Below are 144,179 nucleotides of genomic sequence, written 5' to 3'. Positions count from 1 at the left end.
ATTGAGTGTTAGGAGAGATGCTTTGTTTGTACTCTCATTAAAGTCATTGTTATGTGGTATTTCATGAACCATAGGAACGCAGTGGATGTTGTTAATCAATTTTAAAGTAGAAACACGTCAAAATTATGAATATAGAACAATATATTCTACAAAAGTGAATATTGCGATGTTTAAGATAGACTTGATGTTGTAGAAATGATATTACGTATGTCATGGAGATATTATTTAAGTCGCAATTAGTTATATTATATATATATATATATATATATATATATATATATATATATATATATATATATATATATATATATATATATATTGTCACATGTCAGATATATATACACAAACATATAAGGATTATCAATGAGAATTTATATTTATGTACGACTAGTATAGTATTTGGATTCCATGTGAACAGCCTATGAAAACCTATGTAGCGATTACATCTTCTAAGTACTATTTGGGTAAGTTTATTAATCATTTCTGACATTGAAACTTTGAACTTATTTTGTAGACGATTGAAAAACATACAGCGTTGCGTATAAGCATCCCATCGACTACTTGTATATTTTAAGCAATTTACAAAGATGTCGATTACATTTTCTAATTTCTGTGCATTCCTATACAAAATACATTCCTCAATAAGAGGATACATACTTTCACTTGCATAATTCAGCACATGCAACAATTTGAACTGTGACGCACCCGCTAGTTATATACCTTGAAATCAATAATAAGCATTTTTAATGAGGAATTATTCGTAATTTTACGTTATCCAAGATTTTTGATTTTTTAATTATTATTTAAGCAGAGTTGCTATTTACAGTTTAGAGCAAACATGTCCCTAGCATTAATTTATTTGTTCATGAACCTAATGTGCATTAGCATACATAAACAAGAGTTGAACACACACTCTAATATTATATATCGCTTCAGTACTTCTGTGAAGTAGCTATGGATTAGATGTGAAATGACCAAATGACAATTGTGTAAATCTTAACTTAATTCACCAAATTCAGTTATTTTATTAAATTGCATTTATCAACAACAGAACTATGAACTCTTTAAAATACATTGGAAGAAAACTTTTATTAAGGTTGTACATTTTCAGACAGCTTCTGTAAGCACATATTTCTTAATTTTCACTTTCGAAGTTGTCAATAAACTCGACTAGTTTCCTTCTTGTCTTTACACATACCTTTAAGCATAGCCTGATACTTTCCCGTTCATTGCACGCCAGAGTCATCATTTTACAGCCAGAGGACACATTAATAGGGGATATTCGCCACAAAGTATAGGAAGGTGCAGGATCATCGGAAGCAAGCAGATCCCACACTTGGAGGACACAGTCTCCATGTCTCGAGAATATCATTCTGCCGGTTCATCGCCAGAGACACATTTTGAGTTTGACATCTGAGTACTGGCATGAAGGTGTAGAAGAAGAACATCGTAGAAACGGATAACAGAGAGAATCCGACGCCTCTAGCAGTCCAGCAGGATTGAGTTCCAGTTGTTGCCTGACTCCAGTACATCGTGGTTCCTCCAGGGAAAATCTTTCATTATTCAGATGACCAGGACGACACCAGTCATAACGGAATGTTAGGCTAGTGCTCTTCGTTTATTTCTTAATTATATCGTCTCTCTCTCACACCTATTCCCAAACTAGTCATTTTTCAAAATAGAAACATTTGAATTTCATTTAAATTCAACCATAATTTTACAGTTAAGTACCGTGTTGTGCATAAGTTTCATCCTTATTTTGTTGCATTCATTTAATAAGCATTCTGGGCTACAACTGATGGCTCGTCACTGGCAGATGGATGCTTTAAGATCCCAAATCCCCAAATATTTTACATGTGCCCACCAGCACATGATGGAGATACTGTGAGGCTTAAGCGTTTGTAACGATCCCAAATTTCTAATATTTTCGATAGATAACAGTTTTGATAAATAAGTCAGATACATTAGAGATCTTTTAAACATAATAACTTGAGTTGAACATTATAACGATACATTTTCAGTAACGAGTACAGTGTAATTTATACTTTTCGCTGAGAGAAATTGAGTATTGTTACTTTTAAAATCGCTGCGTTTGTGCATTTGCTCAATTAGAGTAATACTTATTACATTGTTTCTTAGTTCAATGATTAAGTGGGTGAGAAGAGAAGATTTTGCCAAGTTATTATATTTTGTTTTTCTTTCTGTTATTATATAAAAATTGTCATTTATATTTGGTGTTGGATATATATGTAAGACATTTATTTATTAATGTGATTAGGAAGTGTGATTTTGAAAATACGAGGGCCATCCGGAAAGTGGTACCCGTTTGCGCCGCATGAAGCGCTGACGACTCGGGGAACCGCTGCGCAAGGTCAGACCGCGTCAGTGGCTTGTCTGCCTGCTCTGTGCGATGTTGCGTGACGCTGGCAGTGCCTGTGTTGTGTCTGTGCTCGTTTATAATGATTAAACGAATTGAGAACCCCGCGAGTTGTGAAGAGAGGGCCGTGATTAAATTTCTTAATGCACGAAACGTTCGACCTTGTGAAATTTATCGCCAATTAAAGGAGGTGTATGGATACAATGTGATGGACAAGTCGTCTGTTCAGCGCTGGTGTCGCAACTTCAACCTGTGGAGGGGGAGTACACACGAAGAGGAGCGTTCAGGGGGACCATCTGTCAGTACAGATGAACTGCTGAGGTCAGTAAACGAATGCGTGAGGAACGATCGGCGCGTCACAATTGAAGAACTCGGTGAACATTTTCCTAATGTGTCTCGAACAATTGTTCATGAAATTGTCAAAGACCATCTGCATTATTCAAAAATCTGTGCAAGGTGGGTCCCTCGCATGCTCACATATGAGCACAAAATCAAGCGTATGGCTGCAGCACTTACGTTTCTGGGACGTTGTTCCGATGAAGAAGACTATTTCCTGAATCGCATCACTACAGGGGACGAAACATGGGTTTGTTATACATCACCTGAGAGTAAACGACAGTCCATGGATTGGCATCACGCTCATTCACCAACCAAACCAGAAAAATTCAAGACAGTTCCGTCCAGCAGGAAAATCATGGCAACCATATTCTGGGATCGACGAGGTGTACTGCTCATTGATTTTATGGCCCGTGAAGACACAATTAACGTTAATGCGTATTGTGAAACATTAAAGAAATTACGGTGGGCAATACAAAATCGACGGTGAGGTCTGTTGTCTACAAGCGTCATTCTCCTTCATGACAATCCCAGGCTCCATGAAGATGCGAAAACACAACTTCTGCAGCAATTCAAGTGGGAAACCTTCGACCATCCACCGTATAGCCTGGACTTTGTCCCTTCGGATTTTCATCTCTTTACGAAGCTTAAAGACTTTCTGGCGGGAAAAAGATTTGACAGCGATGAAGAACTTAAACGTGGCGTGACTACGTATCTCAATACGCTGGCGGCGGAGGACTATGACGCTGGAATACAAACACTCGTCACACCTTATGACAAATGCCTCAATTTGCTTGGTGATTATGTGGAGAAGTAGTGTAAAGTATGCTCTTTCCAATAAAAATGTGTATATTTGTTAATATGTGCTACTGTGTCTTTATTGCACAAACGGGTACCACTTTCCGGATGGCCCTCGTAGTTATAATGGAGAATACTTGTGTTATTTCATCTGCGTTAGATCGTTTAGTAGAATCTCCTAAAATTTCTGGCAAATTGAACGAGTCAGTTCAGTAATTTTAAAATCATTTTGAGAACTTTTCTATCCTTCATAACCTTCGTGATGTACAGAAACGTAATTTGTTCCGTATTGTTTAGAAAATGGGGCTCGCGCCTTTTTGTTAGCTTTACAATCGACCGCAGAATATGATAATCTTTTGTATATTCAGATTAAGAAGAAATTGAAAAATGAAATGAAATCTTTGAGTTTTACGTCCCACGGTTTAAGAAGAAATTGATAGAGGCCTATCAAGATAATATAGTTTCGCAAGTTTTGGAGCAAGAAATGAGAAATAGGGAACAGTTAGATTCTGAATATGTCTTAGATTACATTTTTCATAAGCGGCATCTTCGGATCGTACTCGAGTATTGATTTCCAGTGACCAAATAAATTAACTTGATAATCGATGGGTTATTGCCTTCGTTCTATTCTGTAGTCCCAACAAAATCATTTAAGACTGTTATTGAGTTAGCAAAGTTCTCAGGTTTAGAGGAAAGAATTAATTTTCTTGTCAGCATGCGTAGTCAGCGATCGAAGTCCTTCGCAATGACAGACGAACATAATATACATCCTGTTGGTAATAATGCTATACAGCAAAAAGAAAATATTTTAGATGTTAATACTCAGAACGTAAATGAAACTGTAAGTCAGCCTGCAGAAAAGAGTAGCTTGATAGCTCAGTTAGATAAAATCAAAATCCAATTAAAAGATCTCGTAACGGACTGCGCTAGCAAAGTTTCTCACTCACACAAAGGAAAATCTGTGTGTATACAATCTTATGAGCGTTCGCGTTTGGATCGAAGAAATCCAATTCATGCACCCTTCGCTTCCTCTCATACACAGCCTCTTGCTTCTGTTAATACAGTCAATGTAAATGAGAATGTTATGTCGAATAATAGAAATAGAGTAGACAATAATATGCGTAATAATATTAGAAATAGTAAGAGATATTATGTCCCTATTCAATATGAAGCTAATGTGTCTCATGTTAAAGTATATATTGATAAGAAGCCGCGTATATTTCTATTGGATTCAGGCAGCACTATCAGCATAATTTCTGACAATAGTTTAAGTAATAAGCATAAAATACTCAAAGGAACAACTTTTATTTGTGGCGTCACTGGAAATTCTCAAGAAAGTGATCAAATCGCTTTAGTGAAATTTAAATTAGGACGACATATTTTACGCATCCTTTTCGAGTGTATAAAAATTTTTCGTATAACAGTATAATTGACCGATTTTTTTTTTTTTTTTTTTTTTTTGAAAAATCATCTTGCAATAGTTGATCACAATAAGAACTCTTTTAGTTTTGTTAAATTTGGTATTCCTCTAAGAATTGAATTGCCGCCATATGTATCTTTTGATGAAATTTCTAGCCATATAGCGAAATTACATAAACCTAAATTTTTTAGTAGCTTGCTGTGTAGTTTTACCTCCGAATTCAAATGTTTAGGTTACATTAAAGAAAGTAAATGATCTTGCAGGTACTCGCAATTTACTTGTTCCCAATGAAATTATAGATACGCAGGCAGACATTTTTGTACGTAAATTAGTTGTAGACGAATTTCACCCAGTATTTTCTGTGAATAATCCCACCGAAAGTAAACTTATTTGAAAAAAGATAATGTTTTGGGTTCTGCCGAATATGTTATCAGTGATACCAATCTCAAGAAACAAAATTACGCTAACTATTAAGTCCATCAAGTCAATGCAGCAGATATGAAATCTTTTCCTGAACGTTACGATAAATACCGTGTAAATGTTAACCCTGAATTGTTACCACATCAACAACAGCAATTATACGACTTAGTAGAGGAATTTTATTCTAGTTTTTCTTGGAATGAATTTGATTATGGTTGTGCTAAAGGATATGAGTATAAAATTGAATTAGTAAACAATATTCCAGTCAATCGCTCGCAATTTGCCGTCCCATATCATCTACGGGATGAGGTAAGAACTAAGTGGATATTTTGTTGAAAAGTAAGATCATTGAGCCTAGTATTTGTCCATATAATTCTCCGGTAGTGCTAATTAAAAATAAAATTGGACAATATCGGTGTATAGAAGATGGGAAATATATAAATAAAAACATGGTTCCTGCCAGTTTTCCTTTTCCTCCTATACAGGATATTTTGACTAATTTGGCAGGACGGAAATATTTATGTTCTAGCGATGTTTTCGGAGCATTTTTTAATATTCCCCTCACTGAAGAGCCAAAACCGATTAGAGCTTTCTCTATTCCGGGCGTCGAATCGTACCAATTTATTTTTTTGCCTCAGGGTGTTAAGACACCTACTAGTGGTATGAATAGATTAGTGAAACTCACTTTGGAAGAAAAATATTTGCCTATGTTGACGATTATTTTTGGTCTAGTGATACTTTTAATGAAATTGTGCAATTAACTCGTATGCTGCTTCAAAGAATAAAAGAAATTGGTTTAAGCTTTACCTAGAAAAAGAAAATTGGGATATTTTTCATTAGATGTTATAGGTCACCAGTGGCGTATTTAGGGGGGTGGCTTCCGGGCTTAAGCCCCCCCCGAAATCTTACTTAGTATAGTAAAGTAAATGAAATATAATGCAGAATTTTCTCATTTCCAGGCAAAGCCCCCCCCCCCCGAAAGTTAACAAAGCCCCTCCCGAAACAAAATCGTAAATACGCCACTGTAGGTCACACTCTTAGTAAAAATGGTTTGTCTATTTACAAACGAATAATTAACTCAATTTCCAACTATCAACGTCCCAAAACGAAGAAACAGGTTAAAAGTTTTTTAAGATTGGCTTCTTTTGTTCGTTCATATTTACCTAATTTCAGTCAATTGGCAGAAGCGTTACTTTCTTTGTTAAAGAAAGACGCTCCTTTTCGCTGGAAACAACCGCAAGAGACAGACGTATGGCAAGATAGCCCCCCCACTTTAGAAAATTGAAACAATGACTAGGTCATTCGTTTGTACTACGTTTGTACCGTTTGTACCGAAAATATTTTCGTTTGTACCATTTTCCTTATAGGGTTATTTGAGAGGTCAACTGGGGGGGCTATCTTGGCGCCAAGATAGACCCCCGTATCACAGCACAAAAAATTGAAATACACCATTCGAAAGCAAATCGTTTGTAACGTTTGTACCGAAAAAAGTTTTGTTTGTACCCTGAGAGTTTTCGAGAAACAGGGGATGACGTTTGGGGGGGCTATCTTGGCGCCAAGATAGCCCTCCCGTATCACAGCACAAAAGATTGAAATACACCATTCGAAAGCAAATCGTTTGTACCGTTTGTACCGAAAAACGTTTTGTTTGTACCCTGATAGTTTTCGAGAAACATGAGATGACATTTGGGGGGGCTATCTTGGCGCAAAGATAGCCCCTCCAAATGTCATCCCCTGTTTCTCGAAAACTAACAGGGCACAAACAAAACGTTTTTCGGTACAAACGATTTGCTTTCGAATGGTGTACTTCAATTTTTTGTGCTGTGATACGGGGGGGCTATCTTGGCGCCAAGATAGCCCCCCCAAATGTCATCCCCTGTTGGTCGTAAACTATCAGGGTACAAACAAAACTTTTTTCGGTACAAACGGTACAAACGATTTGCTTTCGAATGGTGTATTTCAATTTTTCGTGCTGTGATACGGGGGTCTATCTTGGCGCCAAGATAGCCCCCCCAGTTGACCTCTCAAATAACCCTATAAGGAAAATGGTACAAACGAAAATATTTTCGGTACAAACGGTACAAACGTAGTACAAACGAATGACCTAGTCATTGTTTCAATTTTCTAAAGTGGGGGGGCTATCTTGCCATACGTAAGAGACAGCGTTCAATTATATCAAGGAAGCCATCATTTCAGCTCCTTGTTTAATGAGATTAAGCCTGATTATCTTCTGTATCTCTATTTTGATGCCAGCAAAGTTGCGCTTTGTGGGCTAATTAAACAACCTCAAAATTCACTTCACGACGCAAATCACGTGCCCATTAGTTATTGTAGTCGTGCAACGTCTCCTAGTGAGAGAAAATTACACCTATATCATCTTGAATTACTAGCATTGTTGTATTCTTTACGTTCATTTAGATACTTTTTTGAGACGTCGTTTTTATTTGAAAACGGATTGTCACAATTTACTTTATTTGAAAAATAAAATTTCTAGGTGGTTGAGTGATATTGAATCGTATAATTTTACTAATTCACATATCAGTGGCTCTAGCAACATAGAGGCAGATGCCATTTCACGTGTTTTCTAATCTAGAGATTTGGAAGATGAGGAAAACAATCAAGAAGATCCGAAATTTTTTTTACTCAGAAAAAAAATTCATTTTCAATTTTAGATTAACCAAACTTGGAACAGAGCAGCGTAAAGATCCATTTTTGAAGATATTTTTTCCTCATTGGAACAGAAAGAATATAGAAATCCTAAAATAGAACGCCAAGCGTTATATTTTACTATTAAAGATCGAATTTTGTATACAAAACAGAAAACTTCTCAAGGTATAAAATTTTAATTGCAGTTCCTACTTCTTTGCGTTATGAAGTTTTTAATGGTTGTCATACGTCTGCATAAGGGATCATCTCATTCTGGTTATTCTAGAAACTATGATATGTAAATAAAATCAGTGATTTTCCCAATATGAAGAAATATATATATCAGAAGTATCGGGAGATTACGACCCGTCAAATATCAAAACCAAAAATTGGTTCTCCGTATGGTTCATTGCTAACTTATCCCTCAGCTCCTCTCTTCTATCGCGTACACATAGATTAAAGTGGGAATTATTCCCTCAATAAGATGTTTAATCACAAATATATCTAGTTATTATAGTCTAGTCAGTATCTTAATTTTAGTATCTTAACCCTCGAGAAGTCGCACTGAAAAAGTAACGCGAGTAGTCGCGCGCGGTCAAAAGGACCGCACGAACATAATGTGTTGCAAATATCGTTTTAAACATTTTTCTTGTATTAGAAACGTAATTTTGTATATTTTCTGATTACGAGGGAATAACATTTTTATTATTATAATAAGTTTTACAGTAATACCCATTAGGGAACTCTACAATTAGACATGTCCTTTGTTTTATTTCTCATTTGGAATAAAATGTTTTTTTTTGTTACATATTTCTTTAGATAGATAGCTACGCACTGGTATTATTGAAAATTCTAAATCTGACGATGATCATTTGTTTTTGTCAACTCTGGTTCGTCTAAAGTTAGAAATGCGATAGTAAATTAGTTAAAAATATACTATATAAACATAACACTAAAACAAAGCTTCACAGCACATTTTACATTGAATTAGAGCTCACTCGTTGCTAAGCTGTAAGCATACACGCCTTTGGCGTGTGACTTCCGGCTTCGATTCACGGTGAGACCTCATGTGGTTCGGATCCCCCGTTAAGCAGTAGGTCCACGTCTCACATAGCCTTGATGCTGAAAAGGGCCCTAAATTGAAATCAAATCAAATTTACATTGAATTATGTTACGGTCCTGTTATTTTGAAACTTCACCTATACAGCACTACATTGAATTACTTTAGGTTATCTTCAAATTTACACTGTTCTACACTTCGTCGTCGCTTATTTCATCCTCTCCTGCTCTGACTACATTCGGGGAATCGCTGGTTATTTCTGGGTTTAAGATCTTCAGATTCGCTCGCAGACTCTTCACTTCACCTTTCGTGTTCACTCACTTACATACATATTATATATATATATATATATATATATATATATATATATATATATATTTGTAATGATCTTCCTCAGACGTAGCTTGCACGAGATCAGCTCGGTTGATTTATCCAAATAGTCCATTCCTAACATTTCTCTCCGTTGTTTTAAGCTGTTCATTTCTAATTTTTTTTTTATACTTGGTATCAGTTTGTTTACTCTGTCGACCTCTTTTCCGGCCATTAAAATAATATTTATGTTCATAAAGCTTAAAACATCTCCAAAACAAAGGTCACGTGCAGAGCGAAACACTGAGAAAAAACATTACACGGTTAGTCGCGCGCGGTGGAAAGCACCGCAGAATCACTAAACAATCACTAGTAGTTAAACTAAACAACGGATAACGGAGTGATTAAGCAGGAATGTTCGGGAAGGTGAGGGGGAAGATTAGCTAGACGGAGAAGTCTGTCGGACAAACAGAATGGACACACGATCGAAAATAATTTCCCTGCGGTGCTTTCGACCGCGGCGCGACTACTCGAGGGTACGAACAACAAAGAAACTTACAGAAATATAAAACTTTTGCTCTGTTTTTTTTTTTTACTGTATTCTATATTAAGCAAAACGGCTCGGTATTAAGGTTATTTAATAATAATAATAATAATAATAATAATAATAATAATAATATACCAAAGAATTTAATGGATGCTATGCATTGGTTCTATGTCGCCATAATCAATGGAAATTAATTACTTAGTATACGAAGAATTCTTACGCGCACTTCAACCATGTGTAATGTTTTCCTGCAGTCCATGCTATTTGTAAGTAAGCATCTATTTTAGTATGTATTTCAACATCCAAGCGAATGAGAATGAGGACTGATTTTTTCTGGTTCTTTGTTAAAAACAAATAAGATAACAAGATAAGGGACAGAGGTTAAAAGAAACGCTCAGATGGTGAGGTCAATGCATGCACCTTACAGATTTCGATGAATTAGATCTTGGTGTATTACAAACAAAATCGAGCCTGGAACTTTTTACTCGGAACACAGACTATTGTAACATACAGTACTTCATTCGGCAGTTGGTAGCTAACTCTGTTGTCGAGATATGTTTCGGTAGTAGTTTCATTTGTGCTCACTATCAATTCACCGTTTGTCAACCTACAGCAGTATCACCCTGTGTCGCGGAGCTATAAGAGTAGGCAAGAATTTGATAAAGGGGGCCTGGCCCCACAAGCCCTCCCTTGGCTCCGCCACTGCTCAGATGATTAAATGTTTCAAGAGTGCTAGAGTTAGTTTATTCTTTCCTTACTGTACAGAATAGGATTAAGAAGAAACATGAATATTTAGTTGTTTGTTTATGATATTTTATTAATGATAGACAAACATGCTCCTACTTTGACGGAAGAACAGATCATTTCAATTAAAACAACAGTGTTAAAACCGTACTGTATTCAACACCTAGGTTACGAGTCTTTTGGCACATTAGATGCGTTTATTCAGGCTCTCTATATGTTATAAGCAAACGAAAGGAAAATTAGAAATAGAAAAGAGAAAGAAATAGATATGTGTAATAAGAAAGCATGTAAGAAGAAGTGTAGAAAAGGAAAATGCAGGTGTTCGTCATCTGATTCTGGATCAGAATCTATTTTTATTGCCAGTTCGTCACCTGAGTCCAAGGACGAGATTACGTCACATAGGCACAGGAAATATAAAAAGAAAGCAATTAGAGAATTAGTTGAGAAACAACACAGAGATGAACATTCGATAACACAGAACACAAATACACATTCATTATCATCTCAAAGTAATGAGGTTACATGTTCCATTAATCAATTACGGAAAGAAATAGCAAAATTATCACGGAGAATCGAAGGCGGTACTTCAGATTCGCAAATGTCGAAGTCTCTCTCTGCACAGAATAATTTGCAAAATCGCGGTCCCAGGAGAATAACTGCCATCTACCTCAATCTTGTTGCATAATACTCAACCTTGTACTTATGCCCCACAGATGGCAGTACATCCACTTGGAGTATTAATTAAACATATTATTACATATTACACTATTTTCAGAAATATTCGTTACGAAGTTACTTGCGTTATTAGCATGGTTTAGAAAGTATGTATACCGTACACAGGATTGGTAAGAATTTTTAAAATTATAAAATAAATTTACAACATTCGTAGGTATACGGTTAGATTTTGGTTATTTAAAATCAGACTCCAAACAAACAGCTCTGATATCCTAAAACATCCAACCAGAAAACTACTGGTCTTCCTAACCTATTTATTTAATGCCATCTTTCACTTATGCTATTTCCCGAAGACCTGGAAGGAAGCTCGTATTATCACCATCCCCAAGCCCGGGAAGAATCCACTTCTTCCGGAAAACTATAGGCCAATAAGTCTTCTGTCACACCTAAGTAAACTCTTTGAACGTGTGTTTCTCTGGAGGCTGAAACAACATGTAGCTACTAGAGACCTTCTACCGTTTCATCAGTTCGGGTTTCGTGCACAACATAGCACTACTACACAACTCGTGCGAGTAGTGGATCATTTAACAGTGGCTTTCAACAGAAAACAACACACCCTTGGGGTTTATCTGGATGTCTCAAAAGCCTTTGATAAAGTATGGTTAGCTGGACTTTTATATAAACTATACACGCAAGGTTTTTCAGATCGTCTTCTGCATTTACTGCGTTCCTACCTCATTGGCAGAAAATTCCATGTGTCTGTTGACGGAGTTAAATCCACGTCTAGACCTATTAAAGCAGGTGTTCCACAAGGCGCTGTACTTTCACCGCTTTTATATAATCTGTACACAGCAGATATCCCGACCTTACCCCATTGCTTTGTTGCAACATACGCCGACGATACTGCCTTTTTCACGACCAGTAGCTCACTTGCACAGTGTTACATATACATGCAACGCCAACTCATAGGTTTTCAAGAATGGGCAAGACGTTGGAGAATCAAAATAAATGCAGACAAAAGCTGTGCTGTCATCCATAGTCGGAGACGCATCCGCGTCCATCGAAATCTAACCTATGAGAACACACGCATTCCTCATGCTACGCACGCAAAATATTTGGGTGTAACTTTAGATCGTGGTCTAACGTTTGCCGCACACATCAGAGACATAAAACAGAGAGCATTACGAAATATCTCAGCGTTGTACCCCATCTTGCGCTGTAGCTCCCTTTCTCATGAGGTCCGAGCTCACATCTTCAAAATGATAATCCTGTCTACCATCTCTTATGCATGCCCTGCCTGGCAACATGCTTCACATAGTCACGTACAAACTCTCGAAAGTGTGCAAACTCGAGCTGGTCGTATAATCACTGGTCACGATAAATATACACGAAACAGCCAGATCCTGGAAGACTTAGAGCTACCCACTGTCAGAGACGTACTACGGCATCTCCACAATAAGTTCTGGCGTACTTTACCCAGACATATAAATCCAGCTATAGCTAATATCGGCACCGAATGCGCACTGCGGAACGTCCATCGAACACCACGCATTTAAAATCTCTCCAGGACTGGTAAAGAATTCATAATCAGCTACTCTGCGACAGTTGCAGATGTAGTCTCCCATACATACCAAAACAATAGTAACATTTAACAAACCACCAGCACATCTTGATATATTCTTTCTAACATATTACTCATGGAGTCAGGGGCTATGGCCCGGTACTCTATACATAACCACAAAATTACCGTGACCGTGACCGTGACCGTAAACAGCTCATACTTCGCTGGTTTCCAGCTTTCCCATTGGAGGCATTGTTTTTCAGTGTCAAGTCCAGGCTGTGATTATTACGTATTTGTGGACGCAAGTACGGCAAGTCTCAGCAACGGGCGAGAGAGTGGGAGAGATTAAGGGTTTCACTCGAGTGGAGACTGCGTTATCGTACACATTAGTGTACATATTTTTGGAAGCTTAGCTTCATTCATTCATTTCATCTTTCATTTCGTCACACTATTTCGTTCATTATCTTCACCGTGACTTATGGCGTCCCAACCTATCATTGGACAACATTCTGGCTTACCGCCTATAGCACCGGAACCTTCTTGCTCCTCCGGGAAACCGATTAGACGGAGATGCCATTCTCTGGAACGAATTTCTACCAGCCAGGGCTCTTCTTCTCGTCAACGTTCTCCTATCGCATCCACCAAGCTACCGCCTGCTAAACGCCAGCATAAGTTAAGCGATGCAAGCTCTGAAGCATCAATGATTATAGACATACAGGATGATCGCCAGTTTCCCAACCTGCCTCCTCCGAATCGACCACCAATTTATTCTTTCTTACTCCAGAACTTTGACCCTAAATTTTCGAATCCTAAGCTTCTTTTGGTGCAGATTACCAAGTATATGCCTCGGGCTAATATTACTCAAATTGTCAGAACACGGAACGGCATGATTATTAAGACACCGGATTCGGAATTTCTGCGTACGACCAGGAACAAATTCAGTTTTGAGATCTTTGGATCTAAATCAACTATGACTAAGCTCACTGATCAACGCACAAAACAGCCGCCGCCACCGAGAAAAACACCCACACTGTCTGTTGTGATACGAGGGGTAGATCCGAGTTACACTGACGAGGAAGTTTTTGAAGAACTAAAACTAGAAGGTCATAATGCCATTAAATGCCTCAGGATCAAAAACGACCATGGTTTGACATACATGGTGCGGGTACTAACAAACTCTCAACAGACTATCGATGAGTTACTAACTCGTGGCGCATACATATACAAACAACGTCATCGCGTTGAACCATCACGCACCTCTGCTCCTTTACCTCTTCGCTGCGAGCGGTGTCAGGTTTATGGCCAGCACTCTACTTCACAGTGCAAAAACCCGTTTAAATGTGGTTACTGCTCAGGACCACATCCTACACGCAGCTGTACAAATCTCAAACTACCTCCGACCTGCTCCACATGTCAAGATCACTCTCACCCAACATACAGTTATAAATGTCGTTCCAAGCCAGCTCCAGAGCCATCGAAACCAGAAACTGTGGCACCATTACGCATACCAGAACAAATCCAACCCCCGACCAATCCTGCTTTACAGCAACCTGTCACTGTTCATCAGTTACTGACGTTTCTAACTCTCTCGCTACAAAACATCCACCCCTTTCTACGAGATCACATCGCTCAACAAATTCAATCCGCGGCCAAGGCAATTTTCCATGCCAACATCTGTCCAACATATTCAGGCAATAGTGTATATTATCATTCAAATGTCCTTGAAACTGAAGTCTAACCGCTATCCAGTCACAATCCGTATTATTCTGCATTGCATTATGGCGCTCTCTTTCTTATTTCTAAACATCCGCTCTTTACCACAGCATAAGCCGCTTTTTGAAGCGCTTTTACTAGAAGAACACGTAAATACCTTCATCCTAAATGAGACTCATCTCACCCATAGACTGCCCTGCCGCATATCTCGCTTCCAATTGTTACGCCAAGATAGCACAATGCCAGCTAGACGAGCCAATGGGGGAGTAGCGATTGGGTTTTCGCCCTCTATTCCATTTCGAAGCCATTCTCCAGTTCTTCCAAATCTTCCTGAATACCTTATTACATCTCTATATTATCAAGCACTGTACGTAACTGTGGCAACCATTTACGTTCGTCCGGGTCATGATATTCCATTCAGCTTCTTTCAATATATCTCCAACAACTTCCGTACTTACATAATCATGGCAGACGTAAATTTACATAGCCGGACAGTTACGCAGCGGGATTGTTTCCTCAATTACATTATCAGTCATACCACCGGAGTGATTTTGCCACTACCCAAACCGACTCGCCCCACGAGTCAGACTACTCCCGATATAGTCATTGTTTCGAGCAACCTATCACAACGTAGTTCTGTTAATGTTCTTGACCTCATTGGTAGTGATCATGCTCCAATCAAATTAGTTATTCAGACTCATAGCAATACCACTTCTCAAACGCCGCCGCCCCGTATTACCTACCGCTATGATAAAGCAGATTGGAATGCCTACCGATCATACCTTGAGAATCATCTTAATGACCTTTCTTCACCGATCACTGAATCCGACCTATCTCATGCTCTGGACTCTATCGTCACTGTTATGCAAAACGCCACAGAAAAATACATCCCCAAATCAACAGTTTCAAATTTTCGACCCTCATTACCTCCTCAATACTTACCGCTGATAAAACGATCCCGACAGTTTTATAGAGATTATGCTGCAACTGGCAACCTTGACTCTCTTCAGCATCACAGACAATTGCAACGAACAGTTCACAACTATCTTAAAGCTTACAAGTTGCGATGCTGGGTCAAAACATGCAATAATCTCGGCTCTCTTTCACATCCTACTCAGTATTGGAAACGTTTCCGGCAACTCACTGGTCTCAATACTCACACAACATATCCACTCATCGACAAAAATACTCCGCTTCATACTGATACAGATAAAGCCAATGCTTTCGCCAGGTATCTCCAGGACATCTTTACACCTCTCGCACCTGAATATCCCCATCGATCTCATCCAGTCGACAACCTCAATCTGGATTCGCATCATCTGCAGGCTAATGTTCATCACACTTTACCCGAAAACAATCCACTTACTGCACCTATCTCGATTTCTGAAATAACCTCAGTGGTAGCTCATAGACGTAACACAGCCCCTGGCATGGACTCTATTACATATCGACACATTAAAGAAAGTCCGTACGTAGTCTTATATCTTCTTTGTCTCATCTATACCTTTATTCTTAGAACTGGCTTTATACCTGCTGATTGGAAAACTTCAAAAACCCTAATGTTCCTCAAATCACATAAACCTGTTGCCTCTGTTAGCTCGTACCGCCCTATTCAACTAACGTCAACCTTTAGTAAAATACTGGAACGCATCATTGTTAAACGTCTTCATCCGTACCTGGCACTACACAACGTCATTCCACTCGAACAAGCTGGTTTCAGACCTTCTTTCAGCATAAATGATCAGTTGCTTCGCCTTTCCAATTCCATCTATAATCACTTTAACACAGGCAATCCATCATGTTTGGTCCTGTTTGACCTCGAAAAGGCATTCGACAAGGTCTGGCATCCCGCTCTCATTTATAAACTCAAACAGCTCCGATTGCCTATTGCTTACATCAGATTCATTTTTAATTTTCTCTCATGTCGACTGGCATACGTCTGTATCAACTCCAGTTTTTCATTTCCCATTTTTCTCCATTCCGGAGTTCCCCAAGGATCGGCTTTGTCGCCGTTATTATATATTCTCTTTGTTTCCGACTTTCCACCTGTTCCAGCTACAGTTAAACTCTTCCAGTATGCCGATGACACTGCTTTCTTTGCGACAGGGAAAACCATTCACCAACTCAATCTCGCTCTACAGGATTCTATCAATGCCTTTGTTGATTGGTGCTCTCACTGGAGACTAAAAATAAACGCTGGAAAAACTCAAGCAATTCTCTTTCTTGCTCCGAAGCATCGTTCCCGAGTCCACAGAAATCCAAGACTTCTGCACCTCACAGTGCAAGATGTATTACTCAACCCTACTCGCAGTGTCAAATATCTTGGAGTCACTTTCGATCAGCATCTAACCTGGACAGCACATCTAAAAGATATCTCCAAGAAGGCTTACTCTCGCCTCAATCTCCTGAAACGTCTTGCTGGAACTACTTGGGGACTCAATGCTCATACAATTCTCAACACATACAAGGTCTTTCTCCGTCCTATTCTCACGTACGGATTTACGGCTTGGATATCTGCTCCGATCCTCTACTATGAGAAATTACGCATCCTGGAACGTCATGCTTTGCGAATCGCTTTCCGTATCAAATTACCAAGTCCCACTCAAGATCTTTATGACAGACTTACGTTTCCACACATCCTGTATCATTTAGAAACACTCCGGACCAAATACATCACCCAGCGCCTGCACAGCAATCATCCACTTCTCCAGAAAACCTTTGAAGACCACGCCCGAAGCATCTCCCCTACTGCTGCTCTTTTCCCGCCGCTCTCATTACTGTTTACTCTATACCGTTACACTGTACCTCCAGACCACCCTGACACCGCCTATTACGAACCATACTCTACAGACGCTCATCTACCTCACATATGGCCATCATATGCACAGTAATACCTTCTGTACTAACAGGGCTCCTCTGTCTTCATTGATGCCTAGCGCCGCCCCTAGGCGAGAAGATAACCTGCATTTGTTCCACTAACAGAACCTATGTGTTGTAGTGAGTTTCGCACTTCATTTCATCTTCTCATCTCATATCATTTTACAGTTATGCTTTTCTTTCACTGAAGCTTATGTATTTCCTTTACCTCATGATTATGGTTAAAGGCCATAATGACCATCACAATTGAACAATAAAGTTTATGTATCAACCCATATCCCAACCACGGCTTTCTGAACAGCACAATCTATTTAATAATCTCTTCCCCTACAGAGGGCGTAACCCTCTTCGGGTAGTAGCTAGCGTCAGCTAGCTGGCAAAAAAAAAAAAAAAAAAAAAAAAAAAAAAAAAACAAACAGCTAGCGTATGGAAGTCAAGCGCCAAATCTCTTGATGTTATACATCTTAACAAATTTTTAGAGAAGCAAAAATGGGTAACTTATGCCCTTGCTTCAATATTAACATCAATTTAATTAGTGGTTGCTCTAATACTCATTGAGAATTTTTTGTGAATGTATTCTTTTGAATCTTTTTCATGATTCCAGGAATTTGTCTTATTCCAAGTCTCTTAGTTTAATAATTTGAATGATCTCTCGTTCCCATACGGCTGTCCAATGTGATTATTCTCTCTTGAATGCGATCAATGCAGCAGAGTGTGGTGACATTTTACTACAACGAACATTGTTGTATATTTTCTGAAAACTCTAATAACATTTCGATTAAAGCTCTCTCTAAATAATAACTAGTGCACAGACTTGTGCTGATACACTACTCCTAATATTACTTTACAAGTAATAGGCCTACAATATTGTTATTACTACTACTACTACTACTAATAATAATAATAATAATAATATGTTAAAAGAAATGCCTGAAACTAGAACTATTTGAAGTGAGCCTCAATCTTTCTGTCTTTCTTGTCAAGAAGTTCGGGGCTTCCCGTAGCTTCGAAAGTAGATCGTTTCCATTAGAGATCAGGAACAGGGCTGAAATTTTATGTTTTGCGCCCATGGGCCTTAGCGAAATTGCCGCCCCTAACCACACCAATCGCATCGCTCTGCAAAACTTCCATTCTCCTGGATCCACTTCATAAAATATTAGGGGAGAGTGTTGTACCATGGAACACTTTTTTATATAACTACTCTTAAATATAATTTATTTGAATAGAAGAAAGTAATAAATGACACAGCTAAAAAATGCCACGTTTATTACAGTCATTAATTTCATAATTATAGATTGTAATACCACTGTCCTGTAGAGATAAAGGAAAAATAGTTAAATGGTTATCAATGTTCCATGGTATAACATGTTGACGTACCATGGAACAGCACCCTTTGTACCTTCGAACACAGATCTAGACAACAATTATAAAATGAATGAAATAAATGATCACACTGCGAAATATAGTAAGTTTCATCAGAACGGCTTTTCAGATTAGCTTAGTTTAACTATAGACTACAAATAATAAATTGGAGCATACAGGAAATATTTCAACTTAAGAACTAATAGCTTTTCTCTTTCAGAATCGAAATCAGTTTTAGGGATGAGTAGCCCTACAAAAGTCACATATGTAAGCCTTCCAAGTCTTCTTGTTAGAATCGACACAAAGCTCGTGAGTTCATTGAAGACAGTTCACACAACAAATCCATGGTTCTCCGTCTTTATCTTTCCTATAAGGTTGTCTGCAGTCTATGCACTCTTCGTCAGCACTATTTTCGTTATAATCGGCACCACGCATCCATTGTTTCCAAGTTTTTTTAACCACATTCCATGTGTCAGGTATTTTCTTACCATTTACAACTGTATATTTATATGACAATAGTCTTGCATCGTTTCTGACAAACCATAGCTCATTTTTCCAACTTATTTATGCATTCTACCTATAGATTTTCTTCCCGAAGACCAAGGGCGCCGATTTCTCTGTAAATTGGGGGGGGAGGGACAATCAGATGCAGAAGGCATATATGAGGCTTTTAAGACAAATTGCATTCAAATTATGCCAAATATTGTATATTCTTAAATACAATAATGGGACCCACATCAGCTTTGGGGGGCCTGGCCCCCCTCGGCTCCCCAGGATCGGTGCCTTTGCCGAAGACTGAACACCCGCTTCACATAAAAATTTGTAGAATATTTGTAAGTCTGTACCGCCAGATTTCTTGAACTTGGACAAACTCCTAGAAAACGTAGCGAGCTTTTAAGTTGTGTACTTTGCACGCTTCCCTAATTGAGATCTTCATACCAAGTTCAGTTATAACAACTTCAATAGCTTCAATAGCTTCCAGGACGACAGACACCATCTTTTCACCAGATATAGTTCGTGCATTATGATCTTCAATAAAATAACAAAAAAAATACGGTAAATGTACTGATGTACCTAACAACGTGTTTCAAGGTTTGTCATGTACTTATATTCCCTGGTACAACAGCTCTCCATGTTGAGAAATTTTCCTTTCAAACTTATAGGTTAACCTACAGAAAGGAGAAAGTAGTACGGTGCATTTTTCTTACCGAGAAACGCTGAAAACGATGACTGTGTTGTTGATTGTAAATTCATCAACGGTTTATACTAGATCACAATAATGTCACTACGAAAATATTTACAAAGCACACCTTAAAATTTGTATCACCTCTCACGACCGCAAGTCGTGTTTAATGGCACAGACAAACGCACTGCAGTCACATCCGATATATTCCGCTTTGCATATTATCGCAGAACACTGACAGACTGCAGCACCTACCAGAATTTACAAATGTTCCTAGTTACGCTATGCTCTAGGTACAACACTCCCCTACTTTTACGTTCGCTACTAAATTATAATTATTATTAATACTAGCTATTACTGTTACGATGGGTTTTAAAAAAAGGGTATATTTGAGAAGTTTTTTCAAAAAATTCCTGACACATTCCTATTTACCCTAGAATCATGGTTTGTACCTCGGTGGTTTCGTTATGAGACATGCTTTCAAAATGTACCACTTAAATGTCCCTATCGTGTACCGGAAGCGGGAAAATCGCGTCCAAAATAAAAAAAAAAGGATTTTCTAAGAAAAAAAATAACTTTTCTTAATTTTTCTCTTCACAGGTGAACGATAGCGAAATTTGAGTGGTACTATTTGAAAGGCTGCCTTACGCTGAAGAAAATGAGATATGATTTATGTTGTTACAGTCAACACATGTGTATCAAAAAATCTCGATTTCTTTATTTTTTCATTTTTTACACATTTTTAGTCAATTACTTTAGTTAAATATCTACAGTATTGTCACTATTTACTCGAAACTCATGATACGTACCTCGTTTTCTTTGGCATGAACCATTCTTTCAAACGGAACCACTTGCATGTCTCTAGCATGTACCATGGTGGAGGGGCTCAAAATTGGGGAAAAAGGGATTTTTTGACAAAAAAGTCTTTTTCGCAAATTTTCTCCACTATGGTGCATGCTAGAGACATGGGACTGGTACCGTTTGAAAGACAAAACTGTGTATTAATCATGTCTCTACAATAATTAGGGATGAGTCAGGAAATTTTTATATAAAAATGTGTTATCAATTGCTCACATAAGGGAATGCTGATATTGTTTGCACATGGGGCAATATTTTTTCCTCTCGCATTTTCCAGGATATAACATTGAAACTTCGTACAGTTGTTACACATAGTATGTAGTACGTTTGAGATTTTTTGGGGCTCTATGAGTTGACACAAGGGCCGGCCAGAGAGACCCAAATTCGGGGAAAAGGGGATTTTTTGACCAAAATTTCCGTTTTCGCGATTTTTCTCCACTATGGTACATGCTAGAGACATATGAGTGGTACCGTTTGAAAGACTGGTTCATGGCAAAGAAAACGAGATACAATTCATGTTATCACAATGAACAGTCTTGATAATGATGATCAGTGGCGGCGGTTGGACGTTAAAAGTGAGGGGGCAAGACATGATCTGAATATTTGTATATAAATGTTAGTTTTCCTTGTTGTTTCTAACATTTTGTTTGACGAAAGGTTGTATAACTAATAGGATACTATATTTTCAGTTAAAATACCGTATATCGTATTTCATATTTTATTAAGTAACTTGACAAGAGCAACGCAAGTAGGTACTAGCCCTTTGTACTCTTAAACAACGAAAGTGTAAGAAGAGATTTGATTCCTTGCTCATGAACATCTTAAAATTCTGTCTGGAAAATTGTGTGATCAGATTATTTAATAAATTTGCAAAACAAATAAATAGAAAGGATAATATTAATCAAAGTAATGAATAATGATGCTTGTTTTGCAAAAGTTATATTGAAACTGAGGATTAATGAAAAACTTAATATTTAATTCCACACATGCTATTAAATGTATGTTATTACTCTTAGAAAATGAAAGGCAGTAAATACTACAAGCATATGCTACGACATTTAAAGAAATATTTGCTTTTGCAACTTCTTGAAATATGTTCGTTGCCATTAGGTGCAGTTTTCACTTTCATGGAACACATCAAAACACAACAATACTTAGAAATGAAATGAAATCTGTGAGTTTTACGTCCCACGGTTATGCTGGTTAGGCTAAAGGAGACGGTGATGATGAGTAATGAATGAAATGGTAGAATGAAGAAAGTGGGAGGAAACGGGAGAACCCCGAGAAAACCCACGCACACGGTGTTTGTCCACCACAAAGTTCACTTGGCGGGGGCTGGGATCGAACCCGGGACCCCAAGCACCAGAGGTGAACGCTCTACCACTGAGCCACCGCGGCCCCACAACAATACTTAGAATCAATCCACACTTCAGTTATACAAAATAAACTTAAAACCTAGAATTATGTTCAATTTACTAAATTTTATTGTATATACACTCGTACATCCTTAAACACAACACTTCACTCGTATATTACACTACAAAACAATGGAAAAGGTAGAAGTTGTTTCTTATCACGCTCTTTTTAATCGATATTCCTTACTTTAGAAAGAAGAAAAGACATTTTAGGAACTGTCAATTTTTGTGCAATTAAAGAATAACTTGTGAAATAGGCCCTACTTTTTTGCATAATGTTCTTTCGATTAGCTTCAAAGCGGCTCACTAACATATCGAGCCCTTGTAAGAAGAAATGAAAGTATGCTGAAATTGTGCTCCAATAGGTTATTTTTTGCGGTTATTTTCTGTGGCGATTAAAACGCAATTACTGTAGCTTTCTTTACTCCACGGGAAGACAACCAATACGTATTCACGCAACAGCAAATATTATATGGCAGCATTTTTTCCTATTAATCAGTAACACATACAAAATCGTTACATTTCCAAATGAAACTATATACATTAATTGGTTACTTCAAAAAAGTGCGGGGGCAGCTGCCCCCCTTTGCCCCCCCTAATCGCCGCCCATGATGATGATGATGATAGTATAGAAATTCGCTAGAAAGGTATTTTCAAGGGAAAATATGTAAATCGGCTGTAGCATCAAAACTATTCACCCCAGGGCCATTCTATGTACCTCATATTCTTCACTATAAAGCAACGCTTTTTTGGTAGCATTCGCATGATCGTATCCTCTACCAAAGCGGATATATTCGCGATAAAATAGGGATTTTAAACAAGGAAATCCCTTTTCCCCACTTTGAGCGGAAATTTCCCGCATTTGGTTTACTTTAGGGACATTTTACGGAAGCAGTTGAAAACACTGCTTTACTAGAAACAAAACGGAGTATGAACCGTGATCCTATGATAAATAGTCTTGACGCAATAGATGATTGAGTGATAGTCTACAAAATACCTCAAAAAATCCATAATTTAAAAGGGGTAATGAAATAAATTGTTTTGCGATATTCTGTTATAATACTCAGTAAACTAGAATTATACTTCCAGCGTGTAACAGACACATTGTGCAGCCGTCTTCTAATTTCAGTGACTATGCATGCCTCCTTTTTGTGGAATTAGAAGAAACGCTTCTAATCCATCGAATGTCAGGAAGAGCAATTTGCAATATTCTATATTACAGGTCGCCTAAGGCAACACAAAGTATAATTTGTGAGAGAAACAATAGTTGAAAGTGACAGTAGGCCATAATGTTCTACCGTTTGCATGAAGTCCATTCAAGCGAGTCGAGAAAAACACTGTACCATCCAAACTATGTGTTACTAACTGTTGAGAACAGTCGTACTTATTAACTGCCCCGCAGAAAATGTTGTAAAGTGCTTCAGCTGACAATTTTCAGTAAAGTAAACGAAACCCATATGCTAAATATGCCACCCTTAAACGTGCAATCAAACCTTGGTCAGTGAAATACAAAAAGCTAAGAAAAAAATTTAGGGTGTACATCTGTATCTTCTTTCGGGATTATGCAAAAAAAAAAAAAAAAAGCTAGTTTTACAAATTTCTTAATTTATATATAGAAGGAACAAATTAGAAAGAAATTAGTGAATATCATTCCAAGTTACATAAAATAACCTATTGAACACATTAAAATCTTCTAATTGGCTCCGTAATAATAAATAATAGTTGTTAACTAGTGTTAGTAAATGTACGTAATTCCCTCTATTTGAAGACTGTCTCATTTTTACCACCGAATGCCTGTTCTTGTTTGTGCAAGAAACAAACATCAATGAAACATTTCATAATACGATTACGCTCCTTGTGTTGCTGATCATTTTATTTCATCTATTCATCAGATATATCATAAAATCTGATATTCCAAAGATTTTTTCCATAATCACTGCTTGCAGGTAACATTCAGAAAAACTGCATTTTTAACATCTTTGTTTACATTATTAATGTCGTTGTATCCTCCCTTTTTCCAAATATTATCATCATTCGAAAAAAAAAAGACACAATGTGCTTGTTTGTATCAGAACAACTTGTTTGTAGTACAACAACCACATAACAACGAACAGTTGTAGTATGAAAATGTGGAATGCATGTTTTCCCATTGAGTTGGACGAGCATTCTACATACTCATCTCTTTATTGTAGTATGTTCGAAAACCAAAATTAGATCACCGAAGATCGGAAATTAGGCAGTCAGATGATCTTCTATGGCTCCATTTCACAAGCTCCACTACAATAATTACAAACTGCTGTTGCATACCTCCCTCCTGTACATTGCAAAAGATTCAAGTATATCACTACACATTTAAACAACCGAATATCCCAGTAAAACAAACAGTTGAGCACAATTTATAATTGATTTTTTGATTAGTTTAGTACGAACTTTTGTCAATAGATGACAAGAGGACCCACAGTTTTTCGTGGTATCTCTGCTTTAAGGTTTGGTACTCGTACGCAATGCGAAGAATCACTTCCTGACTCGCAAACATTAACAAAGAATGACGCTAAAGGAGAGGCCTATGCCACTATGCGATTTCCAGAGACAGTGTAGGAACTCGCAGCAACTATTGAGTTCCAACATCAAGGAAGGAAAACAAAAGAGTGATTTTGGAAATCGGTTTGAATAAAAATATAAAATAGAAGTAATAATGTGATATGTGGATTTTATCTTTGGTTATACACTGCTTACTTTACATAATGCGATAACCGCCACTGGAATAATGAAACAAGTTGGAAGATATCGGAATGTTGTTTTTTTATCGGGAGAAAAGGGAAGAGCACGGGGAGGGAATACATCGAAGTACGCATGTAAACTTCTGTTTCTTCCAGAGTTTTTTTTAAAGGTTAGAATATTAGCTAAACTATCTATGAGAAAGGTACGCTGTCTATTAGGGCTGGCAAGTTACATATAAAAAGACCAAAAAAAATTTAAGAATGGTCCACAATATCATGCATCTCATCATCACCATCTCTTTCAGTCTCTTTGCATAATCAGGGGACTTTGTAACTAAAACAAGAAATAATGATTTTTAATTTCCCTAGTGTTTGTAGAAATATGGAAAATCAAAAGAGGGTAATGAGCACCCCTGTACTACGGAAAAAGAAATGAAAATCAGATGGTCTGTTTGTTCTCAGCAACTCAAAACAAAGGAAATTATCTTTTCTGTCAAAATACATTTTGGATACTTGAGCTACATGAAAAAATCTTGATTGCTACACAAAATTGAAATATTTAAAAAAGAGTGACAAGACTTAAAATTTAGAAATATCTATTAACATAAGTCATTACACATATACATAAAAATTTTGTTTATACTAAATATTAATTTTAAAAATTCAAAATACATTGATATTTCCTGGTGTGTACAAAATACAGGAAAATATTTTTACTATGGTAGAAAAAAATTCTTAAAATTTCGTAAAATGCAAGCTATTTTGCACTCAAATATGAGTGTGGATTGAAGGTGGCTACAAACTACAAACAAGAACAGGAAAATAAATTCAAAACACAATAAAATGGTACAAATTATTAGACGTTAGTTCTCTTGCCTACTAATTGACAATTTTTGAAAATGGTTCTCTATAGCAAAATATGTTTAAATTAGAAAATGGAAGAACTATAAAAACGTATTTTCCTGGAATATTTCTGTGGTAATTGTATATATAATTCAATAAAGACAATAATAATAATAATTCGTTTCAGATTCCGGGAAAAGAAATTAAAAGTATGTAAATTTTCCTTTAATAATTTTGTTAGAGTTACCTCGAGCAACAATACAAAATTTTGAAACGAACTCCCAAAATTAGCATAAAACCTGTGTAAGTCCGCTGTTTTTGCAGTAAAACTTTTTGATTAACATTATTTTATTTTAGTCAATAATAGAATTCAAGAGTCGATGAAACATTTGTCAGAAATTTTAGTTGTCGCTAGTGTGTAGTTGAAATTGAAGAACTTTTTCAAAGATTAGGTTACACATTTTTATTTCAGTATTAACGTAATGTTTGTAAATAGACGGGAATATTGAGTCCTAGGAGAGATGCTTTACTTGTATAGTTTTATACTATTTCCTTTGAAGGTTTGAAGCCATTGTTATGTCGTATTTCATGAAGCATATGAACATAGTGGATGTTGTTAATCAAGCAGTAGACACACGTCAGAATTGTGAATATAGAAAAACATATTCTACAAAAGTGAATATTGCAATGTTCAAGATAGACTTGATGTTGTAGAAATGATATTAGGTATGTCATGGAGATATTATTTAAGTCGCAATTTGTTATATATGTATTGCCACATCTCAGATATATATACACATAAAGATATAAAAATTATTAATGAGAATTTATATTTATGTACGACTAGTATAGTATTTGGATTCCATGAGAACAGCCTATGAACACCTATCTAGCGACTACATTTTCTAAATACTGTTTGCGTAAGTCCATTAATCTTTTTCTGAAAAAATGAAATGAAATCTTTGAGTTTTACGTCCCACGTTTATGCCAGTGAGGCGAAAGGAGACGGTGATGATGAGTGATGAATGAAATGGTGGAATGAAGAAAGTGGGAGGAAACGGGAGAACCACGACAAAACATACGCACACGGTGTTTGTTCACCACAAAGTTCACTTGGCGGGAACTGGTATCGAACCCGGGACCTCAAGCACCTCATCTTTTTCTAACATCAACAGTTTGAACTTATTTTGTAGACAATTGAAAAATATATAGTGTTACGTATGAGCATTCCGTCGACTACTTGTATATTTTAAGCAATTTACAAAGATGTCGATCACATTTTCTAATTTCTGTGCATTCCTGTTCAAAATACATTCCTCAATAAGAAGCTACATATTTTCACTTGCATAATTCAGCACATGCAACAGTTTGAACTGTGACGCACCCGCTAGTCATATATTGCGAAAACAATAATAAACATTTTTAATTAGGAATTTTTGGTAATTTTCCTTATCCAAGATTTTTGATTTTTTATTATTTAGGAAGAGTTGCTATTTACAGTTTACATCAGACATGTCCCTAGCATTAATTTGCATCTTCATGAACCTGATGTGCATTAGCATACATTAACATGACCTGAAGACACGCTCTAATATTAGATATCGCTATATTAGATATCGCTCTAGTATTTCAATTAATTAGCTTTTCTTGTGCATTTTTTTCTGCTTTTCATATTCAAATGTATATTTAATAGTGTGTAAATGAAAATACTATGAGGTAAAATTTGTATAAAAAAGTAACTAAAATAATAGTGACCGAATTGTGGACACATATAATATTTTATATTGATATAATGCTATATATTTTGTTTCATTTATTTCAGTATATTATTTTCAAAATGAAGTTAAAATAAATAACTAGTCACTGAACTAGGAATACTCAATGAAAACCTCATATATACATTAGGAGCATCACGTATTCCGTTATTTCAAATACGAATATTAAGTCTAGAAATCGGATACAAGTACTGTAGTTCTTTAAAAGAAAATACACTTAATATTTTCAGTGCATAAAATCCAACAGTAAAATGAATAAAAAATTTTCTTAGTGTTCGTGAAAAAGAAGAAAATTCTTATATAGTGCAATAATTCAAAACATATCGTATATCCCACTTTCCTTATTTCAAGAGAATAATAGAACTATTTCACGAATATAGAACTTCCACCGAGCGAACAGAATTTTACAAGAAAAATACACCTAGCATGGAAAAAAATGGTCCTCAAGGATATCGAAGGAAGATTGCTTTCCAACCAGTAAGTAAAATTAACTGTAAAATGGCCTAATGTTTTATACTTCAGATGATAAACAAATGTTGAATTTCCACACTTTCCCTATACAATTCTTCTTCAGTGAAACCATTAGTGAACATAATCCATCTGATGAAGTACAGTGCAAAGGAATTTATAGTGATCTATTTTTTTGTAATTAGTGTGTTACTACAAAGTTTAATGGTGAACAAGAAAACATGTTAACTGATATTACTGAAAAGTGTTGCCAACTATACTAAACTTTCAAACTAACATATCATTTCTGAGAGTTTACTTTTGAAAACTTTGCAATGTTTACGGCCAGAGAATTAGTATTCTACTAAGAAGATTATTCGCCATGATGGAACGCAATTTATATAAACGCTTATCGGTTAAGTATTTTCTTTAGTCTCCGAATATACAAGGCAACTTAGGGAAAAAAAATCATTTTAATATATTTTCTATGCTTAAGGAAAAATACTCTTTCTGTATATTGGTGAACATTGATGGGAAACCAATTCCTTTTAGTCGTAGCAATCAACAGAAGAAAGCGTGTTTTCATTCCAATTATACTTTGCTTGCTCCAGGTGTAGCCGAGACTGAGAGGCACAAGTTGACAGTCGACACTATTGCTAACGAGCACAGTTTCACTCTTATGTATGTTGTTTTTAGTACTATTTTGTGGGCTTTTGGATATTTTCATTTAGTTAGTTAGCAACATTTCATATGCTTGAGAAACTGAAGTCAGCAATTCTCTCACGAAACGTAGTGTTCCGATAATAGAATCAATGTTGCTACAACTAAACATTTACTTAGAACATAGTTTCTATATGTTTTGTATGTACAATTGCATTTGCTCATGTATAGTATTTGAACAAAGTACTGTCAATCCGTCGTGATTTTACCCGTTGAAAGAACAATGTATCAGCCAGCCTAAAAAACCAAGCTCTTAACGAACCGTGTGCATTAACGTTAAGAAGGAGAAAGAAGTACTAGTTATCCTCTCATGTGGAACATGGTTAACGCCGGAAAGTTCACACTAAAATTGTATTACTGTTATTATGGATTGTAGAAGAATTCACATCAGAGGTGGATTTAGAATGTAAAAAGTGGAGTGCCACGCAGAACCCAGATTATGATAGATATATCATTATTTTAATGTTTACTTTCTAAAATATAGAAATAATAGCTCAAATTATTTTTGTCGATCAAAAAACTGGGGGAAGGCCTTGTCCTCCCAGTCCCGATCTAGATCCGCCACTGATTCACATATTCCATAACATCTTCATCTGCAGACAGTTCATTGGATTTCATTGTTATTCCCGATTTTCCCCTTTTGAATAGTGTGGAAAATTGAAGTAGTGGAAATGTGAGAATTTTTAAGTGAACCACTATCAAAAAGGCGTTTTCTTTAGAAATTCGTTAAATATTTTAATTATTATTTGAAATTATAATCTCTAAGTTTTGTGGAAATTTTTGTATGTTGTGTTTTTTAACATCTCAAATTCCCAATAAATCTTCGTTGTCCAGGGAATGTATTTTTAATTTTTATTATTGATGATGTTTCAAAGTCATATTAACATGCATGTACAATTTTTATGATTCCGAATCATAGGTAAGAAAGAGTAAAAATGTAGCCATAATTGTTGTACAGAGGACAAAGGATTAAAAATAATAATGTGATGTGTGGCTTTTATCTATGGATATGTACTGCTTACCTTACATACATAAGATAACCACCACTTTGAGTTATTAATTATTCTGCTTAACTACAAATAATAATTTCAACAGTACAATAGAGTACAACAGTTTCAAATTGACCGTAATCAATTTGAAGTTTATTTTAAGTAACAAAGAATTTTATTTATTTAACGTTAAATATTTTAGTGATCACTTTATTCTTGTTTAAAACAGATGGGAAATTTTGAACGATATAATCCGCCATTAACTATATAATCGATTAGTACAAATTTGCAACAATCTCTATATTTTGAAGAAGAAGTCATGGAAAGCTAAATGCGGGTGTGACTGATTGACTAATCTACGCCCAAGCAAAACCGCTTAAGCTAGAAATTTGAACTTTTGACAGTGCGTAGTATTTGTAACGTACGATACTATTAAAGAAAGATTTTTAGAAGGAAGGAATATGCATGTCAATTATTGCAGTTCATATCTCCGAATTTTTTCAAGATAGAGATATGACATTTGGTATAACAAGTTCCCATTTAAAATAACTAGAAATGTGTTTCATCATTTTTTTTATATTTCTCGTAGAAGAAAAAAGTCGGGAACAAACAACGTGGGTTTATATTTGCCATAACAAGGTAACCTTATTTCGGGAAATTTTAGGTGAGGGATATGGAATTTGGTATTTTCATATTTCATTAAAAATAATGAAATACGTGTTTCACTTTTGCAATATTTGATTTATAAGTTAATAGAAACGTGGGATTTAAAAACTGATCTTGCAGATTTTAAAGTAATATTTTATTATGAAATTCCTTTAGATTACAGACATCAAATTTGGGACTTGGACTTCTAATTTAAAATAATTAAAGATAAGTTTCAGTATTATGATACTTTCTCTACAAGGAAGGAAACAGTTCGGAAGAAAAAATAATATCAGTTACAATTGTTGTAGTATGATGGCCATATACCGATATTCCTTAAGGACAGAGACATGAAAATTCGTAATAAGGCATTTAATTTAATATACTTAGAGATGTGTTTAAGCTAAGGGTAAAAATGGATCTGAAAAAGTAGGGGGATGCACGACATCACGTCATTTATTATGAAGTAAAGGTACATCATAGATATTTTGGAAGTGAGGAACAGTTTTGTCCGCGTTCCTCCTGAATTTTACCACTGGTTTAAGCGGTTCTCGACATTTCTGTTAAAGGAAAGAAGAAAGCTAAGAATCGGGTTCATTAAACGATGACCATATTCGAAATTCTTTATGTTTCGAGATGTTAATCTCTTTCACAATGATTAAAAATTACTTCGACGTTGTCAGTTTCGTCATGCGGAGAAAAGTACTTTCCATTAATAAATAGTTTTTAGGATATATTTTAAGCCATGTCAAGATTCATTTGGCTTCAAGCCAGTATTACAAATTGATCTTCTTATCACCATTCACTCTCACTGATAGGAAGAACAAGATATTTTAGTAGCACAATCGAGCACAAACGTAGCACAACTAATTATATGTAATTTGAAATTATTTTCATAATGTTTTGGTTGGTAATAAATTTAACTTCACTACCAAGTCAATTGTAGTGGATTGTAACTACTTCTGTAAAGGTAGCTTTCGGTTGGACAAACATCATGTGCCTGAGTTTTCTCAGAGATGTACCGTTTTCTTTCACTCGTCATGTTGGAAACATAATCAGTCTTAACATAATTGCCTACCTCAGCCTAGTAGCATAATCATTGAGGAAAATGAAAATACGGATTGTAACCTTCCCTAAAAGAACCATGGCCGATTCAATGTTCCCTCGCTGCTCTTAGCAGCCTTAACAGTCTTACGTTCGCTTCATGCTATTGCCTATAATCTCAAAAATGTCAGCAAGTGCTGCAACAGGCGCTCGCTTTCAAGGAACATTTATGTTCTAGGGCAATAGTTGTGGTTAGTTGTTGCATTCATATTATTGAATCCGGTCGAAGTGTGCGTGAAAGTTAGTAAGGATTTTTGGTCTCTCCTTCTGGTGTTTTGTGTAGTTGATATGGTGTACTGTTGTGTCCCTTTTTGTACATCAAAAAAGAAAGAATAACCACCGAAAGTTGTATTTCCACGAATTTTCAACAGACAGGCAAAAATGTGAAAAGTGTCTTTAGGTGATTTGAGAGAAATTTTGTGTGAAATGGTTCCTCGCCATGTTGAGTTATTAGTTCGTTACATTTCAAGCAAGAAGGTTACATACCAAGTGGCAAGTATAGATGACTGAAATTTAATTCATTGCCAACAATATTTCCTAACTATCCCTCCTATAAAGTGAATACTAAGGAACCAAGTTGAATCCTAACTATAACAAATCGTCCATTGTCTAAAGTAAGAAGCTGTTCTTCACTCCTCCCCTCAACATGAAGACTCGCAAGCTCTTCTATCGGACGAAACTATTAATAAAGCAACTCAATTAGACGCACTGAAAATTGACAAATTGAGAAGAGACATTAATAGATTTCGTGTAAAAGTTACGCGAATGAACTCCTCTTTATTCCAGAAGTAGCAAGAAGAGTTAAGTACAGCCAAAGAGAAGATTTAGCTTATCGCAGAACATGTGCGCATAAGAAAAAGACTTCAAAGTGTAAAGGAAGACGCTAATTGGAGTATTGTGCATGCTAAGTTTATTTTAGAGAAACTACTTAACTGTAAGAAAGGAAGGGGTGAGTGGAGCAGTGGTATAATCCGGAAATGTGTAATTTTTCAATACATTTCTCCAAAGGGTTATTTTCATGTACGCTCAAGAGGATTTGTAAGACTCCCGTGTAAGACAACACTTGATAGATATGTAGGTGCTAGTGACTACTGCAGCATAGTAACACCATTGATTAAATAGAGTATAACGTAAGAGGATATATATATATATATATATATATATATATATATATATATATATATATATATATATATTGATAGATAGATATACATTTAACGGCAATAGAATTTTCTTGTTCATTGATTGTAGATAAAGCTGCAATCAGCCCAAAAAGTTATTTATAAGCAAAAACTTGGCGGTTTCTTTGACTATAAAGAACCATCTCGTTCATCAGCACATGTTACAGATACTCTAACAGTAAACGTGCAGGACCATGTAGAAGCTATGAAAAAACAAGTAGTGGCCAATCGTGTTCTTTGTTTTGTTATAAGAGGGCTTTCATTCAGCTACCAGTTAAATGCGGACTTTCGTTTACGAAAGCAACTGTCTGGCCGTGAATTGCAGTAACTAGCATTGCATGTGATTCGGGAAGTAGAATAATGCGGCTTTGCTGTAATTAGAAATGTTTCTGACAATCGTAAAACAAACAACAACGATGAGGCATTTCGGTGCGGCTTCATTACAATCAGAGATTATACATCCGTTGGATGAAAACGAGAAATTGTTTCTAAGCTTTGATCAGTGCCATCTTTTGAAAAACGGCAGGACCCAAGTTCTTGAACGATAAATGACACACGGTATTGGAGCAATTTCAGGAGAGCATTTGCATCTCTTGTAGAAACTGGAGAAAGAAGAGGTTATTAAACCTGTTAGGTATCTGTCCAAAAAGCACATAGAATCTAGTTCGTTCGAGAAAGTAAAATCAGAAGAGCCAAGGAAATATTCTCACTGTCAGTAATTGGTGCTATTTGAACACTGAAAGACAACGCAATCAGGCATACAAATTCAAAGATTCTAAACCGACATTAATTTTCGTGACAAATATCAACAAGTGATTCTCTATGTATGACGTAAGAAATACCATCAACATGTAGAACACATAAGTCATGAGAAACAACAGTGTTTCTCCTTAAGTGATAGTCGCTTTGATTGGTGCAAAAATTATTTTCAACCTTACTTACTAGAGAAGGTAGCGAGATGTTACTCTGACTTCATATTGATACTATGCTCTATCGACTCGTTTTTACATATGTGAACAATTACGCAAACTGAGAAATTCTCGATCGGAAGCATGTTCGAATTATGAGCGTTGAAATTTCAAAATTGAACATATTTTGCAAAAGGTTTGAAGTAACTATTTTTTAGATACACGCTTCATTTTTGATATTGGAGGGGGTTCTTAGCTGCCCAGCACAGTGGAGAGGTCAAATGTATGTATTTTTCAAGATAAGGGCAGTTATTATGGAGGAGGTGAAGGGTAATTGTGTTTTACAACTTGCAAATTGCATTCTGTTTGGCACACCGCGTCGATAGACTGATAAAATGTATTTTCCAGCCCTATTCGACTATATTGTCATTTAAATGGCACTTTCCTGTGTTTCTACCTTAAAATTGAACAATGACATTTATCTCTGAAATGCTTAGCAGCGGAATTCATGTGAACGAGACCAGTGTGTCGTGCACACATATTTTTGGGGGCACTGCCCGCCGGAGCTCTGAGATTGCCGCCCCAGAGGAGACAAAAATAATACGTCTATAATATAATAATAGAATAGTACCAGCAGTGCCCTCCAGAATACTAAGTGTGCCCGCTGGAACACATTTTCTTTAGAAAGAACGACTGAACGAGACTCCGAACCCAGTCTACCTCTTTGAAAGACGTGTTTGAATATCTCATCGCTAGCAGTTTTTCAAAAACTACATAATTTATATGGTCTACCCAACATTGTTAGGGTCATCAAGTCTAGGAGGCTTAGGTGGGCGGGTCATGTAGCTAGGATGAACGAAAGTAGAAACGCTTTCAAAGTCTTGACTGGAAGACCAATCGGAAAACGACCATTAGGAAGACCTAGACGCAGATGGGAGGACAATATTAAGATGGATCTCGCAGAGATTGAAATACCAAGTAGAAACTGGATGCAATTAGCTAAGAATAGAAGTCAGTGGAGAGCTTTTGTGAACGCGGCATTGAACCTCCGGGTTTCATAGGCCATAGAGTTAGTTAGTTAGCACTTTTAAAAATAATTTGTCAACGTATTTCAGTGGTGATTGTAAGAAAATAGTGATTAAACTTTAGGAAATATTTTACCATAATCGGCGAAAAATGTGGCCAAAAAACAGTCAGCTAGCGAAAATGTATACAAACATCAATATTCTCTAGAATAAAAGCTACCTTGTTCACAGTTTGAGCGCATATTCCCGATAATTATTTTGTTCTCTTTTAGATTTTCGACCTATTTTGTCGCTAGCTATCTGAATATCTCCATATATTCCTGAAGTTGGACCAAAATTTCCCATAATCAGCATTTTAATAAGCTGAAAACTAAAAAACATGGCAAGTGACGATACATTGAAACGCCGTCTTCCGCAATGCATAAGCACAACCGACAAAGCTCTCAAGATATTTCCGCAGTACCGCTCTGGCACAGCACAATTAGATTGAAGCGCCAATTCCGCGCGACTGACTATAAATGAAATGTCAGTGTGTAAACTGATATTCGTATTCACGGTCAGTGCCAGCCTGTGGTGGATAATTTATTTGGATTAATTTCATTTTCATAATACACAGATTTTTCTTTTACATATATGATAATATACAGTATTGCGCGTATAATTTTTAAAATCTTATCCCAGTGCAAAATTTTTATTCAACAGCTCATCTGGGCACAAAAAAAAAAAAATGATTATAGAGACATTTAAGAAAATATTGGTCTCATTCCTACCTACAATATGGAAAGAACATCACAGTATTGTCACAAGATCAATTATGAATATCATGAAGGTCTTCATTGAATTTCGCAGGTTGGCAAAGTGTCTCGGAGACAAATGTCATTGTTCAGTTTGAAGGAGGCCACACAGGAAAGTGATATTTGAATGATAATACAATCAAATAGGGGTAATAAATATATTTCATTAGCTTATCGATACTGTGTGCCAAACAGAAGTCAATTTCCAATTTGTAAGACGCCATTACCCCTCTCTCTCTTCTCAATAAGTGTCCTTATCCTGCAAACAGCGTATGCTTTTACCTCACCACTGTGTTGGGTACCCATGAAAACCTCTCGACACCAAAACGAAGCGTCTATCTAAAAAAAAAAGAACGGGGGGGGGGCTAACTTCAAACTATTCGCAATATCTGTTCAATTTTGAACTTTGAACGCTCATTATTCGAACACGCTTTCGATCAAGGATTTCTTCATTTGCGTAATTGTTTCATATGTAAAAACGAGTCGATTGACCATTGTATCGATATGAAGTCAGAGTAACACCTCTTGACCTTCCCTAATTAGATACCATAAAATCTGCAAGTCTGATGCTTGGAAAACAATTTCTAACCAGCGAGACGTACGAAGCAATCACGTTCACAACTAAATCAACTGTTCTTTGCATAAAGTATCTTCTGGAAAATGGTTATCAGTATGTTCTTATGCAAGCATTTGGTAGTGATCCTGTTGAATCGCTGTTCAGTGCTTTGCGCCGTATGCAGTTTCAAATAGTATGTTGGATGCGAGGTCAGTGAATTTCAGAATGCAGAAGATATTGCAAACTGGGATTTTATTCATCTCTAAGTTCAGCAATGTTCAGAACTGTCCTTCCAGCATCAGACATGGTCCCATTCAACAACTGAACACATCAGATGCCATATTCACACAACACTATCCTTGATCCAGCTTTGAACACCTTGCAAGAATTATTGGTATAGGAAGCAGGTAAGCTAAGTGAATCTTAGAGCGAATACATATTTTTGTAATAGATATTCAGATACATTTATTCATTAAATAGTATATTTTGTCATGAATAGTTCATGTACATTTTTCACTGCAATATATGAGTGTGTGTGTGTGTTTCTATATGAGTGCCGTGTTTCTATCATAAAAAATGTTCCAGGACCACTCTTAGTATTCGGAGGGTTTACTGCTGGTATTATTATTTTTATATTAGAGACTTAATTTTTGGTCTCCTCTGGGGGCAGTCTCAAACCTCCGGAGGGAGTGCCCCCAAAAACAGGACTGGGAGAAACCCTGTGTGTGCGTGAGTAAGTGAAAGAAATAAAGAAATAAACCACTTGATTAAACTTTTTCCTTTTTTGATCATGGAAAACAATTCTGAACTTTTCCTGGACGAATAATGATTAGCATATTGGTCTTGATTTTAGTCCAGAATGCAAGTCCAAGACCACATTTCCTTTTACAAGACAATGACCAAGACCACAGTGCTACATAAAATAGAATTACAATTTGATCCTTGTATTTGTCATTTCGAAATAATAGTCAACTTTATTCCAAGACTAGTATGGTATTAGATTTGGTAAGAATATGGCAATTATTTCGAAATTTCAAATGTAAGGATAAAATTATAATTTCCTCTTGTCTGGTATTTAAATAACGCAGGTATAATTGGTGCCCCAATTATATGTTGTACTTGGGTAAACTATGAAGTATATAAAATGCATACTCCTTAATAATAAAGTATGGACCCTTTAATTGAAAATTTTTAAATGTTCTGTTTCAAATATTTTTTCCATTTTCAGAAAACGGAAAAAAATTGCAAATGGTCCAACCATATAATTATTGCATTTTCTTGTTTAGCTATACAACCTCGTACAGTAGAAAATGCTACTCTGCCATACATTGGTGGTTACATAGTGCGAACAGAGAATGACAAAATAGTCTGCAGTAGATGAGCACACTCTTATATCCGCTTGAGAGCGTTTGGGTGCAAATTCAAGTAAAGCTAAGATGTGGGAGAGCCGAGTTCGATTCCCAGTGGGACCTCATGCGATTCGGATCCCACCTTAATCTGTAGGTTCACGTCTCATATAGCGTCACTGCTGAAAGGGACGTTAAATTCAAAATCAACTCAAGGAAAGTTAAAAGAATGATAAAGTTTTTTAACTGTTTTGGCGTACGAAATTCTACGTTAAATACAACTACATATCTGATATTGGAAGCATCGTCAGAAATACAGTATTCAATAGAGCAAACATTTCTTGGAGGACTTCTCTCATGATAAATAAAACTATTGCAAGTTGTTTGAAAAGGGTGCGTAATGCAGAAATGCTATTTTATCGTGTGTGAACTTGAGGCTTCTGGAAGCGCAAGTTGTGACCACAAATATTCGCATCCTTGATCATCATAAAATAAATAAATAATATATATATATATATATATATATATATATATATATATATATATATATATATATATATATATATATATATATATATATATATATATATATATATTTCATAACATTCACAGACGGCACGATCAAGCACTGAACCTATTGAAAACTTACTACGTAATAGTTAATGAGTGATTGCACTTTTTCTTTTAATGCTCATGGCAGAGGCTATCATAATATAAATTGTTACCCATGTAGTGTGTGCTAATGTTTAGAAAGATGGATTTCTTTAAAAAAAAAAGATTGAAAGGATTACGGTTGTCTCCAACTGCCGCGTAGAAGATCTAATTTATTATCCTGTCTTGCAGTCAACTGAACGTGCCTCATTAACTTGCTTATCTACTTATTAGTACGTTTTTACTTACTTTTACTCACTTTTTACTTGTTTAACTTGATTTTCCAGCAACCTAGAACGACTGGGACACGCACAAATAACATCGAGGACTGTTAAATTTCAAAAGCTCTCCCACACAGAATTGAACCCGGGACCCCGTATACCAAAGGCTCACGTGCTAGCCACTAAACTAGCGAGGAGGACACTCACTCGGCCACATAGTTAGGTTATGCTCTTTACACTTTTTCATGCTATCTAAAGTATAGGCTAATCTTCAATTCACATTACCGATTTGGGTTTTTTAACGAGAATTGTTATATTGCAACTTAATTTGGATGTAGAGGGCCGCCGTGGTTCAGTGGTAGATCGTTCACCTCTTTTGCATGGAGTCCTTGGTTCGCTTCCAACTAGCGCCAAGTGAATCAACACCGTGTACTTTGGTTTTCGAAGGGTACTCCCGTTTCCTCCAGATTCTTCATTCCACCATTTTCTTCATTTCTCATCATCACTGTTTCCTTTAGCCTAGCCGGCATAAACGTGGGACGTAAAACTTAAAGATCTCATTTCATTTAATTTGGATGGAAAGTCCTGAGTTAATTAGCATATCAGGATTTTGAAGTACAAGGTACTATGTTGGTAGGAAATGAAATTTGCTATTGATTTCTATTTTTCGCTTATTTCATCTTCATTTCCCATTACTTTTGCATAAAATCTTAAAGAAATATTAGATACCAAATTCTTTCTCCCAAGAACACTCAGAAAAAAAATCTACGTAACGTTATTGCGGAAAAATATGTTACAGTATAAGAGCAATTTTTCTTTTTAAAACAGTAGTACCTGGAAGATCTAAAATAGTAACCATGAGCATCGACGAAATTCCGCCAACGTTCTGGAACGCCATGGATTCCTTCGCGGTGGAACTTGGTGGGCCGTAAAGCAAAGAAGGTATCAAGTGCATTTTGCACCTCTATTAAAGATTTGTACTGGCTTCCTCTGGGGTGATTGTCCAAAGAAAAGTCCTAATAGGTTTATTATAATGTATTTCGGAACAGTACCAGGCACGTAGCCACCCTTCGAGACCAGAAATGTAAAAATTAAGGAAGGATGAAACAAAATGAAATGAGAAAAAGATCAGCGTTAAAGTAAACTACAGGAAGCTTTTGGTTACACTTTCTTAGGAGGAATTTTGTATTACTAGCAATACATGGTTGCGAGGTGAGCGATATATCCTGGAAGAATCAAGGAATTTGAAATTTCTAGAAAAGTTGCGGAGTTCTTAGAATTTCTGCTACTAGTCAGTGTTATTTCAATTTTCCGAAACCGTAGTGCCGTTTTGTAACAGCGTGGAAATGTTTTATCATTATTTTTCGTCATCGCATCCTTGCAATATCAAACATGTTATTTCAAAAACAATTTTCAACTGCTCCTTTAACCTGTCATTTGAAACAGATAGTAGTTGAAGGAATAATAAACAAAAAAATATATATGTGGAAATAAAGTTCTGTTAACATTTTATTCAAAAAAAGAGGAACGCAGATATTGTAAATATATTTTACAAGACATTGAAAAAAAGAAACAATAAATCACGTGTAAAAGGAAGTGCTTCCAACTTTGAACTAAAATTTACCATAAGAAAGTTTTTTTTATTCTCTCTCTTGGAGATTTCCACCCATTTTGGCCTTTGGGAGCGCTCATTGACAAAACGTGTATGCGTGATCGCTATATGCATTCATGCACTTAGGCATAGTAGAAGATTTTCAAAAGGAAACGACTTTTTAATAATAATAATAATAATAATAATAATAATAATAATAATAATAATAATAATAATAATAATAAATTATTATTGTTATTGTTGTTGTTGTTATTATTATAACAATGAGGTTTACAACTAGGGTCCCATCTCTTTATCTTGCATGGGAGGGCCGCATGTCTGGAACGCCACTGGTGTCCCTTATTCTGTGTTTGTCTTTTTTCGTTTCGTTGAGCTATTTGTTTTTGTTTTGTGATGCTTTTACATGAAACCTTTATATTATATAACTTTCTATGATTTTCTCTTTCAGGGTGGGGTGGGGGAAAGAGAGAAAGGCTTTCTTCTTATATCTGTTTCTTACCTTTCATCTTGTTTGAACTGCTTAAGTAATTTATTTTCTAACTTTTGATTTCATCCATCCAATGAGGTTTAGTCCAACGCCTTTCGAATTTGCAACCAACCCAACCGCCGAGCTTTATGAGTCGCCTGCTATTGCAGGAAAAGGGGAATAGCATGTGGTAATGCACTTTTGGAGTCGTATATACACATCACCGTTGAGTTGATACATTTATAATTATTGAAGTATGCCTTCTTTGTTTTTATTTGGTTTGTGTATATCGAATAATTAGTAGAACACTGTATGGTATTAAATTTCGTATGTTGCTGGCAATCCTGTTACACTGAGAAAAATCCATTATCCGGACAGCGGTATATTGTACAAATACAAGGATTCGTTATGTTTACTAAGGAAATCTGTACGGAGCGTACTTTATCCATATGCTACACAGGTACTGCCTTTTACCCGCTTAGATATTACATGATGTCGCTGCAGGATGTCTGACTTCTAACAATCTTCTGTATTTTACATACATATACGTATGTTAAATACTTCAGCTATATGTTATATACGTCCATCTGTGTGTGAGATCCAGGCCGCCTATAGACACCTCTTTCTTTCGCCATGGCTGACGTCATTGAACTACCGTCTTTTGCTTGCGAAACGAGGTTGTTTACAAACGGAAAAGAAGAGAGGAAGGAAAAAATGCTTGGGTAAGTACACTAGTTAACTATTACTTTAGTTAAATATTCCATTAATTATATATTCTTTTAGTGTAACTTGCTTTAATATAGTATTAAGTAAGTAATGTAGTTTATGAATACAATTCTTACTATTGTAAAACTCGTTAATGATTGAGGACAATGGAATGGGTGAATCTGAATTTTGAGAAATCTTTGAATATTAATGTTTTGAAACATTTTACATTTCAAGGTAGCAAAATGAATGTTATGGGTTTATTCATTCCGTTTTATATGTGACGATTTATTACTTGGTGCAGATTTACTACAGGGCTGCTTAACATAATTGCTAATAAACCGTTTTCAGCGCGAAAATTCCCTTGTGTAGTGAAGATTTAGGATTTAGATTTCTGGGCTTTCGGCATCAATGGCCTTGTTAGCCCGTCGCATATGAGGGATGACTTCCCTCGGTGATCACACTATCCGGGGAAAGGAAGGGAAGAATGGATTGGGGAAAAATGGGGCCGCGGTGGCTCAGTGGTAGAGCGTTCACCTCTGGTGCTTGGGGTCCCGGGTTCGATCCCAGCTCCCGCCAAGTGAACTTTGTGGTGGACAAACACCGTGTGCGTGGGTTTTCTCGGGGTTCTCCCGTTTCCTCCCACTTTCTTCATTCCACCATTTCATACATTACTCATCATCACCGTCTCCTTTAGCCTAACCGGCATAACCGTGGGACGTAAAACTCAAAGGTTTCATTTTCATTTTTGGATTTGGGAAGGAAGATAACGGCCTGGGACCTATATGTTAGGTACCACTCCGGCATTTGCCTGCTGTGAATGAGGAAAAGCCAAGGAAACCTCATTCAGGATGGCTGGACTTAAAATCTTTTGATACTTTTTCGACCGAGTTCCCCCACCGGGATCGAACCCGGGATCGTTCGCACCGAAGGCGAGAGCGTTAGCAAATACGCTACGCGGGGCCACTAGTGTAGTTTAGAAAACTCATTTTTACTAGGATATTTGCAAGATTTTTTTTTTCTTTTAGTTTAACGCCCCATGATTGTACATCAATGTAAGAGAGAAGGTGACGATGAGATACATGATAATGGTGGAATCAAGAAAATGTAAGGAAACTGGAAAGTCTTAAGAATAACCACACCTACAGTGTTCACCAAAAGCCTATTTGTCGGGAGCAGGAATCGAACCAGGGACCTACCACGTCAGAGGTAAGCGCTCTCAGAGCTTTCTTTTGTTTAAAGAACTTGTTTACAATGATATATATATATATATATATATATATATATATATATATATATATATATATATATATATATATATATATATATATATTACGAAGATATTGACATATTTTACAGCCTTACTGAAATTTAAAAAAAAAAGTAGTCAGGGAGAGCTTACTTGTCAGGTTTTTATTTTTTAATTTAATTTGTTTTTATTTATTTATTTTTGCTTTGTTATGTTCCCTAGTTAATTAATGTTTGGGTTACTGAAAATTAAAACCTTTTTAGTATTATTGTTATGTCATCACTTTGGAACCAAAACGTTAGATTTTTTTCTTGTGTTTTCATATAGGAAGTTGGTGAGTTTGTGCCTTAGCACTGGTTTGGTTTCTAGAACGTAATTGAAGGTCATGTTGAGTTGAGTCTTGGTGAGTTTGAGTTCGTGAAGTGTCAGGCACTGCTTGTGCCCCTGTCTTCTGTTTGTGATGTTTCCTGGCTTTGGGCTGTGACGTATTTATGTTGAGGAGTACCAACGCAGGCCGCGTGATATACAGGTAGCTACAACACAACTTCAACAGTTACGACTGCCAGGTCTTTGAATTTCAGCTTTCGTTACGGCGTGACTAATGCAGTATAGTGCTAGGTTGAAATTCTATGGGTGGTAAAAACGGTATGGTAAGAAATACAACGTAATTGTTATTAGTTTAATTAGTGTTTCTTCATAGTATTGTTTCACTATTTCTAGAAGGAATTAAGTATTAACGAAGTAATGAATAAGCAAAAGCACACATTGATTGACGTTTACTATTTCTCATACTCCATTGAGAATGTTTTGATCCTCAGTTGCGCAAACATCCAGTGTGCGTTTATTTTCTTTCTTTTTTGGGGGGTTTACACTGCCTCACAGATGAGCTCCCTCGTGGCTAAGTGGTTAGTGAACACTCCTTTGGCGTGGGACACCCGGGTTCGATTCCCGGCCGGGGGCCGCGGTGGCTCAGTGGTAGAGCGTTCACCTCTGGTGCTTGGGGTCCCGGATTCGATCCTAGCCCCGCCAAGTGAACCTTGTGGTGGACAAACACCGTGTGCGTGGGTTTTCTCGGGGTTCTCACATTTCCTCCCACTTACTTCATTCCACCATTTAATTCATTGCTCATCATCAGCGTCTCCCTTAGCCTAACCGGCATAACTGTGGGACGTAAAACTCAAAGGTTTCATTTCATTTTTTCTTAATCTCTTGCACCGACCGACCGATCTCGATCAAATTTCCAACGTAGATGCGGTTCTGGCCTGGGAGTGTTTTTAGCTATTTACTTTGACAGTAGAACTTAGGGGAGGGGGAGGAGGGGGACAGAAAAAAATAAATGACTTAATTTACTTTGAAGTGTAAAAGTGCGAGCGTTTTCTTCTCTCTCTCTCTCTCTCTCTCGCTCTGTCTCTCTCTCTCTCTCTTCACTTCTCCAGCCTCCTCTCACTTTTAGGATCGCGGTGGCTCAGTGGTACAGCGTTCACCTCTGGTGCTTGGGGTCACGGATTCGATCCTAGCCCCGCCAAGTGAACCTTGTGGTGGACAAACACCGTGTGCGTGGGTTTTCTCGGGGTTCTCCCATTTCCTCCCACTTACTTCATTCCACCATTTCATTCATTTCTCATAATCACCGTCTCCTTTAGCCTAACCGGCATAACCGTGGGACGTAAAACTCAAAGATTTCATTTCATTTTTTCCTCTCACTTTGATTTCATGATTTCGCACTCTGATGAAAAGTATTAAATACCGCCAGGAAAAGTACTAATATATAACCTCTCTTTTAGGCGCCCCTCCAACCACGCGCCCGGGACACGTGCTTTGCTTGCTCGCCCATAGCTGCGGCTCTGTGAGCTACATAAGTAACATACAATGCTTACGTAATACTTTGGGTCATAAGTACTATTAAGAAAGGAAGAATTGCATTTTTTTAACTTTGGGAAAGGAGCTACTATGGGATTAAAGATAAGGTAGGAAAGGCAACACATTCCAGTCTGTGCTTTCACCCAGCAGACATATTGTTTGGAACCAAAAAAATGTGACTTTTGGAATCTTGTACTTAGGTTCACAGCGGAAGCGACGAAATAACTTGAATCATCCATTGTAGCTCTCCCCGCAGCCAGTTTCTAAAATGTTGGCAATAAGTTTGCGAAACGAGAGGTGACGACTCGAATTTTGGGTGAAAAGTCGCTATAAGAAATAATCGAGAAATTCATTGTCTATAAGCATTGTAAAAGTTGTAGATGTAAACTAAACAATATGTTCTACTCACTGGCGCAAATCCCGGGGGGGGATGACGGATACATGTCCCCTCCAATCTTGGAACTGAGGGGGACTTCTCCCAAATAATCCGATTTGAAATGTGTTTTTTGGGAGAAATTTGATGATTTTTGTCCGATTGCTACAAAGGAACGTGAGATGTCCCCCAGAATAAGCCTCAAAACTGCAGCCTCCTAACGCTAAAGACAACTCTGATCCTCCACAACATTGTTTTTCAACTTCATAAGTATTTTGGACATCGCCAAAAAAAGTATGGTAACGGTCTTACCCCTCCCCCCCCCAATGTTGAAGACAGATTTGCGCCGCTGGTTCTATTCACATCTTTGTAAATAGGGCGCAACCAATCCTTTAATTCAGGGATAATTTCAGGTTGTTTCGGGTACTTTTGTTCATGTTGTGGTCAAAATAGTTCCGAAATAATTAACACTACAGTACTTACGTTAAGCAATTTTTTGTAAAAGAAAAAGTGCAGAATAATTAAAAGACCCCAGAGGACAAATATAACAAACACCTTCTTCGCCTTTTTTCACGCATCTATAGCTAATCTTGTTGCTATCGGTAATGATGTATTACGTGTGTCTCTCAACGGAAACTCTGCGAACTAAAGGACATCAAGTTTGTAGTTATTCTTCGTTAGAGGGCAAGGGTAACATAACAATGCAGGATTGTGGAGTAGTGAGTACGCTGTATTTCCAAACTCTTCATCACTTGCGCTGATTAAAACAAACAAACAGAAAAAAATAACGTAAAAACTTTTTTGAACTAATAATGCTTCTCTACAGATGAACATTTTGTTTGCAGCAAAAAGTCGCTAAATGTGTAAGTAGGTAAATCGTCATTTAAAAATCACCCAAAAAAGTCTCCAATCGGATTTTTTTTTTGTCGTTATCGTAGGGCGACCATACGTCCCGTTTTGACCGGGACAGTCCCGTTTTAGGGGCGTGTCGCGGCCGTCCCGTCAGTAGATGGAAAAAAGTAGTATTCGTCCCGTTTTATGTAAATGAAAGAAGTAAATAACAAACCCAGTACCTTTACTCCTTTTAAAAGTATTAATAATAACAAAGCGGCAAAAATTGAACTGAAAATCCCTATATTAAACATACTCTATAGTTCGCAGTACTGCTCGAAAGGCAGCAGAGGTTTTCGCAGTTGGTTGTGTGTTAAACAAACTTCAACGTGTCTTTCCTTTTTCATAAGTACCCGCTCTGTAACGAAGAGAGAGAGGGAGAACTCTGATATCAAGGCACTGATAAGAACAAAGGTAGATCTAAAAGTCTAGTGTTGCAAGAACCTGTCCCGTTTTTAACTGAAAATTTTATGGTCACCCTACGCTATCGTTGAGGTCGAATTCCCCTTATTTAGCGACTTTACCCAAAATTGGCAACATTGACCCCCACCGAACAACACCCCGTCATCTTGAGCCTAGCCAGCATAATAGTGGGACGTAAAACTTAAAGATTTCATTTCGAACAACACTCCCAGAAACCTACTGTTATACTATTCTCAAACCACCCTTTCGTACAGTTCTCCCTATTCGAAAAAAAAAAAAAAATTGTAAATAGCAGTGTTTATACATAAATATGGAACTAAATTTCCCTGAATTTTGCAGGTTTTCCAGGTATTAATTTTGCAATTTCCAGGTCTAGTGGAAGAAACTAATAGTACGAGAACACATAAATTTTAAGAATACTATATTTATATATTTGAGAATGGCCACCCTTCTCCCCAATGAACGATTGCAATTAAATATTGAGTCACAAGAAAATAAATAATTAAAATAAATAAAATTTAAGTTGAAAAATATTAAGTTGAGAAGCCTACTAAGGAAATTATATAATACTTTTGTTCCATACTTGAATACATTCAAAACATACAAAAAAATATTGGATTGGGGAAGAAAAAAGGGCCCGCGAGATTTTAACTGATTCTTGTAGTACTCGACGACAGAAATAGATTACTGAAAGAATTTTCAAAATCGGCACAGGTAAACATGAAGAAAATCGCATTTTCAGGTACCGGTTCAAAATGAGAAGAAAAAAGGACCGCGAGATTTTAACTGATTCTTGTAGTACTCGACGAGAGAAATCGATTAGTGAAGGAATGTTCAAAATCGGCACAGGCAAGCATGAAAAAAAAACCCACTTTCATGTACCGGTTCAAAATGGGGAAGAAAAAATGACCGCGAGATTTTAACTGATTCTTGTAGTACTCGACGAGAGAAATCGATTAGTGAAGGAATGTTCAAAATCGGCACAGGCAAGCATGAAAAAAAATCCCACTTTCATGTACCGGTTCAAAATGGGGAAGAAAAAATTGCCCGCGAGATTTTAACTGATTCTTGTAGTACTCGACGACAGAAATAGATTACTGAAAGAATTTTCAAAATCGGCACAGGCAAACATGAAGAAAATCGCATTTTCAGGTACCGGTTCAAAATGGGAAGAAAAAAGGGCCCGCGAGATTTTAACTGATTCTTGTAGTACTCGACGAGAGAAATCGATTAGTGAAGGAATGTTCAAAATCGGCGCAGGCAAGCATGAAGAAAATCGCATTTTCATGTACCGGTTCAAAATGGGGAAGAAAAAAGGGCCCGCGAGATTTTAACTGATTCTTGTAGTACTCGACGACAGAAATAGATTACTGAAAGAATTTTCAAAATCGGCACAGGTAAACATGAAGAAAATCGCATTTTCAGGTACCGGTTCAAAATGAGAAGAAAAAAGGACCGCGAGATTTTAACTGATTCTTGTAGTACTCGACGAGAGAAATCGATTAGTGAAGGAATGTTCAAAATCGGCACAGGCAAGCATGAAAAAAAATCCCACTTTCATGTACCGGTTCAAAATGGGGAAGAAAAAAGGGCCCGCGAGATTTTAACTGATTCTTGTAGTACTCGACGACAGAAATAGATTACTGAAAGAATTTTCAAAATCGGCACAGGCAAACATGAAGAAAATCGCATTTTCAGGTACCGGTTCAAAATGGGAAGAAAAAAGGGCCCGCGAGATTTTAACTGATTCTTGTAGTACTCGTCGAGAGAAATCGACTAGTGAAGGAATTTTCAAAATCGGCGCAGGCAAGCATGAAGAAAATTGCATTTTCATGTACCGGTTCAAAATGGGAAGAAAAAAGGACCGCGAGATTTTAACTGATTCTTGTAGTACTCGACGAGAGAAATCGATTAGTGAAGGAATGTTCAAAATCGGCGCAGGCAAGCATGAAGAAAATCGCATTTTCATGTACCGGTTCAAAATGGGGAAGAAAAAAGGGCCCGCGAGATTTTAACTGATTCTTGTAGTACTCGACGACAGAAATAGATTACTGAAAGAATTTTCAAAATCGGCACAGGCAAACATGAAGAAAATCGCATTTTCGGTACCGGTTCAAAATGGGAAGAAAAAAGGACCGCGAGATTTTAACTGATTCTTGTAGTATTCGTCGAGAGAAATCGACTAGTGAAGGAATTTTCAAAATCGGCGCAGGCAAGCATGAAAAAAAATCGCACTTTCATGTACCGGTTCAAAATGGGGAAGAATGAAGGGCCCGCGAGATTTTAACTGGTTCTTGTAGTACTCAACGGGAGAAATCGATTAGTGAAGGAATTTTCAAAATCGGCGCAGGCAAACATGGAGTAAATGGCATTTTCATGTACCGGTCCAAAATGGGGAAGGAACAAGGTCCCGCGAGTTTGAACCGCTACGATGTATGTTCACGAATGTGCCCGTCTTCTCAAATTTAGTTAATTACTGTGACACTGAAACATGTGACACAGAGTCACATTGTGGATGACTCTGCAATCGGCAACCACTGCACATATACTCCTCCCGCCCCACAGTTTGATTATTTCGATCCATTCCTCACGTGCTAACGGCATGGTTCAACATCTGCAAGAAAGAGGTAAATGTAACGTTCAATTGGCAATAGCTTTCCACCAAATTAAGCTGCATGAAATCTGATTGCATATTTGACATACTGAGAAAATTCTAGCCCGTGGCCATATGTATCACATATCCCACCAGTTCATAAAAATTTTGAACACAAAATTTCGGTCGTCCGTGTGACGTACTCCCAAAAGGCCTAATGTGTATCACCCACCTCACATTCAATTTAACCACATCCGTGTAGAATTTATAAAGGAACTTCTTATGATGTATACAGGATGTCTCAAAAGTTCCCTAACATAGGGTAACTCTGTTATCAGAGTTACAACAAAATGTAAGAGGAAAAAAAATCTCGAAATATGACGTTTTCAATCTAAAGTGAACACTTTAAAAAAATCGGACGAGATGTTTGTGCTGTATACTCTTTATGCACCCAATTTTAAATGAAAATGCAACGTTGCCATTTACCTGAACCCACAACATAAGTGAATGAAGTTACTGTTTGAAACGGAGGCTGGCCATCAACATGTTAGCGTAAAAGACAGTAATTTCACTCACTTATGTTGTGGGTCCAGGTAAATGGCAACGTTGCATTTTCATTTCACATTGGGCGCATAAAGAGTGTACAGCGCAAACGGGTCATCCGATTTTAAAAAGTTCTTCACTTTAGATTGGACACATCATATTTGGAGATGCTTTCCCCTCCGACATTTTGTTATAACTCGGATAATAACAGAGTTACCCTATGTCAGGGGACTTTTGAGACACCCTGTATATCTTATTTAATATATGTTTGATGTCACTATATCTGTAGTATAATTTAGTTTGTTTAAATTTACAATTTAATAAGTAGATTCGGATTTACATGCGTAGGATTTTGTATGCATCTAACTAATGAATTCTTTTATATTCATACTTAACTTAGTGACTTGGCTTTGGACTGCAACTGATTATTGTAACCCATTATTGCTTGAGAAGAAACAAGATATCCGAATCTTCATTTGGAGAAATCAAAGGTCTATTGGAAAGCTGGGAATTACAACCATTAATTTCTACATTTCAAGGTGCGTAAATTATATATTCTGTGTTTATTATTACTATTATTGGGTTTAGAATCAATCAAGCATTTCATGATATTTTAGAGGGATCAAGATGGGTGCCGGATAGATAAGTATTTGAGCGTCAGGCTCTTATTTCTTTTCAATTTAATATTTAATCAATGATTATTTTTCTCCCTCATTATTCCACCAAATCGTATTCCAAGATCATAAATTTTCATTACTCATTTGTGACCGTCAGCCTACATAACATATTCGTAGGACGTAAAACAAAGATTTCGTTATTATTGTTTCTATCTCTTTTCTCCATAGCTGTGAAAAATAATGCCTTCAACATCATAAATTTGTATGCCACTTGCCTGCTTTCGCCTTCAGTCGTCTTACTCTTCGGACATCACGAAGCAAAGCAGGTACTTTGCAGTTTTCATAGTTTTGAAAGGATGTGACATAACATAATGATGTTGGTGTTGCGATGTTCAGTACCGTAGATAATTAAACAATGCTAGTAAACAAATCGAGTAGCAATTGTAATTTTTTAGCTTACATGCCTTTCAGACCGGCCATTTTTTTTTTTTTTTACAACATATTGTTATTTCTACTCTATATGAAATATATTCTGAGGTTGTGTTTTGGGGGACGTGGTAGCTCAGTTGTGGAGCGTTCACCTCTCCTGCGTGAAGTTCCTGGATCGATCCCAGCACGTGCTAAATGGGCTTTGTGTTGGAGAAACACTGTGTGTGATTTTTCTCGGGGTTTTCCCGTTTTCTCACACATTTTCATTCTACTATTCCATTCATTCTCATCATCATCGTCTCCTTGAGCATATCCGGCATAATCGTGGAACGTAAAACTCAAAAATTTCATTTCATTTCATTTCGTATAAACTTTGTTGCAAAGTAACCTGATAGCTGAAGATACTTTGCAACACATACAAAAAAGTATTTTCAGCATACGAACATAATGTTTCTGTGCAGTGTTTTCTCTCTTCTATTGATACATTTCACTTCCTACACAAAACTGCATGCAGTCTACAAATATTGAGGTTGGACTTACGGTACCGGTGTCAGTACTTAGTACGAATTATTGATATTTGTAAAGAAAATTATGTATTTTCTGGTACCGTCATAGGAACCACGTTCTGATAGTTTAGTATGTCCCACAAAAATGGCAACTCAAGAACAGCAAAAATCTTCGAGATCTGATTTGCCTTGGTTGCTCTTTATATCCAAGAATATCATCCCAACCGTAATCAGTGGAAGATTTACGGGATTTGAGGCTTTCAGGCTGAAGCTCACCCAAATTACAGGATTTCTTTTTTACAAAATTCTGATGTTAGTCATTCCTATGCGTCTACGCTTCAAGCCCTTCAAAAAGTCTAGTCGTTTCTAAATAAAGGAAGTCTTTCTGTGTGAAGTCACTCTCAAACTATTTTTCTGAATCCGCCGCTTTTCGTAATTTATTTTCCAACAAGAAATCCATCCCGACATTTACCTGAATAGGAAATTTTCCTAAAGTTAGATGGCAGGAGGTACCCGTAGTAATAATTTCCTATCTGAGGGGTTACGTTTGATCGGTGCAAAGTAGCCCCGATTAGAGGCTGAAACAACCTTCTCCCAGTTTTATTTTTCTATGACTTTAAAACGTTTCACACTTCAATTTCAACTATTGTCTCAAAGTCCCATTATACACAGAGTATTCTACGAAACTGACTTGACTTTGACGAACATTCTTGTAGGTGATATCTTTCAAATTTTGTCAGCCTTTACAGTGACTGCTTTCCATACCTCTACAACAACAAACCCTTCAGGTAATTAGAACTGATGTTAACCGCCAACCAAATAGTCAATGTTCTATCTTACGGTGACAGTTGAAACTTTCTCTTTACAGTCCATCATTTTACCGACAGAGGACTGTGAAACTTTTGCCGTATTTTGTGCAAAGTTAATCCTGAAGTGCAAAATAATCCCGTCTTATGGTACTTACAGAATATTAGTCAGTAATTTTCACATTAATTTTAAAGGTGACAACAGTTGGAGCCTAGGGCTGTGTGATATTTAAATCGAACGGTTGATATTTTCAAATATCAAAACATCGATATCGAAATGTTTGATCGATATATCCATATTCTTTTCTCTCTTTCGTATTTCTATATTTTCGATTTTTGATATTGTTTATATTTCGATATTGCTGTATTTTTCAATATTTCGAACAAGTTTCGATAGTTTGTCGATATCGATTATCTATATTTAAATTCGGATATCGCAAAGCCCTATCGAACCCTTCGGAAATGAAGTTTTTGGCTATGGACCTAATTAGGGATGCACACGAGACAAGACGAGACATAATTTTTGTTACGAAATTCGAGACGAGACAGAGCTCTTCCAATAGAAACGGATCCAGTTTTCGAGACGATACATAACTTTCGCGGCACCTTTTCGAGAGGAGACAACCTCAAATCTTTTCTCTTGCGCATCCCTAGACTTGATCACGAGTTCTCTAAAAAAAAAAAAAAAAAAAAATTGTTAATGAGAAATAACATCTAAATACAATATCGGTAGCTAAAACATTTTTGTTTTCATTCTTCAGTAATGCATTGTTATTAATCTCAGTATTTTATAGTGTATTCTTAAGCTTAAGGTGATGTATAATTAAATTTTGAATTCAGTTAACTTATTTTGTTTCTTAGATTGTTTTCAAAATGTATGTACAAACGTTTATTTTCATTTTTGAGTGTTTAAAGTGACGTATAGTTATTAAACATAGTATTTAATATTGTACTCTTAACGTGAAAGTGATATACAGTTAACTTTAGAATTCAGTTAACATTTTTCTTTCTGAAATTGCTTTAAAAAGTATGTAAAAACGTTTTTTTTCTTTTCTTTCTTGAGTGCTAAAAGTGATGAAAAGTTATTAAGCTTACTACTTTATATTGTATTCTTAACCCTAAACTGATACACAGTGCGTTTTTGAATAAATTATGTCAAGTTATTTGAGTGACGAACACTGATAGAAAATCCTGACTATTACTGGAACATTTTGATTTTAAGGTGAGGACTACTGGTGCAAGGATTTTAAAATATTGTTTTTCCTTCTACTCCTTTTTGAATTCTGACTACATGGTCATTATAGGAAGGATCAGTGAGTCTTTCCAACTACGGTATAGCTCCGACAGATTCACAATGCTCAGAGAAAAGACAAAATAGTATGTTTTCAACCTTAAAGTGAGAACCACTGGCGTTTTTACCCTGCTATGCAAAAGTAAGTGAGTACTCCAATGGGGTTCCAATGCGGTCCCTAATTTCTGCATTTTAGATATATGGAAATACATGTCTCTAAAATGTAAAGAACTGATTTTTTTTTAACTGAAAACTGCAATTCGGTAAGCCTTATGGATACCGAGATATGAGAAAATAAAGAGAGATACTATAGGTATGTGGGTCTTGCATACTTGACGCTACAATTCGGAAAATGAATTAAAATATGACTAACGGCCATCAAGATGATGTCAAATAAAGGGGGACCAACACAGTTAAGGGGTTTTCGTGTTAGATTTCGCTAAAATTTCCGAAATCGTTCATGGACAGTTAATAAACACCAGTAGCAATTTCATCTTAAAGTAATTAGATATATTCATGGGGTGTTAGAACATCATGGAGTCTACCAATATTAAATTTTAAAAACTTTTGAAAATATAATGTGACATTTGTAAACAGTATTTGAAATATGTGTTTACCCAAAACTTCCAGCTAGTACATCTAACATCTGGAGAAACACTGTGAAATAAAAGTGTATGAGATCTTGAAATTTCGGAAACAATTATTGGTCGCAACAAAATTAAATAAGATGGTACTTCTATGGGTTAAATGAGTACCTCAGTACAATTTCGATCGAAAGATTAGTTCAGTCCTAGGTTTTCTTCAGGCAATTCCAATGGTTCATCGAGCTGTACAAAAGAATGAAAATTCGCTGTCAATATCTAAGATAGTAACCAAGATAAAAGGAATTATATATTTTATGGCGTAAAAATAGAGATCTTTATATATTTGTACTTTTGGGTCTTTCCTATAAGAAAAAAATCAGAAAACTACTGTATATACCTTAATAGACAATTCAATGGGCGGGGACACAGTAGCTTAGTGGTAGGGTGTTTAACTAATCTTTTTTTTGCAGAAACTATTGGAGTATTCACTTAACCCGTAGAGATACGATCATACTTAACTCCCTATTTAATTTTAAATTAAATAAAAGGAAATATTTCAGTGTAGCGACCCACGATTATGCATTTCAGTCTCAGGGAGATTTTGATTAAAGCAAGTGAATGTCGTTGGCAGAATTGATGGAATGCAAAGGTGGGAGGAAAGAGAGAACCCCGAGAAAACCCACGAATACGATGTCCACTACAAACTGACTTGGCCGCGGATAGAACCAAGAACCCAATACACCAGAGGTAAGCACTCTACCACTAAGCCACTGTGCCCCCGCCAATTTAATTGTCTATTAAGGTATATACGGTTGTTTTCTAAAATTTCTTCTTCTTACAGCAAAGACTCAAATGTACAAATCCATGTGGGTCTCTATTTTTACGACGTCATAAAATACACAATTCCTTATATCTCGTTTGCTATATTAGATATTGACAAAAAATGTTCACTTTATTTCAGAGCCCGATGAACGCTTGGAATTGTCCAAAGAAAATTTAGAGCTGAATTAATCTTTCGATCGAAATTGTACTGACGAGTCTGCGGTACTCACTTAACCCATAGACGTACCATCTTATTTAACTTTTGTTAGGATCAATAATTGTTTTCTGAAATTTCAAGATCTAATACGCTTTTATTGTATGGTGCCTCTCTAGCTGCTAGATGTACTAGCTGGAAGTTTTAGGTAAATATATATTTCTAATACTCTTTATAAATGTCAAGATATATTTTCCAAAGCTTTTAAAATGTAATCTTGGTAGATCCCATGATGTTCTTAAACTCCATGGAAATACCTAATTACTTTAAGATGAAATTGCTACTGATGCTTATTAACTTTCCATGGCCGGTTTCGGAAATTTTACCACCTAACACGAAAACCCCATAACTGTATGGATCCTCCCTTTATTTGACAATATCTTGATAGTCCTATTTTAATTAATTTTCTAAATTGTACTGTCTAATATGCAAGCTCCACGTACCTATGGTGTCACTTTTTATTTCATCATATTTCGGTAACTGTTAGGCGTACCGACTTGCGGTTTCGGTAAACACACACCTCTAAGGTTCTTTAAAACGTTATTAAAACATATTTAGAATGTTTAGAAATGAGAGTTCTGCGAATATTATGGTACCCGAAAACCCCCATCAGGGCGTGTGTGTAGTGTATTTAATTGAAACTACTTTTGAGGTGGTTGTAAGCTCTCGTAATTACGTTTCCGAAACTGCCCATCTAGTACGCAAACCCCACATTTCTATGGTGTCGTTCTTTATTTTCCCATATCTCGATATCCATAAGGCTTACCGAGTTGAGGTTTTCGGTAAACAGATATCAGTTCCTTACATTTTAAAGACATACATTTCCATATATCTAAAAAATACAGACATTAGGTACCCCATGGTACCCCGAACACCATTGGGGTACCCACTTACTTTTGAATGGTAATACATTTTGAGTTGTTGTTCAGCATCAATAAACACCTCATATTTTTTCTACGTGCAACCCAAAAGTCCATACCTGACCGAACAGATTTTGTCCATTTAATCTCAAAAAGGTTAAGATATTTTGTATTGTTAAGTACAACCAAATTAAACACACTGAAGATAACATTTTAAATATTTTCTGATTTTTGTTGCAGGTATTTCGTGCTTCAAACCAGGATTCTGCTTGAAAGACAGTCAAAAGAAGCAGTGTAGGTTGTGGCTAAAAGTACGTCCTTTCTGAAGACAGACCCAGTTGTACTTACATTATTTTGTACGAATATATAACCCTAATAAAGATACTGTACTACAAATTATTTCTTTCTTCCATAAATTATAATAAAATATTATCTCTGTTTAAAGAAAATGATTGTTAATGTTAAGTCATTTTAATTCTTTTTCTCTGTAATAAGAACATTATCCCTAGCAATATTTTTTATCTTTGTGCTATTGCGATTGGATGAAGTAAAATTCTATACGAAGCACTATTATTTCAGACATGCATTAATAACTAATGTATTGTTCTGTATGTAAGACAATGTGTATACTGAACATGTCTAGCGAAGGTGTTGTTTTAATACAGAATCTATAACTCAGCTTTTCAGTAGTCAACTTTATTGGGAATCCGAAGAAAGAAGTTTTTTAAAAAAAAAAAAGTTGGACTTGTGTGTGTTCGTGTTGTGTGTGTGTTCGAATTCTGGACTAATCCAAATTATCCAGAGAAATCATTATATATTTCTTTGTTGCTATTTCAGATGTATCCTTTATCCAAGTCGTATGAAACGGAGACTTCATACATCGCTATACTTTCTATGAACTATGTTCCGTATTTACTTAATCACTTTGTAACTTTCTCTAGTGTTGACAAGACCGCAGGTGTCAATCGAATAGTTTAGTGTTTCACTCATGTCACCTTGTGACTAAGGTACGTCCTGTCGGTATATATATGGTACTGGGTTCAATTAGCGATAAAATACATTTTTAGCGTTAAACAAATACAAAAATCTACACGAAATGAGATACCGTGATCTCTGACTTACGGATAACACCAAGCAACTAATGGTACTGAGTGTGATTGAGTTTACTAATTACTATTTGGCTAAAATCAGTGTTCCTTTATCTATAGTTCTTTTCGTGCTTTGAATTGCAAAGTTTGAAATAACCGTTTTAAATTGTGTATATATATCTTCCGAGTAATTCTGAGAATCATTGCTCTTTCTTTAAGCAATGTATGAGACTGTTAAATTGCTCGTTGCTTAAAATGTTGCACTAAGAAGGATGCATCCAGGAAAGTCCAAATTTGCAGAACGTCTATAGCAGGGAAGAATAAATATGTTTAGTCGATGGCTGCACAACGCCTCCGCTGTCACCACGTTGTCACACAGCGAATACAGCGAACGTTTAAGAGTATTCTGCACTTACTATTAGGTATCGGCCTGGGAACTTTGGCGCATCTACCCAGTCTCCTTCTTGGTGTTGCATTTTTAATAGCGAGTACTGAGTAGGAATCATCTTGTAAGCGAATACGTTTTCGGCTGACACTACACTTTTAATTATTGCGACATTAAAAAAAAAAAAAAAAAAAAAAAAAAAAAAAGACATAACTTACCTGTTAATTAAAATGTACAGAGAAGTTATTTCTGGAAAATTCTATTTAGGCCTCTTGTGGTAACAACTGCACTTTAGAAGAAGATACTATTAAGGAAAGAAATGAGGTAAACTAATCTTTATATCGTACAAGCAATGGATGATAACAGCTTAATAAATGATTGTACGTAAATCTTGTTTGAGTTTGAATATAGGATTGTATAAGGCTGTGCATTTTGCATTATTATTGATGTGCTGCAACTAACTAACTGCAAACCATATGATAAATTCTTACAGTAATATTGATTTACTCTGTATGGAAACGAAAATAGTTTAATATATGGTTAACCTCCTTTGTGCCCATAATTTTAAAATTAACGCTTGTGTCACTTTTCAACACTTGGCTTTGCAGTAGCTTTCCAACGAATTAGCAGGAAGCCCAAACTTATAGGACACCCTGCAGGTAAATAAATTTCTTTGGACAGTTTCACTGCTCCAAACTAAGATTTGAAAAGTGTAGTATTGTTAATTTTATTATTATTGGCACAAAGGAGATCAACCATATTTTAAGCTATTTTTGTTTTCATACAGAGTAAAACAATATTTGACAACATTACAGTAAGAATGTATCATGCACTTTGCAGTATGTTGCAGCACTTTAATAATGGTGCACTATACGTACACTCTAGATCCTGCATATGTCCGATCCATACATTACAAGAAGGCAATACGTATTCGATACAGGTAAAATCTGTATATTTCATATGGACAACCTATTAGCTATATACATCCGATCTATACATTACATATGGCCAACCTGTACGCGACATACGTATAATCTATATGCTGCATGCAGACAGTCTGTAAGCTACATATATGCACTCTGTATGGTGCATACGAATATTCTGTATGCTGTATCTGGACAAGCTGTGTGCGACATAAGGAAAATCTGTATAATACATACGTACAATACGTATACTGTATCTAGTCGTACGTATGGGGCACAAGTACAATATAGATGCTGTCTCGGGGTTGAACGCAAGAAACATACGTACAGAACGTATATTGCATACTTCTTGAAATCATGCTCCGTCCTGATAGTCAGTGTATGTCGTCATTATTAACCCACATGCTACATACGACCCTGACGTCACAAAGCTAGATATCACCTCCGTATATACTTGTTACTGCAGATGACGTCACACGAATGACGTCATTGCACTTATGCAGACAGTACGTATAATACATACTTTTTCAGCTATACGTTTGCTGCAGGATGTTATATACGGTTGTACGTTAAGTCCAGAAACTACAGGAATTACGAATGTAACCTACGTTTTTAAGTATGCCACCTACAATTTTTTTTCTCAGTGTAACAATTTGTATTTAACGTAGCAGATGTCTTCTAGGGTAACCGGGGTGACAACACGAATCTCTTTATTAGAATTGTTCAAGAATTTGTTTGCAAAAGTTTAATCAATAACAGTTACTTCACATTAATTAATTACTCCACGTTAATTAACTGTAAAGACACTTACCTTATTTTAATTACAGTCTTCTTAGCATTTTCATCTTCGGATACAACTTTGAATCATGAAGCCTAAAATTCAAAAATAAATAACACTATTGTAAGAGATCAATGAACGTTAAGTTCCAAAACCCGTAAACACCATTTTACATACTCGACAAACAGAATTAAAGATATTAAAATTAACAAAGGATTTAAGTTAATTTTTATCGTATCGTAAAACAATGCAGAAGAAAAAAATAATAAAATGACTGTTTATATATGAACCAAGGAAGAAAGATTATATTTTCCTACGAAAAATTAAAACATAATGAAATTCATCTCCCAAAACAGAAAACTCCCAACATAATAGAGAAACACAATCAAAACTATTACTGTTTTCTACAAGTCCTGACGATGCACTATCGATTGCACTAGATTTTGTCGTTAGTGCTTTCTGGTGAACTAACGTGAAGTTAGCCCTCTTTTTTTGTTATCTTTTTGCTCCTAACAGCCAAACCATTGAAGCATTAACGTTCGGATTTGGTGCTCTAAGAAGTATTAACGATTGCACTAGAAGATATCATTAGTGCTTTTGAATTTGGCGGAAGATTAACTCAACGAAAAATTCCCAATGTTTTTCTTACGTAAGTTTCGTCACATACGATTTGCCATATCTACACTAATAATGAAGTACTAACGAAACTATTAGTGGTTTTTAGAAGCACCAACAATGGATTATCAATTGCACAAGGTTTCATTGTTAGTGCTTCCTGGGGGGCTGGCTAACTTCACGTTTGTCCTTCAAAGCTTTTTGCTTCTAGTGTCCAAACTATTGCAACACTAATGGTAAAGAGTTACTGCTCTTAGAAACACTAACGATTTTATTAAAAATATCATTAGCGCTTTTGAATTTTTCGGGAATTTGATCCAATGAAAAATTCCCATGTATTTATGGGAGTTTCGTAACCAGAGGTGACCACTTTTACCTAGCCTCACTCAACCTCACGCTCACAAACTCATTTCGACCTCACGCTCACCTCACCGGTCTGATCTCACGCTCACATCACCAGTCTGACCTCACGCTCAAATAACCAGCCTGCCCCCACGCCCACTCAAACTCACGCTCACATCACTACTCTGACCTCACGCTCATATCACCAGTCTGAACTCGCGCTCACTGAACCTCACGGTCACCTCATCAATCTGACCTGGAGCTTACTCAACCTCACGCTCCCATCATCAACCTGATCTCACGCTCACTTCGTGTGGTTGAGGTCGACCAGTGGCGTAATTAAAGGGGTGGCTTCCGGCCTTAAGCCCCCCTGAAATCTTACTTAGTATAGTAAAGTAAATGAAATATCTTGTAGAATTTTCACATTTCCAGGCAAAGCCCCCCACCGAAAGTTAGCAAAGCCCCTCCCGAAACAAAATCGTAAATACGCCACTGAGGCCGACTGAGCGTACGTTTCGAACTGGTGAGCGCCGACCTCATGAGTTTGGACACTTTTGTTTGTGGCATATAAATGGGCACATCTATACTAATAGTAAAGCAAAACGAAACCTTTCGTGTTTTCTGGAAGCACTAACGATGCACTAACGATTGCACCAGGTTTAATCGTTAGTGCTTTCTGGGGGGCTAACGTGAAGTTGCCCCCTTAAAAGTTTTTTCCTTCTAGCGTCCAAACTATTGAAGCACTAATGTTGGGAGTTTGTGTTCTAAGAAGCACTAACGCTTGCACTAGAAGAGATCATTAATGCTCCAATGGGGGGAGGGGGCGGCAACTTCTCGGACGTAATTTGCAAACTCGCGGTTCCAGCAGAATAACAATCATCTCCCCTGGTCTTGATGCATAATACTAAATCTTGTAATGATGTCCCACAGATGGCAGCACATACAGATAGAGTATTAATTAATTAAGTTGTTACATACTACAAAATTTTCAGAAATATTCATTACAAAGTTACTTGCCTTATTAACGTAGTTTAGAAAGTATGTACAATGTACACAGGATTGGTAAGAATCTTTAAAATTATAAAAGAAACTTACAACATTCATAGGCACAAGCCTTGATTTTGGTGATTAGTAAGCAGACTGCGAAGAACCAAAGATTCCCTAAGAGAGGGCGTAACCCTCTAAAAGGGTGCTAGTCATTATGACTAGCTATAAACAGACTGACTGACTGACAACCAAAGACAAGAGTTTAGTTGGACATTATGTAACCAATTTTTAGAGAAGCAAAAATGGGTAATCTATATCCTTGCTTCAATATTACCAACAAGAAGATATACACTGTTCCGAAACAACGATCCTTTGCATTCAGATCAGGATAAAGCCGACGCAATTGCCTCTCACTTACAAACTGTGTTCACTCCGCCCGTCGGTCAACATGACGATGGTCCCAGATTCTCAGAAACTACCATCTCTCGAATATTACAGCCATCAACTACTCACACGTTAGATGATAATCAACCGTTAACATTTTCTATCACCCATGACGAAATACAGACGAGTATCAAAGGAAAACGCAACACAGCCCCTGGTTTTGACAAAATATCCTACCGGCTTATCAAAGAATGCTCAGTAAAGTTTTTTATTCTTCTCGCAGCTATTTATACTTTTATTCTCCGTACGGGATATTACCCAGTTGAATGGAAAGTCTCTTAAAGTTTGTATGTTTCTCAAACCGAACAAGCCATCACATTCTGTCAGTTCGTATAGGCCAATACAACTGACTGCGACACTAGGGAAAGTATTGGAAAAAATTCTTGTAAAACGCTTACATCAATATCTGCATGATCGTCACGTCCTTCCAATTTTCCAGACCGGTTTTCGACCATCATACAGTATTAATGACCAGTTGCTTCGTTTGACGACCATTCTCGTTAACCAGCTTCCATCTTGTTTAATTTTAATGGATCTAGAGAAAACATTCGATCGAATTTGGCATTGTGGTCTATTTTACAAATTGCTTAAATTTGGACTACCACTTACATATGTTAGAGTAATTTTCTCATTCATACTCAATCGAATCGCATATGTATGTATCAACAATACCATCTCCCACCCCATCTTTCCATACACAGGAATACCTCAAGGGTCCAGCTTGTCTCCTCTTCTATACATTTTGTATGCATCAGACGTACCAGTACCTGCTCCTCCAACTTATTTATTCCAATATGCTGATGATACTGCTTTCCTAACTCTTGGAAGAACTATACAACACATTAATAGAAGCTTACAACTCACAGTTAATCAATTTCTTGCGTGATGTACGAAATGGAAACTTACTGTAAATGAGGAGAAAACTCAAACACTTGTCATCATACCACCTAAATGCCGCAGTAAAGTTCACCGCAACCCTAATCTGCTTGATATCACTGTTGGAACACACCGATTAGAACCGACTAACTCAGTGACTTATGTAGGAATAACATACGATAACAAATTACAATGGACTGCTTATTTCCAGAAACTTCTGCTTAAAGCAAAAAAAAAAAAAAAAAAAAAAAGCTACAATTGCTTCGCAGGCTCGTAGGACAGCATTGGGGCTAAATTCTACAATAGGCTCGAAATTATGGTGCGCCTTGCAGTGCGGTTGGCCTACCGCCTCAAATTACCATATCCTAATCGAGAACTATACAATCGAATTGACTTTCCACCACTTGTAGAACATATCTCACTCTTACGTAAACGATACCTAGCCAAATGCCTAGAATCTCATAAAGATATTTTTCTGGACACAATATTCATAGACTCAGAGCAGGATTCTACTTTCAAATATTGTCATACACCGTTAATCACACTTCACGTAAACAACCTTCCTATGGATCACTTTCATCGCAGATTCTTTCAACGTCAAATCATTCATCAAGTCATCCCTCATCTTTTTCCATAGCTGCACAGTTTTTCCTCAACAATAATCTGGGCTGCCCATGTCTACATCAGTCTTGAGCTGCCCCAAAACAGAAGCCTAACATGCATTCGTTAATATTAACCATTTCATTGTGTTGTGGCGTATAATGTACTTTCATCTCATCAATCATGCTAATATATTTATAAGAATTGCTATCTTATATATCGTTTCAGTTCATTTCTTCATTATTTTTCTTGCTTGTTCATAACTTTATCATGTTATATCTTTCGCAATGCTCAGTATCTTAGTGTTTATTATGTGTGTTCATGCATATTGTTCTATTGATGCACTTTTGGTAGTACTTGTTCTATTTTGCACGTATAGCTTTCTTTATATCACATTGTACAACTAATGATATTTATGTTTGCACTTGTTTACAGCACATCACATCCCGAGAGAGAGGGCGTAACCCTCTAGTGGCAGTTCCATATGCAAATAATTGATGATTAATAGCAATGGAATAAATTATGAACTACAAATAAATAAATACTACACCATCAACAAAATCCTATAAGAAAACCCATTTCTTGTTCAACCTAAAATCTTCCTCTCAAAAAAAAAAAAAAAAAACATTAATTCCAATTTGTTCATTTTAACTCTTTAACCAATTTTTAGAGAAGCAAAAATGGGTAATTTATGCCCTTGCTTCAATATTAACATCAATTTAATTAGTGGTTGCTCTAATAGTGATTGAGAATTTTTCCTGAACATTTTCTTTTGAATCTCTTTCATGGTTCCAGGAATTTGTCTTATTCCAAGTCTCTTAGTTTAATAATTTGAATGATCTCTCGTTCCCATACGGCTCTCCAATGTGATTCTTCTCTCTTGAATGCGATCAATGCAACAGAGTGTGGTGACATTTTACTACAACGAACATTGTTGTATATTTTCTGAAAACTATAATAACATTTGAATAAAAGCTCTCTGCAAATAATAACTAATGCACAAACTTTTGCTGATACACTACTAATATTACAAGTAATAGGCTTACAGTATTGTTATTACTACTACTAATATTACATAATAATAATAATAATAATATGTTAAAAGAATTACCTGAAACTTGAACTAGAACTAGAACTAGAACTGTTTGAAGTGAACCTCATTCTTTGTGTCTTTCTTGTCAAGAAGTTCGGAGCTTCTCGTAGCTTCAAAAGTAGATCTTTTCCACTACAGATTAAGACCAGGGCCGGATTTCTATGTTTTGCGCCCATGGACCCTAGCGAAATTGCCGCCCCTAACCACACCAATCGCTTCGCTCTCCAAAACTTCCATTCTCCTGGATACACTTCATAAAATATTACGGGACAGTGTTGTACAATGTAACACTTTTTTATATAATTACTCTTAAATAAAATTTATTTGAATTGAAGAAAGTAATAAATGTCACCGCTAGAAAGTGCCACGTTTACCCTAATTAATTTCACAATTATAGATTGTAATACCACTGTCCTGTAGAAATAAATGAAAAATAGTTAAATGGTTATTAATGTTCCATGGTATAACATAACATGTTTACGTACTATGGAACAGTACCCTTTGTACCTTCGAACACAGCATTTGCCTAAAATTTATTATAGAAATGCAATATGAAAGAAATCATGTATTTTTGATCTAGACAACAATTATAACATGAATAAAAAAAATGATCACACAGCGAAATATAGTAAGTTTCTTCAGAACGGCTTTTCAGATTAGCTTAGTTTAACTATAGACTACACATAATAAATTGGAGCACACAGGAAATATTTCAACTTAAGAACTAATAGCTTTTCTCTTTCAGAACCGAAATCAGTTTTAGGGATGAGTAGCCCTACAAATGTCACATATGTAAGCCTTCCAAGTCTTCTTGTTAGAATCAACACAAAGTTCGTGAGTTCATCAAAGAAAAAAATGAAATGAAATATTTGAGTTTTACGTCTCACGGTTATGCCGGTTAGGCTAAAGGAGACGGTGATGATGAGAGATGAGTGAAATGGTGGAATGAAGAAAGTGGGAGGAAACGGGAGAACCCCGAGAAAACCCACGAGCACGGTGTTTGTCCACCACAAAGTTCACTTGGCGAAGGCTGTGATCGAACCCGGGACCCCAAGCACCAGAGGTGAACGCTCTACCACTGAGCCACCGCGCCCCCGAGTTCATCAAAGACAGTTCACACAACAAATCCAGGGTTCTCCGTCTTTATCTTTCCTATAAGGTTGTCTGCAGTATATGCACTCTTCGTCATCACTATTTTCGTTATAATCGGCACCACGCATCCATTGTCTCCAAGTTTTTTTAACCACATTCCATGTGTCAGGTATTTTCTTACCATTTACAACTGTATATTTATATGACAGTAGTCTTGCATCGTTTCTGACAAACCATAGCTCATTTTTCCAACTTATTTATGCATTCTACCTATAGATTTTCTTCCCGAAGACCAAGGGCGCCGATTTCTCTGTAAATTGGGGGGGAGATACAATCAGATGCAGAAGGCATATATGAGGCTTTTAAGACAAATTGCATTCAAATTATGCCAAATATTGTATATTCTTAAATACAATAATGGGACCCACATCAGCTTTGGGGGGCCTGGCCCCCCTCGGCTCCCCAGGATCGGTGCCTTGCCGAAGACTGAACACCCGCTTCACATAAAAATTTGTAGAATATTTGTAAGTCTGTACCGCCAGATTTCTTGAGTAGTGGTTGACGTACTTCTACACAGCAGAGGACTTGCCGCCGCTGTGTATATTTTATTACGTGTCTCTGTGATCTTTTGCGCTGGCGCCATTACTGTCTGGCCGTAGTGCGAGTTTCCTTTATATTTTTACCGCCTGCTATATATATATTTTATTACGTATGTGTGATTTTTGCTGTAGCCATTATTGTTGGAATTAATTGCGACCTCCTTTTATACTTTTACAGTTTGTTTTGTATAGCTTATTACGTATGTGTGATTTTTCCGCTGGCGCCATTACTGTCTGACCGTAGTGCGAGTTCCCTTTATACTTTTACCGCGTGCTTTGTATATTTTATTACGTATGTGTGATTTTTCCGCTGGCGCCCTTACTGTTTGGTTATGCTTCGACTTTCTTTTATACTTTTACCGCTTGCTTTTTATATTTTATTACGTATGTGTAACCTTTGCGCTGGCGCCATTACTGTTGCGAGTTTTGCACACCCGATTTGTATATTTGCTGCTTGGTAGCCGTGGATGCTAATGGTATTTTCCGGCACGCTTTGTATATTTATTTAATATTGTGACCTAAGTAAGAAGAGAAAGTTTACTTACCTTTGATGACACGGCCGCTATTTTGCTGGCTATTTTTTGGTTGTTTGTTGTTGCAGTTGTATATAATTTATGTACATATTCTAGTGTTATTTGTAACGAGAATAATTACACTGATTTTTCCATAAATAGGTAAATTTTCCTTTTAGGGATGTTTTGTAGTGTTGCAGCGAAAACTAATTAGATTGTTGTTGACTTTAGTTTAGCGTTCCTTTTAGCAGCGAGGCTATATGAGACGTCGACCTACTGATTAACGTAGAATTTGAAACACATGAGCTTCCGCCGGGAATAGAACCTGGGTTGACCACGCAAAAGTCGTGTGCGCTAACCGATTAACCACGGAGGAACTTTACAGTGATTAGACTACGTATAGTTACCTATAATATAATTTTCCACGTAATGAGACCAAACCTAATTATGAATTATACGTTTACTTTTTATTAGATTAATTATGAATATACCTTGAACATTTTTTTATTTATATAATTGGAAATGATCAATATTAATTAACCTATAATACTTACCATATGTATATACTTACGTATGAAGAATCGAGCTTTGCCACTTGTGGTTTATGATGGACGGATTCGTTTTTCCAATATGGCGGCGTTGCGTGATTGCTGAACAGAGGTTCCTCCATAGTAGGACTTTGAAATACGAATACGCGCATTTTGCTTGCATTGTCGTATCGATTGATGCTAATTAATCTTGTGTAGAATTTGGCTGGGCGAAGTTGCATAGTTTAACATATTATTGCATTATGTGATTAATTTATATTATTTTTTGTTTTAGCATGTACTTAATTATTATAAAATTGAAATAATAATAATAGATAACGATACATTTTAATAAAGAAAGCGGAACCCCACAGTACTACGATATGTACAACTGTGCTGCCATCTATTGGCAATAATTACAACTTTATTTAACAGCCACGTTATATGGGAGACTGATACAGAATGAAGGCGGAGACTTAAGATGAATTACATGAGATTTAGACGTACAAGAAAGAGAAGAGAATAAAATAAATAGAGAAAGCTATTATTGTTTATTGAATTGAAGCACCATTTAAGCGTAATATATTAGTTTGTAATGAGGTTATTAAATTAGGTTTAACTGGATACGTATGCACTTTGTAGGGTTGTTTATTATTTATTTAGGATTTTTATTTAATAATATGGTTTGTAGAAGTATATTGAATTGCTATAAAATAGAACAAACTTATATTTTATTTGTATAGATGTATTTAAGATTATATTCGGGTGCAGTTTTAGTATTGGTTTACGTTAACGTAGTGAATGTGCGGAACGGCACATGATGGATTTGGAATGGGTGGAGTATTACAATTTACACGTTGCTTGGGAATTGTTTAGTATTGGTTTGCATTGATGAATGTTGCACATATTGAGGAAATGCTGAAGATTGTTTTTATGCTAATTGGCACTACGATTTCCATTTGAAAGAATTAGATAAATAATAGCTTGAAAATATTTTAAATTGGATTACGGTATGGAGCATAATATTTAAGTATATTGTATTTACTGCGAACTAGAGTATTTATGTAGCTGTTATTATAGAATTAACAAGTACCAGAGATAATTATATTGTTTTTATTTACCATGTATTGAATTATAAGAATATATATTCCTTATAATATTTGATAACAGCTGGGAAGCTTTATATGGTGATTGATTTTTACGTGTGGAACTGATTTAATTTGAAGCAACAGCAAATACATTTGACAGATAATTGACGTATTTGCAACTATTGAAATGGGTATAAAATGCTTTATGTATGTAAAAATATTTAATATTTTTTGTTTGTAAAGTATGAGGTAATTTTAACTGCTAATGTATAACATTACAGATAGGGTTTTAAGCTATTTTAGAATGAGCTTAGGAGATAACAAAATTATTATGGAATGAGACTAGCATGATGCATAGGGAAGATGACATGTGGAATGTTTGGGAAAGTTTATTATTTTAGGAAATAATATATTAATGAATACAACGGGTAATATTTTTAAGAGAAACCCATATTTTAGTATTGGTGTACTATTGAAAGCATGAATCAACAATTTTGAAGGCATAAGACATAGGCAAAGACTTGTATTTACTGGTGTTATTGTTTTACGTTTACCGGAGAGGATGTTGCTGCCATTATGTTAAAACAGTTTTGAATAGATTTGAATTATTGGAATATAGTATTTTTTATACTTAGGGACTTATTTATAAATACAACTTACGAAATTAGAATATTATCGATTGAATTATTTACAATGTATATAATTATTATTTATATTTTAATGTTATTGACTAGTTATTTAAAATTTAGACGAATTGTACTTTTAGTGCTGGAATGGTATAGATCATGTACTAATACGGAACACATTGATTAGCATACAACTATGCAGATTATATATTTGCGTAGACGAAATTATGAAAACTGTTGATTTTTAGTATTCAACGCACTTACACGAAAATAATTGTACAATTAGAAATTGTTGAAAGTTTTGAATGGGCAATTATGTATATGCGTGGTGTAGTACAAGTATTTGGAATATATGTATTGTATTGTGTTATCAACTATTGATACAAATAGGCTGAAGGATTTACGTAGTATCTGCGTTTGCGACAATATAAAATGTTATGAGAATGACATGATACCACGTGATTGTCAGACTTGCATTATATAGTAATTAGATTTATGTTTTATTAAGATATAGAGGTACATATTACGCATTAATATAGACACAGAGTGATTTATTTTATTTTAGGCATGAAAGAGAAAACCCCTATATTGGCCTTGGCTGTAGAAAACAGAGACGTGTATGCATTACAATTTTCCATTAGTATCTGAAAAGTTACACAGAATATAAACCTTCATCTAGCCTATGAGGTGGGTGCTCTTTGACTTGGCTATGGAGACGATGCAATTTATGCTTAGAGCAGTTAAAATATGGGATTATATATGGGAACTTATATGCGAAAATTTGGTAGACAGAACATTTTTTTTGTCATTTATTTAAAAACTATTGTATAGTTACAAGAGAATTTTGAATCGATTTTAATTTATTTAGGAACTACCATATACAATATTATAATTATTTACGGTGAATGCGGTAGCAACACATGATTGCATGAAAATATGTGGAGCCATCTATTGTATAAATTGGAAAACACAATTATGACTGTACTCGATAGAGGCACACGATGATGAATTACACACTTGTAACATTTTTGATAACTACATAAAATGTTATGAGAACGAGATGATACCACACGAATGTCAGACCTGCATTATATACTAACTAGATTTGTTTTATTAAGATATAGGTGTACATATTATGCGTTAATACAGACACACAATGAATTATTTTATTTGTGTATGAAAGAGAGATACCACATATATGCGTTGACTGTGGAAATGCAGAAGCATGTGAACATTGCAACCTAGCATTGTTATGTGAACTAATACACAAAATATAAACTTTAATGTAGTTTATTGTAATATTTATCAAGAGTTTCATTCCCATCCAATGGATGGTAGGACCGTAGAAGGCAATACTTTTTTTTTTTGTGGCCAGAATTCTAGTTTATATTTTTTTTTTTTTTTTTTTTTTAACAAGAGTTTCATTCCCATCCAATGGATGGGCGGGCCGTAGAAGGCAACACCTTCTCTGTGGCCAGAGATATTTTCAACTTTTGGAAGTAGATGACATGGAGAATGATTTCAGGCTATAGAATAATGTGGATTGAAGTAAGGAACTAATAGCAAATCAAGTTGACGAGGATCTGTAAGAGGTGGCTATTGTGTTAAAATGTTTCTTGGGTACATGTGCAGAGGTTATGAGCAATATATATGTGGATTTCGTTGGTAGATACGGCGGTCAGGATTATACTGATCTATGGCTTCGGTGTATTCGTATATTGCTAACAGATGATCCAGTGGTGGGTAGGCATAGCGCGGTACAGCAGGAACTTGGTCTAACAGCTCATGGACAATGGGATGTGCCAATTGTATTCGTGTCGCTATGTAGCGTTGGCGTAGATGGTAGAGGTGTGGCAAAATAGTTGGAAATTGCGCACGACGATATATTTCAGCAGTGGGAGTATCGAGAGCGAGAGAGTAGGCCAGACGTAAGGCATGTCTTTCGAGAACTTTCAGACGTTCGTAGTAAGTTGGTGCTGCTGATAACCAGGCAAGATGTCCATACGTGAGAGCTGGGCGTACGAAGACTTTATATGTTAGCAGTAGAAGTTGTGTATTAAGACCCCACGTGGTGCCTTTAAGGTTTCGTAAAAGGTTCAAACGGCGCCGGATATTAGCTTCCAATTGTTTTAGATGAGGCTTCCAAGTAAGATGTTTATCAAATATTACTCCCAGATATTTGAGACTGTTTTGAATTGGGATTGGAGAGTCAAAAAGGGTTAAATGTAGACGTTCCGGATTGCGACTGTTGCAGTATTTATTGCGTTTGAGCCCAAAGAGAGTCATTTGAGTCTTAGTGGAATTCAGCTTTAGCTTCCATTTCAGGCACCATGTAACTAGTTTGTCCAAAGCTGGTTGTAGGAGTTGATTAATGCGATCCACTGAAGATCCCAATGCGACATAAGCGGTATCATCAGCAAATTGTAAGGCATATAGTGGGGGCTGAGGTTGAGGCATGTCGGCTACATAAAGAATATATAATAGAGGAGATAAAACAGATCCTTGGGGCACACCGGCGCGGAGTTGAAAGATGCGTGACTTTGCACTGTTGATCTGAACGAAAGCCTGGCGCTGATGTAGAAAATTTGCTATTAATCGGACATAGCTGTGAGGAAGCAGACGTTTGAGTTTGTAAATTAACCCCTCATGCCAAACAGTATCAAACGCTCTTTCAATATCAAAGGAGATCAAAACAGATGGTAAACGTTTATTAAAATGGTTGACAAGTAGTGTAGAAAGTTTGAGTAATTGATCAGCAGTGCTATAGAGTGGACGGAAACCAGCTTGAATAGTTGGTAGTTTGTTCGTGATTTGTAGATAGTGATGTAGCCGTTTTACCAGAAGACGTTCTAGGGTCTTGCTAAACACGTTAGTAAGGCTAATGGGTCTGTAAGATGACACAGCAGTTGGATCTTTGCGAGGTTTTAGAAAGACCACAATTTTAGCAAGTTTCCATGTAGTTGGAAAATAGCCTGTAGATAAAATAGTTGTATACAAAGAAGCAAGTAAGACTAGAAACGCCACAGGTACCTTAAGCAGTTGACGATACGTAATTGAGTCTGCCCCCGGAGCTGTGTTGCGACGGCATTTAAGAACAGCTGTAATATCATCTGATGTTATTGGAGCAGTGAGCAGATTTGTGGGATCGAGGTGGTAGTTGAAATCAGGTTGAAATGATGGCTGCACTAGAGAACCAGCGTGTGAGATATGGGTATCTGTAGGACAAGTGAACAACGGTGTAGTGTGTGGAGTGAAGACTCCCTCAAGATATGTAGCGAAAGCAGTTGCCTTTTCTTCATCCGTCGTTGGTACTTGGTCAGCACATATGATGGGGTATTGTGGGCCCTGTTTCTGGAATGTGAGACGTTTAAAGGTATTCCAGAATTTAGTAGGATTTGTTTCTTGGCGCAAAGCATTACAGGAGGCACGCCAGTCTAGTCGTTTGCGGGCTACTATGTAGCTCTGTACCGTTCGTTGGAATTGACGATGGAGAAGAAGAAATCGGCGGTCATGTGTGCGACGAAACTCTGTTAAATACTCGTGTGAGCGCCGGAGCAGATCGAGGGCGCGTGCTGGTAAACGAGATCTAGATGATTTGGTGGTACATTTAGGAACTGCGTAATCCGTAGCGTGAGAGACTATGTCAGTCAGAGTATGTGAGAGTGTTTCAATAGATGCAACTGTTGTGAGAGTAGGTGCAGTAGCCGGCAGATTTTCGGTAATATAAGTGCTGTACTGATCCCACCGAGCTTTGCTAAAGTTATATCTGGGTGTGCGTGGTGATGCAGATGCAGTGGATGTCAGACGTGGAGTTATAGAGAGAAGTATTGGGAGATGATCACTACCTATGGAACCAAGGACATCTATAGTAGTAAGTGGTAACAGATTATTGGAAATGATTGCCACGTCGGGACTAGTGTCGCTTTCCGGACGAGTAGGATGCGGCAGCTGCAGTAAAGAACTATGGGTAGTTTGGAGGAAATCATGAAAGCGTTGTTTCTGAGCTGCTGTACGAGAATGGTAGTTGATGTCTGCTAAGAAGATGTATGTTTTAAAGTTGAGATCTAAGTATGTCAGAAAACGATACGGAAGTGGCTGTGTAGATCGAACATAGGTGGTAGCGATGGTAATAGTAGTAGCTGGAAAATAGAGCGTCTGTATGACGTGTTCGGGATATTGCCCGGGAGAAGGTGGTATGATATGGCGCCGTGGAATAGAATGCTTAACGGCTATTGCTGCACCACCACGTGCGATGTTTTGTGGCAGATCAGAGCGTATGAGATGATAACGTGGAAGATAGAAGCGGTCAGATCGTTTTAGAAAGGTTTCATTAAGAAGGATGCTATCTGCATTGTGCTGAGTTGCTAAAGTTTCTAGGAGAACTCGGTTGGTAGGTAGCGAACGAATATTGCAGAATAGCAATGTAATAGTCGTCCTTCTCTGACCTGTACTATTCATGATGGGTGTCTGTATGAAAATGGAAGTAGGTTGAGAGTCCGGAATATGTAGCTGCCATGTGGAGCTGGAATATATCGAAGGCGGCTTTAGTTGCATGATTTAGTATAGCCTCACGCTGGAAGGGAAAGGCATTTTGAAGAACGATAGTGATGAACTTCAAAATACTTTCCACAGTAGGTGGTGGTAAGTAAGATGTTTGTGTGGTCGCTGTGGTACTAGTCGGACGTGATGAGACATGAACGCGTAAAGGTACAACAGTCTCGGGCTTATCTGGAAGTGGTTTAGGTTTGCCCTTACACTTGTAGGAGTAAGTTGGATGTTCCCCGTCACAAGTGTTGCATCTAGAGGGTTCGTTGAGCTTAGGACACTCCTTTATTTTATGATCTCCTTTGCAGTGGGAGCAGACGGAAGGATTTGTGCACTTGTTCGTTGGATGCGCATTATAAGTTAGGCAATTTTCACACCGTAGTGAGAGAGGCGGGGGTGTGCGTGAAGGCTCGACCCGATGGTGGCAACGGTAGATGTAGACACCGTTATTTAGAAGATCGTCTACCAGTGCTGGATCATCTGTTAGTAGTCTGACCATATATGTAGGGCCATTAGCATTTTTAATACGGAGAGCTCTAGTAGGTTGAATCCCATCTTGCTTTAGTTCCTCTAGTATGTCTTGTTCGGTATAAGTAGGATCAACTCCACGGATAACTACAGAGAGTAATGGAGTACGCCGAGGCGGAGGTGGTGTTTTGATATGAGGAGTTTTAAGGAGTTGAATTTTCGTGTTAACGCCAAACATTGCTGGTCCCACTTTATAGATTAGATGCTTATAAAGATCGGGGTTCTTTGTTTTTAGGATGATTCCGTTAGAGGTCTTGTTTAATTGATGGAGGTCCAGTCTAGAACAGTATCGTATTAGTTTTTGGTAAAATTTTTTGATGTCCATGAGCTCAGCAGGAAGATTAGTAAATAGAATTGTAAAAATGAGAGTAGGAACAATGTCCATAGTAGCTTCGGAAGTAGATGGCGTAGATTCAAGTTGGATGCTGTCTGTACTGGTTCTAGGAGGACTGCGCAAAGCATCAGTGTATCTAAGCTTTTTAGGTGAGCGTGAACGGTCTCTGTTTGGTTCGCGAGTTGGTGAGAGGCTAGAGGTAGAAGAGTGAGATGCTGAACGTGCACGCGCCCGTGGGCGTTCTGTTGGTGGACCCATAACAGTTGGCGGTAGTTTATGCCTTTCAACTCGACGGTCCGGCGGATCAGAACCCGGCATGAGTGAAACTACTTAAGTACTGCCTTGTCAAAAGTTGAAGATAAAGCGATAAACAGTACACAACTGATTTCCAGTAGCTCCGCCTCCGAAGAGGAGAGAATAAATCGAAAAGCCAAAAGAAATAGCCAAGGTCGTCAACTTAGAATCAATTTCGTCTGTTTACCTCCGTGGAGGATTATAATCAATTCGACGGTTGTTTTCTCAACCTCAAAGAGGTAAGTAATCCAACCGTATATGAGAAGATCGCGACTAAAATAAATCAGTAGGGATGGAATACCTAAGTGACTTGGTTATTTTTCTTCGCCAGCTACGAATACCCTATTTTTTTACCTGGTTAGAGATTCCAGGTGGCCAGTTCCGTTTATATTTATGACACTTAAAATATGACACTTAAAATACAATATTATAATTATTTACGGTGAATGCGGTAGCAATAACAGATTGCGTGAAAATATGTGGAGCCATCTATTGCATAATATGGAAAACACGATTATGGGTGTATTTGATAGAACTACCCGGTGATGAATTACACACTTGTAATATGTGTGATAACTACATAAAATGTTATGAGAACGAGATGATACCACACGAATGTCAGATTTGCATTATATACTAACTAGATTTGTTTATTAAGATATATGTGTACATATTATGCGTTAATACAGACACACAATGAATTATTTATTTTGGCATGAAAGAGAGATACCACATATATGCGGTGGTTGTGGAAATGCAGAAGGATGTGAACATTGCAACCTAGCATTGTTATGTGAACAAATACACAAAATATAAACTTTTATTGGAACTTATACGTTTGTTGTTCGTTTGTTTGTTTATAGCTAGTTATATTGACTTGTACCATTTTAGAGGGTTATGCAGTTTTTAGGGAAGAGTGATGTATAATTGGAGGATTTAAGGATTGTGTGATGTTTCATAGAAGTTTTTATTACATTATAATAATTGCTAAGGTTTTAAGGATCTTTCCAATCCTTAACATTTGCTTACTTACTTTGCCAATCCAATGGCTGAGAAATATTCAGTTCAGGAAAATGCCATCTTCCCAGATTCGAAAATCCAATCTTTGAACGACATAACGATAAGGCAATGTCCCATTTTGCATTTTTTACTTTTTCCCTCCCCAATGATGAGATTTATGTCAACCAGATTGGACAGTTAATTAATAAACTATCCTTCACAAATGAATATCGCCATGTACACATATACAGCATTACAAGAATGGAAGTTCACGCACAGTATCAAAGGTATGGCTAGAACACATCTACAGGTACAAACATCTCACTTATAATTGGTATGCTTTTTCCATCCTTCCCCCTTAGTCTTCGTCGAGGCAAGATAAAAACAAATATGAAATGATCCAAAGCCATTTTGCCAATACTATCACTCACTGTTGTCACACGCCAAGCACCTAAACATTCTTCTAATTATCTAATACGTTAACAAATACAAAACATCATATTACTTTCCTCCAAAGCACAAACGTAAACCCATCATCTAACCCATATGACAAACTTTCTGTAGAGCGAAGTGATCAATAACAAATGATCTCAATACCACGGACGTGTCATTATTCGTTTCTCTACCAGCAAATGTATACTACCAGATTTCTGCCATATGGGTACAATCGCTTGTAACGATCAGTCATTTTAAATGTATACATGTATGACAGTTACACACGACCGTCCATTCTTCTTACTTTATTTTTTCTCTCATTCGTACACTCTATCAAACAGGACTTCCGAAACTTAGAAATTATATGCATCTACACATGGAATCCGAATCACAATAATGGGTTTAAAAATATTTTATGGCTTTCCCACCAGAAATCGAACCCGGAACCCTGTACGCCAAAGGTGCACGCTACTTCGTATATGGTAAATCACACTTTTTTCCGTAATATGTTAGGATCAGTAGAACGCCAGTGTGCAGCGAACTGAGCAAACTAATACTGTAAAATGTGTGTACGATTTTTTCTGATTTCCCAAAATGGTTAAGTTGATGCTTATTTATGTGGTGTGAGCGTGACGAAGTGGTGTGTTATTGGATATGTAGTTGATGACAGTCTACAAAATTCACAACAAAACCACATGGATAAAGAAGAACAACTGGTCTGAAGGAAATCCTCAGTGACAGGTTCCGCCTAGCATTAAAGAGGATTATCAATCAGAACCAACGTGCATCTGTGGTGCAAGTGACGAAAAAACTGAAGCAGCACCTCTCACAACCTATGTCGACAATCACATTCGGCCGCGAGTTATCTGATATGGACATACAAGGTCAAATTGCACGGTCAAAATCGATAAGGGACCATAATGAATTATGACTGTGGTCTGCCAACCCCAAAAGCAGGGACGCTATCCGCTTAGCAAAGAGGAGGAGGGTCATGTTGGGAGATTGAATCTAATTCAATACAATAGAAATATATAACCTAGCGCATCGACATAAAAACCTGTTTAAATAAGTAAATGATCTTTGAATATATGTCATATAGACATGAAAAAAGAATACAGATAAATAGGAAATAAATCGGTGATTACTTGTACAAATAAATAAATTTTACTTTCATGAAACTTCAGACATAAGAAGAAGAAGAAGTTTGTGAAACAGTTTATTCTCCTTTCCCATTGCAAAGTTGGTGTTAGTTTTTTTCTTTCCTATGCTTTTAACATATAGCCTACCTAATGAAAATTCACAGGTATTTTTTAGCACTGATCAAATACATAATGTAGGCTTCAGTTTTAACATATATTCACAACTTACTACATGGAATGTCTACAAGAATCCTTAACATTTGACGAGTTTTCGATAGCATTTGTTCCTCCTTATTGTACGCAATACTTTATCTGTAAACATATTTAGCGAAAGTTCAATAACTATTGTCTTATGATAACAACTGTAATAAATTTTTCAAGTGTGGAGTATTCTGTAGATAAGATAGCACCACTCATTACTAAAAGTTGTCACAAAAGGAAGTAATCCACCATGTCTTAAATGTACAATAACCAAAAGTATACTTTTTAAAAATGGATTTAAAAGCATTATTTATTGATACGTTGAAATCCAACAGGCTAATTAAAAGACAAGTAAATACAAAAGGAACTATTGGGGTTCAGATATAGTGATTTCTAATTATTGCTTTCAATGTGAATATATAGAAATTCAAGCACGCGCAGTAAACGGTCTGGGTGACTTTGTCGGTTGTAAACTGATGTAAAGATGAAATATTCAAGCTAATTTGAATAAAAGAATAGTATTTAAAACTAATAGGGGTGGGGGTCTAGTTTTCAAACCTTTGTCACAAGTCACATAACTGATATCATTCATAATCTTCCAAAACCCAATAGGTTTATATCACAAAACATACCAAATATTGTCATTACTTCTGCTAATCACATTTCACAAATCTATATTAATGTTCTCAATCCATTAAAAATTGATGTGATCATGTTCCAATCAAATTACATTATAGTACTCAAGATATGTCTCAGTCTACAAATTTCAAAGAACTAAAGACCATTTTAATAAATTCACCTGAAAACAATACAAAACATATCTATCGGGAGCAATAAACCCTTTGCAAGCTCCTACATCAAAAAAAAAAAACTGTATCATAACAATCATATCATCACAACTTCAATCATAAACTAGTTCACTTTACATACCGGTAACTACATTATCCACTTATCGACCATCATTGTCAGCAAAATATTTCACATTTATCACTCGCTCTCAACAGTTTTATCATAAATATCAGCGTATAAAAAATAAAAATAAAAAATCCAAAACACTTCATCATCACCAAAAGTTCAAAGGTTAATCAAATTATATCTGCGCTTACAAGCTATGGTATTGGAATAAAATCTGTAATACTCTCTCTGAGGTCACTCATCCTAACAAGTATTGAAAACATTTCAATGCTCTTTGCAAAAGCAGTAAAACACCATATCCATTATTAAATAATGCGTTATCTATATAGACAGACTCTTTTAAAGCTGCTGCTTTTGCTAATTTCCTTCAAGACTTCTTCACACCACTCCGTCCCACATATTCATATAGACATCCATCCAACACATTCATTTCATCTTCTGTTTCATTACAAACTCATATCCTTCATACTCTTCCGCAAAAATAAATCTCAAACAAAACCATTCATAGTTCAAATATCCGTACAGTTATTCGTAACAAAGGAATAGTGCCCCTGTCTTTAATTCAATAAACTATCGTCATATTAAACTATGCCCTCTTATATTACTTACTTTGTTACCCACAATTTTTACTATCATTCTGCACACTGGATATTTTCCTGTCACCTGTAAACCCTCTAAGACGTTAATGTTTCCAGACCAAAAAAAACTCATACCATCTTATCATCCTACCGTACAATTCAATTAACGTTTGCTTTTAGTAAAACCCTATAACGTATTATAGTAAAACGTCTGTATGCATACATAACAACACAAAATACCTCCCATACATCAAGCAAAATTTCACCCAGGATATTCGATCAACAATCAACTACCGGTCTTAACTACCATGGTTACACAACATTATAATTAGATCAAACCAACATGTCTTGTATTATTTAACTCAAAAAATATTTAACAAAGTAAACACCACACAATTGCATACACAATAATTCATCTTCAATTTCCTATCTTGTATATAAAACTGATATACAAGTTTTTAAATCAACCGCCTGTCATATATTTCAATATATAACTGCTTCTCCCATCCTATTTTCCTTCACTGTTGAGTACCTCAAAAAAAAATCTGCTCTGTCACCAGATCTCTATGTTCCCAATATGTATCCACTTCCTGATAACTTCAGGTCTTTCAATATGCCACCAACACTATCTTTTCTTGCGTTAAAATCTAGTATCCAATCCATCAACATTGCTCTACAGATAATAATTAACAGTTTTCTTCAGTGGTGCAGCAAATAAAAACTAGCAATCAACACCACAAAAACACAAATTATCATCATCATTCCTCCGTAAAACATCAAAAATCCATAAAAAAAAAAATCCTAACTACCTTTCCCTAAAACTAAATCAAGCTCTCATCCAAGCACATTCAAGTGTAACTTAGTTAATGGTCACATTCACTAAACATCTCAGTTAAAAACATCTTCAAACAATCGCAAAAAAAAAAAAAAAGCATACAATAAAGTTAACTTATTAAAAAAAAAAAAAGTGTCGGGAAACGTCCTGAATACTGAAAGCAAACACAATTCTAAATACATACAAGGCGTCTTTTACGGCCTGTGCTAACTTACGAAAATGCTGCATAAGTTAAAACCGTCCACACAGTTTACAAAAACTTATTAATGATGGAACAATGTGTTTTCCACATTGCATATCGAGTCAAACTAATTAGTCCTACAGCAAAGTTGTGCAACCAAATTCAGTTTCCTACACTCCATTTTCATCTTAAAAACTTTGCGTCTCGCATACATATGCTCTCGTTATAACCCACGACCCCTTACTTTAAAATACTATGTGCCTTTTAGCTCTCCATCCTTCTCCATGTTAATATTATTCTCCAACGCTATCATTGGTCTATACTCTCTATTGCTACAATCTACCTCCTGAGCCCTTTGACCAGTAGGGTCTCCCAAATTATTAAGTTCATGATCATCTACCACTCATATTTCCATTATTTGTACACTAAATCCATCTACCACTACCAGGGTTCCCATTATCTACATTAAAGCTTAAGCAGCCCCTAGGCAAAAAAAAAAAAAAAAAAACTTCATCTGCCTAACACTTCTGTGCTGTGATATACTAGCACACCTCGTCTCATCCCTCATGCTCATCATTCACAATATACAGGTATAATATACTTTATCAGTACATATTCATTATTCTTTCCATATTTCTACTCTTCCAGTTCTATACAATACTACACTAACTGCAATTTCCTCGTTAATTTCCTAGCAAATGTTAAGGATTGGAAAGATCCTTAAAACCTTAGCAATTATTATAATGTAATAAAAACTTCTATGAAACATCACACAATCCTTAAATCCTCCAATTATACATCACTCTTCCCTAAAAACTGCATAACCCTCTAAAATGGTACAAGTCAATATAACTAGCTATAAACAAACAAACGAACAACAAACGTATAAGTTCCAATAAAAGTTTATATTTTGTGTATTTGTTCACATAACAATGCTAGGTTGCAATGTTCACATCCTTCTGCATTTCCACAACCACCGCATATATGTGGTATCTCTCTTTCATGCCAAAATAAATAATTCATTGTGTGTCTGTATTAACGCATAATATGTACACATATATCTTAATAAACAAATCTAGTTAGTATATAATGCAAATCTGACATTCGTGTGGTATCATCTCGTTCTCATAACATTTTATGTAGTTATCACACATATTACAAGTGTGTAATTCATCACCGGGTAGTTCTATCAAATACACCCATAATCGTGTTTTCCATATTATGCAATAGATGGCTCCACATATTTTCACGCAATCTGTTATTGCTACCGCATTCACCGTAAATAATTATAATATTGTATATGGTAGTTCCTAAATAAATTAAAATCGGGTTCAAAATTCTCTATTGTAACTACACAGCATTCTTAAATAAGTAAAAAAGTTCTGTCTACAAATTTTTTCGCATATACGTTCTCATATATATATACTCTCATATTTTAAGTGTCATAAATATAAACTATCCCCCCTGCTCTACCTTCTATATGTCGCAGACTTTCCCACACTCCCCCCGAACGTTACCCTCTTTCAATATGCAGATGACACTGCCTTTTTAGCCACAGGGAATACGATTCAACGCATTAATTCTTCTCTCCAACCTGCCATAGATTCATTTCTTTCTTGGTGTCAGCAATGGCGTCTTACCATCAATGCCGCTAAAACGCAAGCGATTATTTTCTTACCGCCTGGAAAGCGCTCCCGTGTTCATCGCAATCCTACCAATCTCCATCTCCGTATATCCCATACTCCTGTCACTATCAGCAAAACAGTCACGTATTTAGGCATTACTTTCGACCAACATCTTAAATGGACTCCATACCTCAAGTACATCTGTACCAAGGCTTACTCACGCCTTAACCTTCTTCGCCGCCTTACGGGCACTACTTGGGGTCTTTCTGCTGTCACTCTTCTTAATACTTATAAATCCTTCCTCCGACCAGTCCTTACCTACGGCTTTACAGCTTGGATCGACGCTCCCTCTTCTTTCTATAAACGCCTTCAAATTCTAGAACGCCACGCACTCCGACTTGCCTTTCGTATCCGTCTTCCCAGCCCTACTCGAGATCTGTATGACCGTACTCCATTTCCACATATTCTCTACCACCTTGAAACACTCCGCCTACGGTATATTTCTCAACGCTTCCAGAACCACCACCCCTTACTTTTTGACACCATGCACGCCGACGCCACTTTCCCAAAACGAGAACTCCTTCGTCATACACCGTTGTCTCTGCTTTTCTCACTATATCATTATTCACTGCCACCTGACAGCATTGATCTTCCTCTTGTTTCCGATTTCATCACTCATCTCGATTCACCTTACATTTTCCCATCTACTGCACAGTAGTCCTACTGTCTCAACAGGCCTCCCACTGTCTTCATCACGATCCAGAGTAGCCCTGGATCAGAAGATAATCAGCATTTGTCCAACTAACCAAATACCTTGTGTTGTGACGTCTTCTGCACTTCATCCTCATCTCATCATCACCTAATAGTATGATCATGGTTAAAGGCCATGATGTCCTGCAGCTCCTCCAGTCAGTACCAGAGCTGAAAATTGATGCTTCCCCCCTAATGTTATTATGATTTTGAAATAAAATAAAGATTTAATAAATTAATTAAACCTCACTTAACCCATCTATCTTTCTCCTCACCCGAGATTTCCTTAATTCCTCATCCCCTAATAAAGGGTATGACCCTTTGGGCGGGGCTAGTCGTGCGCGGCTAGCAAAAAAAAAAAAAAAAAAAAATATAAACTAGAATTCTGGCCACAAAAAAAAAAAAGGTATTGCCTTCTACGGTCCTACCATCCATTGGATGGGAATGAAACTCTTGATAAATATTACAATAAACTACATTAAAGTTTATATTTTGTGTATTAGTTCACATAACAATGCTAGGTTGCAATGTTCACATGCTTCTGCATTTCCACAGTCAACGCATATATGTGGTATCTCTCTTTCATACACAAATAAAATAATTCATTGTGTGTCTGTATTAACGCATAATATGTACACCTATATCTTAATAAAACAAATCTAGTTAGTATATAATGCAGGTCTGACATTCGTGTGGTATCATCTCGTTCTCATAACATTTTATGTAGTTATCAAAAATGTTACAAGTGTGTAATTCATCATCGTGTGCCTCTATCGAGTACAGTCATAATTGTGTTTTCCAATTTATACAATAGATGGCTCCACATATTTTCATGCAATCATGTGTTGCTACCGCATTCACCGTAAATAATTATAATATTGTATATGGTAGTTCCTAAATAAATTAAAATCGATTCAAAATTCTCTTGTAACTATACAATAGTTTTTAAATAAATGACAAAAAAAATGTTCTGTCTACCAAATTTTCGCATATAAGTTCCCATATATAATCCCATATTTTAACTGCTCTAAGCATAAATTGCACATACTTACTTTGGGTTAAGCCTAACCTGTCTTGAAGCAGTTATTGCACCTTCCGATGAAGAAGTATTGCAACACGTATTTCTGAGATCGGTGCAAGTACGCTTTTTACAGGGTCGACAAAAGGATTATACGCCTTTTGGAGGGTTAAAACCTATATTTTTGTTCTCATCTCATCTCATCTCATCTGTTACTAGCGGGATCCGATCATCACCTGTACCTTTGTATACGTCTCCATCACTTTTGTAGGGCCGTTGGCCCGATGCATAGACTACCACCCGTGGTCCCCCAGCCTAGGGATCAGCGTAGGCGCACTAGGCGGGAATCTGACAACTCGGATCAAACTGTTGACAAGCGCCCTCGTTCGGGGTCTGCTCCAGAGACAGCCAATCTTGCCGATGACGAACAGGATCTGATTATGGACACGCAACCATCTGTTAGTAAACCAACCGCTCCTCCTCAGCCTTCGACTACTCCGATCTACAATTTTCTTCTCACTAATTTTGACACCAAATTCAAGAACTCGAAACATATTTTCCAGCAACTTGTCAAATACGTTCCACGCCTGGAAATAGCCGAAATTCGCTTCACGAACAATGGCGTCATACTGAAATCAACAAATCCAGATTTTCATCGCCATGTACGTAACAAGGCCTCATTCGAAATTTTTGGCAAAAACGCAAACATTTCTGTTCTGCAACCAAAACGCCAGGCCCAAGCTCCACCACCAAGGAAACCACCATTATTATCTGTGGTCATCAAGGGTGTCGATCCCGAGATAACAGACACTGAGGTCGAAGAGGAGCTTACAGCTGAAGGGGTCAGCATTCAAAAATGCATTCGAATCCGCAATAATACAGGCGCTACCTACTTAGTTCGAGTTCTGACCAGCGAACAACAGGCTATTGATCACTTGCTACAGCATGGAGCCTTCATTTTCAAACACCGCCATAAGGTAGAGCCTTCTCGTACACCTCCACCACTCCCGATCCGTTGTGAAAAGTGCCAAGTGTATAATCAACATCTGACAGCTAACTGTCCTAACAATTCTAAGTGCGGTTACTGTGGTCAAACTCACCTCACAAAAGATTGTCCGAATGGAACAGCACCGCCACAATGTAATACCTGTAACGAAAAGCACCCTACTTACAGCTATAAGTGCAAAGCAAAACCTCCAGCGGAGCCTACGAAACCGGAACTAGTTGTGCCTTTACGCACTCCCGATGCTCCAGTGCCCCCACATAATTCTCTACGTGAACCAGTTACTGTTGAGGATATGATTCGCTTTTTCAGTCTCACGCTACAAAATATCCATCCGTTCTTGCGAGCCCACATAGTCGCTCAAGTCATTCATGCGACCAAAGTGTTATATCACCTCGATGTCAAGGCGACTTATTCCGGTCAGACTGTCCATTTTCAAATCAATCCCGTCACAACCCAAGTTTAATCGCTTTTCATCATGGATAGGAGTCTTCTTATAACGTTACTCTACCTAAATATCCAGTCGTTATGTACCAGGAAAGATCTTCTCACTGCTCTTTTACGTGAACATCAGGTACATAGTTTTCTATTGAATGAGACTTTCCTGACACCGAAGCACTCTGTCTATTTTCCAGGTTATGATTTCACCCGCCACGATGGCCCTCCAGGTCAACGAGCAAACGGCGGAACGGCTATAGGGACCCAACATAAACTACCAAGTCGAATCATTACTTATAACTTTTCCGAACGTCTTCCGGAACATAATATCGTTACTATTTACTTTAAAGCCAGACCAATCACTGTAGCTACCATATATATTCGTCCCCATGCTCGCATACCAACTTGCTTCTTCACTTATCTGGATACTACCTTCCGCTATTATATTATCATGGCTGATATCAACTACCACAGCAGAAGTGATGCTGAGAAACGTGCATTTTCTAATTTTATCAACTCGCATACGAATAGCGAAATTTGCGCTATACCTAGAGCAACCCGTCCATCTTCAGATACCACTCCTGATGTGGTTATTGCGTCTTCCAGTATCATGCCGTATCTCGAGATCACTGTTCTTGATTCAATAGGTAGTGACCATGATCCTATCAAAGTAGACTTACAGTTTCCTACTGCCAAGAAACCACAACCGGAAGCTCTTTGTACCCAGCCAAATTTTGACCGAGCAAATTGGATAGAGTACCGGAGGGACTTAACGGATACGCTAACTGGTGTTCCCCTTCCAAACGATATCCCATCATTTGACGCTACGCTAAGCCAACTCACTACGAGCATTCAAACCGCCAGTGCACTCTCCATTCCTGTTACCACTAGAAATCTCTACAGGCCTAAATTACCCCCTCAGTATCTCTCATTCATTTCCTTAGCCCGGACTGCATACAAGGAGTACCTACGCACTCGTGATGCTGTCACCCTATGTCTCCATCGCCAATATCTTCGAATGGTGCAAAATTACATCCGAGCTTATAAGAAACGTAACTGGATCAGAACTGTCAACACTTTAGCCACAGAAAGTCATCCAACACGTTACTGGAAACATTTCAACCGTCTTATTGGGAAAACCAGTGCACCTCACTATCCGCTAGTTGAGAACAATACTGCCTTGACCACAGATACGGAGAAAGCTAATGCTTTTGCCCGGATTCTTCAAACCACCTTTACACCAGAAGTTTCGCTTCGAGACAGGTCCAATCTCTATCAACGTGTTGCGAAGTACAGCAACCCTCATAACGGGTACCTAAGAATCAATATGGATCATACTCTGGACGATCAGAATCCTTTGACGGCACCTATAACTCCACCAGACATTACCGAGGTCCTACGCCACAAAAAGAACACTGCGCCTGGCTTCGATCGTATCACTTACCGTCACATTAAGGAAGGTCCAGCTCTTTTATTCCACATTTTGGCGTCGCTGTATACTTTCGTTCTCCGCACCGGCTATTACCCACCCGATTGGAAGGTTTCCAAAGTACTCATGTTTCTTAAGCCACATAAAGAAAAGTCAGACCCAGCATCATACAGGCCAATTCAACTGACGTCAACGTTAGGCAAAATATTTGAACGAATAATCGTTCGCAGACTTCATCACCACTTGTCAACCTATGATCTTTTGCCTACACACCAAGCCGGTTTTCGACCTAATCACAGCCTCCTCGATAACCTCTTACGTCTAGTTACTATTCTCACGAATCATTATAATAAAACAGCACCTTCCTGCTTACTTCTCTTCGACCTAGAAAAGGCGTTTGACCGAGTGTGGCACAATGGTCTTATCTATAAATTACATTTTTTTCGTCTTCCTGCGGCCTATCTCCGGATAGTGTATCATTTTCTCACCAACCGTCTTGCATATATTTCAATAAATAACAGTCTCTCCTTTCCAATCTTTCCTTGCACTGGCGTCCCACAAGGTTCAGCTTTATCACCTTTATTATATATTCTATTTGTTAGTGATCTACCTGTTATGCCAGAACCGATTTACACTTTCACCTTTGCGGATGATACAGCGCTGCTCGCTTGCTGTCAAACTATGCATCAAATAAATACACATTTACAACGAGCCATTGATGCTTTCAGCAACTGGTGTAGTCGGTGGCAATTAAAATTAAACTGTGACAAAACACAGGCGTTAGTAATCCTTCCGCATAAGAGGCGTAGTCGAGTGAGACGTAATCCATCTCTGCTTAATATTCAAGTCCAGGGTGTACCCATCCATGCAAGTACTACCGCTAAATATCTGGGAGTGATCTTTGATGCTAAATTAACCTGGAAACCACACCTTCTTTCAATCAAAGAGAAGGCCCAAAACCGTTTAAATCTATTGAAGCGCCTGGTCGGTACCACGTGGGGCTTACATGCTGACACATTGTTAAAAACGTATAAAGCGTTTTTCCGTCCGTGTCTCACACATGGCCACACTGCCTGGGTTAGCGCTGGAGATGAATTTTATAAGCGGCTTCTTATCATCGAACGTCATGTGTTACGTCTAGCCTACCGCATCAACTTGCCTAGCCCTACTCGCCTTTTGTACGATAAGCTGACCTTTCCGCATATCACTCGACATCTTGAAGACCTCCGCTCTAGGTACATAGATAAAAAATGGACAACTCAGCATCACACCCTCTTAGAAACCATACACATTGATGCCAGTCTTTCCACTCCTCCTAAGTATGCTTATACACCTTTACAGCATCTACTTACAATCTATAGTCAGAAACATCCAGAGCATCCGGATCAACATTTCTTTCAATCATATCACCCACCAGAATTCAATCATCACGTTTATCCATCGCTTGCACAGTAATTCTCATTCTAACAAGGGCTTCCCCATGTCGTTCATCAGTGTTGAGTAGCCCCAACACAGAAGATAACCTCATTTGTGACTACTAACACTGCCCTGTGAACTGTGGCGTCCATGCACTTCATCTCATCATCATAACTTTACGACCACTCACATTTCATAATATTCCTTCTTTGTTTGTTTTCATTGCTATTTCAAACCTATGATTATTGTAGTCTCATTGATATTACTTAGGCTCTGTGTATTTAGCATTGTGTCTCCTGCCATGATTACAACAACAATAATAATTCACCTATATGTATGAATAAAGTGAGCTTCTTTATTATTGTTGTTAGAAAACCTCATAGCCCATACATGTGTTCCCCTTATCACTGAAATTAAATTTAAGTCCCTCCCGAAGAGACGACGTTATCGTCTGCGGAAAACAGTAAAAAAAAAAAAAAAAAAAAAAAAAAAAAACATAAATTGCATCGTCTCCATAGCCAAGTCAAAGAGCACCCACCTCATAGGCTAGATGAAGGTTTATATTCTGTGTAACTTTTCAGATACTAATGGAAAATTGTAATGCATACACGTCTCTGTTTTCTACAGCCAAGGCCAATATAGGGGTTTTCTCTTTCATGCCTAAAATAAAATAAATCACTCTGTGTCTATATTAATGCGTAATATGTACCTCTATATCTTAATAAAACATAAATCTAATTACTATATAATGCAAGTCTGACAATCACGTGGTATCATGTCATTCTCATAACATTTTATATTGTCGCAAACGCAGATACTACGTAAATCCTTCAGCCTATTTGTATCAATAGTTGATAACACAATACAATACATATATTCCAAATACTTGTACTACACCACGCATATACATAATTGCCCATTCAAAACTTTCAACAATTTCTAATTGTACAATTATTTTCGTGTAAGTGCGTTGAATACTAAAAATCAACAGTTTTCATAATTTCGTCTACGCAAATATATAATCTGCATAGTTGTATGCTAATCAATGTGTTCCGTATTAGTACATGATCTATACCATTCCAGCACTAAAAGTACAATTCGTCTAAATTTTAAATAACTAGTCAATAACATTAAAATATAAATAATAATTATATACATTGTAAATAATTCAATCGATAATATTCTAATTTCGTAAGTTGTATTTATAAATAAGTCCCTAAGTATAAAAAATACTATATTCCAATAATTCAAATCTATTCAAAACTGTTTTAACATAATGGCAGCAACATCCTCTCCGGTAAACGTAAAACAATAACACCAGTAAATACAAGTCTTTGCCTATGTCTTATGCCTTCAAAATTGTTGATTCATGCTTTCAATAGTACACCAATACTAAAATATGGGTTTCTCTTAAAAATATTACCCGTTGTATTCATTAATATATTATTTCCTAAAATAATAAACTTTCCCAAACATTCCACATGTCATCTTCCCTATGCATCATGCTAGTCTCATTCCATAATAATTTTGTTATCTCCTAAGCTCATTCTAAAATAGCTTAAAACCCTATCTGTAATGTTATACATTAGCAGTTAAAATTACCTCATACTTTACAAACAAAAAATATTAAATATTTTTACATACATAAAGCATTTTATACCCATTTCAATAGTTGCAAATACGTCAATTATCTGTCAAATGTATTTGCTGTTGCTTCAAATTAAATCAGTTCCACACGTAAAAATCAATCACCATATAAAGCTTCCCAGCTGTTATCAAATATTATAAGGAATATATATTCTTATAATTCAATACATGGTAAATAAAAACAATATAATTATCTCTGGTACTTGTTAATTCTATAATAACAGCTACATAAATACTCTAGTTCGCAGTAAATACAATATACTTAAATATTATGCTCCATACCGTAATCCAATTTAAAATATTTTCAAGCTATTATTTATCTAATTCTTTCAAATGGAAATCGTAGTGCCAATTAGCATAAAAACAATCTTCAGCATTTCCTCAATATGTGCAACATTCATCAATGCAAACCAATACTAAACAATTCCCAAGCAACGTGTAAATTGTAATACTCCACCCATTCCAAATCCATCATGTGCCGTTCCGCACATTCACTACGTTAACGTAAACCAATACTAAAACTGCACCCGAATATAATCTTAAATACATCTATACAAATAAAATATAAGTTTGTTCTATTTTATAGCAATTCAATATACTTCTACAAACCATATTATTAAATAAAAATCCTAAATAAATAATAAACAACCCTACAAAGTGCATACGTATCCAGTTAAACCTAATTTAATAACCTCATTACAAACTAATATATTACGCTTAAATGGTGCTTCAATTCAATAAACAATAATAGCTTTCTCTATTTATTTTATTCTCTTCTCTTTCTTGTACGTCTAAATCTCATGTAATTCATCTTAAGTCTCCGCCTTCATTCTGTATCAGTCTCCCATATAACGTGGCTGTTAAATAAAGTTGTAATTATTGCCAATAGATGGCAGCACAGTTGTACATATCGTAGTACTGTGGGGTTCCGCTTTCTTTATTAAAATGTATCGTTATCTATTATTATTATTTCAATTTTATAATAATTAAGTACATGCTAAAACAAAAAATAATATAAATTAATCACATAATGCAATAATATGTTAAACTATGCAACTTCGCCCAGCCAAATTCTACACAAGATTAATTAGCATCAATCGATACGACAATGCAAGCAAAATGCGCGTATTCGTATTTCAAAGTCCTACTATGGAGGAACCTCTGTTCAGCAATCACGCAACGCCGCCATATTGGAAAAACGAATCCGTCCATCATAAACCACAAGTGGCAAAGCTCGATTCTTCATACGTAAGTATATACATATGGTAAGTATTATAGGTTAATTAATATTGATCATTTCCAATTATATAAATAAAAAAATGTTCAAGGTATATTCATAATTAATCTAATAAAAAGTAAACGTATAATTCATAATTAGGTTTGGTCTCATTACGTGGAAAATTATATTATAGGTAACTATACGTAGTCTAATCACTGTAAAGTTCCTCCGTGGTTAATCGGTTAGCGCACACGACTTTTGCGTGGTCAACCCAGGTTCTATTCCCGGCGGAAGCTCATGTGTTTCAAATTCTACGTTAATCAGTAGGTCGACGTCTCATATAGCCTCGCTGCTAAAAGGAACGCTAAACTAAAGTCAACAACAATCTAATTAGTTTTCGCTGCAACACTACAAAACATCCCTAAAAGGAAAATTTACCTATTTATGGAAAAATCAGTGTAATTATTCTCGTTACAAATAACACTAGAATATGTACATAAATTATATACAACTGCAACAACAAACAACCAAAAAATAGCCAGCAAAATAGCGGCCGTGTCATCAAAGGTAAGTAAACTTTCTCTTCTTACTTAGGTCACAATATTAAATAAATATACAAAGCGTGCCGGAAAATACCATTAGCATCCACGGCTACCAAGCAGCAAATATACAAATCGGGTGTGCAAAACTCGCAACAGTAATGGCGCCAGCGCAAAGGTTACACATACGTAATAAAATATAAAAAGCAAGCGGTAAAAGTATAAAAGAAAGTCGAAGCATAACCAAACAGTAAGGGCGCCAGCGGAAAAATCACACATACGTAATAAAATATACAAAGCACGCGGTAAAAGTATAAAGGGAACTCGCACTACGGTCAGACAGTAATGGCGCCAGCGGAAAAATCACACATACGTAATAAGCTATACAAAACAAACTGTAAAAGTATAAAAGGAGGTCGCAATTAATTCCAACAATAATGGCTACAGCAAAAATCACACATACGTAATAAAATATATATATAGCAGGCGGTAAAAATATAAAGGAAACTCGCACTACGGCCAGACAGTAATGGCGCCAGCGCAAAAGATCACAGAGACACGTAATAAAATATACACAGCGGCGGCAAGTCCTCTGCTGTGTAGAAGTACGTCAACCACTACTTTCTTGAACTTGGAAAAACTCCTAGAAAACGTAGCGAGTTTTAAGTTGTGTACTTTGCACGCTTCCCTAATTGAGATCTTCATACCAAGTTCAGTTGTAACAACTTCAATAGCTTCAATAGCTTCCAGGACGACAGACACCATCTTTTCACCAGATTTAGTTCGTGCATTATGATCTTCAATAAAATAACAAAAAAATACGGTAAATGTACTGATGTACCTAACAACGTGTTTCAAGGTTTGTCATGTACTTATATTCCCTGGTACAACAGCTATCCATGTTGAGAAATTTTGCTTTCAAACATATAGGTTAACCTACAGAAAGGAGAAAGTAGTACGGTGCATTTTTCTTACCGAGAAACGCTGAAAACGATGACTGTGTTGTTGATTGTAAATTCATCAACGGTTTATACTAGATCACAATAATGTCACTACGAAAATATTTACAAAGCACACCTTAAAATTTGTATCACCTCTCACGACCGCAAGTCGTGTTTAATGGCACAGACAAACGCACTGCAGTCACATCTGGTATATTCCTCTTTACACATTATCGCAGAACGCTGACAGGCTGCAGCACCTACCAGAATTTACAAATGTTCCTAGTTACGCTATGCTCTAGGTACAACACTCCCCTACTTTTACGTTCGCTACTAAATTATAATTATTATTAATACTAGCTATTACTGTTACGATGGGTTTTAAAAAAAGGGTATATTTGAGAAGTTTTTTCAAAAAATTCCTGACACATTCCTATTTACCCTAGAATCATGGTTTGTACCTCGGTGGTTTCGTTATGAGACATGTTTTCAAAATGTACCACTCAATTGTCCCTATCGTATACCGGAAGCGGGAAAATCGTGTCCAAAATAAAAAAAAAAGGATTTTCTAAGAAAAAAATCACTTTTCTTAATTTTTCTCTTCACAGGTAAACGATAGCGAAATTTGAGTGGTACTATTTGAAAGGCTGCCTTACGCTGAAGAAAATGAGGTATGATTTATGTTGTTACATGTGTATCAAAAAATCTCGATTTCTTTATTTTTTCATTTTTTACACATTTTTAGTCAATTACTTTAGTTAAGTATCTACAGTATTATCACTATTTACTCGAAACTCATGATACGTACCTCGTTTTCTTTGGCATGAACCATTCTTTCAAACGGAACCACTTGCATGTCTCTAGCATGTACCATGGCGGAGGGGCCCAAAATTGGGGAAAAAGGGATTTTTTGACAAAAAAGTCTTTTTCGCAAATTTTCTCCACTATGGTGCATGCTAGAGACATGGGACTGGTACCGTTTGAAAGACAAAACTGTGTATTAATCATGTTTCTACAATAATTAGGGATGAGTCAGGAAATTTTTATATAAAAATGTGTTATCAATTGCTCACATAAGGGAATGCTGATATTGTTTGCACATGGGGCACTATTTTTTCCTCTCGCATTTTTTAGGATATAACATTGAAACTTCGTACAGTTATTACACATAGTATGTAGTATGTTTTAGATTTTTTTGGGGCTCTGTGAGTTGACACAAGGGCCGGCCAGAGAGACCCAAATGCGGGGAAAAGGGAATTTTTTGACAAAAAATTCCGTTTTCGCGATTTTTCTCCACTATGGTACATGCTAGAGACATATGAGTGGTACCGTTTGAAAGACTGGTTCATGGCAAAGAAAACGAGATACAATTCATGTTATCACAATGAACAGTCTTGATAATGATGATGATGATAGTATAGAAATTCGCTAGAAAGGTATTTTCAAGGGAAAATATGTAAATCGGCTGTAGCATCAAAACTATTCACCCCAGGGCCATTCTATGTATCTCATATTCTTCACTATAAAGCAACGCTTTTTTGGTAGCATTCGCATGATCGTATCCTCTACCAAAGCGGATATATTCGCGATAAAATAGGGATTTTAAAAAAGAAAATCCCTTTTCCCCACTTTGAGCGGAAATTCCCGCATTTGGTTTATTTAGGGACATTTTACGGACGCAGTTGAAAACGCTGCTTTACTAGAAACAAAACGGAGTATGAACCGTGATCCTATGATAAATAGTCTTGACGCAATAGATGATTGAGTGATAGTCTACAAAATACCTCAAAAAATCCATAATTTAAAAGGGTTAATGAAATAAATTGTTTTGCGATATTCTGTTATAATACTAAGTAAACTAGAATTATACTTCCAGCGTGTAACAGACACATTGTGCAGCCGTCTTCTAATTTCAGTGACTATGCATGCCTCCTTTTTGTGGAATTAGAAGAAACGCTTCTAATCCATCGAATGTCAGGAAGAGCAATTTGCAATATTCTATATTACAGGTCGCCTAAGGCAACACAAAGTATAATTTGTGAGAGAAACAATAGTTGAAAGTGACAGTAGGCCATAATGTTCTACCGTTTGCATGAAGTCCATTCAAGCGAGTCGAGAAAAACACTGTACCATCCAAACTATGTGTTACTAACTGTTGAGAACAGTCGTACTTATTAACTACCCCGCAGAAAATGTTGTAAAGTGCTTCAGCTGACAATTTTCAGTAAAGTAAACGAAACCCATATGCTAAATATGCCACCCTTAAACGTGCAATCAAACCTTGGTCAGTGAAATATAAAAAGCTAAGAAAAAAATTTAGGGTGTACATCTGTATCTTCTTTCGGGATTATGCAAAAAAAAAAAAAAAGCTAGTTTTACAAATTTCTTAATTTATATGTAGAAGGAACAAATTAGAAAGAAATTAGTGAATATCATTCCAAGTTACATAAAATAACCTATTGAACACATTAAAATCTTCTAATTGGCTCCGTAATAATAAATAATAGTTGTTAACTAGTGTTAGCAAATGTACGTAATTCCCTCTATTTGAAGACTGTCTCATTTTTACCACCGAATGCCTGTTCTTGTTTGTGCAAGAAACAAACATCAATGAAACATTTCATAATACGATTACGCTCCTTGTGTTGCTGATCATTTTATTTCATCTATTCATCAGATATATCATAAAATCTGATATTCCAAAGATTTTTTCCATAATCACTGCTTGCAGGTAACATTCAGGAAAACTGCATTTTAGCATCTTTGTGTACATTATTAATGTCGTTGTATCCTCCCTTTTTCCAAATATTATCATCATTCGAAAAAAAAAAGACACAATGTGCTTGTTTGTATCAGAACAACTTGTTTGTAGTACAACAACCACATAACAACGAACAGTTGTAGTATGAAAATGTGGAATGCATGTTTTCCCATTGAGTTGGACGAGCATTCTACATACTCATCTCTTTATTGTAGTATGTTCGAAAACCAAAATTAGATCACCGAAGATCGGAAATTAGGCTTTCAGATTATTTTCTATGGCTCCATTTCACAAGCTCCACTACAATAATTACAAACTGCTGTTGCATACCTCCCTCCTGTACGTTGCACAAAATACAAGTATATCACTACACATTTAAACAACCGAATATCCCAGTAAAACAAACAGTTGAGCACAATTTATAATTGATTTTTTGATTAGTTTAGTACGAACTTTTGTCAATAGATGACAAGAGGATCTACAGTTTTTCGTGGTATCTCTGCTTTAAGGTTTGGTACTCGTACGCAATGCGAAGAATCACTTCCTGATTCGCAAACATTAACAAAGAATGACGCTAGAGGAGAGGCCTATGCCACTATGCGATTTCCAGAGACAGTGTAGGAACTCGCAGCAACTATTCAGTTCCAACATCAAGGAAGGAAAACAAAAGAGTGATTTTGGAAATCGGTTTGAATAAAAATATAAAATAGAAGTAATAATGTGATATGTGGATTTTATCTTTGGTTATACACTGCTTACTTTACATAATGCGATAACCGCCACTGGAATAATGAAACAAGTTGGAAGATATCGGAATGTTGTTTTTTTATCGGGAGAAAAGGGAAGAGCACGGGGAGGGAATACATCGAAGTACGCATGTAAACTTCTGTTTCTTCCAGAGTTTTTTTTAAAGGTTAGAATATTAGCTAAACTATCTATGAGAAAGGTACGCTGTCTATTAGGGCTGGCAAGGTACATATAAAAAGACCAAAAAAAAAAAAATTAAGAATGGTCCACAGTATCATGCATCTCATCATCACCATCTCTTTCAGTCTCTTTGCATAATCAGGGGACTTTGAAACTAAAACAAGAAATAATGATTTTTAATTTCCCTAGTGTTTGTAGAAATATGGAAAATCAAAAGAGGGTAATGAGCACCCCTGTACTACGGAAAAAGAAATGAAAATCAGATGGTCTGTTTGTTCTCAGCAACTCAAAATAAAGGAAATTATCTTTTCTGTCAAAATACATTTTGGATACTTGAGCTACATGAAAAAATCTTGATTGCTACACAAAATTGAAATATTTAAAAAAGAGTGACAAGACTTAAAATTTAGAAATATCTATTAACATAAGTCATTACACATATACATAAAAATTTTGTTTATACTAAATATTAATTTTAAAAATTCAAAATACATTGATATTTCCTGGTGTGTACAAAATACAGGAAAATATTTTTACTATGGTAGAAAAAATTCTTAAAATTTCGTAAAATGCAAGCTATTTTGCACTCAAATATGAGTGTGGATGGAAGGTGGCTACAAACTACAAACAAGAACAGGAAAATAAATTCAAAACACAATAAAATGGTACAAATCATTAGACGTTAGTTCTCTTGCCTACTAATTGACAATTTTTGAAAATGGTTCTCTATAGCAAAATATGTTTAAATTAGAAAATGGAAGAACTATAAAAACGTATTTTCCTGGAATATTTCTGTGGTAATTGTATATATAATTCAATAAAGACAATAATAATAATAATTCGTTTCAGATTCCGGGAAAAGAAATTAAAAGTATGTAAATTTTCCTTTAATAATTTTGTTAGAGTTACCTCGAGCAACAATACAAAATTTTGAAACGAACTCCCAAAAATAGCATAAAACCTGTGTAAGTCCGCTGTTTTTGCAGTAAAACTTTTTGATTAAGATTATTTTATTTTAGTCAATAATAGAATTCAAGAGTCGGTGGAACATTTGTCAGAAATTTTAGTTGTCGCTAGTGTGTAGTTGAAATTGAAAAACTTTTTCAAAGATCAGGTTACACATTTTTATTTCAGTATTAACGTCATGTTTGTAAATAGACGGGAATATTGAGTCCTAGGAGAGATGCTTTACTTGTATAGTTTTATACTATTTCCTTTGAAGGTTTGAAGCCATTGTTATGTCGTATTTCATGAAGCATATGAACATAGTGGATGTTGTTAATCAAGCAGTAGACATACGTCAGAATTATGAATATAGAAAAATATATTCTACAAAAGTGAATATTGCAATGTTTGAGATAGACTTGATGTTGTAGAAATGATATTACGTATGTCATGGAGATATTATTTAAGTCGCAATTTGTTATATATGTATTGCCACATCTCAGATATATATACACATAAAGGTATAAAAAATATTAATGAGAATTTATATTTATGCACGACTAGTATAGTATTTGGATTCCATGAGAACAGTCTATGAACACCTATCTAGCGATTACATTTTCTAAATACTGTTTGCGTAAGTCCATTAATCTTTTTCTGAAAAAATGAAATGAAATCTTTGAGTTTTACGTCTTACATTTATGCCAGTGAGGTGAAAGGAGACGGTGATGATGAATGATAAATGAAATGGTGGAATGAAGAAAGTGGGAGAAAACGGAAAAACCACGAGAAAACCCACGCACACGGTGTTTGTTCACCACAAAGTTCATCTGGCGGGGGCTGGGATCGAACCCGGGACCCCAAGCACCTAACCTTTTTCTGACATCAAGAGTTTTAACTTATTTTGTAGACAATTGAAAAAATATACAGCGTTACGTAGGAACATTCCATCGACTACTTGTATATTTTAAGCAATTTACAAAGATGTGGATCACATTTTCTAATTTCTGTGCATTCCTGTACAAAATACATTCCTCAATAAGAGGCTACTTATTTTCACTTGCATAAGTCAGCACATGCAGCAATTTGAAGTGTGACGCACCCGCTAGTTATATATCGAGAAATCAATAATAAGCATTTTTAATTAGGAATTATTGGTAATTTTCCGTTTTCCAAGACCTTTGAGTTTTCATTATTTAGGCAGAGTTGCTATTTACAGTTTACATCAGACATGTCCCTAGCATTAATTTGCATGTTCATGAACCTGATGTGCATTAGCATACATTAACATGACCTGAACACACGCTCTAATATTAGATATCGCTTTAGTATTTCAATTAATTAGCTTTTCTTGTGCATTTTTCTTCTGCTTTTCATATTCAAATATATATTTAATCGTGTGTAAATTTAAATACTATGAGGTAAAATTTGTATAAAAAAGTAACTAAAATAATAGTGACCGAATTTTGGATACACATAATATTTTATATTGATATAATGCTATATATTTAGTTTGGTTTGTTTCAGTATAGTATTTAAAAAATGGAGTTAAATAACTAGTCACTGAACTAGGAATACTCAATGAAAACCTCATATGTATATTAGCAGCATCAGATATTCCGTTATATCAAATACGAATACTAAGTATAGCGGATACAAGTACTGTAGTTCTTTAAAAGAAAACACCCTTAATATTTTTAGTGCATAAAATCCAACAGTAAAATGAATATAAAAATTTTCTTAATGTTCGTGAAAAAGAAAAAAATTCTTATATAGTGCAATAATACAAAACATACCGTACATCCCCTTTCTCTTATTTCAAGAGAATACTGGAATTATTTCACGGATATAGAACTTCCACCGAGCGAACAGAAATTTACAAGAGAAGTACTCTTAGCATGGAAATAAATGGACCTCAAGGATCGAGAAACTGCTAAGGAATGTTGTTTTCCAAACAGTAAGTAAAATTAACTGTAAAATAGCCTAATGTTTTATACTTCAGATGATAAACAAATGTTGAATTTCCACACTTTTCCTATACAATTCTTCTTCAGTGAAACCATTAGTGAACATAATCCATCTGATGAAGTACAGTGCAAAGGAATTTATATTGATCTATTTTTTGTGATTAGTGTGTTACTACAAAGTTTAATGGTAAACAAGAAAACATGTTAACTGATATTACTGAAAAGTGTTGCCAACTATACTAAACTTTCAAACTAACATATCATTTCTGAGAGTTTACTTTTGAAAACTTTGCAATGTTTACGGCCAGAGAATTAGTATTCTACTAAGAAGATTATTCGCCATGATGGAACGCAATTTATATAAACGCTTATCGGTTAAGTATTTTCTTTAGTCTCCGAATATACAAGGCAACTTAGGGAAGAAATCATTTTAATATATTTTCTATGCTTAAGGAAAAATACTCTTTCTGTATATTGGTGAACATTGATGGGAAACCAATTTCTTTTAGTCGTAGCAATCAACAGAAGAAAGCGGCTTTTCATTCCAATTATACTTTCATTGCTCCAGGTGTAGCCGAGACAGAGAGGCACAAGTTGACAATCGACACTATTACTAACGAGCACAGTTTCACTCTTATGTATGTTGTTTTTAGTACTATTTTGTGGGCTTTTGGATATTTTCATTTAGTTAGCAACACTTCATATGCTTGAGAAACTGAAGTCAGCAATTCTCTCACGAAAAGTAGTGCTCCGATAATGGAATCAATGTTGCTGGAACTAAACATTTTACTTAGAACATAGTTTCTATATGTATTGTATAAGCAATTACATTTGCTCATTTAAAGTATTTAAACAAACTACTATCAATCCGTCGTGATTTTCCCTGTTGAAAAAACAACGTATAAGCCAGCTGGAAAAACTACGCTCTTGACGAACCGAGTGCATTAACGTTAAGAAGAAGAAATAAGGACTAGCTATCCTCTCCTGTGGAACATGGTGCACGCCGGAAGCTTCACACTAAAAAATTGATTTACTGTTATTATGGATTGTAGAAGAATAAACATCATAGGTGGATTTAGAAGGTAAAAACTGAGGTGCCACTCAGAACCGAGATCATGATAGGTATATCATTACTTTACTGTAAACTTTCTAAAATATAGAAATAATAACTCAAATTATTTTTGTCGATCAAAAAACTAGGGAAAGGCCTTATCCCCCCTGCACCGAGGTAGATACGCCACTGATTCACATATTCCATAACATCTTCATCTGCAGACAGTTCATTGAAATTCATTGTTATTCCCCCTTTTCCCCTTTCGAATAGTGTGGAAAAGTGTAGTAGAGGAAATGTGAGAGTTTTTAAGTGAACCACTATCAAAAAGGCGTTTTCTTTAGAAATTCGTTAAATATTTTAATTATTATTTGAAATTATAATCTCTAAGTTTTGTGGAAATTTTTGTATGCTGTGTTTTTTAACATCTCAAATTCCCAATAAATTTTCGTTGTCCAGGGAATGTATTTTTAATTTTTATTACTGGTGATGTTTCAAAGTCATATTAACATGCATTTACAATTTTTATGATTCCGAATCATAGGTAAGAAAGAGTAAAAATGTAGCCATAATTGTTGTACAGAGGACAAAGGATTAAAAATAATAATGTAATGTGTGGCTCTTATTTATGGATATGTACTGCTTACCTTACATACATAAGATAACCACCACTTTGAGTTATTAATTATTCTGCTTAACTACAAATAAAAATTTCAACAGTACAATAGAGTACAACAGTTTCAAATTGACCGTAATCAATTTGAAGTTTATTTTAAGTAACAAAGAATTTTATTTATTTAACGTTAAATATTTTAGTGATCACTTTATTCTTGTTTAAAACAGATGGGAAATTTTGAACGATATAATCCGCCATTAACTACATAATCGATTAGTACAAATTTGCAACAATCTCTATATTTTGAAGAAGGAGTCATGGAAAGCTAAATGAGGGTGTGACTGATTGACTAATCTACGCCCAAGCAAAATCGCTTAAGCTAGAAATTTGAACTTTTGACAGTGCATAGTATTTGTAACGTATGATACCATTAAAGAAAGATTTTTAGAAGAAAGGAATATGCATGTCAATTATTGCAGTTCATATCTCCGAATTTTTTCAAGATAGAGACATGACATTTGGTATAACAAGTTCCCATTTAAAATAACTAGAAATGTGTTTCATCATTTTTTTTTTTATATTTCTCGTAGAAGAAAAAAGTCGGGAACAAACAACGTGGGTTTATATTTGCCATAACAAGGTAACCTTATTTCGGGAAATTTTAGGTGAGGGATATGGAATTTGGTATTTTCATATTTCATTAAAAATAATGAAATACGTGTTTCACTTTTGCAATATTTCATTTATAAGTTAATAGAAACGTGGGATTTAAAAACTGATCTTGCAGATTTTAAAATAAGATTTTATTATGAAATTCCTTTAGATTACAGACATCAAATTTGGGACTTGGACTTCTAATTTAAAATAATTAAAGATAAGTTTCAGTATTATGATACTTTCTCTACAAGGAAGGAAACAGTTCGGAAGAAAAAATAATATCAGTTACAATTGTTGTAGTATGATGGCCATATACCGATATTCCTTAAGGACAGAGACATGAAAATTCGTAATAAGGCATTTAATTTAATATACTTAAAGATGTGTTTAAGCTAAGGGTAAAAATGGATCTGAAAAAGTAGGGGGATGCACGACATCACGTCATTTATTATGAAGTAAAGGTACATCATAGATATTTTGGAAGTGAGGAACAGTTTTGTCCGCGTTCCTCCTGAATTTTACCACTGGTTTAAGCGGTTCTCGACATTTCTGTTAAAGGAAAGAAGAAAGCTAAGAATCGGGTTCATTAAACGATGACCATATTCGAAATTCTTTATGTTTCGAGATGTTAATCTCTTTCACAATGATTAAAAATTACTTCGACGTTGTCAGTTTCGTCATGCGGAGAAAAGTACTTTCCATTAATAAATAGTTTTTAGGATATATTTTAAGCCATGTCAAGATTCATTTGGCTTCAAGCCAGTATTACAAATTGATCTTCTTATCACCATTCACTCTCACTGATAGGAAGAACAAGATATTTTAGTAGCACAATCGAGCACAAACGTAGCACAACTAATTATATGTAATTTGAAATTATTTTCATAATGTTTTGGTTGGTAATAAATTTAACTTCACTACCAAGTCAATTGTAGTGGATTGTAACTACTTCTGTAAAGGTAGCTTTCGGTTGGACAAACATCATGTGCCTGAGTTTTCTCAGAGATGTACCGTTTTCTTTCACTCGTCATGTTGGAAACATAATCAGTCTTAACATAATTGCCTACCTCAGCCTAGTAGCATAATCATTGAGGAAAATGAAAATACGGATTGTAACCTTCCCTAAAAGAACCATGGCCGATTCAATGTTCCCTCGCTGCTCTTAGCAGCCTTAACAGTCTTACGTTCGCTTCATGCTATTGCCTATAATCTCAAAAATGTCAGCAAGTGCTGCAACAGGCGCTCGCTTTCAAGGAACATTTATGTTCTAGGGCAATAGTTGTGGTTAGTTGTTGCGTTCATATTATTGAATCCGGTCGAAGTGTGCGTGAAAGTTAGTAAGGATTTTTGGTCTCTCTTTTTGGTGTTTTGTGTAGTTGATATGGTGTACTGTTGTCCCTTTTTGTACTTCAAAGAAGAAAGAATAACCACCGAAAGTTGTATTTCCACGAATTTTCAACAGACAGGCAAAAATGTGAAAAGTGTCTTTAGGTGATTTGAGAGAAATTTTGTGTGAAATGGTACCTCTCCATCTTGAGTTATTAGTTCGTTACATTTCAAGCAAGAAGGTTACATACCAAGTGGCAAGTATAGATGACTGAAATTGAATTCATTGCCAACAATATTTCCCAACCATCCCTCTTATAAAGTGAATACTAAGGAACCAAGTTGAATCCTAACAATAACAAATCGTCCATTGTCTAAAGTAAGAAGCTGTTCTTCACTCCTCCCCTCAACATGAAGACTCGCAAGCTCTTCTATCGGACGAAACTATTAATAAAGCAACTCAATCAGACGCACTGAAAATTGACAAATTGAGAAGAGACATTAATAGATTTCGTGTAAAAGTTACGCGAATGAACTCCTCTTTATTCCAGAAGTGGCCGGAAGAGTTACGTACAGCCAAAGAGATGATTTAGCTTATCGCAGAACATGTGCGCATAAGAAAAAGACTTCAAAGTGTAAAGGAAGACGCTAATTGGGGTATTGTGCATGCTAAGTTTATTTTAGAGAAACTACTTAACTGTAAGAAAGGAAGGGGTGAGTGGAGCAGTGGTATAATCCGGAAATGTGTAATTTTTAAATACATTTCTCCAAAGGGTTATTTTCATGTACGCTCAAGAGGATTTGTAAGACTCCCGTGTAAGACAACACTTGATAGATGTGTAGGTGCTAGTGACTACTGCAGCATAGTAACACCATTGATTAAATAGAGTATAACGTAAGAGGATATATATATATATAGATAAATAGATAGATATACATTTAACGGCAATAGAATTTTCTTGTTCATTGATTGTAGATAAAGCTGCAATCAGCCCAAAAAGTTATTTATAAGCAAAAACTTGGCGGTTTCTTTGACTATAAAGAACCATCTCGTTCATCAGCACATGTTACAGATACTCTAACAGTAAACGTGCAGGACCATGTAGAAGCTATTAAAAACCAAGTAGTGGCCAATCGTGTTCTTTGTTTTGTTATAAGAGGGCTTTCATTCAGCTACCAATTAAATGCGGACTTTCGTTTACGAAAGCAACTGTCTGGCCGTGAATTGCAGTAACTAGCATTGCATGTGATCCGGGAAGTAGAATAATGCGGCTTTGCTGTAATTAGAATTGTTTCTGACAATCGTAAAACAAACACAACAACGATGAGGCATTTCGGTGGGGCTTCATTACAATCAGAGATTATACATCCGTTGGATGAAAACGAGAAATTGTTTCTAAGCTTTGATCAGTGCCATCTTTTGAAAAACGGCAGGACCCAACTTCTTGAACGATAAATGACACACAGTATTGGAGCAATTTCAGGAGAGCATTTGCATCTCTTGTAGAAACTGGAGAAGGAAGAGGTTATTAAACCTGTTAGGTATCTGACCAAAAAGCAAATCGAATCTAGTTCGTTCGAGAAAATAAAATCAGAAGAGCCAAGGAAATATTCTCACTGTCAGTAATTGGTGCTATTTGAACACTGAAAGACAACGCAATCAGGCATACAAATTCAAAGATTCTAAACCGACATTGATTTTCATGACAAATATCAACAAGTGATTCTCTATGCATGACGTAAGAAATACCATCAACATGTAGAACGCAGAAGTCATGATAAACAACAGTGTTTCTCCTTAAGTGATAGTCTCCTTGATTGGTGCAAAAATTATTTTCAACCTTACTTACTAGAGAAGGTCGCGAGATGTTACTCTGACTTCATATTGATACTATGCTCTATCGACTCGCTTTTACATATGTGAACAATTACGCAAACTGAGAAATTCTCGATCGGAAGCATGTTCGAATTATGAGCGTTTAAATTTCAAAATTGAACATATTTTGCAAAAGGTTTGAAGTAACTATTTTTTAGATACACGCTTCATTTTTGATATTGGAGGGGGTTCTTAGCTGCCCAGCACAGTGGGGAGGTCAAATGTATGTATTTTTCAAGATAAGGGCAGTTATTATGGAGGAGGTGAAGGGTAATTGTGTTTTACAACTTGCAAATTGCATTCTGTTTGGCATACCGCGTCGATAGACTGATAAAATGTATTTTCCAGCCCTATTCGACTATATTGTCATTTAAATGGCACTTTCCTGTGTTTCTACCTTAAAATTGAACAATGACATTTATCTCTGAAATGCTTAGCAGCGGAATTCATGTGAACGAGACCAGTGTGTCGTGCACACATATTTTTGGGGGCACTGCCCGCCGGAGCTCTGAGATTGCCGCCCCAGAGGAGACAAAAATAATACGTCTATAATATAATAATAAATAGGATAGTACCAGCAGTGCCCTCCAGAATACTAAGTGTGCCCTCTTGAACACATTTTCTTTAGAAAGAACGACTGAACGAGACTCCGAACCCAGTCTACCTCTTTGAAAGACGTGTTTGAATATCTCATCGCTAGCAGTTTTTTAAAAACTACATAATTTTATAGTCTACCCAACATTGTTAGGGTCGCTAAGTCTAGAAGGCTTAGGTGGGCGGGTCATGTAGCTAGGATGGACGAAAGTAGAAACGCTTTCAAAGTCTTGACTGGAAGACCAATCGGAAAACGACCATTAGGAAGACCTAGACGCAGATGGGAGGACAATATTAAGATGGATCTCGCAGAGATTGGAATACCAAGTAGAAACTGGATGCAATTAGCTAAGAATAGAAGTCAGTGGAGAGCTTTTGTGAACGCGGCATTGAACCTCCGGGTTTCATAGGCCATAGAGTTAGTTAGTTAGTTAGTTAGCACTTTTAAAAATAATTTGTCAACGTATTTTAGTGGTGATTGTAGGAAAATAGTGATCAAACTTTAGGAAATATTTTACCATAATCGGCGAAAAATGTGGCCAAAAAACAGTCAGCTAGCGAAAATGTATATAAACATCAATATTCTCTAGAATAAAAGCTACCTTGTTCACAGTTTGAGCGCATATTCCCGATAATTATTTTGTTCTCTTTTAGATTTTCGACCTATTTTGTCGCTAGCTGTCAGAATATCTCCATATATTCCTGAAGTTGGGCCAAAATTTCCCATAATCAGCATTTTCATAAGCTGAAAACTAAAAAACATGGCAAGTGACGATACATTGAAACGCCGTCTTCCGCAATGCATAAGCACAACCGACAAAGCTCTCAAGATATTTCCGCAGTACCGCTCTGGCCCAGCACAATTAGATTGAGGCGCCAATTCCGCGTGACTGATTATAAATGAAATGTCAATGTGTAAACTGATATTCGTATTCACGGTCAGTGCCAGCCTGTGGTGGATAATTTATTTGGATTAATTTCATTTTCATAATACACAGATTTTTCTTTTCCATATATAATATACAGTATTGCGCGTATAATTTTTAAAATCTTATCCCAGTGTAAAATTTTTATTCAACAGCTCATTTGGGGAAAAAAAATGATTATAGAAACATTTAGGAAAATATTGGTCTCATTCCTACCTACAATATGGAAAGAACATCACAGTATTGTCACAAGATCAATTATGAATATCATGAAGGTCTTCATTGAATTTCGCACGTTGGCAGAGTGTCTCGGAGACAAATGTCATTTCCAATTTGTAAGACGCCATTACCCCTCACTCTCTTCCCAATAAGTGTCCTTATCCTGCAAACAGCATATGCTTTTACCTCACCACTGTGTTGGGTACCCATGAAAACCTCTCGACACCAAAACGAAGCGTCTATCTAAAAAAAAAGGGGGGGCTAACTTCAAACTATTCGCAATATCTGTTCAATTTTGAACTTTGAACGCTCATTATTCGAACACGCTTTCGATCAAGGATTTCTTCATTTGCGTAATTGTTTCATATGTAAAAACGAGTCGATTGACCATTGTATCGATATGAAGTCAGAGTAATACCTCTTGACCTTCCCTAATTAGATACCATAAAATCTGCAAGTCTGATGCTTGGAAAACAATTTCTAACCAGCGAGACGTACGAAGCAATCACGTTAACAACTAAATCAACTGTTCTTTGCATAAAGTATCTTCTGGAAAATGGTTATCAGTATGTTCTTATGCAAGCATTTGGTAGTGATCCTGTTGAATCGCTGTTCAGTGCTTTGCGCCGTATGCAGTTTCAAATAGTATGTTGGATGCGAGGTCAGTGAATTTCAGAATGCAGAAGATATTGCAAACTGGGATTTTATTCATCTCTAAGTTCAGCAATGTTCAGAACTGTCCTTCCAGCATCAGACATGGTCCCATTCAACAACTGAACCCAGCAGATGCCATATTCACACAACACTATCCCTGATTCAGCTTTGAACACCTTGCAAGAATTATTGGTACAGGAAGCAGGTAAGCTAAGTGAATCTTAGAGCGAATACATATTTTTGTAATAGATATTCAGATACATTTATTCATTAAATAGTATATTTTGTCATGAATAGTTCATGTACATTTTTCACTGCAATATATAATTATAAGAGTGTGTGTGTGTGTTTCTGTATGAGTGCCGTGTTTCTATCATAAAAAAATGTTCCAGGACCACTCTTAGTATTTGGAGGGTTTACTGCTGGTATTATTATTTTTATATTAGAGACTTAATATTTTGGTCTCCTCTGGGGGCAGTCTCAAACCTCCGGAGGGAGTGCCCCCAAAAACAGGACTGGGAGAAACCCTGTGTGTGCGTGAGTAAGTGAAAGAAATAAAGAAATAAACCACTTGATTAAACTTTTTCCTTTTTTGATCATGGAAAACAATTCTGAACTTTTCCTGGACGAATAATGATTAGCATATTGGTCTTGATTTTAGTCCAGAATGCAAGTCCAAGACCACATTTCCTTTTACAAGACAATGACCAAGACCACAGTGCTACATAAAATAGAATTACAATTTGATCCTTGTATTTGTCATTTCGAAATAATAGTCAACTTTATTCCAAGACTACTATGGTATTTGATTTGGTAAGAATTTGGCAATTATTTCGAAATTTCAAATGTAAGGATAAAATTATAATTTCCTCTTGTCTGGTATTTAAATAACGCAGGTATATGGGGTGCCCCAATTATATGTTGTACTTGGGGTAAAGTATGAAGTATATAAAATGCATACTCCTTAATAGTAAAGTATGGACCCTTTAACTTTAAATGAAAATTTTTAAATGTTCTGTTTCAAATATTTTTTCCATTTTCAGAAAACGGAAAAAAATTGGAAATGGTCCAATCATATAATTATTGCATTTTCTTGTTTAGCTATACAACCTAGTACAGTAGAAAATGCTACTCTGCCATACATTGGTGGTTACATAGTGCGAACAGAGAATGACAAAATAGTCTGCAGTAGATGAGCACCCTCTTATATCCGCTTGAGAGCGTTTGGGTGCAAATTTAAGTAAAGCTAAGATGTGGGAGAGCCGAGTTCGATTCCCAGTGGGACCTCATGCGATTCGGATCCCACCTTAATCTGTAGGTTCACGTCTCATATAGCGTCACTGCTGAAAGGGACGTTTAATTCAAAATCAACTCAAGGAAAGTTAAAAGAATGATAAAGTTTTTTAACTATTTTGGCGTATGAAATTCTACGTTAATTAAAACTACATATCTGATATTGGAAGCATCGTCAGAAATACAGTATCCAATAGAGCAAACATTTCTTGGAGGATTTCTCTCATAATAAATAAAACTATTGCAAGTTGTTGAAAAGGGTGCGTAATGCAGAAATGCTATTTTATCGTGTGTGAACTTGAGGCTTCTGGAAGCGCAAGTTGTGACCACAAATATTCGCATCCTTGATCATCATAAAATAAAAAAAAATAAAAATATATATATTTCATAACATTCACAGACGGCACGATCAAGCACTGAACCTATTGAAAACTTACTACGTAATAGTTAATGAGTGATTGCACTTTTTCTTTTAATGCTCATGGCAGAGGCTATCATAATATAAATTGTTACCCATGTAGTGTGTGCTAATGTTTAGAAAGATGGATTTCTTTAAAAAAAAAAAGATTGAAAGGATTACGGTTGTCTCCAACTGCCGCGTAGAAGATCTAATTTATTATCCTGTCTTGCAATCAACTGAACGTGCCTCATTAACTTGCTTATCTACTTATTAGTACGTTTTTACTTACTTTCACTCATTTTTTACTTGTTTAACTTGATTTTCCAGCAACCCAGAACGACTGGGACACGCACAAATAACATCGAGGACAGTTAAATTTCGAAAGCTCTCCCACACAGAATTGAACCCGGGACCCCGTATACCAAAGGCTCACGTGCTAGCCACTAAACTAGCGAGGAGGACACCCACTCGGCGACATAGTTAGGTTATGCTCTTTACACTTTTTCATGCTATCTAAAGTATAGGCTAATCTTCAATTCACATTGCCGATTTGGGTTTTTTAACGAGAATTGTTATATTGCAACTTAATTTGGATGTAGAGGGCCGCCGTGGTTCAGTGGTAGATCATTCACCTCTTTTGCATGGGGTCCTTGGTTCGCTTCCAACTAGCGCCAAGTGAACTTTGTGGTGGATCAACACCGTGTACTTCGGTTTTCGAAGGGTACTCCCGTTTCCTCCACATTCTTCATTCCACCATTTTCTTCATTTCTCATCATCACTGTTTGCTTTAGCCTAGCCGGCATAAACGTGGGACGTAAAACTTAAAGATCTCATTTCATTTAATTTGGATGTAAAGTCCTGAGTTAATTAGCATATCAGGATTTTGAAGTACAAGGTACTATGTTGGAAGGAGATGAAAGTTGCTATTGATTTCTATTTTTCGCTTATTTCATCTTCATTTCCCATTACTTTTGCATAAAATCTTAAAGAAATATTAGATACCAACTTCTTTCTCCCAAGAACACTCAGAAAAAAAATCAACGTAACGTTATTGCGGAAAAATATGTTACAGTATAAGAGCAATTTTTCTTTTTAAAACAGTAGTACCTGGAAGATCTAAAACAGTAACCATGAGCATTGACGAAATTCCGCCAACGTTCTGGAACGCCATGGATTCCTTCGCGGTGGAACTTGGTGGGCCGTAAAGCAAAGAAGGTATCAAGTGCATTTTGCACCTCTATTAATAATTTGAACTGGCTTCCTCTGGGGTGATTGTCCAAATAAAAGTCCTAATAGGTTTATTATAATGTATTTCGGAACAGTACCAGGCACGTAGCCACCCTTCGAGACCAGAAATGTAAAAATAAAGGAAAGATGAAACAAAATGAAATGATAAAAAGATCAGCGTTAAAATAAACTACAGGAAGCTTTTGGTTACTCTTTCTTAGGAGGAATTTTGTATTACTTGCAATACATGGTTGCGAGGTGAGCGATATATCCTGGAGGAATCAAGGAATTTGAAATTTCTAGAAAAGTTGCGGAGTTCTTAGAATTTCTGCTACTAGTCAGTGTTATTTCAATTTTCCGAAACCGTAGTGCCGTTTTGTAACAGCGTGGAAATGTTTTATCATTATTTTTCGTCATCGCATCCTTGCAATATCAAACATGTTATTTCAAAATCAATTTTCAACTGCTCCTTTAACCTGTCATTTGAAACAGATAGTAGTTGAAGGAATAATAAACAAAAAAATATATATGTGGAAATAAAGTTCTGTTAACATTTTATTCAAAAAAAGAGGAACGCAGATATTGTAAATATATTTTACAAGACATTGAAAAAAAGAAACAATAAATCACGTGTAAAAGGAAGTGCTTCGAACTTTGAACTAAAATTTACCATAAGAAAGTTTTTTTATTCTCTCTCTTGGAGATTTCCACCCATTTTGGCCTTTGGGAGCGCTCATTGACAAAACGTGTATGCGTGATCGCTATATGCATTCATGCACTTAGGCATAGTAGAAGATTTTCAAAAGGAAACGACTTTTTAATAATAATAATAATAATAATAATAATAATAATAATAATAATAATAATAATAATAATAATAATAATAATAATAATAATAAATTATTATTGTTATTGTTGTTGTTGTTATTATTATAACAATGAGGTTTACAACTAGGGTCCCATCTCTTTATCTTGCATGGGAGGGCCGCATGTCTGGAACGCCAGTGGTGTCCCCTATTCTGTGTTTGTCTTTTTTCGTTTCGTTGGGCTATTTGTTTTTGTTTTGTGATGCTTTTACATGAAACCTTTATATTATATAACTTTCTATGATTTTCTCTTTCAGGGTGGGGTGGGGGAAAGAGAGAAAGGCTTTCTTCTTATATCTGTTTCTTACCTTTCATCTTGTTTGAACTGCTTAAGTAATTTATTTTCTAACTTTTGATTTCATCCATCCAATGAGGTTTAGTCCAACGCCTTTCGAATTTGCAACCAACCCAACCGCCGAGCTTTATGAGTCGCCTGCTATTGCAGGAAAAGGGGAATAGCATGTGGTAATGCACTTTTGGAGTCGTATATACACATTACCGTTGAGTTGATACATTTATAATTATTGAAGTATGCCTTCTTTGTTTTTATTTGGTTTGTGTATATCGAATAATTAGCAGAACACTGTATGGTATTAAATTTCGTATGTTGCTGGCAATCCTGTTAACAATTTGTATTTAACGTAGCAGATGTCTTGTAGGGTAACTGGGGTGACAACACGAATCTCTTTATTAGAATTGTTCAAGAATTTGTTTGCAAAAGTTTAATCAATAACAGTTACTTCACATTAATTAATTACTCCACGTTAATTAACTGTAAAGACACTTACCTTATTTTAATTACAGTCTTCTTAGCATTTTCATCTTCAGATACAACTTTGAATCATGAAGCCTAAAATTCAAAAATAAATAACACTATTGTAAGAGATCAATGAACGTTAAGTTCCAAAACCCGTAAACACCATTTTACATACTCGACAAACAGAATTAAAGATATTAAAATTAACAAAGGATTTAAGTTAATTTTTATCGTATCGTAAAACAATGCAGAAGAAAAAAATAATAAAATGACTGTTTATATATGAACCAAGGAAGAAAGATTATATTTTCCTACGAAAAATTAAAACATAATGAAATTCATCTCCCAAAACAGAAAATTCCCAACATAATAGAGAAACACAATCAAAACTATTACTGTTTTCTACAAGTCCTGACGATGCACTATCGATTGCACTAGATTTTGTCGTTAGTGCTTTCTGGTGAACTAACGTGAAGTTAGCCCTCTTTTTTGTTATCTTTTTGCTCCTAACAGCCAAACCATTGAAGCATTAACGTTCGGATTTGGTGCTCTAAGAAGTATTAACGATTGCACTAGAAGATATCATTAGTGCTTTTGAATTTGGCGGAAGATTAACTCAACGAAAAATTCCCAATGTTTTTCTTACGTAAGTTTCGTCACATACGATTTGCCATATCTATACTAATAATGAAGTACTAACGAAACTATTAGTGGTTTTTAGAAGCACCAACAATGGATTATCAATTGCACAAGGTTTCATTGTTAGTGCTTCCTGGGGGGCTGGCTAACTTCACGTTTGTCCTTCAAAGCTTTTTGCTTCTAGTGTCCAAACTATTGCAACACTAATGGTAAAGAGTTACTGCTCTTAGAAACACTAACGATTTTATTAAAAATATCATTAGCGCTTTTGAATTTTTCGGGAATTTGATCCAATGAAAAATTCCCATGTATTTATGGGAGTTTCGTAACCAGAGGTGACCACTTTTACCTAGCCTCACTCAACCTCACGCTCACAAACTCATTTCGACCTCACGCTCACCTCACCGGTCTGATCTCACGCTCACATCACCAGTCTGACCTCACGTTCAAATAACCAGCCTGCCCCCACGCCCACTCAAACTCACGCTCACATCACTACTCTGACCTCACGCTCATATCACCAGTCTGAACTCGCGCTCACTGAACCTCACGGTCACCTCATCAATCTGACCTGGAGCTTACTCAACCTCACGCTCCCATCATCAACCTGATCTCACGCTCACTTCGTGTGGTTGAGGTCGACCAGTGGCGTAATTAAAGGGGTGGCTTCCGGGCTTAAGTCCCCCTGAAATCTTACTTAGTATAGTAAAGTAAATGAAATATCTTGTAGAATTTTCACATTTCCAGGCAAAGCCCCCCACCGAAAGTTAGCAAAGCCCCTCCCGAAACAAAATCGTAAATACGCCACTGAGGCCGACTGAGCGTACGTTTCGAACTGGTGAGCGCCGACCTCATGAGTTTGGACACTTTTGTTTGTGGCATATAAATGGGCACATCTATACTAATAGTAAAGCAAAACGAAACCTTTCGTGTTTTCTGGAAGCACTAACGATGCACTAACGATTGCACCAGGTTTAATCGTTAGTGCTTTCTGGGGGGCTAACGTGAAGTTGCCCCCTTAAAAGTTTTTTCCTTCTAGCGTCCAAACTATTGAAGCACTAATGTTGGGAGTTTGTGTTCTAAGAAGCACTAACGCTTGCACTAGAAGAGATCATTAATGCTCCAATGGGGGGAGGGGGCGGCAACTTCTCGGACGTAATTTGCAAACTCGCGATTCCAGCAGAATAACAATCATCTCCCCTGATCTTGATGCATAATACTCAACCTTGTAATGATGTCCCACAGATGGCAGCACATACAGATAGAGTATTAATTAATTAAGTAGTTACATACTACACTATTTTCAGAAATATTCATTACAAAGTTACTTGCCTTATTAACGTAGTCTAGAAAGTATGTACAATGTACACAGGATTGGTAAGAATCTTTAAAATTATAAAAGAAACTTACAACATTCGTAGGTACAGACCTTGATTTTGGTGATTAGTAAGCAGACTGCGAATGGTTGCTCGCGAACTGGCCACCTGGAATCTCTAACCAGGAAAAAAAAATAGGGTATCCGTAGCTGGCGGAGAAAAATAACCAAGTCCGTTATGTATTCCATCCCTATTGATTTATTTTAGTCGCGATCTTCTCATATACGGTTGGATTACTTACCTTTTTCAGGGTAAGGAAACAACCGTCGAATTGATTATAAGCCTCCACGGAGGTAAACAAACGAAATTGATTCTAAGTTGACGACCTTGGCTATTTTTTTTTTGGTTTTTCGATTTATTCTCTCCTCTTCGGAGGCGGAGATACTGGAAATCAACTGTGTGCTGTTTATCGCTTTATCTGCAACTTCTTACTCAATTTTTGACTAGGCAGTTTCACTAATGCCGGGTTCTGATCCGCCGGAACGTCGAGTTGAAAGGCATAAACTACCGCCAACTGTTATGGGTCCACCAATAGACCGCCCACGGGCGCGTGAACGTTCAGCATCTCACTCATCTACCTCTAGCCTCTCACCAACTCGCGAACCAAACAGAGACCGTTCACGCTCACCTAAAAAGCTTAGATACACTGATGCTTTGCGCAGTCCTCCTAGAACCAGTACTGCCAACATCCAACTTCATTCTACGCCATCTACTTCAGAAGCTACTATGGACATTGTTCCTACTCTCATTTTTACAATTCTATTTACTAATCTTCCTGCTGAGCTCATGGACATCAAAAAGTTTTACCAAAAACTAATACGCTACTGTTCTAGACTGGACCTTCATCAATTAAATAAGACATCTAACGGAATCATCCTAAAAACAAAGAACCCTGATCTTTATAAGCATCTCATCTATAAAGTGGGACCAGCAATGTTTGGCGTTAACACGAAAATTCAACTCCTTAAAACTCCTCATATCAAAACACCACCTCCGCCTCGGCGTACTCCATTACTCTCTGTCGTTATCCGTGGAGTTGATCCTACCTATACCGAACAAGATATACTTGAGGAACTAAAGCAAGATGGGATTCAACCTACTAGAGCTCTCCGTATTAAAAATGCAAATGGCCCTACATATATGGTCAGACTACTAACAGATGATCCAGCACTGGTAGACGATCTTCTAAATAACGGTGTCTACATCTACCGTTGCCACCATCGGGTCGAGCCTTCACGCACACCCCCGCCTCTCTCACTACGGTGTGAAAATTGCCTAACTTATAATGCACATCCAACGAACAAGTGCACAAATCCTTCCGTTTGCTCCCACTGCAAAGGAGATCATAAAATAAAGGAGTGTCCTAAGCTCAACGAACCCTCCAGATGCAACACTTGTGACGGGGAACATCCAACTTACTCCTACAAGTGTAAGGGCAAACCTAAACCACTTCCAGATAAGCCCGAGACTGTTGTACCTTTACGCGTTCATGTCTCATCACGTCCGACTAGTACCACAGCGACCACACAAACATCTTACTTACCACCACCTACTGTAGAAAGTATTTTGAAGTTCATCACTATCGTTCTTCAAAATGCCTTTCCTTTCCAGCGTGAGGCTATACTAAATCATGCAACCAAAGCCGCCTTCGATATATTCCAGCTCCACATGGCAGCTACATATTCCGGACTCTCAACCTACTTCCATTTTCATACAGACACCCATCATGAATAGTACAGGTCAGAGAAGGACGACTATTACATTGCTATTCTGCAATATTCGTTCGTTACCTACCAACCGAGTTCTCCTAGAAACTTTAGCAACTCAGCACAATGCAGATAGCATTCTTCTTAATGAAACCTTTCTAAAACGATCTGACCACTTCTATCTTCCACGTTATCATCTCATACGCTCTGATCTGCCACAAAACATCGCACGTGGTGGTGCAGCAATAGCCGTTAAGCATTCTATTCCACGACGCCATATCATACCACCTTCTCCCGGGCAATATCCCGAACATGTCATACAGACGCTCTATTTTCCAGCTACTACTATTACCATCGCCACCACCTATGTTCGATCTACACTGCCACTTCCGTATCGTTTTCTGACATACTTACAAGTAAACCTTACGTTTGGGTGAATCGAGTTGCTGACTGAGACACATATGAGAAAGTAGTACTAAATGTGGTCAGTATTTCAGTGAAGTTGTAGGTGCGAAGCTCCAGGGGTTTAGGAGATACAGCTACCAGAACATCACATAGAAGTACAGAATAGTCTTCATACAGTTGGAGGTAAAAGCTCTGTAATACGCCTTGTAACGACAAAAGGTGAATAACAAATATATGGGTACATATTAGGACTAGAGGGAAGTCATATAGGAAGGTTATAACTGACGGCGCCCATCTTGAAATCCGCCATTTTGAATTAAGGTTAAGTTTTGAAAATAGGAGTAGGGTCATGTAATACATGATTTAAGGCGCAAATTTAATCAGAAGAACAATGGTGACGTTAATTTTGATTTAAGCGCAATTGGTAAAAAGTTACAGGGAAATCAAATATTGTTGCAGCATATGTATTAGTCCTTTACCCCACCTTGTAAATTTTGTGTTAATGATAATAATTAAATAAAAAGCAGGTGGATAAATATTAGGTCTATGGTAAGAGTTGCCTTGATGGCGGCCATGTTCAAATCCGCCATTTTGAATCTGACAAAAGTTTTAAACAAAACGCATAACATTGACACCTTATTAATAGCAAATTTTACCATAAATCCAACGGTATAACCATTTTTGTTTTATCATTAACCAGCATTTGTTATCGCATAAACAAGTTGCTAATTTAAGGAAAAATTACCAAAGTGGAATTAAGTCATAATTGAACTTGGGTCTTTCTTCCAGAAAAGTCCTCAATTAGTACAATCAATATGTAATTCATAAAAGAGTGCATGACTTGCACATATGCTCTGCTCACAGTGAGCACACCTGACAAAGGCAATCGAGTTATACTTGACACATTCAAAATGGCGGATTTGAACATGGCCGCCATCAAGGCAACTCTTACCATAGACCTAATATTTATCCACCTGCTTTTTATTTAATTATTATCATTAACACAAAATTTACAAGGTGGGGTAAAGGACTAATACATATGCTGCAACAATATTTGATTTCCCTGTAACTTTTTACCAATTGCGCTTAAATCAAAATTAACGTCACCATTGTTCTTCTGATTAAATTTGCGCCTTAAATCATGTATCACATGACCCTATTCCTATTTTCAAAACTTAACCTTAATTCAAAATGGCGGATTTCAAGATGGGCGCCGTCAGGTATACCCTTCCTATATGACTTCCCTCTAGTCCTAATATGTACCCATATATTTGTTATTCATCTTTTGTCGTTACAAGAGGTCTTACAGAGCTTTTACCTCCAACTGTATGAAGACTATTCTGTACTTCCATGTGATGTTCTGGTAGCTGTATCTCCTAAACCCCTGGAGCTTCGCACCTACAACTTCACTGAAATACTGACCACATTTAGTACTACTTTCTCATATGTGTCTCAGTCAGCAACTCGATTCACCCAAACGTAAGGTTTACTTGTTAGATCTCAACTTTAAAACATACATCTTCTTAGCAGACATCAACTACCATTCTCGTACAGCAGCTCAGAAACAACGCTTTCATGATTTCCTCCAAACTACTCATAGTTCTTTACTGCAGCTGCCGCATCCTACTCGTCCGGAAAGCGACACTAGTCCCGACGTGGCAATCATTTCCAATAATCTGTTACCACTTACTACTATAGATGTCCTTGGTTCCATAGGTAGTGATCATCTCCCAATACTTCTCTCTATAACACCACGTCTGACATCCACTGCATCTGCATCACCACGCACACCCAGATATAACTTTAGCAAAGCACGGTGGGATCAGTACAGCACTTATATTACCGAAAATCTGCCGGCTACTGCACCTACTCTCACAACAGTTGCATCTATTGAAACATTCTCACATACTCTGACTGACATAGTGTCTCACGCTACGGATTACGCAGTTCCTAAATGTACCACCAAATCATCTAGATCTCGTTTACCAGCACGCGCCCTCGATCTTCTCCGGCGCTCACACGAGTATTTAACAGAGTTTCGTCGCACACATGACCGCCGATTTCTTCTTCTCCATCGTCAATTCCAACGATCGGTTCAGAACTACATAGTAGCCCGCAAACGACTAGACTGGCGTGCCTCCTGTAATGCTTTGCGCCAAGAAACAAATCCTACTAAATTCTGGAATACCTTTAAACGTCTAACATTTCAGAAACAGGGCCCACAATACCCTATCATATGTGCTGACCAAGTACCAACGACGGATGAAGAAAAGGCAACTGCTTTCGCTACATATCTTGAGGGAGTCTTCACTCCACACACTACACCTTTGTTCACTTGTCCTACAGATACCCATATCTCACACGCTGGTTCTCTAGTACAGCCATCATTTCAACCTGATTTCAACTACCACCTTGATCCCACAAATCAGCTCACTGCTCCAATAACATCAGACGATATTACAGCTGTTCTTAAATGCCGTCGCAACACAGCTCCGGGGGCAGACTCAATTACGTATCGTCAACTGCTTAAGGCACCTGTGGCGTTTCTAGTCTTACTTGCTTCTTTGTATACAACTATTTTATCTACAGGCTATTTTCCAACTACATGGAAACTTGCTAAAATTGTGGTCTTTCTAAAACCTCGCAAAGATCCAACTGCTGTGTCATCTTACAGACCCATTAGCCTTACTAACGTGTTTAGCAAGACACTAGAACGCCTTCTGGTAAAACGGCTACATCACTATCTACAAATCACGAACAAACTACCAATTATTCAAGCTGGATTCCGTCCACTCTATAGCACTGCTGATCAATTACTCAAACTTTCTACACTACTTGTCAACCATTTTAATAAGCGTTTACCATCTGTTTTGATCTCCTTTGATATTGAAAGAGCGTTTGATACTGTTTGGCATGAGAGGTTAACTTACAAACTCAAACGTCTACTTCCTCACAGCTATGTCCGATTAATAGCCAATTTTCTACATCAGCGCCAGGCTTTCGTTCAGATCAACAGGGCAAAGTCGCGCATCTTTCAACTACGCGCCGGTGTGCCCCAAGGATCTGTTTTATCTCCTCTATTATATATTCTTTATGTAGCCGACATGCCTCAACCTCAGCCCCCACTATATGCCTTACAATTTGCTGATGATACCGCTTATGTCGCATTGGGATCTTCTGTGGATCGCATTAATCAACTCCTACAACCAGCTTTGGACAAACTAGTTACATGGTGCCTGAAATGGAAGCTCAAGCTGAATTCAACTAAGACTCAAATGACTCTCTTTGGGCTTAAACGCAATAAATACTGTAACAGTCGCAATCCGGAACGTCTACATTTAACCCTTTTTGACTCTCCAATCCCAATTCAAAACAGTCTCAAATATCTGGGAGTAATATTCGACAAACATCTTACTTGGAAGCCTCATCTAAAACAATTGGAAGCTAATATCCGGCGCCGTTTGAACCTTTTACGAAACCTTAAAGGCACCACGTGGGGTCTTAATACACAACTTCTACTGCTAACATATAAAGTCTTCGTACGCCCAGCACTCAGGTATGGACATCTTGCCTGGTTATCAGCAGCACCAACTTACTATGAACGTCTGAAAGTTCTCGAAAGACATGCCTTACGTCTGGCCTACTCTCTCGCTTTCGATACTCCCACTGCTGAAATATATCGTCGTGCGCAATTTCCAACTATTTTGCCACACCTCTACCATCTACGTCAACGCTACATAGCGACACGAATCCAATTGGCACATCCCATTGTCCATGAGCTGTTAGACCAAGTTCCTGCTGTACCACGCTATGACTACCCACCACTGGATCATCTGTTAGCAATATACGAATGCACCGAAGCCATAGATCAGTATAATCCTGACCGCCGTATCTACCACCGAAATCCACATATATATTGCTCATAACCTCCGCACATGTACCCAAGAAACATTTTAACACAATAGCCACCTCTTTCACATCCTCGTCAACTTGATTTGCTATTACTTCCTTACTTCAATCCACATTACTCTATAGCCTGAAATCATTCTCAATGTCATCAAATTCAAGAAAGTTGAAAATATCTCTGGCCACAGAGAAGGTGTTGCCTTCTACGGCCCGCCCATCCATTGGATGGGAATGAAACTCTTGTTAAAAAAAATGGTTGCTCGCACTGAATCAAGAGGCCTAACCTCTCTTGTGTTAATGTGCCAGCTACGATCAAGTGTTGTAATACGCATTTGGGAGCACAGCACACATACGACACTTAGAGGGCTGACGGAAGTTTTCACTTTCGGAGGGCAACTTGCTTTTTGAACCTCATTCATTTTCATCATCTTTTCTTTCTTCTTCATCTTCGTTTGGTCTTCGGCCCTTGGCTACTTTATCACGATGACGGACTCTGGCAACACAAACGGTCAAGCTCACCTAGGACGACATATAGGATTACCACCTACACTTCCGACTAATCCAAGCACTTCCCGCGATTAACCTTCATCTATTGGATCTCGCAGCCGGACTCGCCACTTTTCTTGGGGAAGTCAACCGATAGAAAGCACATCTAGAGATAGGCATCCTTCTACAGAATCTACACAATCTGCTAAACGTGTTCGATCAAGGTCCCCTATTACATCAATGGATATCGAGGGCAATCCACAGCATACTAACAAAATAACGGGTCCTGTAGATCATTCCTTACCAAGTTCAACTTTCGATCCTGTTTATCACTTTCTACTCACAGAATATGACACTAAATTCACAAATTCCAAAATGATATTTTTGCAAATAATGAAATACGTTCCTAGGGTACGGGACACTCTAGTTCAAATCGTTTCCACTAGGAATGGCTACATTTTGAAATCGAAAGATCCGAATTTTGGAATCACCATACGGAATAAGGCTTCCTACGAAATTTTCGGGAAAAATGCTAAACTGACGAAATTGACAGATAAGCGTCAAAAGCAGCCTCCACCACCTCGACAACCATCTTTTCTGACTGTTGTCATTAGAGGAGTCTCACCTGAACTAACAGATGCAGAAATACACGAGGAACTAGCGCAAGATGGGATATCAGTCGATAAATGTCTTCGCATTCGAAATAATAATGGTCCTACATACATGATCCGCGTTCTTTGTAAGCGACAGGACACTATTGACTATTTATTGCGATATGGTGCGCCTATCTATAAGAAAATACACAGAGTTGAACCATCTAAAACTCAAGGACCGTTACCAATTCGTTGTGAAAAATGTCAGGTATACAACGATCATACTACCGCTAACTGTTCAAATCCTTCTAAATGCGGATACTGCTCAGGGCTACACGAGACCAAGGCATGTCCCAATCTCCAAGGACCACCGAAATGTAACACTTGCAGTGGGCTTCATCCTACTTACAGTTATCGCTGTAAAGCCAAACCAGCACCGACCCCTGAGCATCCAGAACAAACGGTACCGCTAAAAACGGCCGATAAAACAACTCAACCGACTCAATCCATTTTACCTCCGCTAACCGTCGAAGATCTCCTTCGTTATATCAGTTTGGTGTTACAAAATATATTTCCATTTCAGCGAGCTCATTTCTTACACCACATAATCTCTGCTGCAAAATTTATTTTTCACATCAATCTCCATGCAACTTACTCTAACAATTATGTTCATTTTCACGTTGGACCGCTGGAAACTGCTGTTTAAAGCCATGCATATGTTACTTTACGTCATGGCGATTACTTTCCTATTCGTTAATATTCGATCCTTTTCACAACATAAGCTGCTATTCGAAACATTATTATATGAGGAACATATTAATGTATTTGCACTTAACGAAACCGCCTTAAGACCGAACATGTTAGCCCATATTTCTGGTTATCAACTGCAGCGCCACGATTATCCCAATCATGTGGCACGTGCTCAAGGCGGAGTTGCAATAGGTTATTTTTCCAAATATCCAGTAAGAGCATACACCCCACAAGTTTTTGCCGATATGCCGGAATACTTACTTTATTCTATATATTTTCCATCATTAATAGTTAATTTTAGCACCATCTATATTCGACCACGCCAACCCATACCATTACAATATTTTGAATACATAGCCCATAACTTTCGAAATATTATCATCATGGCGGATATTAATATCCATAGTCGTAGTGCTCGCGAAAAGGCAAATTTTCAGCAGTTCTTAACTGAAAATCTACAGTTGCATCTTCATGTCCTTCCGAGTCACACTAGACCAATCAGTCAGACTACACCAGATGTCGTCATCACATCTATAAATCTTATTAATGACTGCCAGCTTGAAGTTCTCGATTCCATCGGAAGCGATCATCACCCAATTAAATTAACATTAACTCGAGGACAACCGCAACGACCGGTAATAGCCCCGCGAAGTGTTCCTAGATTTGACAAAGCGAATTGGCCTCATTTTCGGCAAGACATCGAACACTCTCTTTCAAGTGTAACAGCACCGGCTACCGAGCCTGAGTTGGCTTCGTGTCTTACTACTCTCACAGAGGCAATACGAACCAGTGCTCATCATAATATTCCAACTGTTCAAGTAACTCTCCATAAGCCAAAATAACCACCGATGTATGTCACTCTAATACACAAGGCTCGTCAACATCTCCGTGAATACTATCAAACAGGCAATGATGTCTATCTACATCAACATCGTCAATGGCAACGAGCGGTTCGCAACTATCTTGCTGCATATAAACGTCGCAGTTGGATTAAGACTTGTAATACCTTATCCGAAGAAGCACACCCATCTCGCTATTGGAAGAAGTTTAATCAACTAACTGGCAAGAATACGTCAACAACTTATCCTCTAATTGCAGATGGCACTCCTCTTTTCTCCGACGAAGAGAAAGCTAACGCATTTGCTAGTCAGCTACAGAGCGTTTTTACTCCAACAGCTGCCTCTAAGATCTCTGAACGGATAGACATCTCTAGCATTCCTGCTTTACAACCTTCTGCCGATCATGCCATTGATCTGGAACATCCACTCACCGCACCCATTACTACTGATGAACTCCACATAGCCCTCAAGCGGAAAAAGAACACAGCTCCTGGGGTTGATAGCATATGTTATCGACATATAAAAGAAGCCCCGCAATCACTTCTACTACTACTGGTGGCGGTATATAATTTTATTCTCAGAACTGGTTTCAATCCTCCAGATTGGAAAGTCTCAAAAATTTGCATGTTCCATAAACCAAACAAGCCAGTGCATTCTGTTTCCTCTTACAGACCAATTCAACTGACATCAGTATTCAGTAAAATATTTGAGAAAATTCTTGTCTGCCGTCTTCATAAGTATCTTGAAACAACTACCCTACTACCCATCCATCAAGCAGGTTTTCGGCCTAATTTCTCCATAAATGACCAGCTACTTCGTCTCAGCACCATAATTACTAACCAGTATAATAAAGCCTTTCCTTCTTGCCTCATTCTTATGGATTTAGAAAAGGCTTTCGATAAAGTTTGGCATTACGGCTTAATTAAAAAATTACAATCATTTAAGTTTCCACTTTGCTATTTGAGGATAGTATATTCTTTCCTTACAAATCGCATTGCTTATGTTTCAGTGGGAAATGCTCTATCTTGGCCTATCTTTCCGCTTACTGGAGTTCCTCAGGGTTCGGCTCTCAGCCCTTTATTATATATCCTTTATGCTTCTGACATCCCTGCAGTTCCACGTAATGTTTTTACTTTCCAATACGCCGACGACACAGCTTATCTCGCTCTTGGTAAAACTATCCAACAACTTAATACTCTTTTACAACAAACTCTCGATAATTACATCAGGTGGTGCAAGAGATGGCATTTAACTATTAATACAGAAAAGACGCAAGCAATCGTGTTCTTACCTCCGAACAGGCGTTCCAGAGTTTACAGAAATCCAAATCTCTTGCAAGTAAATGTTGATGGGTACCGAGTACGCCCTTCTCCTACTGCTACCTACTTAGGCGTGGTCTTTGACTCAAAGCTCACTTGGAATGCTCATCTGAAAAAGTTAACAGCTAAGGCTAAAATTCGTTTAAATCTATTGCGTCGTCTCACAGGCACAACTTGGGGTCTGAAAGCTGAAGTGTTACTTCATACCTATAAGGCGTTTCTCCGTCCCATCCTCACTTTTGGACACACCGCTTGGAGCAATGCTTCTGCGTCATATTACGAAAAACTCTGCATAATGGAGCGACATGCTATTCGGCTGGCGTATCGTATTAAGCTTCCTTACCCTACATGGCTTACATATGAGTATATCGACTTCTCAAAACTCACGAAACACCTCGAAGAACTACGACTAAGGTATATAACTTCACGTATACAAACAGGTCATCCGTTATTCTTGGACATTCTGCAGACTGATGCTCTTACTGATGTTACATTTCGGTATAAACACTCGCCTTTAAACATCTTAGTATCACTGTTTGTTCGAAATGCACATCTGACTGCTGATGAACGGGAAATATATGATATTTACCTCATTAATGATCATCTTCCTCATATTTTTCCATATTAGCACGTAATCCTCATTATTAACAACGGCTTCCCCCTGTCCTCATCAGTCCCGAGTCGCCCCGGGACAGAAGATTTAACACTGCATCTGTCTTGCTAATACAACTATGTTTGTGTTGTCTCTGCACTTCATCTCATACCTCATCATCATCGCTCTAAATTCTATTACTTTAGTGATACATTTTTGCTTTCCATCATCTTAATATCTTAGCACCTCGTATACATATATATTTTTGCACATATTTATTCTACTTTTGATTTATTGTTATTATTGTTCTTCTTATTATTATTATTATTTATCAGTATCCCTAGTTTTATATGCTTACTTTTCTTCATGTTTATATAATTGCACTTTGACCATCTCACAATGTTTAACAATCAATGTATATCTACTGACACCTATGCCAAAGAGAGGGCGTAACCCTCTAATGGCTGGGAGTAAGAGTACCATCTTTACCAAAGCAGTACATAATTGATGAATAAAGATTTATCCAGTTCACTTATTACCTTATTCCCATACTCCTAAAAAAAATGGTTGCTCGCTAATCGCCAGCACTGCAGCTTAGGTATACGTGTTGTAACCAATTTTTAGAGAAGCAAAAATGGGTAATTTATGTCCTTGCTTCAATATTACCAACAAGATATACACTGTTCCGAAACAACGATCCTTTGCATTCAGATCAGGATAAAGCCGACGCATTTGCCTCTCACTTACAAACTGTGTTCACTCCGCCCGTCGGTCAACATGACGATGGTCCCATATTCTCAGAAACTATCATCTAAGGTGTGAGTAGTTGATGGCTGTAATATTCGAGAGATGGTAATCAACCGTTAACATTTTCTATCACCCACGACGAAATACAGACGAGTATCAAAGGAAAACGCAACACAGCGCCTGGTTTTGACAAAATATCCTACCGGCTTATCAAAGAATGCTCAGTAAAGTTTTTTATTCTTCTCGCAGCTATTTATACTTTTATTCTCCGTACGGGATATTACCCAGTTGAATGGAAAGTCTCTAAAGTTTGTATGTTTCTCAAAAACAAGCCATCACATTCTGTCAGTTCGTATAGGCCAATACAACTGACTGCGACACTAGGGAAAGTATTAAAAAAAAATTCTTGTAAAACGCTTACATCAATATCTGATGGATCGTCAAGTCCTTCCAATTTTCCAGACCGGTTTTCGACCATCATACAGTATTAATGACCAGTTGCTTCGTTTGACGACCATTCTCGTTAACCAGCTTCCATCTTGTTTAATTTTAATGGATCTAGAGAAAACATTCGATCGAATTTGGCATTGTGGTCTATTTTACAAATTGCTTAAACTTGGACTACCACTTACATATGTTAGAGTAATTTTCTCATTCATACTCAATCGAATCGCATATGTATGTATCAACAATACCATCTCCCACCCCATCTTTCCATACACAGGAATACCTCAAGGGTCCAGCTTGTCTCCTCTTCTATACATTTTGTACGCATCAGACGTACCAGTACCTGCTCCTCCAACTTATTTATTCCAATATGCTGATGATACTGCTTTCCTAACTCTTGGAAGAACTATACAACACATTAATAGAAGCTTACAACTCACAGTTAATCAATTTCTTGCGTGATGTACGAAATGGAAACTTACTGTAAATGAGGAGAAAACTCAAACACTTGTCATCATACCACCTAAATGCCGCACCGCAGTAAAGTTCACCGCAACCCTAATCTGCTTGATATCACTGTTGGAACACACCGATTAGAACCGACTAACTCAGTGACTTATGTAGGAATAACATACGATAACAAATTACAATGGGCTGCTTATTTCCAGAAACTTCTGCTTAAAGCAAAAAAAAAAAAAAAAAGCTACAATTGCTTCGCAGGCTCGTAGGACAGCATTGGGGCTAAATTCTACAATAGGCTCGAAATTATGGTGCGCCTTGCAGTGCGGTTGGCCTATCGCCTCAAATTACCATATCCTAATCGAGAACTATACAATCGAATTGACTTTCCACCACTTGTAGAACATATCTCACTCTTACGTAAACGATACCTAGCCAAATGCCTAGAATCTCATAAAGATATTTTTCTGGACACAATATTCATAGACTCAGAGCAGGATTCTACTTTCAAATATTGTCATACACCGTTAAGTATCTTAATCACACTTCACGTAAACAACCTTCCTATGGATCACTTTCATCGCAGATTCTTTCAACGTCAAATCATTCATCAAGTCATCCCTCATCTTTTTCCATAGCTGCACAGTTTTTTCTCAACAATAATCTGGGCTGCCCATGTCTACATCAGTCTTGAGCTGCCCCAAAACAGAAGCCTAACATGCATTCGTTAATATTAACCATTTCATTGTGTTGTGGCGTATAATGTACTTTCATCTCATCAATCATGCTAATATATTTATAAGAATTGCTATCTTATATATCGTTTCAGTTCATTTCTTCATTATTTTTCTTGCTTGTTCATAATTTTATCATGTTATATCTTTCGCAATGCTCAGTATCTTAGTGTTTATTATGTGTGTTCATGCATATTGTTCTATTTATGCACTTTTGGTAGTACTTGTTCTATTTTGCACGTATAGCTTTCTTTATATCACATTGTACAACTAATGTTATTTATGTTTGCATTTGTTTACAGCACATCACATCCCGAGAGAGAGGGCGTAACCCTCTAGTGGCAGTTCCATATGCAAATAATTGATGATTAATAGCAATGGAATAAATTATGCCCTACAAATAAATAAATACTACACCATCAACAAAATCCTATAAGAAAACCCATTTCTTGTTCAACCTAAAATCTTCCTCTCAAAAAAAAAAAAAAAAAAAAAAAAACATTAATTCCAATTTGTTCATTTTAACTCTTTAACCAATTTTTAGAGAACCAAAAATGGGTAATTTATGCCCTTGCTTCAATATTAATATCAATTTTATTAGTGGTTGCTGTAATAGTGATTGAGAATTTTTCCTGAACATTTTCTTTTGAATCTCTTTCATGGTTCCAGGAATTTGTCTTATTCCAAGTCTCTTTGTTTGATAATTTGAATGATCTCTCGTTCCCATACGTCTCTCCAATGTGATTCTTCTCTCTTGAATGCGATCAATGCAACAGAGTGTGGTGACACTTTACTACAACGAACATTGTTGTATATTTTCTGAAAACTATAATAACATTTGAATAAAAGCTCTCTGCAAATAATAACTAATGCACAAACTTTTGCTGATACACTACTAATATTACAAGTAATAGGCTTACAGTATTGTTATTACTACTACTAATATCAAATAATAATAATAATAATAAGTTAAAAGAATTACCTGAAACTAGAACTAGAACTAGAACTGTTTGAAGTGAACCTCATTCTTTCTGTCCTTCTTGTCAAGAAAGTTCGGAGCTTCTCGTAGCTTCAAAAGTAGATCTTTTCCACTACAGATCAAGACCAGGGCCGGATTTCTATGTTTTGCGCCCATGGGCCCTAGCGAAATTGCCGCCCCTAACCACACCAATCGCTTCGCTCTCCAAAACTTCCATTCTCCTGGATACACTTCATAAAATATTACGGGACAGTGTTGTACAATGTAACATTTTTTTATATAACTACTCTTATATATAATTTATTTGAATTGAAGAAAGTAATAAATGTCACCGCTAAAAAGTGCCACGTTTACCCTAATTAATTTCACAATTATAGATTGTAATACCACTGTCCTGTAGAAATAAATGAAAAATAGTTAAATGGTTATTAATGTTCCATGGTATAACATAACATGTTTACGTACTATGGAACAGTACCCTTTGTACCTTCGAACACAGCATTTGCCTAAAATTTATTATAGAAATGCAATATGAAAGAAATCATGTATTTTTGATCTAGACAACAATTATAAAATGAATAAAAGAAATGATCACACAGCGAAATATAGTAAGTTTCTTCAGAACGGCTTTTCAGATTAGCTTAGTTTAACTATAGACTACACATAATAAATTAGAGCACACAGGAAATATTTCAACTTAAGAACTAATAGCTTTTCTCTTTCAGAATCGAAATCAGGTTTAGGGATGAGTAGCCCTACAAATGTCACATATGTAAGCCTTCCAAGTCTTCTTGTTAGAATCTACACAAAGTTCGTGAGTTCATCAAAGAAAAAAATGAAATGAAATATTTGAGTTTTACGTCTCACGGTTATGCCGGTTAGGCTAAAGGAGACGGTGATGATGAGAGATGAGTGAAATGGTGGAATGAAGAAAGTGGGAGGAAACGGGAGAACCCCGAGAAAACCCACGAGCACGGTGTTTGTCCACCACAAAGTTCACTTGGCGGAGGCTGGGATCGAACCCGGGACCCCAAGCACCAGAGGTGAACGCTCTACCACTGAGCCACCGCGCCCCCGAGTTCATCAAAGACAGTTCACACAACAAATCCATGGTTCTCCGTCTTTATCTTTCCTATAAGGTTGTCTGCAGTATATGCACTCTTCGTCATTACTATTTTCCTTATAATCGGCACCACGCATCCATTGTCTCCAAGTTTTTTTAACCACATTCCATGTGTCAGGTATTTTCTTACCATTTACAACTGTATATTTATATGACAGTAGTCTTGCATCGTTTCTGACAAACCATAGCTCATTTTTCCAACTTATTTATGCATTCTACCTATAGATTTTCTTCCCGAAGACCAAGGGCGCCGATTTCTCTGTAAATTGGGGGGGAGGGACTATCAGATGCAGAAGGCATATATGAGGCTTTTAAGACTAATTGCATTCAAATTATGCCAAATATTGTATATTCTTAAATACAATAATGGGACCCACATCAGCTTTGGGGGGCCTGGCCCCCCTCGGCTCCCCAGGATCGGTGCCCTTGCCGAAGACTGAACACCCGCTTCACATAAAAATTTGTAGAATATTTGTAAGTCTGTACCGCCAGATTTCTTGAACTTGGACAAACTCCTAGAAAACGTAGCGAGCTTTTAAGTTGTGTACTTTGCACGCTTCCCTAATTGAGATCTTCATACCAAGTTCAGTTATAACAACTTCAATAGCTTCAATAGCTTCCAGGACGACAGACACCATCTTTTCACCAGATTTAGTTCGTGCATTATGATCTTCAATAAAATAACAAAAAAAAAATACGGTAAATGTACTGATGTACCTAACAACGTGTTTCAAGGTTTGTCATGTACTTATATTCCCTGGTACAACAGCTCTCCATGTTGAGAAATTTTGCTTTCAAACTTATAGGTTAACCTACAGAAAGGAGAAAGTAGTACGGTGCATTTTTCTTACCGAGGAACGCTGAAAACGATGACTGTGTTGTTGATTGTAAATTCATCAACGGTTTATACTAGATCACAATAATGTCACTACGAAAATATTTACAAAGCACACCTTAAAATTTGTATCACCTCTTACGACCGCAAGTCGTGTTTAATGGCACAGACAAACGCACTGCAGTCACATCTGGTGTATTCCTCTTTACACATTATCGCAGAACGCTGACATGCTGCAGCACCTACCAGAATTTACAAATGTTCCTAGTTACGCTATGCTCTAGGTACAACACTCCCCTACTTTTACGTTCGCTACTAAATTATAATTATTATTAATACTAGCTATTACTGTTACGATGGGTTTTAAAAAAAGGGTATATTTGAGAAGTTTTTTCAAAAAATTCCTGACACATTCCTATTTACCCTAGAATCATGGTTTGTACCTCGGTGGTTTCGTTATGAGACATGCTTTCAAAATGTACCACTCAATTGTCCCTATCGTATACCGGAAGCGGGAAAATCGTGTCCAAAATAAAAAAAAAGAATTTTCTAAGAAAAAAATCACTTTTCTTAATTTTTCTCTTCACAGGTGAACGATAGCGAAATTTGAGTGGTACTATTTGAAAGGCTGCCTTACGCTGAAGAAAATGAGGTATGATTTATGTTGTTACAGTCAACACATGTGTATCAAAAAATATCGATTTCTTTATTTTTTCATTTTTTACACATTTTTAGTCAATTACTTTAGTTAAGTATCTACAGTATTATCACTATTTACTCGAAACTCATGATACGTACCTCGTTTTCTTTGGCATGAACCATTCTTTCAAACGGAACCACTTGCATGTCTCTAGCATGTACCATGGTGGAGGGGCCCAAAATCGGGGAAAAGGGGATTTTTTGACAAAAAAATTCTTTTTCGCAAATTTTCTCCACTATGGTGCATGCTAGAGACATGGGACTGGTACCGTTTGAAAGACAAAACTGTGTATTAACCATGTCTCTACGATAATTAGGGATGAGTCAGGAAATTTTTATATAAAAATGTGTTATCAATTGCTCACATAAGGGAATGCTGATATTGTTTGCACATGGGGCAATATTTTTCCTCTCGCATTTTCCAGGATATAACATTGAAACTTCGTACAGTTGTTACACATAGTATGTAGTATGTTTGAGATTTTTTGGGGCTCTGTGAGTTGACACAAGGGCCGGCCAGAGAGACCCAAATTCGGGGAAAAGGGGATTTTTTGACAAAAATTTCCGTTTTCGCGATTTTTCTCCACTATGGTACATGCTAGAGACATATGAGTGGTACCGTTTGAAAGACTGGTTCATGGCAAAGAAACAGAGATACAATTGATGTTATCACAATGAACAGTATTGATAATGATGATGATGATGGTATAGAAATTCGCTAGAAAGGTATTTTCAAGGGAAAATATGTAAATCGGCTGTAGCATCAAAACTATTCACCCCAGGGCCATTCTTTGTATCTCATATTCTTCACTATAAAGCAACGCTTTTTTGGTAGCATTCACATGATCGTATCCTGTACCAAAGCAGAGATATTCTCGATAAAAACGGGATTTTTAAAAAGAAAATCCCTTTTTCCCCATTTGAGCGGAAATTTCCTGCACTTGGTACACTTTAGGGACATTTTGCGGACGCAGTTTACGAACACTGCTTTACTAGAAACAAAACGGAGTATGAACCATGATCCTATGATAAATAGTCTTGACGCAATAGATGATTGAGTGATAGTCTACAAAATACCTCAAAAAATCCATAATTTAAAAGGGTTAATGAAATAAATTATTTTGCGATATTCTGTTATAATACTAAGTAAACTAGAATTATACTTCCAGCGTGTATCAGACACATTGTGCAGCCGTCTTTTAACATCAGTAACAATGCATGAATCCTTTTTGTGGACTTCGAAGAAAAGCTTCTAATCCATCTAATGTCAGGAAGAGCAATCTGCAATATTCTATATTACAGGTCGCCTAAGGCAACACGAAGTATAATTTGTGAGCGAAACAATAGTTGAAAGTGACAGTAGGCCATAGTGTTCTACCGTTTGCATGAAGTCCATTCAAGCGAGTCGAGAAAAAGACTGTACCATCCAAATTATGTGTTACTAACTGTTGAGAACAGTCGTACTTATTAAATACCCCGCAGAAAATGTTGTAAAGTGCTTCAGCTGACAAGTTTCAGAAAAACGAACGAAACCCATATGCTAGATATGCCATCCTTAAACGTGCAATCGAACCTTGGTCAGTGAAATATAAAAAACTAAGAAAAAAAATTTAGGGTGTACATCTGTATCTTCTTTCGGGATTATGCAAAAAAAGCTAGTTTTACAAATTTCTTAATTTATATGTAGAAGGAACAAATTAGAAAGAAATTAGATAATATCATTCCAAGTTACATAAATGAACCTATTGAACACATTAAAATCTTCTAATTGGCTCCGTAATAATAAATAATATTTGTTAACTAGTGTTAGCAAATGTACGTAATTCCCTCTATTTGAATAATCTGTCTCATTTTTACCACCGAAAGCCTGTTCTTGTTTGTGCAAGAAACAAACATCAATGAAACACTTCATAATACGATTACGCTCCTTGTGTTGCTGATCATTTTATTTCATCTATTCATCAGGTATATCATAAAATCTGATATTCCAAAGATTTTTTCCATAATCACTGCTTGCAGATAACGTTCAGAAAAACTGCATTTTTAACATCTTTGTGTACATTATTAATGTCATTGTATCCTCCCTTTTTCCAAATATTATCATCATTCGAAACAAAAAAACCCACAAGGTGCTTGTTTGTATCAGAACAACTTGTTTGTAGAACAACAACCACATAGCAACGAACATTTGTAGTATGAAAATGTGGAATGCATGTTTTCCCGTTGAGTTGGACGAGCATTCTACATACTCATCTCTTTATTTTAGTATGTTCGAAAACCAAAATTAGATCACCAAAGATCGGAAATTAGGCAGTCAGAATATCTTCTATGGCTCCATTTCACAGGCTCCACTACAATAATTACAAACTGCTGTTGCATACCTCCCTCGCGTACATTGCACAAGATTCAAGTATATCACTACACATTTAAACAACCGAATATCCCAGTAAAACAAACACAGTTCAGCACAATTTATAAATAATTTTTTGATTAGTTTAGTACGAATTTTTGTCAATTGATGACAAGAGGATCTAGAGTTTTTCGTAGTATTTCTGCTTTAACTTTTGGTACTCGCACACAATGCGAAGAATCGCATCCTGACTCGCAAGCAGTAACAAAGAATGACGCTAGTGGAAAGGCCTATGCTACTATGCGCTTTCCAGAGACAGTATAGGAACTCGCAGCAACTATTCAGTTCCAACGTCAAGGAAGGAAAACAAAAGAGTGATTTTGGAAATCGGTTTGAATAAAAATATAAAATAGAAGTAATAAGGTGATATGTGGATTTTATCTTTGGTTATACACTGCTTACTTTACATAATGCGATAACCGCCACTGGAATAATGAAACAAGTTTTATCAACTGATAAGTTATTGGAATGTTTTTTTTTATCGGGAGAGGAGAGAAGAGCACGGGTAGGGAAGAGATCGAAGTACGCATGTAAAGTTCTGTTCCTTCCAGAGTTTTTTAAAGGTTAGAATATTACCTAAACTATGTCTGAGAAAGGTACACTGTCTATTAGAGCTGGCAATTACATAAAATAAGAGCAGAAAAAGTATTTCAGATTGGTCCACATTATCATCCGTTTGATCATCACCATCTCTCTCAGTCTCTTTGCATAATCATGGAACTTTGAAACTAAAACAAGAAACAATGATTTTTAATTTCCCTAGTGTTTGTACAATCCGCGGCAAAAAACCTGCAACATGAGGATGTAAGTTTATTGTGAATCTACGCCTAACAGCACAGGGAATGAACATAACGTCTAAGTGGAACGAATCACGCCAGGATAAACCTCGGCCTCTCCCGTGCACACTTATTTTGGAGCAAAAGACTTCGTCGTTTCACAATAAACTTATATGCTCATGTTGCAGGTTTTTTGCCGCGGATTGTACAATTATGGAAAATGGAAAGGGATTGATGAGCACCCCTGTACTTCTTAACGTAAGGAAAAAACAATGAAAAGCAGGTTCTCTGTTTGTTCTCAGCAACTCGAAACAAAAGAAATTATCTTTTCTGTCAAAATACATTTTGGATACTTGAGCTACATGAAAAAATCTTGATTGTTACACGAAATTGAAACATTTGAAAAAAAGCGTGACAGTACCTAAAATTTAGAAATCTCTATCAACATAAATCATTACACATATAAACAAAAATTTTGTTAACACTAAATATTAATTTCAAAGATTCAAAATACACTGATATTTCCTGGTGTGTACAAGATACACAAAAATATTTTTACTATGGAAGAAAAAAATTCTTAAAATTTCGTAAGATGGATAGTTATGTTGCTCTCAAATATGAGTGTGGATTGAAGATGACTACAAATTACAAACAAGAACAGGAAAAGAAATTCAAAACACACTAAAATGGTACAAAATATTAGCATGTAAGTTCTCCTGCCTACTAGTTGACAATTATTGAAAATGGTTCTCTATAACAAAATATGTTTAAATTAGAAAATGGAAGAAGTATAAAAAACATATTTTCCTGGAATGTTCCTTTGAGGATTGTATATTTAATTCATTAACAACAATAATAATAATAATTCGTTTCAGGTCACGGAAAAAAGAAATTAAAAGTATGTAAATTTTCGTTTAATAATTTTATTCGAGTTACCTCGTGCAACAATACAAAATTTTGAAACGAACTCTCAAAAATAGCACAAAACCAGTGTAAGTCAACTATTCTTGCAATAAAACTTTTTTATTAAGATTATTTTATTTCAGTAAATAATAGAATTCAAGAGTCGATGAAACGTTTGTCAGCAATTTTAGTTGTCGCTAGGGTATAGTTGTAATTGAAGAACTTTTTCAAAGATCAGGTTACACATTTTTATTTCAGTATTAACGTCATGTTTGTAAATAGACGGGAATATTGAGTGCTAGGAAGGATGCTTTACTTGTATAGTTTTATACTGTTACCTTTGAAGGGTTGAAGTCATTGTTATGTCGTATTTCATGAAGCACAAGAACGTAGTGGATGTTGTTAATTTTAATGTAGACACACGTCAGAATTATGAATATAGAAAAACATATTCTACAAAAGTGAATATTGCAATGTTCAAGATAGACTTGATGTTGTAGGAGTGATATTACGTATGTCATGGAGATATTATTTAAGTCGCAATTTGTTATATATGTATTGCCACATCTCAGATATACATACACATAAAGATATAAGGATTATTAATGAGAATTTATATATATGTACGACTATATGGATTCCATGAGAACAGCCTATGAACACCTATCTAGCGATTACATCTTCTAAACACTGTTTGCGTAAGTTCAGGTAAGTTCTTTTTCTGAAAAAATGAAATGAAATCTTTGAGTTTTACGTCCCACGTTTATGCTGGTGAGGCGAAAGGAGACTGTGATGATGAGTGATGAATGAAATGGTGGAATGAAGAAAGTGGGAGGAAACGGGAGAACCACGAGAAAACATACGCACACGGTGTTTGTTCACCACAAAGTTCACTTGGCGGGAACTGCGATCGAACCCGGGACCCCAAGCACCTCATCTTTTTCTAACATCAACAGTTTGAACTTATTTTGTAGCCAATTGAAAAATATACAGTGTTACGTATGAGCATTCCGTCGACTACTTGTATATTTTAAGCAATTTACAAAGATGTCGATCACATTTTCTAATTTCTGTGCATTCCTGTTCAAAATACATTCCTCAATAAGAAGCTACATATTTTCACTTGCATAATTCAGCACATGCAACAATTTGAACTGTGACGCACCCGCTAGTCATATATTGCGAAAACAATAATAAACATTTTTAATTAGGAATTTTTGGTAATTTTCCTTATCCAAGATTTTTGATTTTTTATTATTTAGGCAGAGTTGCTATTTACAGTTTACATCAGACATGTCCCTAGCATTAATTTGCATGTTCATGAACCTGGTGTGCTTTAGCATACATTAACATGACCTGAACACACGCTCTAATATTAGATATCGCTCTAGTATTTCAATTGCTTAGCTTTTCTTGTGCATTTTTCTTCTGCTTTTCATATTCAAATGTATATTTAATAGTGTGTAAATGAAAATACTATGAGGTAAAATTTGTATAAAAAAGTAACTAAAATAATAGTGACCGAACTGTGGACACATATAATATTTTATATTGATATAATGCTATATATTTTGTTTCGTTTATTTCAGTACATTATTTTCAAGATGAAGTTAAAATAAATAACTAGTCACTGAACTAGGAATACTCAATGAAAATCTCATATATACATTAGCAGCATCAGGTATTCCGTTATTTCAAATACGAATATTAAGTCTAGAAATCGGATACAAGTACTGTAGTTCTTTAAAAGAAAATACCCTTAATATTTTCAGTGCATAAAATCCAACAGTAAAATGAATAAAAAATTTTCTTAGTGTTCGTGAAAAAGAAGAAAATTCTTATATAGTGCAATAATTCAAAACATATCGTATATCCCATTTTCCTTATTTCAAGAGAATAATAGAACTATTTCACGAATATGGAACTTCCACCGAGCGAACAGAATTTTACAAGAAAAATACACCTAGCATGAAAAAAAAATGGTCCTCAAGGATATCGAAGGAAGATTGCTTCCCAAACAGTAAGTAAAATTAACTGTAAAATGGCCTAATGTTTTATACTTCAGATGTTAATTAAATGTTGAATTTCCACACTTTCCCTATACATTTCTTCTTCAGTGAAACCATTAGTGAACATAATCCATCTGATGAAGTAGAGTGCGAAGGAATTTATAGTGATCTATTTTTTGTGATTAGTGTGTTACTACAAAGTTTAATGGTAAACAAGAAAACATGTTAACTGATATTACTGGAAAGTGTTGCCAACTATACTAAACTTTCAAACTAACATATCATTTCTGAGACTTTACTTTTGAAAACTTTGCAATGTTTACGGCCAGAGATTATAATTTTATTAGTATTCTACTAAGAAGATTATTCGCCATGATGGAACGCAATTTATATAAACGCTTATCGGTTAAGTATATTCTTTAGTCTCCGAATATACAAGGTAACTTAGGGAAAAAATCATTTTTATATATTTTCTATGCTTAAGGAAAAATACTCTTTCTGTATATTGGTGAACATTGATGGGAAACCAAATTCTTTTAGTCGTAGCAATCAACAGAAGAAAGCGTCTTTTCATTCCAATTATACTTTCATTGCTCCAGGTGTAGCCGAGACAGAGAGGCACAAGTTGACAGTCGGCACTATTGCTAACGAGCACAGTTTCACACTTATGTATGTTTTTTTTAGTACTATTTTTTGGGTTTTTGGATATTTTCATTTAGTTAGTTAGCAACATTTCATATGCTTGAGAAACTGAAGTCAGCAATTCTCTCACGAAACGTAGTGCTCCGTAATAGAATCAATGTTGCTGGAACTAAACATTTTACTTACAACATAGTTTCTATATGTTTTGTATATACAATTGCATTTGCTCATGTATAGTATTTGAACAAAGTACTGTCAATCCGTCGTGATTTTACCCGTTGAAAGAACAATGTATCAGCCAGCCTGAAAAACCACGCTCTTAACGAACCGTGTGCATTAACGTTAAGAAGGAGAAAGAAGGACTAGCTATCCTCTCATGTGGAACATGGTTAACGCCGGAAGCTTCACACTAAAAAATTCTATTACTGTTATTATGGATTGTAGAGGAATTCACATCAGAGGTGGATATAGAAGATAAAAGTTGGGCTGCCACCCAGAACCCAGATTATGATAGATATATCATTATTTTAATGTTTACTTTCTAAAATATAGAAATAAAAGCTCAAATTATTTTTGTCGATCAAAAAACTGGGGGAAGGCCTTGTCCTCCCAGTCCCGAGCTAGATCCGTCACTGATTCACATATTCCATAACATCTTCATCTGCAGACAGTTCATTGGATTTCATTGTTATTCCCGATTTTCCCCTTTTGAATAGTGTGGAAAATTGAAGTAGTGGAAATGTGAGAATTTTTAAGTGAACCACTACCAAAAAGGCATTTTTTAAAAAAATTCGTTAAATATTTTAATTATTATTTGAAATTATAATATCTTTAAATTTTGTGGAAATTTTTGTATGCTGTATTTTTTAACATCACAAATTCCCAATAAATCTTCGATGTCCAGGTAATGTTTTTTTTTAAATTTTTATTATTGATGATGTTTCAAAGTTATATTAACATGCATGTATAATTTTTATGATTCCGAATCATAGCTAAGAAAGAGTAAAAATGTAGCCAAAACTATTGTCTAGAAAACAAAGGATTAAAAATAATAATGTAATGTGTGGCTTTTATCTATGGATATGTACTACTTACCTTACATACATGAGATAACCACCACTGTGAGTTATTAATTATTCTGCTTAACTACAAACAATAATTTCAGCTGCACAATAGAGTAAAACAGTTTCAAATTGATCTTAATCAATTTGCTGTTTATTTTAAGTAACAAAGAATTTTATTTATTTAACGTTAAATATTTTTGTGATCACTCTATTCTTGTTTTAAAGAGATGGGAAATTTTGAACGATATAATTCGCCATTAACTACATAATCGATTAGCCCAAATTTGCAACAATCTCTATATTTTGAAGAAGTCATGGAAAGCTAAATGAGTGTGTGACTGATTGATTAATCTACGCTCAAGCAAAAGTGTTTAAGCTAGAAATTTGACAGTGCATAGTATTTGTAACGTACGATACCATTAAAGAAAGATTTTTAGAAGGAAGGAATATGCATGTCAATTATTACAATTATTACAGTAAAATGTTCTTATCTCCGAATTTTTGAAAGATGGAGACATGACATCTGGTATAACAAGTTCCCATTTAAAATAACTAGAAATATGTTTCATCATTTTTTTTATATTTCTCGTAGAAGAAAAAAGCCGGGAACAAACAAACAACGTGGGTTTATATTTGCCATAACAGAGTAAACTTATTTCGGGAAATTTTAGGTGAGGGATATGATATTTGGTATATACATATTTCATTAAAAATAATGAAATACATGTTTCGGTTTTGCGATATTTGATTTACAAGCTAATAAAAATCGTGTGATTTTAAAACTGATGTTGCAGATTTTAAAATAAGATTTTGTTATGAAATTCCTTTAGATTACAGACATCAAATTTGGGACTTGGACTTCTAATTTAAAATAAGTAAAGACAAGTTTCAGTATTATATGATACTTTCTCTACAAGGAAGGAAACAGTTGGGAAGAAAAAATAACATCAGTTACAATTGTTGTAATATGATGACCATATCCCGATATTCCTTAAGCACAGAGACATGAAAATTCGTAATCAGGCATTTAATTTAATATAATTAAAGATGTGTTTAAGCTAAGGGTAAAACTGGATCTGAAAAGGTAGGGGGATGCACGACCTCACGTCATTTCTTATGAAGTAAAGGTACAACATAGATATTTTGGAAGTGAGGAACAGGTTTGTCCGCGTTCCTCCTCAATTTTACCACTGGTTTAAGCGGTTATCGATATTTCTGTTAAAGGAAAGAAGAAAGCTAAGGGTCGGGTTCATTATACGATGACCATATTCGAAATTCTTTGTTTTGAGAGATATTGATATCTTTCTCAATAAATAAAAATGACTTCGAGGTTGTCAGTTTCGTCATGCGGAGAAAAGTACTTTCCATTAATAAATAGTTTTTAGGATATATTTTAAGTAATGTCAAGATTCATTTGGTGCAAGCCAGTATTACAAATTGATCTTTTTATCACCATTCACTCTCACTGATAGGAAGAACAAGATATCTTAGTTGCACAATCTTGCACAAACGTAGCACAACTAATTAAATGTAATTTGAAATTAGATTCAAAATATTTTGGTTGGAAATGAATTTAACTTCACTACCAAATCAATATCAACCGTTTATCCATTTTTTGTCCCAGCTGATAGTAGAAACTAAAATTTGAACGGCGGACTCCAGCACAAACATACAAACACTTTTCAGACTATTTTGGACTATTAATTGTGTGGCTATTCTTCTTGACCTACTGCCTTTCAGTACGAAGTTAATAACATTAATCTTTCAAGAACTTTGATACCTTCTTGTCTGTTTTCCTTCGTGCTTGGATTGTAATTACTTCTGTAAAGGTAGCTTTCGGTTGGACAAACACCATGTGCCTGAGTTTTCTCAGAGATGTAGCGTTTTCTTCCACTCATCATGTTGCAAACATGATTAGTCTTAACATAATCTCCTACCTCCGTCTAGTAGCATAATCATTGAGGAAAATGAAAAGACGGACTGTTACTCTCGTTGAAAGAACCATAGCCAACTCGATGTGCCCTCGCTGCTCTTAGCAGCCTTAACAGTCCTTCTTTCGCTCCATGCTATGCCTATAATCTCAAAAGCGTCATCACGTGCCGCAACAGGCGCTCGCTTCCAAGGAACATTTAAGCTATAGGGTAATAGTTATGGTTAATTTTTGCCTTCATATTATTGAATTCGGCCCAAATATGCGTGAAATTTAGTGTGGATTGTTGATCTCTCCTTGTGATGTTATGTGTAGTTGATATGGTGTAATATTGTGTCCCTTTTTGTACTTCAAACAAGAAAAAATATCCACTGAAAGTTGTATTTCCACGAATTTTCAACAGACGGGCAAAGGTATGAAAAGTGGCTTTAGGTGATTTGAGAGAAAATTTTGTATGAAATGATACCTCTCCATCTTCAGTTATTTGTCAAGCAAGAAGGCTGTACGAACGGAAGGGGTAAGTGGAGCAGTGGCATAATCCTGGAATGTGTAATTTTTCAATACATTTCTCCAAAGGTTTTTTTTCATGTACACTCAAGAGGATTTGTAAGACTCCCGTGTAAGACAACACTTGATAGATGTGTAGGTGCTAGAGATTAATGCCGCGTAGTAACACCATTGATTAAATAAAGTATAACGATATATATATATATATATATATATATATATATATATATATATATATATATATATATATATATATATATAGATAGATAGATAGATAGATAGATAGATAGATAGATAGATTGATAGATATAGATATATAGATATACATTTAACGGCAATAGAATTCTCTTGTTCATTCATTGTAGATGAAACTGCAATCAACTCTAAAGTTATTTATAAGCAAAACTTGGCGGTTTCTTTGACAATAAAGAACCATTTCATTCAGCAGCACATGGTACAGATACTCCAACAGTAAACGTGCAGGACCATATTGAAGCTACTAGAAAACAACTAGTGGAAAATCGTGTTCTTTGTTTTGTTATATGAGGGCTTTCAATCAGCTACCAGTTAAATGCACACTTCCGTTTACGAAAGCAACTATCTGGCCGTGAAATGCAGTAATTAGCATTGCATGTGATTCGGGAAGTAGAATAATGCGGCTTTGTTGTAATTAGAATGGTTTCTGAGAATCGTAAAACAAACAAAACAATGATGAGACATTTCGGTGGGGCTTCATTACAACCAGAGATTATACATCTGTTGGATGAAAACGAGAAATTGTTTCTAAGCTTGATCAGTGCCATATTTTGAAAAACGTCAGAACCCAATTTCTTGAACGAGAAATGACAGACGGTACTGGAGCAATTTCAGGAGAGTATTTGCATCTCTTGTAGAAAATGGAGAAAGTAAAGGTTATTAAACCTGTTAGATGTCTGACCAAAAAGCACATTGAATCTAGTTCGTTCGAGAAAATAAAATCAGAAGAGCCAAGGAAATATTCTCACGGTCAGTAAGTGATGCTATTCGAACACTGAAAGACAACGCAATCAGGCATACATATTCAATGATTGTAAAGCGACATTGATTTTCATGACAAATATCAATAAGTGGTTTTGTAAGCATGAAGTAAGCAATACGATCAACATGTAGAACGTAAAAGTCATGTCAAATAACAGTGTTTCTCCTTAAGTGATAGTCGCCTTGATTGGTGGGAAAATTATTTTCAACCTTACTTACTAGAGAAGGTCGCGAGGTGTTACTCTGACTTCATATTGATACTATGCTCTATCGACTCGTTTTTACATATGAAACAATTACACAAACGGAGAAATCCCCGATCGGAAGCGTGTTCGAATTATGAGCGTTCAAATTTCAAAATGGAACAGATTTTGCAAAAGATTTGAAGTAACTATTTTTGAGATACACGCTTCATTTTTGGTATTCGAGGGGGGGTTCTTACTTGCCCAGCACAGTGGAGAGGTCAAAATGTACGTATTTTGCAAGATAAGAGCATTTATTATGGAGGAGGTGAAGGGTAATAGTGTTTTACAACTTGCAAATTACATTCTGTTTGGCACACCGCGTCGACACACTGATAAAATTTATTTTGCAGCCCTATTCGACTATATTGTCTTTTAAACCTCACTTTCCTGTGTTTTTACCCTCAAATTGAACAATGACATTCGTCTCTGAAATGCTTAGCAGCGGAATTCATGTGAACGAGACCAGTCTGTCGTCCACACATATTTTTTGGGGCACTGCCCGTCGGAGCTCTGAGAGTGCCCCCTCAGAAGAGACCAAAATAATACGTCTATAATATATTAATAAATAGAATAGTACCAGCAGTGCCCTCCAGAATACTAAGTGTCCCCCCGAAACTTTTTTTTTTTTTTTTTTGTTTGAAAGAATGACTAAACGAGACTCCGAACCCAATCTACCTCTTTGAAAGACGTGTTTCAATATCTCATCGCTAGCATTTTTAAAAACGATTTGTCAACGTATTTTAATGTTGATTGTTGGAAAATAGTGATCAAATTTTATGAAATATTTTACTATAATCGGTGATAAATGTGGCCAAAAAACAGTTAGCTAGCGACAATGTATACAAACATGGATATTCTCGAGAATAAAAGCTACCTTGTTCACTGTTTTGAGCGCATGTTCCCGCTAATTTTTTGTTCTCTTTCAATATTTCTGCCGATTTTGTCGCTAGCTGTCTGAATATCTCCAAATATTCCGGAAGTTTGACCAACATTTCCCATAATGAGCATTTTGATTCGCTGAAAACTAAAATCATTGCAAGTGACGATACATTGAAACGCTGTGTTCCGCAATGCATAAGCACAGACGACAGAGTTCGGAGTACCGCTCTGCCGTAGCGCAATTAGTTCGAGGCGAAAATTCCGCGCGACTGACTAGAAATGAAATGTCGGTGGTATAAACTGATATTCGTATTCACGGTCAGTGCCAGCCTGTGGTGGATAATTTATTTGGATTAACTTCATTTTCACAATACACAGATTTTGTTTTCCACATATGATAATATGTTGCGTGCCTCAGTGCAAAATTTTTATTGGACAGGTAATATGAAAAAAAAAAAAAAAAAACATTGGTGATAGAGCCATTGAACCTTCGTCCGCTCGCCTACTGCCAATTCACGTTTCTGCTCGCGCCGACAGCAATTTGGCCGGCATCGGTTAGTCACGTTTTTCAGCATTATTCATGATGCAAAATGTATGTTTTGGAGTAATTAGGTTTAGTAAATTAAAACAAATCAATATTGACCAACATATATATTTACATTAAATTACAACACTGCAAAATATGAATAAATACACAGGGAACAAAACACGAAAGAACCTATCATAATCAACAAAATCTTACCTAATAAGCATCCATGTCACTATCCTCGTTGTGAGATTGCTGGTATTTATTCAAGTAGTAGTAATATTTGAGTGGTTTTTACACGTTTTTCCACAAGGTGTACATTCAAGGCGGGTTCTAAGCTAATCAACATCAATGTCACTCTTTTCGTTGTGAGTTTGCTGGCATGTATTGCAAGTAATAATAATGGTTGAGTGCTTTTTGCACAAGTTTTTTCCACAGCTTTTATATTCAAGGCGAGTTTATGTTGTTTTACGTGACCCGCAGATGTAGGAAATATCTATTCGGATTGGTTGAACTTATTTCTCATCGGTAGTTTGCTCTCTGTATTGTCCTAAGAACACCAGCAAATCTTTTTGCAAAGTTGAAATTTTAGAATTGGCTTTCAAGTTTGAATTCATTGGCTCTAATTCTAACTCGTACAGAAACGGTCTTCTTGTATTATTTTTAATGTTAGGGCAGTTAAAAATTAAACAGTGAATGAAAAAATAATGAAACTTTGCTTGCATTTTATGTGATTGCTCAACAAAAAATACGTTTTCGCTCGCACTCAAGCCAGATTGACCGTCGACCCTCCACCACAAACTTTGGGATAGTACTGAGCCGAAAGTAGGCGCTGATTAGATTGCAGGCATTCAGCCAAGGATTCTTATTCATGATGTCATATATACTTGGCCAATAAGATCACATGATACCAATCTCATATGCTGAAACGTTTGGGATCGGCTAATATGCATAGAATCTAGAGGATGGGAATGTAAATACAGAATACTCACCTCTCCAGCCGTAATCTTAGCACTCTGGGACGAAAAACATACAAAAACTAAAAATGACGGCAAATTTCCCGCGGGTGCGAGAAAATATTGGTCTCATTCCAAGCTTCAAAATGGAAATAACATCGCAGTATTACCACATGATTAATTATGAATATCATGACGGTTTTCATTGAATTTCGCACGCTGGCAAAGTGTTTCGGAGACAAATGTCATTGTTCAGTTTGAAGGAGACCACACAGGAAAGTGATATTTGAATGATAATACAATCAAATAGGGGTAACAAATAAATTTTATTATCTTATCGATACTGTGTGCCAAACCGGAGTCAATTTCCAAGTTGTAAGACGCCATTACCCTTCTCTCCCTTCCTAATAAGTGTCCTTATCTTGCCAACAGCGTATGTTTATACCTCATCACTGTGTTGGGATGCCATGAAAACCCCCCGACACCAAAAGGAAGCGTCTATCTAAAAAAAAAAAAAATGTGGTAAGCAAACTATTCGCAAAATCTGTTCAATTTTGAACTTTGAACGCTCATAATTCGAACACGCTTTCGATCAAGGATTCCTCCATTTGAGTAATTGTTTCATATGTAGAAACGAGTCGACTGACCATTGTATCGATATGAAGTCAGAGTAACATCTCGCGACCTTCCCTAATTAGATACCATAAAATCTGCAAGTCTGATACTTGGAAAACAATTTCTAACCAGCGAGACGTACGAAGCAATCACCTTAACAACTAAATCAACTGATTAATATTTTGATGTATGTAAGATAATCATCAGTTTTGGTTGAACTTTCTCAAAAACAAAACAAGCTTATTGGAGTTTAATAGCAAAAATACATTAAACCAAAAATAAGCGTAAACACACACTCACACATAAACCCAGTTTGCTCCGTTAAAACTACGTATACGGATTATAGAAATTGTTAATTTTTTCAAAATAAACAAGGCTTATTATTTTTAACATGTAATGAAAGAACTGTGGAATTCAACTATGGTAAAAATCCTACACTGATATATTTATATCTTAATTGTTCATATAACTCAGCTCTTTAACATGGAACGGCAGATACACATTTGCTAGGACTCCCTCGTAAACTTGACACACTATATCAGTGTCGTTCTGACCAGGTGCTTACTGCTCGCAATTTATCTTTGTTTGGTGGGGCAGGACCACCAACTGTTGACGTAGTTGATTGTGATATTCCCAGTAACGGAGTATAAAGATAAATCATGGGACACCTCTAAATATACTATTACTTCATACGGTGTTCATATTTCTGTAACGAAAAGTACTCGAAAGACAGCAAAAATATTCCGCCACCACTCCAAACACGAAATTTGATTAATATATTATTTTATATTTGAGAGCAGAATGCTTGAAGTTGTCAAAAATGACCTTGGGACAGGTAACGGGGGTATACAAATGCCACTTTTAAATAACAAAGAAAAAACGCTTAAAATGATAATTTCAAAAGTTATGATAATTGGACTATTAAGTAAAATACAATTATTGTATAAGTTGTCAACAAAGCACTATTTTTCTCAGTAATAATGGAACACTATAAGCTGATACAGAAATGTACCGGTACCATTTTTCCTGAAATGACCTATATTTGTTTCTTCTTCCCTCATTTCGATATCTTGTTAAATTCCGGGGTGTTACTTTTTCTGCATGTAGTCGAAGTTGAATGTATTCCTTGTACTGTAGAAAATATTTTCAAACTCATAGGCTAAGCACATACACTTATTGAGGTGTTTCCTCTGAGCGAACGGGGAGACTAAATCAAGATAGCAACAGTTCCTCGGCCTATAGCGCTATATGGTAAAAATTGGAAGCTTAGCTTACTACCGCAAATGGACAGGCCGTTTAGAGCGAAAGGGACAAGGACACAAGTCGGCCGTGTAATTACCTCACTAGTAT

This window comes from Thermobia domestica, chromosome 4, assembly GCF_964235325.1.
Source record: "Thermobia domestica chromosome 4, izTheDome1.hap1.1, whole genome shotgun sequence".
NCBI lineage: Eukaryota > Metazoa > Arthropoda > Insecta > Zygentoma > Lepismatidae > Thermobia > Thermobia domestica.
Note: the sequence above shows the minus strand (reverse complement) of the source record.